Here is a 144,179-nt window from a genome sequence, read left to right as displayed (position 1 = left end):
ACAATATAAAACCATACACTGAATAATGATTCTTGTCTTACATTACAATAACCAATAGCAATTGAACCCAAAATAATTGACATTTCTTGCTCTACAAGTGACACCAGCCGTGGTATTACTGCTAACATTTATTATTGATGGCAAAATAAGAATACCGATGTGGAAATCTCATAAATTCATTAAGTAGAAGCTAATCAATAAAATTGCGAATGAAAATGGGGAATGTGCCAAAGATACAACAACCCGACCATAGAGCAGACAACAGCAGAAGGTCACAAAGAGGTCTTCAATGCACCAAGAAATTCCTGCACCCGGGGATGTCCTTTGGCTGGCCCCTCAACAAATATATACTAGTTCAGTGATGATAAACGCCATACTAAACTCCAAATTGTACACAAGAAACTAAAAGTTGAAATAATACAAGACTAGCAAAGGCCAGAGGCTCCTTACTTATGACAGGCGCTAAAATGCTGCGGGGTTAAACATGTTTGTGAGATCTCAATCCTCACCCTATACCTCTAACCAATGCAGAAAAGTAAACGCATAACAATACGCACATAAAATTCAGTTCAGGAGAAGTCCGAGTCTGATGTCAGAAGATATAATAAAAAAAAATGACAATAATACATAAAGAGAATCAGACTACTAACAGTCAACTGGCAAGGCAGCTCCAGACTTCAATTAAACTGATTGAAAAATTATGTCTTCATCATACGAATATCAGGCACAATCCTCCCCGTGAGAGGTTCAGTATCGTACCATCATAACTTATATGAGAAGAACATAACATGTGTCATCACAACAACTGTTTTTTTTTAAATAAATGTGTTAAGTTCCGATGCAAAGACCCTATAAGTGAGTTGCCTTTTGTTAGCTATTATTCGTGTGTTTCTTTGTCAATTGGGTTCTCCTATTTATTTATATTGCAGTCAAATGACCATAAAAGAGGGAGGTTTGGCTTGCCACAAAACTAGGTTCAATCCACCATTTTTTCCGTTAAAAATGTCCTGTACCAAGTTAGGAATATGGCCATTGTTATATAATAGTTCGTTTATGTGTGTGTTACATTTTAACGTTGTCTTTCCGTTTTGTCGTTTGCTTGCTCTTAATTTTGACTGTGACTTCACATTACCATAAGGCGTGTCACGGTACTTATCTATCCCAAATTCATGTATTTTGTTTTGATGTTATATTTGTTATTCTCATATGAGTTTGTCTAATGCTTTGTCCGTTTCTGTGTGTGTTACATTTTAATGCTGTATCTTTGTTCTCCTCTTATATTTAATGCGTTTCCTTCGGTTTCAGTTTATTACGTCGTTTTTGTTTTTTGTCCTGTTGCCTTTATTTAACGCCAAAATATGCAATCTTTAATGACAACAATATCTTAACTATATCCCTTCTTAATAAGTCTATTTAAAGACTTGTTAGCTTCTGAGGTGAATATTTCCATAAAATATTGGATGTGAAATACATGAACGTATAAGAAGTTTGCATCATATATATTTACGAATGATGTCCTTATACCGATGATAAAATTTAATAAATGCTTTTGACTAGTTTATGATGTCGAAAACCCTGGTGTTTTAATTTTTCAGTAATACATAAATTTCTCTCGTTAAAATCTAAAACATAGTTACGTACAAGTTGAGATATATAAACACCGTAAGATGGTGACAAGTGAACGTCAGCATCTAAAAACGGATAATTAACGATAGGAAATGAAAAATCATCTCTTTTATCATAAATTTTAGTATTAAGCATTCCGTTTATGATATAGATATCAAGATCGAGGAAATGAAAGGATAGTGGTCATTGTTAGTATTAGCTTTATTCAAATGAGCTCAACAGGATAAATGTCTTTAGTATACATACTGAAGTCGTCATTATTGAGAGCCAATTTAAATATCATCCAAATATCTAAAAGTATTATCAAATTTGTGTATCAGATGTTGTTTCGATGGGTCTTTGCTGATTTTTTGTCATAAATTGTAACTCATAGATATACAAAAAACAGGTCCACAATAAGTGGTACACAGTTAGTCCAAATTGGAATTCCAATAACCTTACGATATACGGAATCTCCAAAGCGAACAAAATGTTATCTAGTAAAAATTCAAGGGCAGATATAGTATCAAAGCATGTCCAATTGACAGTTTTTTTTGTTTATTGCTACTAAAAAATGACCTTAAAGAGTTTGAACATATATATTCACATTCTGACTGTTTAAATGCCCATTTAATTAGGTGTGTGATTTTTTCTTAATGAGAATGTGAGGTAATGTGGTATATAGGGTAGAAAAATCAAAACCGATTCGAAATCACCAATATAAGCATGCAATTCATCGAGTCCAAAAGTAATTAATTCCGCTTATTTCGAAGGCCTTATTTGAACAATTTATTATCAGGTTTTTCATTGTACCAAGTGTACTGGTTAGTAGTGGAACAATGGCTTGAAGACGAAATAAATCTATATTTGTAAGGTGTTTTGTGTAGCTTCGGAAGCAAATACATAGTTGGTGGAATCCTGAAAGGAGCAAAAAAAGGTGTGTCGATAGGTAAGCATGCATTACTGAATATACAAAACCCCATTCAGTCAAAATATCACAAAGAGTAATTTTACGAATGAATTTTTTAGTATCTAAAGTCATAAAAACCGCGAAAACATGTCGCTGATGAGTTGAGATACAGCTACCTCATATACATATCCGTTAACTATTTTTTTATGATGACCCCAACCTTGTATGGTGTCGATATCATTTGTTTTTCTCGTATCTCTGTCAGAGCAGATTTTGTTTAAGGCGCATTTGTCTGATAATTGGTACCATATAGTGTGAACAGGAGTATAGTAATTTTTTAAGATATGTAAAACAACATTTAATTGGGAAGGGGGTATGTTTCTTCTGAGAAATAGGATGTTGACTATTTGAAAGTTGAAATGATCATTGGTTCGTGTTTGAAGTCGCCCATCTGTGCCAATATGGAGGAAAAGCTATAAAGAAGACATTCTTATTTCGAAAATGTCCTTAATATCAATTTCACTAGGATATCTGAGATACAGGCACCCACTGAAATTTTAGTAATTGAGTTACAGGACATTATCAATATATCTGAAAGTGAAAATAAAATTAAACCAACTAGGATTCAGTGGTTAAAGCAATACTGCATACATGTATATGGTTGTATTTGGTTTTCCCGTTTGAATGGTTGCACACTAGTAGTTTTGGGGCCCTTTGAAGCTTGTCGTTCGGTGTGAGCCAAGGCTCCGTGTTGAAGGCCGTACATTGACCTATAATGGTTTACGTTTATGAATTGTTATTTGGATGGAGAGTTGTTTCGTTGGCACTCGTACTACATCTTCCTATGTCTAATAGATATTATCTATAATATGTACAGTGACTATTTGTAAACAATGAAAGTTTTAGCACTCACAATGAATTTAGCTATTTTTCTTATTTCTAACTACAAGAAATCTAATTTTAGTGTGACTACAATGTATATAAAGGCAACAGTACCACTGTTCAAAATTCATAAATCGATTGAGAAAAAAACAAACAAATTCGGATAACAAACTTAAACTGAGGGACTAAAAACTAAAAATTCTGTACTGAAAAATTATAAACCAGGGTTTTCAATATCACAACTTAGTCAAAACATTAACTAAGTTTTATCACCGGTACAAGGACAGCATTCCTAAATATCATAATAAATCAACATGCAGACAATCTAATACGTTCCGGTATTTCACATCCAAGATTTAATATTGATATTGATTTACTCATAGAAATAAACATATTAGTTGTTGGCATGATTATAGGTATAAAAGGTACCAGATTTATAATTTAATACACCAGACACGCGTTTCGTCCACATCAGTGACCTAGTTATGTGCCCTTGAGTATGAAGGTGTGAAAATCTTGGGAGACTTAAAAGAGAGATAAAATATATTTTCCAGTGTATTATGTTGAGATGTTTTCTGATTCTTTATCAGAATAGACATTATGTGTGAAGCTGTTATAGTTTATTCGAATTTTTAGTGACCAAATAGTGACTTTTGTAAAGATTTTCGAAAGTGATTGAATCGGAGTTCACAACACACAAAATGGCTGACCAGGTAACGAAAGACAAACAACAACAACAACAATCAAACTTAGATAGTTATTTTAAAAATACACCAAAACATAGTGGTAAAAGGTTACAACCATCCAGTAGTCCCGACAACTTATCTCCATCTATGCAACAAGTTGAAAAGGTAGCAAGAACAGCCAACCTTGATTCATCTCTCAGTGGCTCTATCGTTTCTGAACATGACAGTTCTGAACAGATAATATCATCCATTGAAAATGAAACTGTATTCAAGCTATCTGATGTTGTTTGTGCTACGCTAAAAAATCAAGAGTTTTTGGACTCCATCATTCCTCTCATCACTGAAAAGGTAATTGAAATGGTCAAACCTAAAATTGCACTGATCGTTGACGAATGTATTCAGCCTCATTTACTTACTATCAAACACAATAAAGAAGCACTTATTTTGAAAGATGTTGAACTTAACAATCAAAAAGAGCAAATAAATTATTTAAACCGCAAATTAGACAAGATCGAAGCCAGAGTCGAGGAACAGGAACAGTATTCGCGAAGAACCAGTTTACGATTCCATAATGTTCCTGCACCAACTGACGACAAAGGCGATATTATCAAGCCTATAGACACAGATTCCCTTATCCTTGGTATTTGCTATAAGCAATTGAAATTGAAGTTAGACACGAGAGATATTGGCAGATCCCATCCCATAGGTGAGATTAAAGACGGGAAAATTTCCATCATTGTACGGTTCCTGTCGTATCGTCAAAGGCAGTTGGTTTTAAGCAATAAACGCAAATTGAAAGGAAACACAAACAAAACTTTCATTGCTGAAAACCTTACAAAACACAGATACAATCTTCTGCACAGACTTAACACATTGCGTGAGAAAGGCAAAATCAATTCGTTTTGGACACATGACGGGTCCATATTGATTAAACAATCTGAGAATTCTCGTCCGAAAGTGGTAATTTCTAGGCAGGACATATATAAGCTTGGTGGGGAAGTCCTTGAAGGTGATGACCAGAAAGAGGATTAGACATTCCGTTTACATCATAGTCTTATGTCCGTTGACTTGTATTTGTATAAATAACACAATTCTTAAATTGTTTTATCAATTTAATTGTATACACTAGTCTTGTATAGATAATTATACTCCTTTTTTCTGTATTGCTGTACTGGATATTTCTTTTCTCGCTACACGTGTTAATTAAGCATCACGTGTCTGTCTGTGTTTGTTTATTTATATTTCATTTATTTGCAATTTAAAACATGTGACATGAAATTATAACTCAACTCTATTACACTTGAGTGATTTAAAATAACTTAGATACACGTGAACTTGTTACGCTCCTGTAACTTTAATAATGATCGTTCTTCAAACGTTTTTATAGCTTACCTGTATTGATTAAATGAAAAGATAGATTAATCTATTTACCTTATATTTACACTTCACAAAAGAGCTTCCGTTTTTAAAAACTTCACATTTTGTTTTCTGATTTATTTGATTATTGTTTCCTCCCCCTCAAATGACATCGAAACTAAATTCATCTTAACTAAATTGATCTCTCTGATTTCATTACAACTGCAACGAACATTCCTATGATGTTCCAATTTTGCCTTTTGTACATAAATTTTTGTTTTCCCTTATTTTTTATTTGCCTGAATTTCATGAATGATCATTCGATTTATATGTGTTTATATCGTGCATCATGTTTTACAAAGCAGTCCTATTTTCTAATTGTCATTTACATGTATTCTCTTGTATTTGACAATGGGTAATGACATCGTAGCATATAGAATGACAATAGGACTGTTTTATCACAAGATAAGTCTGGGTTGTTTGAGAAAAACATTTGTATCTTTCTCAGTATATGAATTTCTTGCCGTTTTATTTACGAATATTTCAAGACTCAAACTATGTATTTTTAATTTAAACAGATCTTCTGCTAATATGATTTCATTGTACATACTGTTATTATGGTTGTTGCTAATATGTGGTGACATCGAACCGAACCCGGGTCCTGAGCGCACACCAGAAATATCTGAGAAAACATTGTCAATTTTCCATGGTAATATAAGAAGCCTTAGAAATAAACTGAATTATATTGTCGATATTATTGAAGATTACGATGTCGTATTCTTGACAGAAACCCATTTAGACTCAAATATTACAGATTCTGATTTATATATATCCGGTTTTGAAATACCAGTTCGAAAAGATAGAAATTCTCATGGGGGTGGCATTATTATGTATTATAAAAGTTATGTTCGCATAACTCGTCGACATGATTTGGAGAATTGCCAACTTGAGAGTATGTGGTTTGAGTTAAAAACTAAATTGCGATCAATATTGATAAACATCAATTATAGGTCGGAACGGCAATCTTCAGTTTATTTCTGGCAGTATTTTGATCAAATGTTGAAAAGTGCCCTTGATGAAAATAATAACATAATTTGCTTAGGTGACCTGAATAAAAACTTTATGTCAGATCTACCGTCAAATATAAGAGATATTTTTTTCATCAGTGGCCTTGTTAACGTAATTGACAAAGCTACTCATTTTGACACACGAACTGGTAGCACGTCTTTACTTGATCCTATTTTAGTCACTGATTCGATACCGGTTTTAGATATTAAAAGACACAATACCTTTTGATAGAGGTATTAGTGATCATGATGGAACATACGTCACAATTAATTGTGGTTTTAGTAAAAGACGAACTTATAATAGATCGATATGGGATTATAAAAAAGGTGATTATGACCTTATGAAACAAAAAGTAGTTGAAACAAATTGGGAATATTTGATTTCTGATGCAAGTGATGTTCATGTTGCTGCGACTAATTTCACGAACTCATTTCTTAATATAGCCTCCGAGTGCATACCTACAAGGGAAGTAACTATAAGATGTGACGATAAAGTTTGGTATGATTCGGATTTGCGGCGTGAAACGAGAAAACGCGACAGGCTTCGTAATATTTTTATTCGCTCAAATAGTACATCCGCAGAAAAGAAATTTAAACAACAAAGAAACAAAGTAAATAATTTGAAAAAGCAAGCAAAAAAATATTTTTTTACCAGTATTAATGAAAATTTAGATGAACTAAAAGTTACAAACTGTAAACAATACTGGAAAACGGTTAACATGTTAATTAAAAGTGATACACCGTCTCATGATTTACCACCCATGACGGACCCTGATCACAACTTTAAACTTGCGTATGAGGGAAGCGAAAAGTCCGACATTTTAAATAAATATTTTTGTTCAATTTCTAATTTAGATGGCGCTAGTAAAGATTTGCCGGAATTTGACGACCGATGTCTTGAATTTATTTCACAAATTGTAGTTAGTGAACAAGATGTACTTGATATTCTTTCAACGCTCGATGTTAATAAAGCTGTTGGGCCAGATATCGTTAGCAACAGAATGTTACTTGCCGTTAGAAATGAAATTTCCAAACCATTATGTCTACTTTTTAACAAATCTTTAAATGATAAAATATTTCCGGACCAATGGAAAATTGCACATGTTATTCCCTTATTCAAAAGTGGTGACAAGTCATTACCGTCTAACTACAGGCCAGTCTCCTTATTGTCATGTGTGAGTAAAGTCCTAGAAAAGATTGTTTTTAAAAATATTTTTAACCATTTACATGGAAATAAATTATTATACAAGTATCAATCCGGATTTATTCCAGGATACTCAACTTCGCATCAGTTGATAGAATTGTATAACAAAATTTTGAGTGCACTAAATGAAAAGCTTTTAACAAGCATTACATTTGCTGATATAAGCAAAGCATTTGATACTGTTTGGATTAAGGCTTTATTACATAAACTTGAAAAATATGGTATAAAAGGAGACTTGCTATGTTGGTTGAAAAGTTACTTGTCTAGACGATCTCAGAGAGTTGTCATAAAAGATTCATTATCAAACATTGGAAAACTTAACGCTGGTATGCCTCAGGGGTCAGTATTAGGACCCTTGTTGTTTTTAATATACATAAATGATATAGCTGATGGTATGTCTGGATTCGGAAGGCTTTTTGCAGATGATACTTCAATAGGTCATACTGCACCTGATGAATCCACTTTGAAAAATTCAATCAGTAGAGATCTTGATTATTTAAGTAAGTGGTCAGAAAAATGGCTGGTGAAGTTTAATCCTAATAAAACTGATATTATGATATTCAGTTTGAAAAATATTTACAGTGATATTACTTTTGATTTTGGTGGTGCTACATTGAAACCAGTTAGTGCGCATAAACACCTAGGTGTCATATTTAGTAATGATTGTAAATGGAATAAGCATGTTGATAAACTGATTGAGAAAACTACGAAGCAGCTTAATGTTTTACGCAAACTAAAATATCGACTAAAAAGGGAATATTTGGAAAAAAATTATATGATTTTTATTCGTCCGATACTTGAGTATTCATCAGAAGTTTGGGATAATTGTGGGAACACAAATTCTGATCGGATAGAAAATATTCAAATCGAGGCTGCTCGCATAGTTACTGGATTACCAAGTTATGCTAGCCGAAACGCTATTTACAGGGAGACGGGATGGGAAAAATTAATCGTAAGGCGGGAGGTTAAAAAGTTAGCCATGTTTTATAAAATTATTAACAATCAGGCTCCAGATTATTTACATGACTTGGTTCCAGAATTTGTGTCTGATATTAGTAATTACTATTTACGAAACAGACACAATATCACTATTCCAGTGAATCGTTTGTCGGTTTATCAACATTCTTATTTCCCAGCATCCATAACATTGTGGAACACTTTAGATATTATTATTAGACAGAGTCCTACATTTTCATCATTTAAAAGCAAATTGCACATGTTATACTATAAGAATAAAAAACCTCCGAGTCATTTTTGCTCTGGAGACCGCTTACTATCTGTATTACATGCAAGGTTGCGAAACCATTGTAGCACTCTTCAATCTGATTTGTTTAATGCAAACTTAGTACAAGATGCCAATTGTTTATGTGGCTTCATCAATGAAGATGCTAAACATTATTTATTATATTGTAACAATTTTTCATCAGAAAGACTATTAATGATGAATGAAATCAATGTTTTTGCTATCAATATTACAATTGAGTTATTGCTCTCTGGTGATGAGTCTTTGAGTTCTGAAGAAAATGATAGTGTTTTTCTATCTGTACAAAAGTATATAAAAAGTACCAAGCGTTTTTCTCAACTTTGACAACCTTATTCTGTAGCAGATCTTCCTAGAACATGATCAATGTATGTATGCTCTTTTGGGAACGATAATCGAATGATCTTTATGATTGACTTTAGTATTCTGAAACGTTTCAATGGATTTAAGTAAAAAACGAAATTGATACTTACAATTACGTGTAGATTTATTCCGTTTTTCTGTTAATCCGTATCTATAAACTATGAGTGTGTAATTTACATTTAAACAAATTTACACACACACATGACTAAAGTCACTTGTCATGTACACTAACATATCTAATTTACAGTTCGGTGTGTTTGCATTTATTTCTTCGGAAAATAGGCGCATTCGATTGGTTATATTAAGTGTTAAATATCCATTGATTCGATTCTAAAAATTTATATGTAATTTATTTTTTATATCTTCATGCTAAAATAATAATTGGTTAAAGTCAGATTTATGTAATGTTCATTCATGTGTATATTTATGTATATATTGGAGAAGACGTTACTAAGTTGGAAAACTTGTGTCTAATCCATTTGTCTCTTTTTGGAACAATAAAATATGTTTAAACTATCAGTGACGCTCATATCGATATACTTATAAAGCCTAAACAAGTTCAAAGTTGAAGAGCATTGAGGATCAAAAATTACAAAAAGTTGTGCTACATGCGGCTAAGATAATATATGACTATGATAAGAAAATCCTTAGTTTTTCGAAAAATTCAAAGTTTTGTAAACAGGATACGGGTTTTTCTTTTATCATATATTTTATCATCGGATAGTATGATACTTAACCCATAACGTTAGGGATTGTGATGTACTATGTTTAGATGTGATTTTTTTACTTTCTAAAGTGCAAATTTTAGCTAAATAACATTTAATCGAGTCATTCTTATTATGGAGATTTAGCTATTGTTTTAATATTCCTAAGATTGAAATAATCAAGGTTCCTTTCGCTATGTCCACTTTTAGGAACTCTGTCAATATTTTTTGGTGTTTAACTGTTTTGCTAATTTAGGAATTAAATGTCAATATTTGATCTCGGGTATAATTCACTTGTATAAGACTGGTTTAAATGCTGCATTGTTATTAACTGACTATTTCTGTATTGACACTGGTATAGATTCAAGGTTTGCTGTATTGGTACTGGTATAGATTCAAGGTTTGCTGTATTGGTACTGGTATAGATTCAAGGGTTGCTGAATTGGTACTGGTATAGATTCAAGGTTTGCTGTATTGGTACTGGTATAGATTCAAGGTTTGCTGTATTGGCACTGGTATAGATTCAAGGTTTGCTGTATTGACACTGGTATAGATTCAAGGTTTGCTGTATTGGTACTGGTATAGATTCAAGGTTTGCTGTATTGACACTGGTATAAATTCAAGGTTTGCTGTAAAGCCAGTGGTATAGATTCAAGGTTTGCTGTATTGGCACTGGTATAGATTCAAGGTTTGCTGTATTGGCACTGGTATAGATTCAAGGTTTGCTGTATTGACACTGGTATAGATTCAAGGTTTGCTGTATTGGTACTGGTATAGATTCAAGGTTTGCTGTATTGACACTGGTATAAATTCAAGGTTTGCTGTAAAGCCAGTGGTATAGATTCAAGGTTTGCTGTATTGGCACTGGTATAGATTCAAGGTTTGCTGTATTGGTACTGGTATAGATTCAAGGTTTGCTGTATTGACACTGGTATAGATTCAAGGTTTGCTGTATTGGCACTGGTATAAATTCAAGGTTTGCTGTATTGGAACTGGTATAAATTCAAGGTTTGCTGTATTGGTACTGGTATAGATTCAAGGTTTGTTGTATTGGTACTGGTATAAATTCAAGGTTTGCTGTATTGACACTGGTATAGATTCAAGGTTTGCTGTATTGGTACTGGTATAGATTCAAGGTTTGCTGTATTGACACTGGTATAGATTCAAGGTTTGCTGTATTGACACTGGTATAGATTCAAGGTTTGCTGTATTGGAACTGGTATAAATTCAAGGTTTGCTGTATTGGTACTGGTATAGATTCAAGTTTTGCTGTATTGACACTGGTATAGATTCAAGGTTTGCTGTATTGGTACTGGTATAGATTCAAGGTTTGCTGTATTGACACTGGTATAGATTCAAGGTTTGCTGTATTGGCACTGGTATAGATTCAAGGTTTGTTGTATTGGTACTGGTATAGATTCAAGGTTTGCTGTATTGACACTGGTATAGATTCAAGGTTTGCTGTATTGACACTGGTATAGATTCAAGGTTTGCTGTATTGACACTGGTATAGATTCAAGGTTTGCTGTATTGGTACTGGTATAGATTCAAGGTTTGCTGTATTGACACTGGTATAGATTCAAGGTTTGCTGTATTGACACTGGTATAGATTCAAGGTTTGCTGTATTGGTACTGGTATAGATTCAAGGTTTGCTGTATTGACACTGGTATAGATTCAAGGTTTGCTGTATTGGCACTGGTATAGATTCAAGGTTTGTTGTATTGGTACTGGTATAGATTCAAGGTTTGCTGTATTGACACTGGTATAGATTCAAGGTTTGCTGTATTGGTACTGGTATAGATTCAAGGTTTGCTGTATTGGTACTGGTATAGATTCAAGGTTTGTTGTATTGGCACTGGTATAGATTCAAGGTTTGCTGTATTGGTACTGGTATAGATTCAAGGTTTGCTGTATTGGTACTGGTATATATTCAAGGTTTGCTGTATCGGCACCGGTATATATTCAAGGTTTGCTGTATTGGCACTGGTATAGATTCAAGGTTTTGCTGTATTGGTACTGGTATAGATTCAAGGTTTGCTGTATTGGCACCGGTATAAATTCAAGGTTTGTTGTATTGGTACTGGTATAGATTCAAGGTTTGTTGTATTGGCACTGGTATAGATTCAAGGTTTGCTGTATTGGTACTGGTATAGATTCAAGGTTTGCTGTATTGGTACTGGTATATATTCAAGGTTTGCTGTATCGGCACCGGTATATATTCAAGGTTTGCTGTATTGGCACTGGTATAGATTCAAGGTTTTGCTGTATTGGTACTGGTATAGATTCAAGGTTTGCTGTATTGGCACTGGTATAGATTCAAGGTTTGCTGTATTGGCACTGGTATAGATTCAAGGTTTGCTGTATTGGTACTGGTATAGATTCAAGGTTTGCTTTATTGGTACTGGTAAGATTCAAGGTTTGCTGTATTGGTACTGGTATATATTCAAGGTTTGCTGTATTGGTACTGGTATAGATTCATGGTTTGCTGTATTGGTACTGGTATAGATTCAAGGTTTGCTGTATTGGCACTGGTATAGATTCAAGGTTTGCTGTATTGGTACTGGTATAGATTCAAGGTTTGCTGTATTGGTACTGGTATAGATTCAAGGTTTATTGTATTGGAACTGGTATAGATTCAAGGTTTGCTGTAAAGCCAGTGGTATAGATTCAAGGTTTGCTGTATTGAAACTGGTATAGATTCAAGGTTTGCTGTATTTGCACTGGTATAGATTCAAGGTTTGTTGTATTGGCACTGGTATAGATTCAAGGTTTGTTGTATTGGTACTGGTATAGATTCATGGTTTGCTGTATTGACACTGGTATAGATTCAAGTTTTGCTGTATTGACACTGGTATAGATTCAAGGTTTGCTGTATTGGCACTGGTATAGATTCAAGGTTTGCTGTATTGACACTGGTATAAATTCAAGGTTTGCTGTAAAGCCAGTGGTATAGATTCAAGGTTTGCTGTATTGGCACTGGTATAGATTCAAGGTTTGCTGTATTGACACTGGTATAGATTCAAGGTTTGCTGTATTGGCACTGGTATAAATTCAAGGTTTGCTGTATTGGAACTGGTATAAATTCAAGGTTTGCTGTATTGGTACTGGTATAGATTCAAGGTTTGTTGTATTGGTACTGGTATAGATTCAAGGTCTGCTGTATTGGCACTGGTATAAATTCAAGGTTTGCTGTATTGGTACTGGTATAGATTCATGGTTTGTTGTATTGGTACTGGTATAGATTCAAGGGTTGCTGTATTGACACTGGTATAGATTCAAGGTTTGCTGTATTGGTACTGGTATATATTCAAGGTTTGCTGTATTGGCACTGGTATAGATTCAAGGTTTGCTGTATTCGTACTGGTATAGATTCAAGGTTTGCTGTATTGGCACTGGTATAGATTCAAGGTTTGTTGTATTGGTACTGGTATAGATTCAAGGTTTGTTGTATTGGTACTGGTATAGATTCAAGGTTTGCTGTATTGGTACTGGTAAGATTCAAGGTTTGCTGTATTGGTACTGGTATAGATTCAAGGTTTGCTGTATTGGTACTGGTATAGATTCAAGGTTTGTTGTATTGGTACTGGTATAGATTCAAGGTTTGCTGTATTGGTACTGGTATAGATTCAAGGTTTGTTGTATTGGCACTGGTATAGATTCAAGGTTTGCTGTATTGGTACTGGTATAGATTCAAGGTTTGCTGTATTGGTACTGGTATATATTCAAGGTTTGCTGTATCGGCACCGGTATATATTCAAGGTTTGCTGTATTGGCACTGGTATAGATTCAAGGTTTTGCTGTATTGGTACTGGTATAGATTCAAGGTTTGCTGTATTGGCACCGGTATAAATTCAAGGTTTGTTGTATTGGTACTGGTATAGATTCAAGGTTTGTTGTATTGGCACTGGTATAGATTCAAGGTTTGCTGTATTGGTACTGGTATAGATTCAAGGTTTGCTGTATTGGTACTGGTATATATTCAAGGTTTGCTGTATCGGCACCGGTATATATTCAAGGTTTGCTGTATTGGCACTGGTATAGATTCAAGGTTTTGCTGTATTGGTACTGGTATAGATTCAAGGTTTGCTGTATTGGCACTGGTATAGATTCAAGGTTTGCTGTATTGGCACTGGTATAGATTCAAGGTTTGCTGTATTGGTACTGGTATAGATTCAAGGTTTGCTTTATTGGTACTGGTATAGATTCAAGGTTTGCTGTATTGGCACTGGTATAGATTCAAGGTTTGCTGTATTGGTACTGGTATAGATTCAAGGTTTGCTGTATTGGTACTGGTATAGATTCAAGGTTTATTGTATTGGAACTGGTATAGATTCAAGGTTTGCTGTAAAGCCAGTGGTATAAATTCAAGGTTTGCTGTATTGAAACTGGTATAGATTCAAGGTTTGCTGTATTTGCACTGGTATAGATTCAAGGTTTTGCTGTATTGGCACTGGTATAGATTCATGGTTTGCTGTATTGACACTGGTATAGATTCAAGTTTTGCTGTATTGACACTGGTATAGATTCAAGGTTTGCTGTATTGGTACTGGTATAGATTCAAGGTTTGCTGTATTGGTACTGGTATATATTCAAGGTTTGCTGTATTGGTACTGGTATAAATTCAAGGTTTGCTGTATTGGTACTGGTATAGATTCAAGGTTTGCTGTATTGGTACTGGTATAAATTCAAGGTTTTGCTGTATTGGTACTGGTATAGATTCATGGTTTGCTGTATTGACACTGGTATAGATTCAAGTTTTGCTGTATTGGCACTGGTATAAATTCAAGGTTTGTTGTATTGGTACTGGTATAGATTCAAGGTTTGTTGTATTGGTACTGGTATAGATTCAAGGTTTGTTGTATTGGTACTGGTATAGATTCAAGGTTTGCTGTATTGGTACTGGTAAGATTCAAGGTTTGCTGTATTGACACTGGTATAAATTCAAGGTTTGCTGTATTGACACTGGTATAGATTCAAAGTTTTGCTGTATTGGTACTGGTATAGATTCATGGTTTGCTGTATTGACACTGGTATAGATTCAAGGTTTGCTGTATTGACACTGGTATAGATTCAAGGTTTGCTGTATTGACACTGGTATAGATTCAAGGTTTGCTGTATTGACACTGGTATAGATTCAAGGTTTTGCTGTATTGGTACTGGTATAGATTCATGGTTTGTTGTATTGGTACTGGTATAGATTCAAGGTTTGCTGTATTGGTACTGGTAAGATTCAAGGTTTGCTGTATTGACACTGGTATATATTCAAGGTTTGCTGTATTGACACTGGTATAGATTCAAGGTTTGCTGTATTGGTACTGGTATAGATTCAAGGTTTGCTGTATTGGTACTGGTATAGATTCAAGGTTTGCTGTATTAGTACTGGTATAGATTCAAGGTTTGTTGTATTGGCACTGGTATAGATTCAATGTTTGCTGTATAGGTACTGGTATAGATTCAAGTTTTGCTGTATTGGCACTGGTATAAATTCAAGGTTTGCTGAATTGGCTCTGGAATAGATTCAGGGTTTGCTGTATTAGTACTGGTATAGATTCAAGGTTTGCTGAATTGGGACTGGTATAGATTCAAGGTTTGCTGTATTAGTACTGGTATAAATTCAAGGTTTGCTGTATTGGTACTGGTATAGATTCAAGGTTTGCTGTAAAGCCAGTGGTATAGATTCAAGGTTTGCTGTATTGGCATTGGTATAAATTTAAGGTTTGCTGTATTGGTAATGGTATAGATTCAAGGTTTGCTGTATTGGTGCTGGTATAGATTCAAGGTTTGCTGTATTTGCACTGGTATAGATTCAAGGTCTGCTGTATTAGTACTGGTATAAATTGAAGGTTTGCTGTATTGGAACTGGTATAGATTCAAGGTTTGCTGTAAAGCCAGTGGTATAGATTCAAGGTTTGCTGTATTGGCATTGGTATAAATTTAAGGTTTGCTGTATTGGTACTCGTATAGATTCAAGGTTTGTTGTATTGGTACTGGTATGAATTCAAGGTTTGCTGTATTGGTACTGGTATAGATTCAAGGGTTGCTGTATTAACACTGGTATAAATTCAAGGTTTGTTGTATTGGTACTGGTATAAATTTAAGGTTTGCTGTATTTGCACTGGTATAGATTCAAGGTCTGCTGTATTGGCACTGGTATAAATTCAAGGTTTGCTGTATTGGTACTGGTATAGATTCAAGGTTTGCTGTATTGGTACTGGTATAGATTCAAGGTTTGCTGTATTGGTACTGGTATAGATTCAAGGTTTGCTTTATTAGTACTGGTATAAATTTAAGGTTTGCTGTAAAGCCAGTGGTATAGATTCAAGGTTTGCTGTATTGGAACTGGTATAGATTCAAGGTTTGCTGTATTGGTACTGGTATAGATTCAAGGTTTGTTGTATTGGTACTGGTATAGATTCAAGGTTTGTTGTATTGGTACTGGTATAGATTCAAGGTTTGTTGTATTAGTACCGGTATAGATTCAAGGTTTGCTGTATTGGAACTGGTATAAATTCAAGGTTTGCTGTATTGGTACTGGTATAGATTCAAGGTTTGTTGTATTGGTACTGGTATAGATTCAAGGTTTGCTGTATTGGCACTGGTATAGATTCAAGGTTTGCTGTATTGACACTGGTATAGATTCAAGGTTTGTTGTATTGGTACTGGTATAGATTCAAGGTTTGCTGTATTGGTACTGGTATATATTCAAGGTTTGCTGTATCGGCACCGGTATATATTCAAGGTTTGCTGTATTGGCACTGGTATAGATTCAAGGTTTTGCTGTATTGGTACTGGTATAGATTCAAGGTTTGCTGTATTGGCACTGGTATAGATTCAAGGTTTGCTGTATTGGCACTGGTATAGATTCAAGGTTTGCTGTATTGGTACTGGTATAGATTCAAGGTTTGCTTTATTGGTACTGGTATAGATTCAAGGTTTGCTGTATTGGCACTGGTATAGATTCAAGGTTTGCTGTATTGGTACTGGTATAGATTCAAGGTTTGCTGTATTGGTACTGGTATAGATTCAAGGTTTATTGTATTGGAACTGGTATAGATTCAAGGTTTGCTGTAAAGCCAGTGGTATAGATTCAAGGTTTGCTGTATTGAAACTGGTATAGATTCAAGGTTTGCTGTATTTGCACTGGTATAGATTCAAGGTTTTGCTGTATTGGCACTGGTATAGATTCATGGTTTGCTGTATTGACACTGGTATAGATTCAAGTTTTGCTGTATTGACACTGGTATAGATTCAAGGTTTGCTGTATTGGTACTGGTATAGATTCAAGGTTTGCTGTATTGGTACTGGTATATATTCAAGGTTTGCTGTATTGGTACTGGTATAAATTCAAGGTTTGCTGTATTGGTACTGGTATAGATTCAAGGTTTGCTGTATTGGTACTGGTATAAATTCAAGGTTTTGCTGTATTGGTACTGGTATAGATTCATGGTTTGCTGTATTGACACTGGTATAGATTCAAGTTTTGCTGTATTGGCACTGGTATAAATTCAAGGTTTGTTGTATTGGTACTGGTATAGATTCAAGGTTTGTTGTATTGGTACTGGTATAGATTCAAGGTTTGTTGTATTGGTACTGGTATAGATTCAAGGTTTGCTGTATTGGTACTGGTAAGATTCAAGGTTTGCTGTATTGACACTGGTATATATTCAGGTTTGCTGTATTGACACTGGTATAGATTCAAGGTTTGCTGTATTGACACTGGTATAGATTCAAGGTTTGCTGTATTGACACTGGTATAGATTCAAGGTTTTGCTGTATTGGTACTGGTATAGATTCATGGTTTGTTGTATTGGTACTGGTATAGATTCAAGGTTTGCTGTATTGGTACTGGTAAGATTCAAGGTTTGCTGTATTGACACTGGTATATATTCAAGGTTTGCTGTATTGACACTGGTATAGATTCAAGGTTTGCTGTATTGGTACTGGTATATATTCAAGGTTTGCTGTATTGGTACTGGTATAGATTCAAGGTTTTGCTGTATTGGTACTGGTATAGATTCATGGTTTGCTGTATTGACACTGGTATAGATTCAAGTTTTGCTGTATTGACACTGGTATAGATTCAAGGTTTGCTGTATTGGTACTGGTATATATTCAAGGTTTGCTGTATTGGTACTGGTATAAATTCAAGGTTTGCTGTATTTGCACTGGTATATATTCAATGTTTGCTGTATTGGTACTGGTATATATTCAAGGTTTGCTGTATTGGTACTGGTATATATTCAAGGTTTGCTTTATTGGTACTGGTAAGATTCAAGGTTTGCTGTATTGACACTGGTATAGATTCAAGGTTTGCTGTATTGACACTGGTATATATTCAAAGTTTGCTGAATTGGCACTGGTATACATTCAAGGTTTGCTGTATTGGTACTGGTAAAGATTCAAGGTTTGCTGTATTGGTACTGGTATAGATTCAAGGTTTGCTGTATTTGCACTGGTATAGATTCAAGGTTTGCTGTATTGGTACTGGTATAGATTCAAGGTTTTGCTGTATTGGTATTGGTATAAATTCAAGGTTTGCTGTATTGGCACTGGTATAGATTCAAGGTTTGCTGTATTAGTACTGGTATAGATTCAAGGTTTGTTGTATTGGCACTGGTATAGATTCAATGTTTGCTGTATAGGTACTGGTATAGATTCAAGTTTTGCTGTATTGGCACTGGTATAAATTCAAGGTTTGCTGAATTGGCTCTGGAATAGATTCAGGGTTTGCTGTATTAGTACTGGTATAGATTCAAGGTTTGCTGAATTGGGACTGGTATAGATTCAAGGTTTGCTGTATTAGTACTGGTATAAATTCAAGGTTTGCTGTATTGGTACTGGTATAGATTCAAGGTTTGCTGTAAAGCCAGTGGTATAGATTCAAGGTTTGCTGTATTGGCATTGGTATAAATTTAAGGTTTGCTGTATTGGTAATGGTATAGATTCAAGGTTTGCTGTATTGACACTGGTATAGATTCAAGGTTTGCTGTATTGGTACTGGTATAGATTCAAGGTTTGCTGTATTGGTACTGGTATAGATTCAAGGTTTGCTGTATTGACACTGGTATAGATTCAAGGTTTGTTGTATTGGTACTGGTATAGATTCAAGGTTTGCTGTATTGGTACTGGTAAGATTCAAGGTTTGCTGTATTGGCACTGGTATAAATTCAAGGTTTGCTGAATTGGCTCTGGTATAGATTCAAGGTTTGCTGTATTAGTACTGGTATAGATTCAAGGTTTGCTGAATTGGGACTGGTATAGATTCAAGGTTTGCTGTATTAGTACTGGTATAAATTCAAGGTTTGCTGTATTGGAACTGGTATAGATTCAATGTTTGCTGTAAAGCCAGTGGTATAGATTCAAGGTTTGCTGTATTGGCATTGGTATAAATTTAAGGTTTGCTGTATTGGTACTGGTATAGATTCAAGGTTTGCTGTATTGGTGCTGGTATAGATTCAAGGTTTGCTGTATTTGCACTGGTATAGATTCAAGGTTTGCTGTATTAGTACTGGTATAAATTGAAGGTTTGCTGTATTGGAACTGGTATAGATTCAAGGTTTGCTGTAAAGCCAGTGGTATAGATTCAAGGTTTGCTGTATTGGCATTGGTATAAATTTAAGGTTTGCTGTATTGGTACTCGTATAGATTCAAGGTTTGTTGTATTGGTACTGGTATGAATTCAAGGTTTGCTGTATTGGTACTGGTATAGATTCAAGGGTTGCTGTATTGACACTGGTATAAATTCAAGGTTTGTTGTATTGGTACTGGTATAAATTTAAGGTTTGCTGTATTTGCACTGTTATAGATTCAAGGTCTGCTGTATTGGCACTGGTATAAATTCAAGGTTTGCTGTATTGGTACTGGTATAGATTCAAGGTTTGCTGTATTGGTACTGGTATAGATTCAAGGTTTGCTGTATTGGTACTGGTATAGATTCAAGGTTTGCTTTATTAGTACTGGTATAAATTTAAGGTTTGCTGTAAAGCCAGTGGTATAGATTCAAGGTTTGCTGTATTGGAACTGGTATAGATTCAAGGTTTGCTGTATTGGTACTGGTATAGATTCAAGGTTTGTTGTATTGGTACTGGTATAGATTCAAGGTTTGTTGTATTGGTACTGGTATAGATTCAAGGTTTGTTGTATTAGTACCGGTATAGATTCAAGGTTTGCTGTATTGGAACTGGTTTAAATTCAAGGTTTGCTGTATTGGTACTGGTATAGATTCAAGGTTTGTTGTATTGGTACTGGTATAGATTCAAGGTTTGCTGTATTGGCACTGGTATAGATTCAAGGTTTGCTGTATTGACACTGGTATAGATTCAAGGTTTGTTGTATTGGTACTGGTATAGATTCAAGGTTTGCTGTATTGGTACTGGTATAAATTCAAGGTTTGCTGTATTGGCACTGGTATAAATTTAAGGTTTGCTGTAAAGCCAGTGGTATAGATTCAAGGTTTGCTGTATTGGAACTGGTATAGATTCAAGGTTTGCTGTATTGACACTGGTATAGATTTAAGGTTTGCTGTAAAGCCAGTGGTATAGATTCAAGGTTTGCTGTATTGGAACTGGTATAGATTCAAGGTTTGCTGTATTGACACTGGTATAAATTTAAGGTTTGCTGTAAAGCTAGTGGTATAGATTCAAGGTTTGCTGTATTGGAACTGGTATAGATTCAAGGTTTGCTGTATTGACACTGGTATAGATTCAAGGTTTGCTGTATTGGTACTGGTATAGATTCAAGGTTTGCTGTATTGGTACTGGTATAGATTCAAGGTTTGCTGTATTGACACTGGTATAGATTCAAGGTTTGTTGTATTGGTACTGGTATAGATTCAAGGTTTGCTGTATTGACACTGGTATAGATTCAAGGTTTGCTGTATTGGTACTGGTAAGATTCAAGGTTTGCTGTATTAGTACTGGTATAAATTCAAGGTTTGCTGTATTGGTACTGGTAAGATTCAAGGTTTGCTGTATTGGCACTGGTATAAATTCAAGGTTTGCTGAATTGGCTCTGGTATAGATTCAAGGTTTGCTGGATTAGTACTGGTATAGATTCAAGGTTTGCTGAATTGGGACTGGTATAGATTCAAGGTTTGCTGTATTAGTACTGGTATAAATTCAAGGTTTGCTGTATTGGAACTGGTATAGATTCAATGTTTGCTGTAAAGCCAGTGGTATAGATTCAAGGTTTGCTGTATTGGCATTGGTATAAATTTAAGGTTTGCTGTATTGGTACTGGTATAGATTCAAGGTTTGCTGTATTGGTGCTGGTATAGATTCAAGGTTTGCTGTATTTGCACTGGTATAGATTCAAGGTTTGCTGTATTAGTACTGGTATAAATTGAAGGTTTGCTGTATTGGAACTGGTATAGATTCAAGGTTTGCTGTAAAGCCAGTGGTATAGATTCAAGGTTTGCTGTATTGGCATTGGTATAAATTTAAGGTTTGCTGTATTGGTACTCGTATAGATTCAAGGTTTGTTGTATTGGTACTGGTATGAATTCAAGGTTTGCTGTATTGGTACTGGTATATATTCAAGGGTTGCTGTATTGACACTGGTATAAATTCAAGGTTTGTTGTATTGGTACTGGTATAAATTTAAGGTTTGCTGTATTTGCACTGGTATAGATTCAAGGTCTGCTGTATTGGCACTGGTATAAATTCAAGGTTTGCTGTATTGGTACTGGTATAGATTCAAGGTTTGCTGTATTGGTACTGGTATAGATTCAAGGTTTGCTGTATTGGTACTGGTATAGATTCAAGGTTTGCTTTATTAGTACTGGTATAAATTTAAGGTTTGCTGTAAAGCCAGTGGTATAGATTCAAGGTTTGCTGTATTGGAACTGGTATAGATTCAAGGTTTGCTGTATTGGTACTGGTATAGATTCAAGGTTTGTTGTATTGGTACTGGTATAGATTCAAGGTTTGTTGTATTGGTACTGGTATAGATTCAAGGTTTGTTGTATTAGTACCGGTATAGATTCAAGGTTTTCTGTATTGGAACTGGTATAGATTCAAGGTTTGTTGTATTGGTACTGGCATAGATTCAAGGTTTGCTGTATTGGCACTGGTATAGATTCAAGGTTTGCTGTATTGGTACTGGTATAGATTCAAGGTTTGCTGTATTGGTACTAGTATAAATTCAAGGTTTGCTGAATTGGCTCTGGTATAGATTCAAGGTTTGCTGTATTAGTACTGGTATAGATTCAAGGTTTGCTGTATTGGTACTGGTATAGATTCAAGGTTTGCTGTATTGGTACTGGTATAGATTCAAGGTTTGCTGTATTGACACTGGTATAGATTCAAGGTTTGCTGTATTGGTACTGGTAAGATTCAAGGTTTGCTGTATTGGCACTGGTAAGATTCAAGGTTTGCTGTATTGGCACTGGTATAAATTCAAGGTTTGCTGAATTGGCTCTGGTATAGATTCAAGGTTTGCTGTATTAGTACTGGTATAGATTCAAGGTTTGCTGAATTGGGACTGGTATAGATTTAAGGTTTGCTGTATTAGTACTGGTATAAATTCAAGGTTTGCTGTATTGGAACTGGTATAGATTCAAGGTTTGCTGTAAAGCCAGTGGTATAGATTCAAGGTTTGCTGTATTTGCATTGGTATAAATTCAAGGTTTGCTGTATTGGTACTGGTATAGATTCAAGGTTTGCTGTATTGGTGCTGGTATAGATTCAAGGTTTGTTGTATTGGTACTGGTATAGATTCAAGGTTTGTTGTATTGGTACTGGTATAGATTCAAGGTTTGCTGTATTGGTACTGGTATAGATTCAAGGTTTGTTGTATTGGTACTGGTATAGATTCAAGGTTTGCTGTATTGGTACTGGTAAGATTCAAGGTTTGCTGTATTGGCACTGGTATAAATTCAAGGTTTGCTGAATTGGCTCTGGTATAGATTCAAGGTTTGCTGTATAAGTACTGGTATAGATTCAAGGTTTGCTGTATTGGTACTGGTATAAATTCAAGGTTTGCTGTATTGGTACTGGTATAGATTCAAGGTCTGCTGTATTGACACTGGTATAGATTCAAGGTTTGTTGTATTGGTACTGGTATAGATTCAAGGTTTGCTGTATTGGCACTGGTATAAATTCAAGGTTTGCTGAATTGGCTCTGGTATAGATTCAAGGTTTGCTGTATTAGTACTGGTATAGATTCAAGGTTTGCTGAATTGGGACTGGTATAGATTCAAGGTTTGCTGTATTAGTACTGGTATAAATTCAAGGTTTGCTGTATTGGAACTGGTATAGATTCAAGGTTTGCTGTAAAGCCAGTGGTATAGATTCAAGGTTTGCTGTATTGGCATTGGTATAAATTTAAGGTTTGCTGTATTGGTACTGGTATAGATTCAAGGTTTGCTGTATTGGTGCTGGTATAGATTCAAGGTTTGCTGTATTTGCACTGGTATAGATTCAAGGTTTGCTGTATTAGTACTGGTATAAATTGAAGGTTTGCTGTATTGGAACTGGTATAGATTCAAGGTTTGCTGTAAAGCCAGTGGTATAGATTCAAGGTTTGCTGTATTGGCATTGGTATAAATTTAAGGTTTGCTGTATTGGTACTCGTATAGATTCAAGGTTTGTTGTATTGGTACTGGTATGAATTCAAGGTTTGCTGTATTGGTACTGGTATATATTCAAGGGTTGCTGTATTGACACTGGTATAAATTCAAGGTTTGTTGTATTGGTACTGGTATAAATTTAAGGTTTGCTGTATTTGCACTGGTATAGATTCCAGGTCTGCTGTATTGGCATTGGTATAAATTCAAGGTTTGCTGTATTGGTACTGGTATAGATTCAAGGTTTGCTGTATTGGTACTGGTATAGATTCAAGGTTTGCTGTATTGGTACTGGTATAGATTCAAGGTTTGCTTTATTGGCACTGGTATAAATTCAAGGTTTGCTGTATTGGTACTGGTATAGATTCAAGGTTTGCTGTATTGGTACTGGTATAGATTCAAGGTTTGTTGTATTGGTACTGGTATAGATTCAAGGTTTGTTGTATTGGTACTGGTATAGATTCAAGGTTTGTTGTATTAGTACCGGTATAGATTCAAGGTTTGCTGTATTGGAACTGGTATAGATTCAAGGTTTGTTGTATTGGTACTGGTATAGATTCAAGGTTTGCTGTATTGGCACTGGTATAGATTCAAGGTTTGCTGTATTGGTACTGGTATATATTCAAGGTTTGCTGTATTGGTACTAGTATAAATTCAAGGTTTGCTGAATTGGCTCTGGTATAGATTCAAGGTTTGCTGTATTAGTACTGGTATAGATTCAAGGTTTGCTGTATTGGTACTGGTATAGATTCAAGGTTTGCTGTATTGGTACTGGTATAGATTCAAGGTTTGCTGTATTGACACTGGTATAGATTCAAGGTTTGTTGTATTGGTACTGGTATAGATTCAAGGTTTGCTGTATTGGTACTGGTAAGATTCAAGGTTTGCTGTATTGGCACTGGTAAGATTCAAGGTTTGCTGTATTGGCACTGGTATAAATTCAAGGTTTGCTGAATTGGCTCTGGTATAGATTCAAGGTTTGCTGTATTAGTACTGGTATAGATTCAAGGTTTGCTGAATTGGGACTGGTATAGATTCAAGGTTTGCTGTATTAGTACTGGTATAAATTCAAGGTTTGCTGTATTGGAACTGGTATAGATTCAAGGTTTGCTGTAAAGCCAGTGGTATAGATTCAAGGTTTGCTGTATTTGCATTGGTATAAATTCAAGGTTTGCTGTATTGGTACTGGTATAGATTCAAGGTTTGCTGTATTGGTGCTGGTATAGATTCAAGGTTTGTTGTATTGGTACTGGTATAGATTCAAGGTTTGTTGTATTGGTACTGGTATAGATTCAAGGTTTGCTGTATTGGTACTGGTATAGATTCAAGGTTTGTTGTATTGGTACTGGTATAGATTCAAGGTTTGCTGTATTGGTACTGGTAAGATTCAAGGTTTGCTGTATTGGCACTGGTATAAATTGAAGGTTTGCTGAATTGGCTCTGGTATAGATTCAAGGTTTGCTGTATTAGTACTGGTATAGATTCAAGGTTTGCTGTATTGGTACTGGTATAAATTCAAGGTTTGCTGTATTGACACTGATATAGATTCAAGGTTTGCTGAATTGGTACTGGTATAGATTCAAGGTTTGCTGTATTAGTACTGGTATAAATTCAAGGTTTGCTGTATTGGAACTGGTATAGATTCAAGGTTTGCTGTAAAGCCAGTGGTATAGATTCAAGGTTTGCTGTATTTGCATTGGTATAAATTCAAGGTTTGCTGTATTGGTACGTGTATAGATTCAAGGTTTGCTGTATTGGTGCTGGTATAGATTCAAGGTCTGCTGTATTTGCACTGGTATAGATTCAAGGTTTGTTGTATTGGTACTGGTATAGATTCAAGGTTTGTTGTATTGGTACTGGTATAAATTCAAGGTTTGCTGTATTTATTCAAGGTTTGCTGTATTGGCAATGGTATAAATTCAAGGTTTGCTGTATTTGCACTGGTATAAATTCAAGGTTTGCTGTATTTGCACTGGTATAAATTCAAGGTTTGCTGTATTGACACTGGTATAGATTCAAGGTTTGCTGTATTGGTACTGGTATAGATTCATGGTTTGCTGTATTGGTACTGGTATAGATTCAAGGTTTGCTGTATTGACACTGGTATAGATTCAAGGTTTGCTGTATTGGCACTGGTATAGATTCATGGTTTGCTGTATTGGAACTGGTATAGATTCAAGGTTTGCTGTATTGGTACTGGTATAGATTCAAGGTTTGCTGTATTGGTACTGGTATAGATTCAAGGTTTGCTGTATTGGTACTGGTATAGATTCAAGGTTTGCTGTATTGGTACTGGTATAGATTCAAGGTTTGCTGTATTGGTACTGGTATAGATTCAAGGTTTGCTGTATTGACACTGGTATAGATTCATGGTTTGCTGTATTGGAACTGGTATAGATTCAAGGTTTGCTGTGTTTGCACTGGTATAGATTCAAGGTTTGCTGTATTGGTACTGGTATAGATTCAAGGTTTGCTGTATTGACACTGGTATAGATTCAAGGTTTGCTGTATTGGTACTGGTATAGATTCAAGGTTTTCTGTATTTGCACTGGTATAAATTGAAGGTTTGCTGTATTTGCACTGGTATAAATTCAAGGTTTGCTGTATTGACACTGGTATAAATTCAAGGTTTGTTGTATTGGTACTGGTATAGATTCAAGGTCTGCTGTATTTGCACTGGTATAGATTCAAGGTTTGCTGTATTGGTACTGGTATAGATTCAAGGTTTTCTGTATTTGCACTGGTATAGATTCAAGGTTTGCTGTATTGGCACTGGTATAAATTCAAGGTTTGCTGTGTTTGCACTGGTATAGATTCAAGGTTTGCTGAATTGGTACTGGTATAGATTCAAATTTTGCTGTATTGACACTGGTATAGATTCAAGGTTTGCTGTATTGACACTGGTATAGATTCAAGGTTTGTTGTATTGGTACTGGTATAGATTCAAGGTTTGCTGTATTGGTACTGGTATAGATTCAAGGTTTGTTGTATTGGTACTGGTATGGATTCAAGGTTTTCTATATTTGTATTTGTATAGATTCAAGGTTTGCTGTATTGGCCTCGAGCCCGCAGGGTCGAGGGCCAATACAGCTAACAGAGAATCTATACCAGTGCCAATACAGAAACAATCAGATCATAAAATGTTGATTAAATGATTATAAGAAAATTATAAATGTAATCAGTACAGGGTCAATACGGCTTTTTAATCGCCTTTTACTATATTGGCCCTGTTATTTGTTCGAAGAGCAATATTAAATCTTGATTTATATTGACAATGAAACATTTTCAGTATAGCACATGTTGATTTATCCGTATTAGGGCGTATTTGCTCATATCATTCAATACTGCATTATTAATCTGGTTTATGTAAATATGTTTTAAGGTGGCTGTCTCATTAAAATACAATTATGAATATTTGTATCAATACCAGTAATGTATGTATAATCCAAAAGCAAAATAGTTTCAATAGTGAAAAAATAACATAGATTCTATAATTGAAACAATTTTAATTTTATTGTAATTCTTGTCAACGCAGATCAATATCCTCTTTCTTTATTCGACAGAAAATCTGCCAAACAGTTAACAGTGCACTCAATTAATTGTCATTTAAGGATTGTCCCGTCATGCCAGACATGTTATCAGGAATTCTGAAAACAGAATATATATTTAAATTTTAGGAGAGAGAGAGAGAGAGAGAGAGAGAGAACAAATTAATTGGTATTTAGAGTATTAGAACACATCATATAAATAATTGGTAGCTAGATTGTTAGAACACATTAATTGGTAGTAAGAGTATTAGAACACATCATATGATTAATTGGTAGAAAGAGTGTTAAAACATATTTTTTGGTAGTAAGAGTATTAGAACACATCATACAATTTATTGGTAGAAAGAGTGTTTTAAGACATTAATTGGTAGCAAGTCTTTTCAATACTAGATGAACTAAATCTTTGCAACATATTATCGATAATTTATCATGTTTACCGTTATAATCGATTTTACCACCAGCGTCCACAAACTCTTCCAAAGCCTGTTTGATCTCGTTATCTGACATGGGGTCGTCACCCAAATCTTTCAAAAACCGATAGAGTTCTTCTGCATCAATATACCCCTTACCATCCTTGTCTATACTCATAAATGCATGTCTCATTGCCTTTCCCTCGTCTACGTCCATGAAGTTTGGTTTTTGTTCACAATAAGTCGTAAACTCATTTATATCAATATGTCCAGAACCTACAGTTAGTAATGTAATTAATTTCATTATTTGAATCCAAGTTATTCGTGTTATTCTGTTTAATATCCAAAAGAACTATTTGTTTTTTTTTGTTATTTTCAATCAGTTATTTTAATACCATGTTACAGCCGATTTCAGTGAGTGTGAAGCTAAAGGTTATATATTTGGTTAGCTTGCTTGTTAGCTGAACCGTGAAGTCATTGTAAGGTCAGGTAAACTATCCTCCTTTAAGAGTAGACTAGTCCAGCAGATAACCAATATATCTGTCTGTTGGACTAGGCTACTTCGAAAGGAGGGAAGTATACCTTACTTAAAATTGGCTTTACGGTTCAGCTAACAAGGAAGCAAACCAAATATATTACTTTTGGCTACACACTCGTCTGTAATTGCTTTTTTTCATATTCCTTCTATTGCTTTTACTTGTCAAAGATGTTTACATTAGAAACGGTTATATAGGTTTCATACTTCCAACAATTATAAACAGGACACCATCGGGGCATATAAAATGGTTGTAAATATTTGTATGTAAACCAGACTTGTATTTTTATGTATATTTATTTATTACTACATTATGAATACTATGGATAAAAGGAGATGTATAAGTTCGTAAATGGATAGAGCAATCTAACGACACAAATGACCAAGTGACAACTTGTGGTCAAAATACACCCTTTAGCAATAGCAAAAAGATTAGTCCATTTTTTTAAAGCATATTTGGTAATATTTTGTATATGCATATTCAAGAAAAGCAAGGATTTTAAGGGGCTCATCATTGAATTTGTATCTACCATGATCAACATAACGGGTGCCACTAGTGGGGTAGGATTTGCATATCCTTCCGGTGCACTATATATTACTCCTAGTTTAGTTTTAAAGGTGTGTGTGTTGCTTTTGTGTCAGTCTTTAGTGTTGTGTTTGTATATTTATTTTTTAATGTATGTTTTGGCTCTGATGGTAATTTTCTCGTTTATAAGTCATCTTAGAAAACCTTGTTTGCATTTCAAACTTTTATATTCCGGCAACTTTTAGGGTAAGATATTTTACATGTACCGATGTTTTTTGTATTTGAGGATGTCTATGGTTCAAGAAAAGACTCAATAATGCATGTTGACAATAGTAACACGACGCGTATCACTAGTGGGATCTGTTGACCGTTTTGGTCTTATCGACATCACTATACTCAATATGATATGCAGATATTGAGATTAAGAGTTATCAAATGTATATGAAAAAGGTAAATACCATCTTTGTCAACTTCAGCAAACATTTCTTTTAAGTCTGCTTCGGTTGGATTATGTCCTAGTCCACGTACAATTTTAGCTAATTCGTCTAAACTAACTGTTCCAGATTGATCGGCATCAAATAAATCGAACAGTTCTTTAATCTCTGAAAAATTATGTTACATGTATATATTTTCTTATAGAAAACTCGTGTATTAGAGCATATTCCGATAGCTAACTCTGTTGAACACGTTCATTTTAGACGTCCATAATCCTTGTTTCAAAACGTTTGATTAGATAGGTTAACGTTTATTACTAAAGAAAATGTGAAGAGTATTGTTTAATGCAATTTCATGGACAACAGACAACAATAACAAACAAAACATTGTCCGAAAAAGGTATTAATCAGTAAGTTTTCAGTACAAAAAATAAGAAGAACTTGTATGATTGTATAATCAAGTATATTTACAAAAGTTTCAATTCGACTGTGTTATGAAAAAAAAATGTTGTTATTTTATATTCATTTTTAATCACAAATCGCAGCTTTCACACAAAACAAGTTGTTAAACATTGGGGACTACGCGTACAAACTATTATTATAATAAGTTGTTACTGGTATTTTTTTTACTTGTAGTTGTAAAATTGAATGCATGCATTACCTTTCTTTTTTTCTTCGGAAAGTCCCTCTGCCTGTGGAGTAAAAAATTAAGACAACACTGATAACAATGGAAAGGTATATCAAAAAATGAATACAGAATTATTAAATAAAAATCTAAATTCAACCCAAAAAAATAAATTGTGATATGGCGCTTTGTATGATACATTTTTTATAGTTAAGAAATGTCATTTGTCTCTCTTTCAGCTTGCAAGTATTCTCCAATAAAGGCATAAATCCATGGACAAAAAACAAAATCGGGGTAACAAACCAAAACCGAGCGAAACGCATTAAATATAAGAGGAGAACAACGACACAACACCGAAACGCAACACACACAGAAACAGACCAATCATCAGACAAAACACCACGAGAATAACAAATGTAACATGAAAACCAAATACATGAATTTGGGATAGACAAGTACCGTGCCACGTCTTATCTCAATATCTCAAAAATAAGAGAAAACACAAACGACTCAACGTTAAAATGAAACACAAAGAGAAACGAACAATATTATAACAATGACCATATTCCTGACTTGGTACAGGACACTTTTAAAGGGGAATAAAAGTGGTGGGTTGAACCTGGTTTTAAGGCATGCCAAACCTCGCACTTTAATGGCAAAGTTAAATATAACATTGAAATGACAACATAATATTACAGGACTACAATACAAATAAATAGGAGAAAACAGTTCTGTCCTATAATAGTTCCGGAGAAAATATGCAGCTCAAAGGTGATAATAGTGATATTTTTCAAAAAAGTTCTTGACAGAACAATTAAAAATTGAGTTTAAATAAAGCAAACCGTTTTTAAAGATTTTCGTTCTTACCATATTACAGTTCTTCTAGATCAAGTTAACAATAGTAGTGTTTGTTTATAATACTTTAAACACATTTAAATGACATAAACAATAGGTGAACTGTCCCTTGTCGTCCCTTCGCTTCAATGGTTAGGTAAGTTCAAACCAGTTGATTTATTTTTCTCCAATTGTGAATGAACAGTTGAGCAAACATATATATAATGCTAACACATTTATACTAAATAATCAAATTAAAATAACTCTTAAAACATTTGGTGTAGTCGAACCGCGTTTCTGGATCAAACATAGCCGGGAAAACTCGAATCCAAAAGTGTTAAACCCAGTGTTTGTTTTAGGAGATATTACATGACGAAAAGGGACATAAAAAATGGCCAAATTGATCTATGGTGAACTTTGAGTTATTTGCTCTTTGGTCGGGTTGTTGTCTCTTAATCTGGGTTCCCACTGCCGATCAGACCAACTCAATCAAGCCCGATCAAAACAAATAACGTGATCGGGAGACTGGACTGACTCAATCGACAAGCATGTTCGGGATAGTCTACCTTGCTCTTCATCGATCTGACTTTCTACCCGAGAGATTTTGAAATGTCAAAAACATTCGAGTAAGGATCGAGAAGCAATTCACTAGAGAAGAGATCGGAAAGTCGAGTAACGGTCGAATTCGAATTGATCGGGGAAGGATCGTGTAGAGATCGGGTTTAGTCGGAATACAAAAGTTTACCGATTAGTACTCGATCATTTCGACCTTTGCTCGACTAATGTTCGATCATTTCCAGATTAACTCGACCAATGCCCGATCGCTTCCAGAGCACTGCGAATTCTATATTCATTTTATCCCAGACCAATTTGACCAATACCCGCTCCTTTCGCGACCACATTCGACCACTCTTCGATCTCTATTCGGCCATACACCAGAACACACGACTGATACACGATTCTCTAAAAGTGTGTGCAGATCTGATTAACTGTCATAACTCTGTTTCCACAAAAATATATTGTCAACATTTTGTTTTATTGTACAAAAATTCCTCCATGCACAGAACGTGTCTTACCTTTTGCAAGAAGAGGTAACATTTTTAAAGGAAGGCAAAAGACACCAAAGGACCAATCAAACTCAAAGGTCGAAAACAAACAGACACAGCCATAGCGAAAACGAAAACGAAAACTGACGAGAAGACATAACACATAACATAGAGACTAAAAACTTAGTAACACGTAACCCATCAAAACCTGGGAAGATCTCATGTGTTCCGGAAGGGAAGAAAATCCTCCAACTTTGGCACCGGCGGATTTTTCAAATATGAAAGTAGTTGTGCAATAACCTATCATTGTTATTGAAATTTCCTAAAATTGCAGGATTTTATTTCCTTCCGGACCACCTGCGATCTTTCTAGGTTTTGTTGGGTTATGTGTTGCTATGTGCATGCGTTTTTGACAGTTTAAACAGGGTCATCAAACTCTGATTAAACGATGCATTTGTTTCTGATTCTGTATCGTATAACAAACTATAACCAACGGCACACAACGTTTACCAAACTTTGGTGAGAAAAATGCACTTTTGATCTCTTGATATATATATGTCAAGTTGTATACAGTTTCATAAAAGGTACCACAACAGATAATTGAAATTCTACTTTGGGTATAATTTTGCGGAAATGTGTGTCATCTTTGTCCTCTTTTGCAATATTTTTTAGCAAATACATGCAGGTTGTTGCCATACAGCGAAACGAAAATGAATATCTTTAACCGTTAACTACTGGATATCAAATCTATGAAAAATACTAATAACATATTTATGCACAATATATGACACAAACATTACGCTTTATTTGTAAGATAGCAAGGACAAGGGGTGGTAAAGTTTATGTATATTGCTGTCTATCAGAAGTACTAATCCAGTGACAAATCTCATTTTGTGGTGTCATTTCCCCCAAAAAAGCAATATATAAATGGACATACTTCAGCCCGGTGTTAACTACTATTACAGTTAGTGCAAGTATCTCATACTGCCCACACATGCAGTGTTCATCGTCTCAGCCACTCCCTCACCTAGATTTTTCGGTGCCCGTTCCTGTCTACATCATCTTCTATTCACCCTTCAAACTCCGTTACAGCTATTAACCTGTTTCTCAGAGCTCTTACCACTTTGCCCACAAATCCAACTGCTTTATTTCTATGTAGATATTTTAAATGTATGATTTTACTCAGACCTTCTACTGAATATAACCAAATAAACGGAGAGTGTGTTCAGCTAGCATATATAACATTATTAAGGATCATTACACAAGAACGGTCACACAAATTCGCATTTGAACTGTGGTTGAGGCAAAATATAATTAGAGAATGGAAACTAATATTGTTGGGACATACGTACGGACAAGAGTAACACGTAATGCCCACTCCAGGCGGCGTGGGATAAAAATTTGGAGGAAAATATACATACCAGACCAATTCCATATAAAACTTACGACCCATATACGATCTGGTCGATCTAGTTTGGTCGAGATCAGGTTGGGATCGTGAATAGTTGATTGGGTCTAGATAGTCGAGTAAAGATCGTAAACTGATCGGAATGATCATCGAGTTGATCTGATCGGCAGTGTGAACCAAGCTTTTCCCATATCCATTCTCATTTTTTTACAACTATGTTTCTGAATAATATGCAAATTTTTTCAGCGAATAATGATGAAAATGTATATAATTAATCGAGACAGTAGCAAATATCTGACTTATGTGTTAACGATACCCTCGCAGATTAATAGTCCGCTGGCAGTGACATCAGCTCATAGCTCGAATTTAAAATTTCAATCCTGGTATCTATGATGAGTATATTTATAGCTTGAAAATAGAGTGACTTTATAAATTTAGTGCGTCCTGTGAGCTTACTTGAATTCACCACGAATGCTCAAACTCCGGTGCACTGAATGGCTTCGTGGTTAACTTTTTATTCTCTGTCCAAAAACAGGCATTATTCAGAAGTTAACGTGTACGAATTTTGAAAGGGTTCCTATACAAATATTTGCTTAACTGTCAATGTTCGTGTGTCGATCCAAATTCATAGTTTTCCATAAATATCTTTTTTTATAAATAACATATAATTATAAAAGTTCATCGTCCTGAACATGCTTGCAGTATTGCCATTTGACGTTCAAGTCAAACGTTAATAAAAGTCTTATAAATATGTAATGTATCTTTTAGTTTGCTCTACGTGTTGATGAATACTTTATAATATTTCCCGATTGAAAATGTTAGTATGTACTTGGATTATATTTTACTTGAAACACATGAGTGTTTCTTAAATTCATGAAGTAATTGTTTTCGTTTTTTGTTTGTTATGTTTTAGTTTTGTTTACGTTTTACATTTTAGTTGAATAACTTGTTTTGTTTCTAAAGTGAACTTCAGGAGTCTATTTCACAAAAACACTAACGACTTAGATTGGTCGTAAGTATACTGAAATATTCATGACTTATGACCAATCTTATAATTCCGCCACATTTTTATGTATGTGCCTGTCCCAAGTCAGGAGCCTGTAAATTCAGTGGTTGTCGTTTATTTATGTGTTACAAATTTGTTTTTCCGATCATTTTTTTTTACATAAATTAGGCCGTTAGTTTTCTCGTTTGAATTGTTTTATATTGTCTTATCGCCTTTTATAACTGACTATGCGGTATGGGCTTAGCTCATTGGTGAAGGCCGTACGATGACCTATAGTTGTTAATGTCTGTGTCATTTTGGTCTTTTGTGGATAGTTGTCTCATTGGCAATCATACCATATCTTTTTTTATGTTAGTCGTAAGTATTTTTGTGAAATCGACTCCTGAGGGAAGAAATCAATAGAAACAGAACAAGTTAAAATAATGTAAAACGAGAACAAAACTAACACGCACGTTCATAATAACTTGATAAAATAGATTGTTATTTCACTTCGTTCCTTGTATCACATAGCAGTAACAATGTCATCCATGATTTTAAAGTGACGGAATATATCTTTACTGGTTTCGCTAACTTCGCTAATAATGCCGCCTTACAACCACTGTTGTATTAACATCTTATTAGAGGTTTCTCAACATCTTACGAACGAACGAAAATCGCCCTAACTTGACGTAACTTGCCGTAACGAGAAAAGAGGGAGCAGTAATTTATCTTATAATTTTGGATTATCGGCTGTGCTCTTCCTCCCTTTGAAATGTCTTTTACATGTAAAATATGCATGCTTGATTTTTTTAAAAACATTTTGAATCAAATACATATTATATTTATTTGATATTATATAATATATAATATACAATTTACTGTTCAATCAACACAGTCGAAAGTCTTATTGATCTATAAATTTAAGTGAAGAATATTTAATCATATGACAGTAATTGTACAAGAAATGTTAATAAACATGATGACAACATCACTATTCAGTCAGGATCCTACTTCGTCAAAATTATCTCCCCATTACGCCAGTTCATTTTCACAATGGTAGAAATGGAAGCCATTGCAGCGATGACGCGCTACCAATTTTACTCATGGAAACCGATAAATTTATCCATATTGCACCAATACGATCCTTATATGTCAGTTATATTTTAAAAGACAAATGTATCAACTAGCTAATGAGCATCAGTTAATGATCTTGTCTGCATTGATTCAACTTAAAACTATTGTCTGATCGGTTGTCAGGTGGAATTTTCGGAAAAATCATAAACAATTAAAAAATTTCTAATTAAATATTTCGTGGAAGGGCAGACTAGATTTGTTTAGTGGTTGAAGACTATTAATTCTATTTATCACACACAAAAAATTAGAATTTTTCGAAGATATGCATTTTCATCATCCAACTTGTAAGACTGTCGTCAAGTACTTTAAGTAAAAAAAATAGATATTCGAACACACCTTCTCTGTTTTTATGACTCATTAGATAGGTATTTCACTTGACCCATATATTTCATCTTTTAGTACTGTTATTTTTTTTGTGTTATAAAGTCAACCTGTAGCTTTAATATATAAAAATGATAGAATCTGAAGCGAGACGATGTATGAAATATTCTTACTTTGTACGATATCAAGACAAAATACTCAACTCAAACACGCCTTAACATAAAAAGGTGCACTCGATTCTCTCTTTTCGATACAATTGTTACCTATTTTTTGGAATTTTTTCTTCAGTCACATAATGGAAGGGCAGACACGAAAATTACTGAACTAATAGATTGATATGTTTTCCGTCCGTGGTAATTTTTTCAAAAAATTCGGAGGTTATGCATTTTCGTCATCCAACTTGAAAGATACCCATGTTGTCGACTTGATATATTATTGTTCTGCTTAACTATGTACTAGATAAATTAAAAACTTATGCAAATGGTGTTTTTGAAATAAAACACCTCGTTATTGAGAAGAAAATTGCAGTTTTGTTTGTTTCGATTAACTTTTAAAAAAATTGTCACTATAGTAAACAATACAGTAAACATTTATCGCCTTCTCTAAAAAAGAGTTTCGATTCTTTTGTTCTATTTCAACCTGGTTTCCGACTGTAATATTTATTGGAAATCAGTTAAAGAAATTCAAAGGTGCACTCGATCTATCGTTAGAAATAGAGTTTTATGTGTTCTTGTTGAAAGTACTACGAGTGCTACAGCCCTAACACAACTGGTAGTCACATAGTTATTAAAATATATATTTTTATATATTACACCCCTAACTAAAAAGAAAAATGAGAAATATGAAAAATAAAGGAAATATGCACAGTATGCCATAGAAGCTTAACGGAAACAATAAACAAGAAAAAAAATATTTATATACTCACAATTATACTATAGAGGAAACATACACACATAGAATAAGAAAGGCTATGATAACAAAAAAAAACCACAATATACAAGTTTAAATATGTATTTCAATATTTTCCTTTATTTTTCTTGTTAAGTCTACCAATTTATAACCATATATATCAATAAGAAGAGATCATTTTGACTTTAGTGGTTAGGGCAAAGAAGTTATCCCGGAACTTATTGGGATGTTTTCTTTCCAAATTTAAATCGAAAGGCGTTCACTCCTATATTTATTTAACCTCGTGTCCACGAAAGAATTTTTACCGTTAATCAGCTTCTAGCTAAGATAAAAAAAAAATCCTATACTTTTCGATCCATATACATGAATCTTTATTTACCTTTTTCACATATACTAAATACAGTCAGAAACCAGGTTGAAATAGAACAAAAGAATCGAAACTCTTTTTTAGAGAAGGCGATAAATGTTTACTGTATTGTTTACTATAGTGACAATTTTTTTAAAAGTTAATCGAAACAAACAAAACTGCAATTTTCTTCTCAATAACGAGGTGTTTTATTTCAAAAACACCATTTGCATAAGTTTTTAATTTATCTAGTACATAGTTAAGCAGAACAATAATATATCAAGTCGACGACATGGGTATCTTTCAAGTTGGATGACGAAAATGCATAACCTCCGAATTTTTTGAAAAAATTACCACGGACGGAAAACATATCAATCTATTAGTTCAGTAATTTTCGTGTCTGCCCTTCCATTATGTGACTAAAGAAAAAATTCCAAAAAATAGGTAACAATTGTATCGAAAAGAGAGAATCGAGTGCACCTTTTTATGTTAGGGCGTGTTTGAGTTGAGTATTTTGTCTTGATATCGTACAAAGTAAGAATATTTCATACATCGTCTCGCTTCAGATTCTATCATTTTTATATATTAAAGCTACAGGTTGACTTTATAACACAAAAGAATAACAGTACTAAAAGACGAAATATATGGGTCAAGTGAAATACCTATCTAATGAGTCATAAAAACAGAGAATATCTATTTTTTAACTGAAAGTACTTGACGACAGTCTTACAAGTTGGATGATGAAAATGCATATCTTCGAAAAATTCTAATTTTTTGTGTGTGATAAATAGAATTAATAGTCTTCAACCACTAAACAAATCTAGTCTGCCCTTCCACGAAATATTTAATTAGAATTTTTTTAAATGTTTATGATTTTTCCGAAAATTCCACCTGACAACCGATCAGACAATAGTTTTAAGTTGAATCAATGCAGACAAGATCATTAACTGATGCTCATTAGCTAGTTGATACATTTGTCTTTTAAAATATAACTGACATATAAGGATCGTATTGGTGCAATGTGGATAAATTTATCGGTTTCCATGAGTAAAATTGGTAGCGCGTCATCGCTGCAATGGCTTCCATTTCTGCCATTGTGAAAATGAACTGGCGTAATGGGGAGATAATTTTGACGAAGTAGGATCCTGACTGATTAGAAATAAAAAAGCTATGTTACGACATATCTATTCAAGATACTCTCCGATACGAAATAATGAAACTCATAGTAACTCAAACCGATTGGACCCATAGAAGGGACGTGTGGATATATGAAATATATTAAAGTTGTGTTATCTCGATCACTAAATCAATCCTTTACCAAACGCTAATTTCTCAATGAAATGAATGGAATATTTGCCATTGAACGTTAAACACCAAACAATCAATCAACCAATTGCAAACTAGATGTGTTGAATTTTTTAATCAAGGACATTATAAATACAAATCTTTTTGAATTGATAAGTGAGAGAAATCGAACGTATATACATACGACATGTCAACAAACGGAACTCAACGTAAGAAAACGAAAGAGTCAACAACAGAAAATAAATTGGAACACGAATGTTTATTGACAACAATAAAATGCAAGGTTACAAAAAAGGATATTAAGTTGTTAACTGTTGTCTTTTATACACACTGTGTATAGACATTCATTATGGATTTTATTATAACAAAATTACTGCTCCATAACGATACGTTCATAGAGTTTCGTCCATTCGTAAGATGTCGAGAAACCTCTTTTAGACCTTTTCAACAACTCTCGGCACCTACGGCTACAGTTGGTCCAAGAACACAGTTATCGTCCTTTGGTTTTCGTTGTCTAATATAGTCCCTAGTGTAAACAGTGTATAACTTGCATGTTTTATTTGATATACTTTCCCCAATTTATTTCCTGATATTAAATGCATGAAATATTAAGTAGGGGGATGTAATTACATGTTTAAAAAATTTGGGTGCTGAATCTTTATGTAAAGTAGTGATTTGGTCCAGTTCAAAAAGGTCAAATTTTATCACGTCTGAAGCTGTCAAACTGAATTTTACACCCCCTTAACACAGAATTGTCAATATTTTGAGTTAGAGCTAGTAGAAATTTCTATAATGTTGATATTATTTGTCTCACTGGTTGTACACTACACTGTAAAAATATTTTTGAGAAAGAGCTGGTGCGATGGATCAATCATATTTTTTTTCAATATTCATCTAGAAAAAACATCAACTCTAATAAGATATCTTGCAGCGGAGAAGTCCGTCGTTGATAAAAAAAAAAAAAGAAAAAAAAGATGGGATATTTTCCTTCGACCTTTAAAAACAATATATGATTATCCCTCCAGAAATAGAATATGTACATCAACAAAGGTGAAGATTGGTTAAAAAATACCGGGTTGATCGTGTTCACATGCAAGTGTGATACGGACGGACGGTTCAGTTATAATTATTCATTAATTTTAAAAAAATTCATGAAAGCTTTTACACAAATAAATTACTCGTTATTTGCATGCGGCAAATATTTGTTGAAAGCCTAACATAATCATAAAAAATAAAGAGAAAGTGGGTTAGGATGCAGAATGATTGCAGTATTTTTTTAATCAATTCAACATGAAATGTCGTTCAAATACATACGAAATAATATTACATGACAAAGACATATATTTATTTATTTTGTAGGTTGATAGATATTCATAAGATATAAGTCAAAACAGTATATAACCGCCAATCCAGTATGTTTCGTGGTTTTTGTCTTTGAGACGACCTATCCACACTGTGTCTAAACCACACCGGCAAAATTTGTTCGGACTCGATGGTATCTAAAATCCAGCACAATGACGGAACATTAACAGACAGAAGAAAGTTAGTTTTCTCTTTTTTTCTTATTTTTTTATGCTATCTATAAAGTATTTGTTCCGCGGTTTTAAAAGTTTTCGTGCTTTTGGCTGTCACACCACCGGCCTAATGGTACACATATATAGTGGTTTGAATAAAACACGTTCAATGATAAAACTTCACATTTATTTTCATTCAAGAATTAAATCAAAATAAATATTACAACAAATATCAATAGTCTACTTATACTATAACGAAAACAAATCTTTGTCAATATCGTCTTTCGTTCTCATTCAGTTTTGCACATTTATAAAAGTAGATTGCAAAGCAAGTTCCAAATTCCCATTTCCTTTGTAACACTTTTCACTGTGGATTCATCAAATTGACAAATTCTGAAATATAAAGGCAAAAACAAAAAGATCAGAAAGTATAACCAATTCATGCTTTTATAAATAATTTTGCTTTTGTTCCCATGTTACCATTGAATCTCACACATATTGTCAGTGAAAGTAACATTACATTTCAAAAGCAACCAAATAGAAATTTTCTTTTTCTTTTTCGTTTTCTTGAATGTTGCAATATATAATGATATTTTGACGAAGTAATAGAAATAATATTCTTTAGAAATATTTTTGAATATTGTCTTTTATATGTAAGAAATCATGGATTTGTTAGATATTTGGCTTATACATAACATTATTAATTCCATTAGTTTATTAGATATAAGAAGAGCTGGTCTGAGTGCCAATGAGACAGTTCGCAATCCAAGTCACAATTTGTAAAAGTAAACCATTATAGGTCAAAATACGGTCTTCAACACGTAGCATTGGCTCACACAGAAAAGCAAGCCATAAAGGTCCCAAGAAATGACTAGTGAAAAAGAAAAACGACAAACGAGAAACATTTATAAACACTATCAACAAACGACAACCACTGACCAACAGGTTGTAATGTCGCAACATCTGCGTATCGTTCGTAAATGATAAGGATTTAACTGTAAAATGTTTCATGAATCGGAGTCTTTCACCGGATTGTGGCATTACAAACTGCCGAGGGATCTAGACCTTTATTGGCAGCCAAGGTTGTTAAAAATCCCCTTGTAGTAGTTCAATCGTTTTCTACCATATAGTCATATGTAGAATGATCACAGAGAAAATTAAAAAAAAAAAATGAATCATAAGAAAACAAACAAATATTATAGTCAAACAAAAAGATGGCGACAAGATCAACAACAAACTGAAAAACAAAATACAGAAACTAGAGGCTCTCAAGAGCCTGTGTCGCTCACCTTGGTCTATGTGCATATTAAACAATGGACACAGATAAATTCATGACAAAATTGTGTTTTGGTGATCACGATGTATTTGTGGATCTTACTTACTGGACATTCTTCTTGCTACAATTATCTCTATCTATAATGAACTTGGCCCAATAATTACACTGAAAAATGAATTCTAAAAATTTACAAAAATTTATAAAAATTGTTAAAAACTGACTATAAAGGGCAATAACTCCTTAAGGGATAAACTGACAATTTTGGTCATGTTGACGTATTTGTAGATCTTACTTTGCTGAACATTTTTGCCTTTTACAGTTTACCTCCATCTATTATAATATTCAAGATAATAACCAAACACTGCAAAATTTCCTTAAAATTACTAATTCTGGGGCAACAGGTTGTCTGTTTTGTCTGAAAATTTCAGGGCAAATACATCTTGACCTGATAAACAAAGTATCCCCTGTCAGATTTGCTCTAAATGCTTTGGTTTCAGAGATATAAGCCAAAATCTACATTTCGCCCCTTTGAACTATTTTTAGCCATGGCGGCCATCTTGGTTGGATGGCAGGGTCACACCACACATTTTTTAAAATTAGATACCCAATTGATGATTGTGGGCAAGTTTGGTTAAATTTGGCCCAGTAGTTTCAGAGGAGAAGATTTTTTAAAAGAATACTTAAATTTTAGAAAAATTTACTATAAATGGCAATAACTCCTTAATGGGTCAACTGACTATTTTGGTCATGTTGACTTATTTGTAGATCTTACTTTTCTGAACATTATTGCTGTTTACAGTTTATCTCTATCTATAATAATATTTAAGGTAATAAGCAAAAACTGCAAAATTTCCTTAAAATTACAAATTCAGGGCAGCAACCTAACAACGGGTTGTCCGATTTGTCCGAAAATTTATGGGCAGATAGAACTTGACCTAACAAGAATGTGTCCATAGTACACGGATGCCCCACTCGCATTATCATTTTCTATGTTAAGTGGACCGTGAAATTGGGATAAAAAAAATCTAATTTGGCATTTTAATAATCATAACCAAAGGAATATGTGTACCAAGTTTCAAGTTGATTGGACTTTAACTAAATCAAAAACTACCTTGACAAAAAACTTTAACCTGAAACTAACACTATCATTTTCTATGTTCATTGGAACGTGAAATTGGGGTCAAAAGTCTAATTTGGCAAATAAATTAGAAAGATCATATCATAGGGAACATGTGTACTAAGTTTGAAGTTAATTGGACTTCAACTTCATCAAAAACTACCTTGACCAAAAACTTTAACCTGAAACTTGCATTATCATTTTCTATGTTCAGTGGACCCTGAAATTGGGGTCAAAAGCCTAATTTGGCAATTAAATTAGAAAGATCATATCATAGGGAACATGTGTACTAAGTTTCAAGTTGATTGGACTTCAACTTCATCAATAACTACCTTGACCAAAAACTTTAACCTGAAACTTGCACTATCATTTTATATGTTCAGTGGACCATGAAATTGGGGTCAAAAGTCTAATTTGGCAATTTTAAATTAGAAAGATCTTATCATAGGGAACATGTGTACTAAGTTTGAAGTTGATTGGACTTCAACTTCATCAAAAACTACCTTGACCAAAAACTTTAACATGAACGAACGAACGGACGGAAGGACAGACGGAATGACGGATGGAAGGACAGACGGAAGGACGGATGGAAGGACAGACGGAAAGACAGACGGAAGGACGGACGGAAGGACAGACGCGCAGACCAGAAAACATAATGCCCCTCTACTATCGTAGGTGGGGCATACATTTTTTTTTACCCTATGTCAGATTTGCTCTAAATTGTTTGGTTTAAGAGTTATAAGCCAAAATCTACATTTTACCCCTATGATCTAATTTTAGCCATGGCGGCCATCTTGGTTGGTTGGCAGGGTCACGCCACACATTTTTAAACTGAATACCCACATGATGATTGTGGCCAAGTTTGGATTAATTTGGCCCAGTTGTTTCAGAGTAGAAGATTTTTGTAAAAGATTACTAAGATTTACGAAAAATGGTTAAAAAATGACTATAAAGGGCAATAACTCCTAAAGTGTTCAACTGACCATTTCGGTCATGTTGACTTATTTGTAAATCTTACTTTGCTGAACATTATTGCTGTTTACAGTTTATCTCTATCTATAATAATATTTCAGATAATAACCAAAAACAGTAAAATTTCCTTAAAATTACCAATTTAGGGACAGCAACCTAACAATGGGTTGTCCGATTCATTTGAAAATGTCAGGGCAGTCAATTAATGTATAAATAACCAATATATATTTTTGCTTTATTCATACTTGTACAAAATAGTGACCAGTAACCACATGTTGAGCAAACGATAATATAGATGACATGGATATTTCCATTGCTTGACAGTTCGTTTTTGGGCCCTTATCTCAGTCCGCGTTTAAACTTGGTCGATTTCTTAAAAAAAAAAAAAAGAACAGAGACACATTATGTCATATTTGGATTTCAACAAGTAAAGCTTCGAGTGTTTGGTGTAAAACACAGGATACAACAATAATGTACATTGTCTGAAATACAAAAAGGTTTAAAACTCGCTACGAAACAGGAGAAACTCACGAGCCTCGGTTTTGCCTTGTATATAAAGACTGTACACATAGTTTTTATATTTTCCATCAATGTACAGTATTATATTGCACATTTATGTGAATTTCACTGTTTTGTTCTGTGTTCTTCAATTTTCGCTCAGACTTTGGACTGTGTGTTACAGTAAGGGGTGTAAGATATGATATATATATCTTTATTTGCAAAACACACAAAAACCAATTTTGGTTGTGGCAAATACATTGACAAACAAACATAATGAAACATAATGAAAACTCGACAGACATGTTACATTTAACTGCCTTTACTGAGAGCATTACATTTTTGTAGCGATTTTCTGGTTTGTTAATAGATGTTAGAGATTACACATGGATGTTTATACACAATATAAATACACACCTTGATAGTTAACTAGTCCATCTCCATCAATATCAACAGCAGCTATCATTTCTTTAAAGTCTTCATCTGTTAAATGATCCTCCCCTTTGTTCAGCAGTGCATCCTTTAATTCGTCTATATCTATGAATCCGTTCCCATCTTTATCAAATGTTTTAAAAGCTTCCATTAGATCACTATGTTCATTTCTGTTTTGAGAACAGAAAGTTTTCATGTAGTATTCTTCAAACTCGTTGTATTCTATTTCATTCGAACCTGAAATATGAAGAAAAATTGAGAAAGGAAATGGTGAATATGTCAAAGCGACAACCACCCGACCATAGAGCAGACAGCAGCCGAAGGCAACCAATGGGTCTTCAATGTAGCGAGAATTCCCGCACCCGTAGGTGTCCTTCAGCTGACCCCTAAAAATATGCATAATAGTACAGTGATAATGGACGTGTTTTATATCTTTGTGATCTTCGTTTTGTTGTATTTTATTGAGTAGTGCTACTTATACAAGTGAAAATAAGGCATGTTTTAACCGTTTTAAGTCTAATTTTGTGTCGAACTTTGGGGCGTCTGATTAAACTAGAATGTCGATAGTTTTATAGACCAATGCAATCTTCAAATATTTCTTCTAATTCGCAAAAAGTAAAATCACACAAATACTGAACTAAGAGGAAAATCTAATCGGAAAGTCCGTTATCATTTGAAAATCATGTTTTAGATAGAGATTTTCTGAAGATTTTGATACGGTTTGTATGTGTTGATTGTTTTGAATTCCAAAGGGCATTGTATGTAGATTGTCAAATTAAATATAAATATTTTATATCGTCAAGTTAATATGTAAACATGTAATTCTTCATAACATATATACAAGCTGAAATGTTTTTCAACGAAAACAAAATAATCCTTAAGGCAACTCCAAAGTGATGCCTAGTTCTTTGGGTTTGTCTGCCTTCAACTAAGGATACATTAAAATGAATTCGAGTCACTGTATACAATTTGTGTCTCGGGCTTACAGAAATCAATCAATAGGGTTACTACCACGGCATCGTCTAAAATGTTCTGACAGGATGTTTATAATATACTACTAGAACACACCCGTGATATCGCGGGTCCGTGACTGAATTAAGGTATATAACTATGTGCAAGCCTGATTTTAGTATTAGTATTGTCATGTGATAAAGTCATGCCGATTATAAGATACACAGTTTTTCTCTGCTTTCAAATCTTTCTGTTTGAACCCGTCGAACTGGAACTTATCAATTATTGGTAATATTAATTATTTGGAAAACAAAAGGTCCTGGAAATTCCGAATGGAGTATTTTTTAATCAACAACATTGTCCTATATTAGTTATAAATAAAGATGAATTCTTTGATTCGCTGTTTTACGTCATGTATGCCCACTAACAAATTGAAAACTGTTCCTCATTTTTAGTCTTGTTATCTTAGAAAGTCTTACTGATTAAAATACTACAATAGCTATTTGACAATTCAGTAGTGCCAACCCTGTGCGTATGACCCGTGTATATAGCATATTAACCCTGAATACACCGTTTGGTGGTGCGTCTGTCAGATGCGGAACATACAGATGAGGTAATAGGTAACAGGTGAATATACTATTGGTATCGGTATCGGACTCGACCCGGAACTTCTTAATTATTGGCAATATTAATTACGTGGAAAACAAAAGGGCCTGGAGTGGTGTAATTTTAAATCTACACCTTTGTACTATATTAGTGATATATAAAGTTGAATTCTTTGATTCGTCGTTTTTACGCGATGACGGCTGAAAAATTGGACTTCGTAATTTTAGTATTATAGATATAACTGACCGTCTATAAAATAGCACTCGCGTGATAACATACCATCTTTGTCTATTCCCTGAAACATTTCTTCAAGTTCATCTTTAGTTGGGTTCAGCCCTAATCCACGTACAACACCAGATACTTCAACTCTTGAAAGTTTCCCTGATTTGTCTTCATCAAAAATATCAAAGTATTCTTTGATTTCTACAATATTTCATAACAATAACATGCAGTTCATATTGTTTATATGTATAAATGTACACACATAATGCTCGAATTATCTTACCAAATGAAATTGAGAATGGAAATGTGTTTCTTTATTAAAGATAAAGAAACTAATTCTCTTATATTTGTGTCACTAACAGGGTCAAGGTCAAAATTTGATTTTAATGGAATTTGAATATTGAAGAATATATAAACTGTATTTACACATTAGTCAATTTGTTTTTTGTTAATTGCATTCAAACCAAATGTTATTTTTAGCGCTACATGTGGCTGTTGAAGACATCGTGTTATTTCTAATTGCACATGTTTATTTTAAATTTCGCGTTTAAGGACTTCTTTAAACAAACGATTTTATTTGCATCAGAAATGCAAACTATATCTCTTCTTCCAAAGGGTGTTCTTTTGGTCAATTGTTTCCTTCTGACGAGTCTGACGAAGTTTCCTTGCCAATGATCCAACTTGGAGCCTTGCTCTTTAGTCTGGTTGTTGTCTTTTGACACAGTCTCTCTATCCATTCTCAATTTTATTTTGTAGGAAAATAAAATCGAGGCTCAGAGTAACTGTGAAACTAAATACTACAGACTCAGGATACATCAGTTGAAAATAAAAATACTTCAAGAAATATGTTGAAGAAGTCAAACATAGTATTACAACCCTCTCCGTGTGTGGTAGCTTAAAAAAAGGTCTGACTTTTAAACTACCGAGTAAATTTTTTTCTTCTTTTTTATCACGATGTTGGATTTGTCTTAGTTCAAGCTAATTTATGTTTCAAAAATTAATAAATAGTAACTATACACACTAGAAGTACTGGTGTTTGGAAAATCCCTTAGACCCTTAGAAAATGATTTTTAATTTCTCAGTTGGTACATTCTTTTCTGCCTTTTTTTAGTTTGCAGTTTTCATTTTGCTTTAAATATCTATAATCCAATCGAATGTTCCTATACGTTACATTACACTCATTCGTAGCTGCGATACAAATGTACTTGTACAATTCGATTTACTTAAGTTGTTGTAGCAATCGTCTTTTGCAGATTTGATATTTAACCAACCACTACATAAATCTAATAACAAAATATATAATAACAAAAATGAAAAAAATGCGATGAAAAAAAAAAAAAAGAAGATGTGGCATGATTGCCAATGAGACAACTATCCACAAAAGATGTCGAGTTTACCTTGTTGTTGTTCTTCAGTCAACTGAGCAGCCTGAAAATTCAAAATAGGATTTTTTTACAAGTCAAACATAACATTTTTTTAACATTAATCGTTTTTTATCCATCATATAGATTAGATGTAGCCTTCAACTAAACCGCCCCCTTCTTATAGTAAGCGAACTTTCAACTAGAGGCTCTAAAGAACCTGTGTCGCTCACCTTGGTCTATGTGCATATTTAACAAAGGACACAGATGGATTCATGACAAAATTGTGATTTTGTGATGGTGATGTGTTTGAAGTTCTTACTTTACTGGACGTTCTTGCTACTTACAATTATCTCCATCTATAATGAACTTTAATTCAGTGGTTGTCGTTTGTTTATGTGTTACATATTTGTCTCTCATTCATTTTTTTATATACATTAGGCCGTTAGTTTTCTCGTTTGAATTGTTTTACATTGTCTTATCGGGGCCTTTTATAGCTGACTATGCGGTATGGGCTTTGTTGAACATTATTGCTGTTTACAATCTAATTAAAATATTGATCTCTGATTAACGTAATCAGAGATCAATATTTTAATTAGATTGGCTGTTTACAGTTTATCTCGATCTATAATTATAGTATTCAAGATAATAACCAAAAACGCAATTGGGTGCAGCAACCCAACAACCGGTTGTCAATTCATCTGAAAATTTGAGGGCAGATAGATATTGACTTGATAAACAATTTAACCCCTTGTCAGATTTGCTCTTAATGCTTTGGTTTCAGAGTTGTAAACCAAAATCAACATTTTACCCATATGTTCTATGTTTAGCCATGGCGGCCATCTTGTTTAGTTGGCTGTGTCACCTCACACATTTTTAAACTAGATACCCCAATGATGAGTGTGGCCAAGTGTGGTTAAACTTGACCCTGTAGGTTCAGAGGAGAAGATTTTTGTAAAAGATTACAAAAATTGATGAAAAATTGGTAAAAAATGACTATAAAGGGTAATTACTCCTGAAGGGGTCTACTGACCATTTTGGGGATGTTGACTTATTTGTAGATCTTACTTTGCTGAACATTATTGCTGTTTAAATAAAATTGAGAATGGAAATGGGGAATGTGTCAAAGAGACAACAACCCGACCAAATAAAAAAAAAACAACAGCAGAAGGTCACCAACAGGTCTTCAATGTAGCTAGAAATTCCTGCACCCGGAGGCGTCCTTCAGCTTGCCCCTAAACAAATATATACTAGTTCAGTGATAATGAACGCCATACTAATTTCCAAATTGTACACAAGAAACTAAAAATTAAAATAATACAAGACTAACAAAGGCCAGCGGCTCCTGAAAGTTTATCTCTATCTATAATAGTATTCAAGATAAAAAAAAAAACAATCCAGAACACTAAACCAAAAAGTTCTTTGTGGCAAACTACTGAAATTTACTTCCAATTAATTGTTAATCCTTAAATAAAAAAAAAACATATGATATATATACAGCTCATTATAGGCATATGAAAAACATCGGTTTAAAAGAATAAAAAAAGTCGCACGTGATCTAAAAAAACGAAGACGTAAATCTGTCCATGTTATAACACCATTCTCTATAAACGTTAAAGTATGGAACGCCACGACTGCCTTATGTTAATAATCAGCATTATACGCAGTGTTCACAGCATTATATGAAGTGATCACAGCATTATATGTAGTGCTCACAACATTATATGAAGTGATCACAGCATTATATGCAGTGCTCACAGCATTATATACAGTGTTCACAACATTATATGAAGTGCTCACAACATTATATTAAGTGCTCACAACATTATATTAAGTGCTCACAACATTATATTAAGTGCTCACAACATTATATTAAGTGTTCACAACATTATACGTTTTTTTTTTGTATGATGAGATTGATGTATGATGAGATTTATGAATGATGAGATCATTCGGTAAACTTCGTTTTTTAGCGGAAATTACCGAATCCATAATTGGTAAATTACGGTAAATTAATGCCCAGCAAACAAATTTAAACAGTTATTATTATATATGTGATCATTAAGGCAGTATACAATATTTAAAACGGATTGAAATAAGTAAATTAAGAAGTATGATCAATTTAACCCAAGTTTATTCCACACCAGGGCATTTTAAACTTATTTTGAGGATTAGTTTCACCATATTCACAACTTAATATGTATATATATTTACTAGAACACATCCATGATATCGCGGGTCTGTGACTGAATTAAAGAATATAACTATGCGTAAGCCTGATTTTAGTATTGATATTGTCATCTGATAAAGTCATGCCGATTATAAGATGAAGTTTTCTCTGCTTTTAACATCTTTCTGTTTGAACCCGTCGACCTGGAACTTGTCAATTTAATATTGGTATTATTGATTTTGTTTGGAAAACAAAAGTCTCTGGAAACTGGGAGTATTTTTTAATCAACAGTTTTGTCCTTTATGAGTTATGAATAAAATTGAATCTTTGATTCGCTGTTTTACGTCTAACAAATTGAAAACTGTACATGCTGTACCTATACGCCTTATTTTAAGTCCATATTTTTATTATTCGTATTGTCATCTTAGAAAGTCATACATTTGTACTGATTAAAGTACTACAATCGGGAACAATGTGACAATGATTGAATTAAGTAGTTTCAACCCTGTGATTACGACCCGTGTATATAGCAAAATCTTAAATACAGCGTTTCGTGGTACTCCTGTCAAGATTCAAGATTCTTTATTTTTTATAAAACCAAGTAAATGGTACAAAGAAAGATAATTTTACATACAATAACATACAGATTTTGCGCATGACAAGTTTGCACAAAAACGAGCAACAAGAATGACAGATTGTTGGTCAACCTGGAGAACAAACTTCTATATTGATAATTCTAATTAATTTACACAATTTTTTCAATACACGAATATTTTTTGAAATAAATAAACTGCCGAATTTCAGATCCTGTCAGATGCGGAACGTACAGATAATGTAATAGTTAACAGGTGAGTATATTATTGGTATCGATTCGACCCGGAACTTCTTAATTATTGGCAATATTAATTATGTGGAAAACAAAAGGGTCTGGAGTGATGTTATTTTTAATCAACAGCATAGTACTATATTAGTTATATATACTCTCAGATCAGTACTTATAGTGTCTTTTTATTGTTGGGATATACAAGTACCCGCCCACATGCACGTTCACTCTATTTTCTTGTTAGATCATATGTGTTTATATTTGTACCCATCTAATGAGTTAATATAAAAAAGAAGATGTGGTAGAATTGCCAATGAGACAACTATCCACAAAATACCAAAATGACACAAACATTAACAACTATAGGTCACTGTACGGCCTTCAACAATGAGCAAAGCCCATACCGCATAGTCAGCTATAAAAGGCCCCGATACGACCATGTAAAACAATTCAAACGAGAAAACTAACAAGCCTTTTACAACTGATTTTCATAGTTCGTTCTTATGTTGTTCTGTTACGCCACTGTCCCAGGTTAGAGGGAGGATACCAACATCCCGCTAACATGTTAAAACCCGCCACATTTTGCATATATGTGGCCGTCCCAAGTCAGGAGGAGCCTTTATTTCAGTGGTTGTCGTTTGTTAATTAATGTGTTATATACATGTTAGTTTTTCGATCGTTTGTTTGTACATAAATTAGGAATATTTTTCGTTTATCATTTCGGGGCCTTCTATAGCTGACTATCCGGTATGGGCTTTCCTCATTGTTGAAGGTCGTACTGTGGCCGTTTAGCTGTTTAAAATTTCTGTGATGTCATTTTGTCTCTTGTGGAAAGTTGTTTCATTGGCAAGCATACCACTTTTATATATATACATGTATGTACCGTGCAAACTGACGAACAAACGTAGTAAACGTTTTATTCATCCCCACAAACTCAATTTTCATAAGAGATGATAACTTTAAATGAAAATGTTAAACAGGGTCTTGAAAGGGTAAATTTTTCTATGAAAGTTTAAATTTCTATATAAGACTGCTGATCATATTTAGAAGACAATCTTAGTACTTGCTTAGTACTTGCCGTGCTAAAAAGCGTGTAAAAAAATGGAATAATTGATGTAAAGTTATGTTTAACACCTACAGTGAAATGCTTTAAACTGCATTTTCCATATCTGTTAGATACTTATTCATGTAAAAATGCCAAATTCTGAAAATTGATGCCAAAAATGACTCTATCATGACATATATCAGCTAGCGTAATATGGCACCTATGTGTTATAGAAATCTGACTGTTTTATTTAAAAGGTAATTAAGCTTTTTAAAACTGAGTACGGACTATAAAGTGGCACCTTGCTAAATTTCTTCAGTAGGAAATGAACTCGAGAATATATCATACAAATTTTCCTACGATATTTCATTAAATAAACTTTTTATTATTTAACTTACATTTTGCCATTCGTATTTCTTACGACGAACAGAACTACTCCAATCATTCACCTCTCAGTTTCATCTTTTCCTTACTTATTTCAATCAGTTTTAAATATTGTATGCTACCTTATGATAACATGATTTTAATAACTTTTTAAATTTGTTTGCTGGGCATTACCGTAATTTACCAAATATGGATTCGGTAATTTCCGCTAAAAAACGAAGTTTACCGAATGATCTCATCATTCATAAATCTCATCATACATCAATCTCATCATACAACAAAAAACGTATAATGTTGTGAACACTTAATATAATGTTGTGAGCACTTAATATAATGTTGTGAGCACTTAATATAATGTTGTGAGCACTTCATATAATGTTGTGAACACTGCATATAATGCTGTGAGCACTGCATATAATGCTGTGATCACTTCATATAATGTTGTGAGCACTACATATAATGCTGTGATCACTTCATATAATGCTGTGAACACTGCGTATAATGCTGATTATTAACATAAGGCAGTCGTGGCGTTCCATATTAAAGCAATTTATTTTGTGTGTATAAACAGAAATAAAGATATTTGTAAATGTCTGTGGTAGATCTTTATTTGATGTCAAATGAATACTAATCTTAAACATGACTATAAGAGGCAAAGTTCACTCGGTGATATGTAATTATTATTCTCTTTGCACTTTTAAAGGTAAAATTAAATTGAATGTTAAACACGTTCTTTTTTTGATATAAAATCCTTACCAAAAGTTAAATTATAAACAGAGTAGTTAGATCCTTCTGAATAGAGATTTCTTATCATTTATTATTGATCCTAATATATTGAAGTGCTTTAAATTAGTTTGTGGAGTTCGACAAAAAAAATAATGACTTGAAAGGTTGATTGTAACTGTTTATTTAGGAAGATGAAGTATGATTGCCAAGGAGACAACTTTCCACAATAGACCAATGACACAGAAATAAACAACAATAAGTCAACATACGGCCTTCGACAATGAGTAAGAACCATACCGCATAGTCAGCTATAAAAGACACCGAAATGACAACTGTTTGAAAATTCAAACGAGAAAACTTAGTTTACCTTAGTTTATCATAAAGTATAAAGTTCGGTTATCTGAAACAGTATGGATGTTCAAAGTTTGTTAAGGGGCATGTCTCTGGTTCTCTTTCTAATTATTATACATTGGTTTTACAATAAAAAAGAATTTTACACCGCAAAACGTCAAATTTAAAAAGTTCTCGCCCAGAAACAACACCCGTTGTTGTACTTTGTATAAAATTGATTAAATCTTAAAAAAAAATACATTTTAAACTTCATTATAATTATGTTAGTATAAGTTATATATTTCACGTATAATTAACTTGTTAAACTTCGTATATATCGTATATTTTGTACTGCCTTTGAAGTATTATTATTACTAATAGTTGTATACTTGTAGTTACATGAATATTATTTAGTAGGAACATAAATTAATTCACGTTACAGTGAGGAAAGGCTGATTATCAGATTTCTCTCTCTAAAAATATAAACAGATTTAGGTAAAATAAAGACGCACAGTAACCCAACGATTTGAGTATTTAAAATACTCTAAATCCGCATGTATTTACCGTATAAAGTTATGTATCCATTACTTACATCAAATAAAATATCATACAAAACTAGATCATAACCTGTTAACATTGAATAGCAAAAATTTAATTTATAGACATACGCATGTTTACTTAATGTATTTTGTTTTGATTTTACTTCCGCTGCATGACTAAAATAAAAGGTTTAACAGTCTAACCGTTTAAGACTATAATTTGGTTAATAACTTGTATATGTATATTAACAAACGACGATATCGTTGAAAAGGACTAACGAAAAAGAAAGAACTATCTTACCATATCAGATCTTCTTCAGAGAATCCCCATTAAAGTTTGTGTACTCATGGGTTAAGAAAATAGTCAATAAGTTGATTTACGTTTTAATAACTAAATGAGGTATTTTAAAAACATTTTCTGACGTGTTCCTAACCTGACAATGAAACCTTTAATAATCCTTAGTGATTCTTTGTATAGTCGCAGTTGATAGTAAATATAAATATAAAGGTTATTGAATTTATACTTCGGATTGATTAAAAGTAGGGTCTGTTCTTGATGTTTAACGTATGATACTAGATGACTGTTAATTGATCGATACATACCACATATAGTCTATCGAATGAGTATTAGTGGGGTGAAAGTGTTTCCATATCAGACATATAACAACTAGATATTTTGATTACAAACTTAAATATAAAATGAAATAGAGTGAGTTTTAACCCTAAAAAATAAGTAGCATTTGATGATAAAAAAACAACAACAAGGAAAACATGTTATAAATTTAACCGAGTCTGGCTTAATAGTAAATGCCGTCAACAGAAAAGATCAATAAGTTTATTGTAGCAACCAATTCCCAACAGAGAAAGATTAGTGACTTTGAACAGGTACAGAAATGAGAGTAGTATATTCATTTTTTTTATAGCTATAAATCAGCAAACTTATTGAAGAAGTGTGTGATTCAATAACATCATTTTTTTTTTAAGTTTAGCCTTATGTTATATGTTTGATGGTACTTATGCATCCCGACACAAAAAGACACAATGAACAGATCTGAGAGGACTTGCAGTTATCAGACAGCTAGTTCCAAGCCACTAACAACTAATAAAAAATCATGCATCTAAGACTAAACTATCAATCCGTACACATCCAACATCCAATTGATTTAGTGTAAAGACGTCATAAACAGCCAGAGAAAAACATGACCTTGTGCAATGGTCATAAGTTGTATCATTGCTTGACATGCATACATATGATTTATTTTTGGATTTTTTTTATTATCATTGAAGAATTATTAGAAGACATTTCTGGATTTACAAATCTTATATATGAGTACTTAAAAAATTATGTCTGTTTAGTTCACGCATCATTCTAAATATAACGAAGTTTAATGAAACTGTCATCAAAGTGAGGGGTTTAGCGCTATAAAAGCAGGTTTAATCCAACATGCTCTACGTTTGAAAATGCCTATACCAAGTCAGGAATGTGACAGTTTTTGTCCATTCTTTTTTATATGTTTTGTCATTTGATCTCGCCATGTGATTATGGACTTTTCGATTAAATTTTTGTGACTTTACTTTATACGTCGTCCGATAACTTTTTTTTATGAACCATTGATTTGCAATATTTTTTTAGTATGAAAATTGTTAACTTTAGTATTTTGTTGACAGTTTAATCTAATGTTATGTGTTTTTGTATGATTGTAGAGTTTTGTATGGTACTACTTTACTTGTTAGATTTTTAGTGCATTTTTTTACCACTGTTTGTAATATTACTCATCTCAGTGGTGCATTTTAGACATAAATGAAGGTCTTCTGTTTTAATAAGGAAATTGTTAAGCTTTGTCACTAGAACATTAGTGTTCTTGATAATAAAATACTGTATGTGTTTAAACTTCATTGAGGATGAAATAAATAATAACAAAGGTATACATTCTAAATAATTATTTCTGATTAAAGAGAGCTACATTCTGTTGGTTTGTCTAGGCGGGTTTTTAAAACCAAATCCTAAATTAAAAATAGTTGTCAAAAAGAACCAAACATATACAAAAAAAAAGCAAAAAAACCCACCCCTCAATATACTACAATTTTGCCCTAAAAATATACAGCGCCGCACTGAAGTTCCCTTTTTCAAAAGCACCTTTCTGCCCCGAGAAACTAGAACACTGTCAGAACCATCAGACAAGCTAGTCAGCAAATATGTCAGTTATTGAAGTACTCATATATAAGATTTGTAAATCAAGAAATGTCTTCTAATAATTCTTCAATGGTAATAAAAAAATCAAAAAAAAATTTCGTATGTATGCATGTCTAGCAATGATACAACTTAAAGACTCACAAAATCCCAAAGATACAAACATTTTTAGCTTGGCATTTCAGTTAATACAGTACTAAATAAATACTCCTTTGTTAATCTATTTTGACCATTGTCATATTGCCAAGTTTCTTCTGTAACCTATTTATATCATCGGACTTCTTTTAAACTGAATTTTTGTATCCTACGTTTGTTGCGTGTTTGTTTATTCCACATAGGCAATAACAATAGACGTGAATGTATACAAAACAGAAATGTAAAATAAAAAAAAAATCAGACAGTAACTAGGAATAATCTTCACAAACTCTTTCAATTTTGTTGATATAAGACTCCGGCTAATGATGCTATTGATTTGTATTTGTTCAATGGTTTACGTCATCTATATCGCCATCATCATTTCAACAAACTCTGGAAAATATAAGTTTATGAATAGATTTGAAATGTTGTATCATGGCACATTTTATTCATAGGCATTCAAATAAGAAACCTTATTAATCGACATTTGAGTATACAGTATGCAGGGACGATCAAATTGACTTATTAATCGACATTTAAGTATACAGTATACAGGGACGATCAAATTGACAAGGACTTTTACTTTAGTCTCAGAAGAAAAAATAAATGAAACATTAAGAGAAACAAACGCTTGTCAATAAGAACGTAGTAATAATGCCAAATTGTCCAAACAGCTCAAGTACCTATTAATGAGATGTACATTTTCTATTATATGCCTCTGAGGAAATCATCACCATTCATATTACCATAGAAACAAGTGATTGTTATATACACTTGTTTGAATGGAAGATAATACAATCAGAAGGTTATAACATGGGTCCAACAATTCTGACTTGTTTCGTCGAGTTAACATATTTTCAAGACAGCTAATTTTGGTTTTCTTAACATGTACCATTTGAAACTATATCTTGTTATTTAGTTTTTACAAATCCTCTTTGGTTTTTCACAATGAATTTAACATAACTCTATAAAAATATATTGGTATCGTACCTTCAATGTTAACTTTTCCGTCGCCATTTTTGTCGGCAATGTCAATCATTCCTTGTGCCTGTTCCTCTGATAAGTCCTCCATGAATTTCATTAATTCGTCCCGTTCGATGAAACCATCGTTATTTTGATCAAAGCATTTGAAGGCTTCTAAAAGAGATTGTTTTTCGTCCACATTCGCTATGGTGTTTACATAGTATGTTTGAAATTCTTCTAGATCTATAAGACCACTATCTGAAAATGGATGGAATGTGGGAAACTGGACAAAGAAAAAATCACTAAGATACAGTGTTTGTATAAATGCATATTGAAGTTAACTAACTAACATTCCAGTAAAGACTCCACTGGTGTATAAAGCTTACTTAAAAGTTTCGTTTGTTGCACCATAGTGGAATCATAAGATCTGGAAAACAGCTATTTTGAATTAAACATGAGTTTTCTGAAATTGTCAAGTGATATGTAGAAGATGAGTTTTTTTTAACATTCATGCATTGTTGGTGAAATGACGTATTTTTTATATTTTGATGCTTACAGTCAAATAACAAGGAGACGACAAATCATTGATATGTATGCTGTCGATGAGACAACTATTCATCAAATGGACAAAAGAACAAGCATGTGAACAGCCTCAAAATATTAGCAGAACCCTCACCGTATAGAAAGCTATAACAGACTCAAAAATCAATAACAAAAACTTACAACAATCAACGGTTGATTTAAACTAAAACAATTTTGATAGACAGTAACCCACTTGATAATGGGTGGATGATTTGTACAATACAACAGGGGCCAGAAAGGAACGAAATTAACCCTTTATCTGCATGGTTGGTACGGAATTTTTGTGGTTGACTAGAATTTTAATACTTTAATGAATATGGTTGAGTACATTTGTTGTATGTCTAATGATAAAAATATATTTCTTACGTGAATGATTTCAAAATTGATCAACTAAAAGTAAAAGAAACTAAAACGGTTGATATAAATATATAAGTATATGATGAATGTATTGGAGGATTTCTGGCTGTCTAATGTTTATTGGCAAATATTACATACATATAAGGACGAAAACATGATGGTTCATTCTTTGCATCATTGTGGTTTAAAGCTCTATGAAGAGATGCGCCTTTATAAACGTTTTATATTTTTGTAATCAAAACTTTTGTCATTACTGTTGAGCTCAAAAGAATTTCATGAATGATATTCCAGAATGACTCATTGTGATCAATTAATATTGATATTATATTTATTTACATTAATATTTGTCGCATATGCCCTACACAATATTCTCATTATCGATTCATAGCTAGTCCTTATAATTGAATTCAAATTTTTCGGAACTAGCAATACTAACCATCTAGGTCAACTTCTTTAAATATTTGTGTGATATCATCGTCTGTAGGATTATTTCCTACCACTCGTAACAATTGTGTTATTTCTTCTTTAGACAGTTTACCATCTTTATCTGTATCAAATCTGTCAAACCAATCCTTGATATCTGAAAATTATTACACCAAAAGTGAAAAAAAAGATGTCGCAAAATAACCAAAATTGTAAGAAGTAAAACGGACACCATTTTTAAATTATAATAAGACAAGACGTAAAAACAAAAGACAAAACTACAGAGAAAATATAACGCTTGAATAACAGGAACCTCACCAAAACCGGGGTTGAACTTTGGGCACGTTTCCGTGCTCATTTTATGGTGATCTCGACATGTAAACAAAGTCATACCTCTCAATTGCTGAAGAGGAAAGGGAAGCAGAGCTCTCTTGAGTATCAGTTAAAATGGGAACAATGTTGGAATGTTACTACGTGAAGAAGGATAACTCACTACCAAAATTGATGTTATCTTTTTTTTGTCCCCAAATTTACTACTTACTATTTCTAGCTGTAGTCAACTACGAAAAACCCGTAGTTCAGCATGAAACATGCTATCAAAATAAATCCATCCGAATACATTTGCACGATACAACTCTAAATTGTCAAGCTCGAAACAAAAAGCACAAATCATTTTTGATAAGCTAAGGCACAATAGTATACAATAGTATACCCGGTATATTTTCCCCAATTTTCGACAGTGTTCATCTTCAGTAGGTAAGTAAAAAATTACAAAGTATCAGATAGCAGAAAAAACTTCTCTGCACAGCTGATAAAAATTATTTAAAAAGTAAGCTTCAGACAAAATGTTTAACCAATCTTTCATGAAGAGGAACTGAAACATGCAACAAAAGCGTCCAAATCAACCAGACGCGGACAAAGACAATTCTAGATTTTCCTCAATCTTTGAGATGTGTATGATATTCACCTTCAAATTCAACGATAGATCTTATTTCATTTAGTGTATCATACACTAACTTGACAACGCTCAGATTGATACCGACAAGCAATGTTTGAATATTTGAACCTTATAAAAAAAGAATTCCCCAGATAAAGCCACAAACAACATCGTTTGTGTGCGTGAAAACGCATCTTCTAGAGGTGGCGTAAATCAGATGTGGATACTTAAAAAAATGCAAAGATCTTTTAGAGTACATACATTCTAACTCTCTTTCATCTTGCAATAGTATTAAAACATTTGACTTTTCTACTCTTTACTCAAGTATTCCACATTCCAAACTAAAAGACAAATTGAAAGAGTTGGTATTGCTTTATTTCATAAAAAAGGAATGACCAACGTAGATACAAATATCTTGTCTTAGAGCGGGATAAATCCTACTTTGTAAAGGATCACTCTGATTCAAACAAAAAATTCTCTGAAACTGACATTATCAAGATGCTTGATTTTTTGATTGACAAAACATTTGTTACGTTCGGAGGACGTATTTTTCAACAGACTGTCGGCATTCCCATGGGGAAACAATTGTGCCCCTCTTCTTGCCGACTTTAGGTTAGGGGGAGAGTTGGGATCCCGCTAACATGTTTAACCCCACCACATTATTTATGTATGTGCCTGTCCCAAGTCAGGAGCTGGTAATTCAGTGGTTGTCGTTTGTTTATGTGTTACATATTTGTTTTTCGTTCATTTTTTTACATAAATAAGGCCGTTAGTTTTCACGTTTGATTTTTTTTACATTGTCTTATGAGGGCCTTTTATAGCTGACTATGCGGTATGGGCTTTGCTCATTGTTGAAGGCCGTACGGTGACCTATAGTTGGTAATGTTTGTGTCATTTTGGTCTTTTGTGGATAGTTGTCTCATTGGCAATAATACCACATTTTCTTTTTTAAATCGTTTCTTTATTATTATGAGGCTGACATCATACCGGATCTTCTTAGAAAGAAAGATAAGAAGTTAGCAATATCCTTTAACTTTACTTTACGCTATATAGATAATTCAAAATTTGGTGACTATGTTGAACGCATCTATTCCATCGAACTAGAGATGAAGGATACAACAGCTACAATTAAGTCAGGCTCATATCTTGACTTACCTCTAGAAATTGACAATGAAGGTCGGTTGAAGACAAAACTTTACGACAAAAGAGATGATTTCAGCTTTCCAAATGTGAATTTTACATTTCTAAGTAGCAACATCCAAGCAGGACATACATACGGGGTGTATATCTTCAAATTGATACGATATTCTCGTGCTTTTATTTCATATTATGATTTTCTTGAAAGATGGTTGTTGCTCACAAGGAAGCTATTAAACCAAGAGTTTCAAATGGTGATGTTGAAATCATCCTTTCGTAAATTTTACGGACGCCATCACGAGTTGATTGACCGTTATGGAATAACCGTTTTCACAGGTGATGAATGTAAACTACCGAATTTGACTATTAACCGGCTTTGTTTAAGAAATAATTGATGCCAGCTATACTTTATTGTAGTTTTAACATGGGTAGGCATTATATTCGTGATTATTTTTGCCAGAGCGATAGCGAGGGCTAAAATAACACGAATATAATGCCTACCCATGTTAAAACTAAAATAAAGTATAGCTGGCATCAATTATTTCGATTCTAATTAGGACAATTACGGTAATTTCTATGTTCGCTGTGTATAAGTGTACAGTCTTTGTGTAGGCTATTCCATCAACCTCACTGTCGATTTTTATCCAACTAGTTCAAACCAGTTTAATTTCGCAAAGTTGTAGGTTTCTAAAATTCAAAATTGAAACAGAAATTTAATTTATTAGCCTATCTAAAACAATATTTGTGTCACAATATAACAGAAAAGTTATATTACAACTAGTCCAGATAATCATGCCGTCTGCTGTGGGTATTTTTCGATTTTGACTTTTTTTTATCCCACATTGTCGCAGGAAGGCGTCCCAGAAAAAAATTAAAATAGCCTTGCCAGACGTCATAATTATTTGGACTATATTACAACAGTCTTTTCCTTTGACGTCAATTTCTGACACGCACATATTCAAGTCAGTTGTCAATGGCGGTGGACGCACAAGGAGAATCGGGTAGGTCTTTATTTACTAGATTAATCGTTAATATTCTGCCGGTTAATAGTGTAGCATTGGTTAATATGTTAATAAAGTTGTGCTGACATTCGAGACTTGGCAGGATGGGCCCTTTGACAGAGATCCATTTATATAAATACTTGCGGTGGCTACACCTTGTAAAGTTGATCAAAGCCTTTAGGGCACGTCTTTGTGCATCTGACGTGTACATGATGATCAAAATTAATACTGGGTGACAATCTTGTTGCATTTGTAAAATGGGTTGGGAACCTTGGTGGTATATTGGTAATTACGCCTATTTTTGTTATAGGAGAATGGGGTTCGATTCCCTGCTAGGGTCAATCCATTTTCTCAGAAATATGAAACAATTTTGTCATTTCAGTACAACAGTAATACATGTAATAACCTATACTTTATTTTATATTTTATGTTTTATCGTCGGAACATATGTTTCAATGAAATTATTATATACATGATATACAAAGACATGCCTTTTCAAAAGGAGAGATGAAACGTGTTTTTCAGAGGGAGGGGTTTTGAAGTTAGAACAGCCAACATGTACGTTGCTGTATCTAGGTCAAATATGACAATTACGAATTGTAACACATTGTTGTCATTGTAAAAGTATTAGTAACAAAATGTGTATCATTTAAGTGTTTGAAAGTGTTTTAATTTAAGGAAATACATTAACTGCATATCAATTTGATGAAATTCATTTTTCTGCCGAAGTCAATATACGCATGTGCAAACTAATTTTATTGGATAATAAAGTATGGTTTCTTTACAAAGCTAAAGAAGCACGTCATATTAGAATATAACATGGGCAACACGACGGGTGCCACATGTGGAGCAGGATCTGCTTACCCTTCCGGAGCACATGAGATCACCCCAGTTTTAGTGGGGTTCGTGCTGCTTATTCTTTAGTTTTCTATGTTATTTTATGTAACCTGTTGTTTGTCTGTTTGTCTTTTTCATTTTTAGCCATGTCGTTTTCAGTTTATTTTCGATTTATGAGTTAAACTGTCCCTCTGATATCTTTCGTTCTTCTTTTAGCATATTTTTTTTTATGAATTACGCATATCTGGTATATATCATAAGGATATATATTGATCATACAAAAGAAACCGGCTCGAACCACTGATTACCTGTTGATGAGTCCATCAGCTGTATTACTCAATATATTTCACTTAACTGGGCGGGGTTTAACTGGTTGGCTTATGATAAACCAGTCCGTCTATAGATAGGTGTTTTAGGATAAACTCATCAATGGAGTTACGAGTCATTACTTTGTTAATTCCTGTGATGACAGGTGATTAGAAGTCAATAATAATTATAACGTCAATCATTCTTATTACACACATCTTCAAATAGACTGTCCTTATGCAAATTAAACCTAAGATCCGCCCGATCAGTTGAAATAATATATGAACATATATCATATGAATTGACAATTTAATATCTGTTCGAATTTTATTTTTTTTAAATGTGATTGTTTTTCAAAAGAATCGACGTGAACAAAATAGGTTTGTGTCGAAATGCAGGGTAATTGTGTAATAGTTGATTCATATCACCCTAAAAGAGGGACGAAAGATACTAAAGGGACAGTCAAACTCATAAATCTCAAACAAACTGACAACGCCATGGCTAAAAACGAAAAAGACAAACAAAAAAAACAAAAGTACACATGACACAACATAGGAAACTAAAGAATAAACAACACGAACCCCACCAAAAACTAGGGTGATCTCAGGTGCTCCGGAAGGGTAGGCAGATCCTGCTCCACATGTGGCACCTTCATAGGTCACATTCATGAAAGGGAAGGGGATTGTAGTTACGACGTAAGGAACATATCCGATATCATTTGTGAAACGGTTATTCCATAACGGTCAACCAACTCGTGATGGCGTCCGTAAAATTTACGAAGGGATGATTTCAACTTCACCATTTGGAACTCTTGGTTTAAAAGCTTCCTCTATCAAGAAAATCATGATAGGAAATGCAAGCACGGGAATATCGTATCAACTGGGAGATATATACCCCGTATGTATGTCCTGCTTGGATGTTGCTACTTAGAAATGTAAAATTCACAATTGGAAAGCTGAAATCATCTCTTTTGTCGTAAAGTTTTGTTTTTAACCGACCTTCATTGTCAATTTTTAGAGGTAAGTCAAAATATGAGCCTGACTTAATTGTAGCTGTTGTATCCTTCACCTCTAGTTCGATGGGATATATGCGTTCAACATAGTCACCAAATTTCGAATTATTTATTGAGAGAACATCATCTATATAGCGTAAAGTAAAGTTAAAGGATATTGCTAACTTCTTATCTTTCTTTCTAAGAAGATCCGGTATGAGTCAGCCTCATAATAATAAAGAAACAAGTCGGCAAGAAGAGGGGTACAATCTATTCCCCATTTGAATCCCGACAGTCTGTTGAAAAACACGTCCTCCGAACGTAACAAATATGTTGTCAATCAAGAAATCAAGCATCTTGATAATATCAGTTTCAGAAATGTTTTTGTTTGAATCAGAGTGATTCTTTACAAAGTAGGATTTATCCCTCCCTAAGACAAGATACTTGTATCTACGTTGGTCATTTTTTTTATGAAGCAAAATAATACCAACTCTTTCAATTTGTCTTTTAGTTTGGAATGTGGAATACTTGTGTAAAGAGTAGAAAAGTCAAATGTTTTGATACTGTTACAAGATGAAAGAGAGTTAGATTGTATGTACTCTAAAAGATCTTTGGAATTTTAAAGTATTCACATCTGATTCACGCCACCTCTAGAATAGGCAGTTTCACAATAACTTTGAAGCCCGTCTTTGATTGCTGATAAAATAGATGTTAAAAATTTAGAAAGAGGTTTCGTGGAGCACTTGGAAGACCCAGTAATATACCGTTGTTTGTAAGGACACTTATGTAGTTTAGGTATCCAGTACAGTGATGGAAAATCCAGTTCTTCATCTTTGGTTGAAATTCCAAAGGAACATAGAACAGACCTATGATTATCCAGGATTTTCTCTTTGGTAAGTGTCGTTAGGGTATATGTTGAGTTTCCAAGTGAATTGTCAATACCTAATTCGTTTATCAAGCAGGTAATGTAATGACTTTTACACACAACAACGATGTTATTTGGGGCTTTATCAGCGGGGGCAACAACATATTTGTCATGAAGGTCGAATAGGTCTTTTGCAACATTTGGGTCTTTAAAGATTGACGTAGCATGGGCATTGATGGACCCATTCAGTTTCTTAAATCTGATTTGTATCAACGACCTCACTGCCTAACTTATCATGTAACAAAAAGTAAATTGAAGTCTCAATATTCCTGATTTTACAAATTCACTGTATTATATATACCGTTTTTTGAGGACTTACCTTGTTTCTGCTCTTCGCTTATTTCACCCGACTGTAAATAAAGTAAATAAATTCATCTTAGATACCAGGATTAATTTTATACGCCTGGCATGCGTTTCGTCTCCAACAGAATCATCACTGACGCTCGAATAAAACAAGTTAAAAGGGCCTAATGCAGTACATAGTTGAAGAGCATTGAGGAGTTTACATTCCAAAAGCTTTTGACAAAAACAAGTTAGGTTATCTATTCCTACAGAAAAGGATGAAAACAATCACGCCTTCGTATAAATATGAGTTTATATGAAAAATACACATTTGTAAATCACGAGCGTATTATTGTTTGTATGTTAGACCAACCAAGCCAGGAATATGACAGTTGTTATCCATTCGTGTGATGTGTTTGAGCATTTGATTTTGCCATTTGATAGGGACTCTCCTTTTTAATTTTCCTCGGAGTTCATTATTTTTGTGACTTTACTTTTTTCATGCGTCTTTTTTGTATGCGACTTATATTTTAAGTTTGTTGCTTTTTTCGGATTTTCATTTTGACTTTCAAATCAAACAAAATAACTCGGTTTGAGAACTTTCAGTCATTAGTATTGAAACATTCACAACTTCTATAGACTATTGGAAAAATAGTGCTTGACATAATTGTCTATTTAAAACAAAAGTATGTTTATTTTTAGATGTCTTTTGACTTTTGGTGTTTTTGGGATATTTGGAATTTGACGTCATCTTTTATTTATAAAGTACACCTTTTATTTACTCCTGATAATTAAATCATACAAAAGAATGCAATCTAGCTATATTGGAGAAAGCTGAAATCTGATAATAATAAGTTAAACTTATATCGAACAACTGGTATCGAATGTTCCATTTCGGTCACTCAGAACATATTATTGATATGCAACCTCTGAAATATCCACAACAGCGAAAACAATCGATCAAAGAAAATTTATAAACTGCTTTTTTTTTATATATAAAAAAGAATTGATAAAAAAGAAATATAAAAACTAAATTCATATTGTGAAATTCTTAGGAAAAAAACACATTAACAGTGTTGTCAAGTAAGGGATATATATCTGGTCGTTATAAGTCAAATGTCAAATTATAAAGTAAGAAACCTGGTCTCTGGTTTGAAGAATATATTTAATTTTGATAAATGTCAATAAGTCCGAAATTAAATTAGGCACAGAAAAAGTGAAAGGGCACCTGGCTAATTTGGAATAGGTTTTTAAATTTAAAAATATAATGTAAATTGCATATCTCTGCTGTTCCTTTTTTGTCCATTAAATAAAAAAATAAGTGAGTATGTCCCCGCTGATGCATTCGCTTTGAATATTATGCAAATATTACCAAAATGTTTCGTATTTAAATTTGAGTATTAATTAAACCATAATACAAAAATACTACAAATCAACCAATTATTTTTCAAAGTATTAAAAGTATACACAAATAAATCATTCTGCATCTAAAAAATAATGAAATGTATTCAACTAAACCAGGAATTTGATAGTATGTTTCTTTGAGATAAAACAACTTACCATGCTGATCCTATTGTCTTCTACTGACAGTGCAATATATTGTCATTTTACCATTAAAATATGCGTATTCATGCATTGTAAATATGATATAATTCAAACTAGGACAGTTAAATTGTTTATAAGACAAAAGAGTCGTCGAGCATTTCGCTAACGACATTAATAATAGAACGGCAATTCAGTACTTAATATTAATAGATAATTCTTTAAGTCGTGTCATAGATTTTACTGCCAACAACAAATTTTCCATAGATGCGAATTGTTAACTCATTTATCTTTAACAGAAGTCTAGACCTATTATTTGACTGGTCGGCAAAACGTCATACAAAGTGAAAGATTATTGAAATAAAAGTCAATTGACCGTTTAATCAATAGCATAATAAAATCATTGACTCCAGAGTGAAATATTTGCCAACAGTTATAATTTGGTTTCATTATGTCATTGGTTGCTATTCTATTGTCGTTTCCCCTGACATAAACTTTTATTTAAATAGATAAAATATAAAACGATCGATCAATGGTCTAATGATCTATACTTATTCATCCACGTGGAAATTCCCATAACACGAAGAAAAATAATATTCAATTTTATTGTTTTAAAAGTAAGGGAATATTGGCACGATCAATAGAAAACCTTACGTTCCTCGTAAACCTAATATGCTTTACTGCTTTCGTTTTCAAAAACAATTACAGATATAAAGTTTTGAAAATAAAAAATATTCAGAACAGCTTTAATATAAGTATAATCTATTCATTTATAACAAAAACAGAAGTGATATTTGACTTTGTTTATAACCGAATTGCAATCAATAACAACATAATATATTGTAAAATTGGTAGATTGTATAGTGTCATTTATCAATATCAAACAGTATGAGAAAATCGTTGATTCAATTTGGATAATTTTAAGCATCACCAAACGCTTTGTATTTGTCGTAAGGTGACCTCCATTTACACTTTTATAACTTTGGTCAAATCTGAAAGTAAGAATATTACTACAATTAATTTACAACTACTAACATGACGAAATTGTTGAAAGAGGAGTGTTTTAATCGCCAGGACTTAACCCGATATAATTTTTGTCATAAAACCTACGTTAATAGAAAAGTTAAAACTTAATATTTCTTTTCATTTATAATAAAATCATCATTAGATTTAAATGAACACATAGATAAGTCGACAACTTCGAAAGTGAATTGAAATAGTACCACACTTCCATCTTCCTGCTTCCCAGACAATGCTCTAGTTCACACACAAAACTATATATAGGATAAAATTGAAAATGGAAATGGGGAATGTGTCAAAGAGACAACAACCCGACCAAATAAAAAACAACAGCAGAAGGTCACCAACAGGTCTTCAATGTAGCGAGAAATTCCCTCACCCGGAGGCGTCCTTCAGCTGGCCCCTAAACAAATATATACTAGTTCAGTGATAATGAACGCCATACTAATTTCCAAATTGTACACAAGAAACTAAAATTAAAAAAATACAAGACTAACTAAGGCCAGAGGCTCCTGACTTGGACAGGCGCAAAAATGCGGCGGGGTTAAACAGGTTAAACATGTTAATGAGATCTCAACCCTTCCCCTATACCTCTAGCCAATGTAGAAAAGTAAATGCATAACAATACGCACATTTAAAATTCAATTCAAGAGAAGTCCGAGTCTGATGTCAGAACCATCATAACATATATGAGAAGAACATAACCCGTGTAATGCCAACAATAGATAAATGCGAAAATTCACAATTAACGACCATAAGAACAACGATTTTAGGATCCTGTGGTGTTTGTCGTTGATGAAATATGTTCGTTGTTGTTCTATTCAATTCAATTCACACTTTAGACTGTTGGTTTTCCTGTTTGAATGGTTTTACACCTGTAATTTTGGGGCCCTTTATAGCTTTTGTTCGGTGTGAGCCAAGGCTCCGTGTTAAAGGCCGTACATTGACCTATAATGGTTTACTTTTGTAAATTGTTATTTGGATGGAGAGTTGTCTCATTGGCACTCACACCACACCTTCCTATATCTATTGCATCAATACTAGTCTTTTGGTATACAATTACTAAGTTCGTATGATGGCATATTATTGCTAAAAACTCATTTAACATACCGCAATATAAATCATAAGTAGAAGAAAGAAATGTTTCGTGACTGGATTTAAAAGAATAAAACTCATAGCATAGTAAGATTAGCAATAAGACACACACCTTCATAATCTATCTTCCCTTGACTATCCACCTCTGCCTCTTTAATTAAAGACTTTGCTTCTGATTCTGATAATCGCTCCCCTCTTGTTGTGACAATTTGTTTCAGTTCATTGGCATCTATCATTCCTTCTTCATTTCTGTCAAAAACTCTGAAAGCTTGCCGTATTTCTCGTTCTTCGTTCTTTCTGGTATTAAAGTGCTTTGCATATGCATCGAGGAAATCACTATAGTCCACCATTCCAGCACCTTTAGTAGAAATTAGATGTTATCGTTGCAATGATTAGCAGAACCTTACATTGAGCTCATACATAACTTAGGGAAACCTTTCGGGAAATTGTCCGATAATATACTTGAATTCAGAAAATGAATTCCTAATACTATCTATTGTGTAAGGTTTAATATTTGTTCATATCTGGATATATGAATAGACTTGTACTATTCTTACGCCTTGGTCAATTGATGAACCATGATTTTTTGCTGGAGACAGCTTTTTATGTCTCGGAAAGTCTTCAGCAAATAAATCTAGATTACTGAGCAGGATTTAATCAGCAAGGAAAGTCTTCTCCAAATCAAACTTACATTTTTCATCCCGAAAGTTGTAAGAATCAGATGGCACCCTCATGACATAATCTAACCAAAGTTAGATTTAGAAAACATTATCCAGCATCTACTCACCGAACTCAATACCCATGGTGTATATTGTGAAAAAAAAACCATACTAGCATACTAAGGGTTGTCAAAGATAGCAGGCTTATAATTATGCACGCCAAACTCGTGTTAAGTACACAAAAGAATCAATGTAATGATGTTACAGTCTTAAGGAATATTATTTACAGCTAAGAACTATTCAATTGATACATATTCTTTATGACCTTTATGGTTACAGTATAAAATATTTTATTGTTGCACTTACGATCTGGTCTTGTTGATTGAAACATTTCTTGTAGCTCTTTTTCTGAGGGATTGTGTCCCATACCACGAACTATAGTGGCATAGTCATCCTGTGGTAATTTGCCTGCTTTTTCAGTGTCATATAAATCGTACATATCTCGGATTTCTGAAGTAACAAATTAAGAATGTAGAATAAATTGTGTAGGTTATAAATGACGAGTTCAGAATATGTTTATATACTTGAATGTTCGTTTATTTTTACCTTTATGAATATAATCTTTTAAAGTATTGTCTAATCCAATTTGGTCAATGCAAAAACGGATAAGTCTTATAAATAAATAAACTTTCATGGAAAGAGTAATATAAACTGAGAAATCAAAAATGAAATGGTCACTTCATATCTAAGTTAACGTAAAATAATTTGAAGCATGTGTATTTAAAAATCATTTATAAAACTTGTTTTACGTACCATCTTTTTCTGCCTGGCCTAATGAAGAAGCCTGTAAAATATTTTTCAAAATAAGATACTTTGGTGTCTTCTTTATAAAACTGTCTATTCATAAAATTAAAATACCTAATACGTCATTGTTTTATTTTCTCAACAAAACAAAAAGTCCGACCAATTTTTAATCCAGAAGACATTTTACACAATGTTTTTCCCCTATTGATTAGACGTGAAGATAATATCATAGAACGAATGCATATTCATTTATGTACAAAAGGTTTTAACAAAATACACAGTTTATGTTTATATTTTATGTAATCAGTATTTAAAGCTTACCATGATAAAATGTAAAGCAAAGCTATATATTTACAATTAGTTTGGACATTGATATATTATACTATACAAAAGAAATCAAAACTCATTTCATTAGTTACAAATAACCAAAATTATATTATGCCATTCATGCGTTTATAATTATTTAATAGGAAATATCAATCCACAATGTTTCAAATATCATATCAAACTTAAAGTAACTGTAATTATATGTACAATGTATAAGTGATGCTATCGCTAACAAGAAATTAATTATTGACAATATAATTACTTTTAATTTGCAGAAAACAGCAGGGGTTACACGAACCACAATGAATAAAAAATTAACAGGTACATACACATAAATTGAAAAACATGAATCATTTAAACTTGTGAACATTGGCTTTCTAACTTTCGTTGGTTTGTATTAAGACAAAGAGAAAGGTAGCATTGTACCGGATCGTTAAGCAAATTAATTAAATCAATTTCTAAAGAAAATAGGTGTCGTGTTTACAACTGTTTCGACACCATTTTAACTCTAGTGAACTTAAACATACACATGCACAGTCGATATGGTGAGTAAAACAATATTTTGTTTTATTTTTTCAGTTCTGTAATCGTTCTTTCAAAACAACAGTAATATTGCACCAACTAAAAGCTTATTTTTTCTTTAATTTTTTTCAAGCTAAAAAATGAAAATGTTTTTCCTGCAAATATAAAATTGTGTCCCGGCATGTTTTATTTTTTATTTGGCCATTCAAACGAAAGAATTCACGAGTTTGGTTGAAATTTATCAATAACTCGAGCATATTTATCTTCAAAGACACATGTAGCTATGGTTGATAATAGCACTTTTTTTCATCCTTGAAAACTTTCATGAAAAACCAGCAATAAAAGTGTTACGAGTATCATTAGGATAGTAATAAAATGCTATTTTGTCTATAAATGTGCTTCTCCTATTTTCTATTCTCAAAATAATAAGAATACAGGTGTGATCTATTTTAACAATGATACCTTTTAGCCGAATAAGTCACCATTAGAGGAAGAAACAATATGATGGCAATTTTCAATAAAATAAACTTTACCGATATCATAGCTATATTTGATGATTTCCTTCTTTATATAACAGGCTGACGGGCTAACAGAGGATCAAATAACAGGTATATATACCTAACATTATAACCAAGGCGTAATTCATGAGTGCTGATATTGTGAAAATATGAAAGATAGTCGTTGAGCATTAACAACACAAAAATGCAATCAAATATTAACTATGACAGATAAAGTACAAATACAGCACTAGAATATACAAAAAACCATCAAATAAAAAACTACAATAATTTTTGTTGAATCCAACAGACATACTTTCATTTTATAGATGACCATGGGATCTGATAAGTTGTGTCTTTGATAACCTCTTGATAAATGCATATGGTCAGTTATGCTTTCAATTTTAATTATTATTTTATATATGAACTATTTCAGAAATTAAAGAATGTTTTACATTGTTTGATAAGGACAATGATGGTTTTATCAATCCACAAGAGCTAGGTACAGTAATGAGAGCGTTAGGACAGAGTCCATCAGAGGCTGAAATAGAAATGTTAACTAAAAACTATGATGAAGGTGGTAAGTATAAGTTATTTAATTTAATTTTGAAGCAAACATAATAACTTGGTTTAATTCCGGGCTACCCATGTGAACTATCCAGAAAAGGAGGAACAAAATGCACACTTTTGTTTATAAATACTTAAGATGTATACCTGGCATCCGATTTGCCATATAATTAACGAACTCGATAAGATAAAATAACTTTCTTTATTTGTTTAACTTCTTAAAAAAATCTCCATCAAGTTATTATTAAAACACTATAGACTATTGAACAGTTTAACTAAAATTGTATTGCTAATCATAAGCCAAGTAAAATTTTAAAGGTGACATTTAAATTATTTCGATTCTCATTTGATAATTACGATGATAATTTAGGTCTATGTCAAGCCTTGGTCAAAGTTATTCAAAATCATTTTTACCGTTTCCTCCCTCTACGCTATCGTCTACAACACCATATTTAAATTAAATTAAGTGGGAAATAAACCCATAAATCATCCATACAAAATCACCTAACCAACCCAAAATATTGAAGTTGAAATCATCCCGTCGTAAATTTTACGAACGCCATAACGAATTGGTTGACCGTTATGGAATAACCGTTTTACAAATGATATCGGATATGTTTTTTACGGCGTAACTAAAAACCTCTTCCTTTTCATGAATATGACCTACCGAATTATACTATTTACCGGATTAGTAATAACATGAGAAACACAACGGTTGCCACATGTATAGCAGGATCTGCTTAACCTTTCGGAGCACCTGAGACAACCCCTAGTTTGTGGTGGGGTTCGTGTTGCTTATTCCTTAATTTTCTATGTTGTCTCGTGTGTACTATTGTTTGTCTGTTTGTCTTTCTCATTTTTAGCCATTGCGTTGTCAGTTATTTTCGCTTTATGAGTTTAACTGTCCCTCTGAGATCTTTCGTCCCTCTTTTGCAAGGTTTCGTTTTGTGTAGAAGTTCCTCATCGTGACATTGTTGAGAGGAATAGTCGAATAAAAGCTACATTTCTATGGTTTTAAGTTTTGTATACATGGTGCATTCTATATTTTGTGTTATTATTAAATACTTAAATTCTTTTGTTTCAAGCTCTATATGAAACTAGGGTGATGTAATATGATTGCAGTGAAAAAAAGTACAATTAAAACTTAAACTACCATCTTTATGTTTTTCTCTCTCAGGTAACCAAACTATAGACTTTTCTGAAATGTTGAGTATAATGTCAACTCGAATGAAACCAAAAGACCCTATGACTGAACTTCAAGAAGCGTTTAAAGTTTTCGATAAGGATGGGAAAGGATATATTGATTCCAAACATTTTAGACATCTAATGACAACTATGGGTGAAGTTATGTCAAATGCAGAAATAGAGGAATTAATTCAAGAAGCAGATAAAGACGGCGAGGGGAAAATTAATTACGAGGGTAATATTAATGATATTATAATATACTTTTAATTTCCTTTAGTAGTTATGTAACAAAAATTAAACAAATTTGAAAATCTGCAGAAATATGAACGATGGAAATTCGAAGAAAATTAAAATAAAGGAAATTCCAGAAACAACAATTATAACAGCTAAAAAAACATAGCACGACTTCTGTGAGTAGTGAGCATTCATGAAAATTTAAGATATCGGACCATTCTTTCCAGTTTCACCAGGTATCTTTTTGAAATCAAAGTAATTGCTATGGACCATTTGATACCCCCGGGTTTAACATGCTATAGTAGTATGATATTCGAATTATACTATAGATATAGGAAGATATTATGTGAGTGTCAATGAGACAACTCTTCATTCAAATAACAATTTAAAAAAAGTTAAACCATTGTAGGTAATGTACGGTCTTCAACACGGAGCCTTAGCTCACACTCTATCTTAAAAGGGTCCCAAAATTACTAGTGTAAAACAATTCAAACGGGAAAACCTACGGTCTAATCTATATAAAAAACGAGAAACGAGAAACACGTATAAGATAGATAAACAAACGACAACTTTTTACTACTGTACATCAGATTCCTGACTTAGGACATATGCAAGCATTTGCAGCGGGATTAAACGATTAAATGGATCCAAACCTTCTCCCTTTTTCTGAAACAGTAGCATAACATCACAACATAGAAAAACACACGATAAAATATCAATTGGCAGACTCAACTCAATCAAAAAACGTAAATTAATACACAATGAACGAATAAATTTGATCTGAGATATATATATGTTTCATTAAGTTAACAATTGTGACCCACTGCAATTTAGGTAAAATTTGAAATATCACTTCCAAAATCCGTCGAAAATTCGTAGGAAAACGTACAATTACAATAATTTTAAAAGACAAAATTTTACCCATTTTAACTTTTAATTGATGACACTTATATTTCCAAACACTTGAGAAATGTTTAGACAAAGAATTAAGACTACAACACGACAAAAGAAGAAAATACAAAAAATAATAGGAAGAAAAGGAATGCTAATTTGGGTTATCTTCAGATTTCTTTCACCAGCACCCGATGCCAGTTCTAATTATAGTTAAAGTGCGGACAACAATCTGCTAAAGGAGCAATTGAATTCAAAGAAGTCAATTTGAAGACAATGCTCAAATATTAATTAAAAAAATATGTGAGGAATTTTTATAATAAACAAAATTATGAAATACAATTTTACTTTCAGAGTTTGTGATGACGGTGACATCAAAATGATAAAGACACAGTCATATAAATTGAAGATTTGAACAGTTTTAACTTTGACAAGCATTTATTTATTATGTATTAAAATAGTACACATCTGTCCTTCACTACAAGAAACAAAAGTTTTTAATTTTCCGAAATAAACGTTTTCGCATAACAACTCTTGGAAAGTGAAGATTTTTTTTATAATTTATTACATTTATTAGAAAGATAAAATTGACACTCTGCATGGTTGTCATTAGTTTTACTATGGTTTTTATAGTGAATGTAAAGATGTGATATTTACTCTACTTAACTTATCATGGATACCAGGATTAAAATTGTACACATAAGCTCGTCATAGATACCCGGATTAAATTCTGTATATACGTCAGACGCGCGTTTCGTCTACAAAAGACTCATCAGCTACGCTCGAATTCAAAAAAATGTTTAAAAAATCCAAATAGAATACGAAATTGAAATGCATTCAGAATCAAAATTCATCAAGGTTTTGCCAAATGCAGCTAAGGTAATCTATTTCTGAGGTAGAAAAGTCTTGGTATTTCAAAAATTCAAAAGTTTGGTAAACAGTTAATTCATAACTATGACCATATCAATGATAATTCAAGTCAGCACAGCAGTTCTGACTACTAGGCTGGTGAAACCCTCAGGGAATTAAAACTCCACCAGCATTGGCAACGACCAAATGGTTTTAAATAAACTCATCATAGATACCAAGTTTAAATTTTGTATATAAACCAGACGCGCGTTTCGTCTACCAAAGATTCATCAGTGACGCTCGAATTCTAAAAAGTTTTTAAAAATTCCAAAAAGAATACGAGTTGAAGAGTATTGAGGACCAAAATTCAATTTAGAGTTGACTGATTTAAAGAAAAAAGGATTTGAAATAATGGTATACGATAGGGTAATCTATTCCTCAGGTAGAAAAGCCTTAGTTTTTCAAAAATTTTAAAAAAAATGTATATACGCCAGGCGCGCGTTTCGTCTACAAAAGACTCATCAGTGACGCTCGAATCCAAAAAAGTTAAAAAGGCCAAATAAAGTACAAAGTTGAAGAGCATTGAGGACCAAAATTCCTTAAAATTTTGCCAAAATACAGCTAAGGTAGTATATTCCTAAGGTAGAAAAGCCTTAGTATTTTAAAAATTTAAAAGTTTTGTAAACAATTATAAATATGACAATATTAATGAAGTGCTGACTACTGGGCTAGGGCTACGACAGACGTCATTTTGGTCTACAAAACACTCATCAATAACCCTCAAATAAAATATATTTAAAAAGGCCAAATAATGTACAAAGTTATAGAACAACGAGGAAATTCCGAAAGGTTTTATATTATATGTTCATAGCTTTGTGCACTATCGAAATTGTTTACAGATCTCGGGATGAAGATCATACTATGATTTTACAACATTCGTGTAACCATTCGCATACACGTGTTATTGGCGATGTACATGTCAACAATAATTAAAAAGCCGGGTCATATATTTACGGAGAACTAGCACATTTGTAAATAGAAGGTAAAGATGAATAAGTCAAGATTGAGATACAGAACATGTGTGTGTAATTGTTGTAATTTACAAACAACTGGATGAAATTTTGACTTTTTTTTAAATTAGGCCAGTAACTATGTTATTACAATATTGGAACTGATATGCAATCGAAGGATCAAAATTGGTGCCCATTGGAATACCTATATATTTAACACATTCAAGCTAACAGGCTGATCATTTTGTCAGTCATTCACACATTTCGCAAATGAAAACATCAGTGGCGCATGAAATAAAAATAAAAATAAAAAGGCGAATCACAGTATGTTGAAGAGCATTCAGGTTCGAAAATTCCGAAAGGTGCTGCCAAATACAGGTAAGTTAATCTATACCTTGGGTAGAAAATCCTTAATATTAAGAGCAATTGTAAGATAATTTAGTTAGTTAATTCATAAATGTGACCATATCAATGATAATTCATAAATTTCATGTCAATCACGATGTTCTGTCTACATGACTGGTGATACATGTTGATACATGTTATTGCCGAAACGTACACATAGAAAAATTAAACCTGTGTGTTCTGCATCTCCCTTCATCATGAAATGCTTAATGTGAATATAAAAAAAAATGAGAAAGTTCACACTTTCACAGACGAGTGCCGAATGTTGAGTAGTATATGCTTAACTTTCCAAAGCCAATAACATCAACCCCCATTTTTGGTAGCATTCTATGTTGTGGTTTGTATACTATTGTTTTCCTTTTATTCCTTTTATTTCTTTTATTTTGTAGCCATTGCGCTGTCAATTCATGTTTACCTATTTGAGTTTGAATGTGACTTTGGTGACTTTCGCCCCTCTTTGACACTTGCAGTTAATATGTCTAGCATATTTTCCTTTTCCCTTAAAATGACACTTAACATTAGAAGGTTTCTGACGTGGTGATTCCCGAAATGCCCATCAGCAGTAGCATATTCCCAGTGGTTTTAAAAACTTACCAAATGTACAAGGCTTATAATAATGTCTAACAGACACGAAAATCGTCGGACTTAGACTCGCCAGTGGCACTTAGATCAAAACAATTGTAAAAAAATCAAATACAAAGTTGAAGTATATAAAACCCAAAAATTTAAAAATGTGCTAATTTAAATACGATTAAGCAATTTGGAAAAGACTACACAAGTACGATTAATTGTGTCCAATCCATGTTACTTTGGGTAAATAGATCAAATATGCTTGACTTAAACCAATTAAAATACATATGGCTTCACAAATTCAAAATAAACTTTTTTTATTATCGATGAAATATCTTAAACAAAAAGAAACGTTATTGAATAACTCTTTTTCTATTATTCTTTTAAAGAATTATCTGTCTATTGTTTTTTTTCAATATAGTTATAAAAGAATTTAAATTACACCGCAAGAATACAGCCAAATACAGCTAAGGTAGTATATTCCTAAGGTAGAAAGCCTTAGTATTTTAAAAATTTTAAAGTTTTGTAAACAATTATAAATATGACAATATTAATGAAGTGCTGACTACTGGGCTAGGGCTACGACAGACGTCATTTTGGTCTACAAAACACTCATCAATAACCCTCAAATAAAATATATTTAAAAAGGCCAAATAATGTACAAAGTATTAGAACAACGAGGAAATTCCGAAAGGTTTTATATTATATGTTCACAGCTTTGTGCACTATCGAAATTGTTTACAGATCTCGGGATGAAGATCATACTATGATTTTACACCATTCGTGTAACCATTAGCATAGACGTGTTGGTGGCGATGTGCATGTTAACAATAATTAAAAAGACGGGTCATATATTTACGGAGAACTATCACATTTGTAAATAGAAGGTATAAATAAATTAGTCAATATTGAGATACGGAAACATGTGTTTGTACTAGTTGAAATTTATAAACAACTGCAAGAAACTTTGACTTTTTAAAATTTGGCCAGTAACTATGTTATTACAATATTGGAACTAATATGCAATCGAAGGATCAAAATTGGTGCCCATTGGAATACCTATATATTTAACACATTCAAGCTAACAGGCTGATCATTTTGTAAGTCATTCACACATTTCGCAAATGAAAACATCAGTGGCGCATGAAATAAAAATAAAAATAAAAAGGCGAATCACAGAATGTTAAAGAGTATTCTGGTTCAAAAATTCCGAAAGGTGTTACCAAATACAGCTAAGTTAATCTATACCTTGGGAAGAAAATCCTTAATATTTAGAGCAATTGTAATATAATTTAGTTAGTTAATTCATAAATGTGACCATATCAATGATAATTCATCAATTTCATGTCAATCACGATGTTCTGTCTACATGACTGGTGATACATGTTGATACATGTTATTGCCGAAACGTACACATAGAAAAATTAAACCTGTGTGCTCTGCATCTCCCTTCATTATGAAATACTAAAAGTGAATATTCCAAAAACTGAGAAAGTTCACACTTTCATAGACGAGTGCCACATGTTGAGTAATATATGCTTAACCTTCCAAGGCCAATTAAATCACACCCAATTTGTGGTAGCTTTCTGTTTTGTGTTTTGTGTACTATTGTTTTCCTTTTATTTTGTAGCCATGCCGCTGTCAATTCATTGTTTACCTATTTGAGTTTGAATGTGACTTTGGTGACTTTCGCCCCTCTTAAACACTTGCAGTTAGAATGTATAGCATATTTTCCTTTTTCCTCAAAAATAGCACTTAACATTAGAAGGTTTCTGACCTGGTGATTCCCGAAACGTCCATCAGCAGTAGCATATACCAAGTGGTTATAAAAACTCAACAAATATACCAGGCTTATATAATGTACACCAGACATGAAAATCGTCGGCATTAGACTTGCCAGTGGCACTTAGATCAAAACAATTGTAAATAAAATCAAATACAAAGTCGAAGTATCTCAAACCCAAAATTTAAAAAAAAAGTCCCAAATACGATTAAGAAATTTGGAAAAGACTACAAAAGTACGATTAAATGTGTCCAATCCATGTTACTTTGGGTAAATAAATCAAATATGCTTGACTTTAACCAATTAAAAAAAATATGACTTCCCAAAATTAAAACAAACTTTTTTTTATTATCGATGAAATATCTTAAACAAAAAGAAACGTTAATGAATAACCCTTTGTCTATATTTCTTTTTAAAGAATTATCTCTCTATTGTTTTTTTTTCAGTATAGTTATAAAAGAATTTAAATTACAACGTAAGGGAAATCTTTGGTGAGTATTCCTTAAAAAATACTAGACGCAGTGATAGGAACAAACAGTCACATGTATATCAAAATCGAATTACAAAAACACCGAGGACGACGAAAATAATTAAAAGTATTTAAAAACCTTGAATGGTGAATTCTCCCGAACACTAGATTATTAGGTCAATGTTCATGTTGGTGTCGAGTTTCAAAACGTTTAAAAATAAAAGTATAGCAGAATGGTAAGTTTTATTATTATTTGTGTACGGTTTTATTAAACTAGTCCAGAACATATCAGCTATTTTCAATATCTTTATTTTTGTGTGTTTATATGTCTCATCTTTTGATACTGGAAATCTGCAAATATTCATATTTAGTATTGTTATCTTAAATGACGATCATAGTAATGCATATTTGTTTGTTTCAAACAGGCGTCTGATTTTACAGAAGACCAGTTAGAAGGTTTGTATAAGCACATTTTCAATACAACTAAATATTTGAAAAAAAATTACAATGCAATTATATAAATACACATACATACATATCAACGATAAAGGCACGGCCTAAAACAAAATAAAGAAATTCACGCAACAACCCATTATGGTCTTCAATGATGCATGTACGAAATGTATTCTTTTGTAAAAAAAGAATGGAGACTCTACAATATCATGAGTTCAAAATGCAATTTAACGTCGCATTTATTTATAACCATATAATGCTCTGTACATGAGTCAAAAAGGAAAAATAAACGAAGTACGCGTATTTGAGGAAAAAATGCAGTAAAAGCCGTTATATTATTTAATTCTCACATAACGGATTGTGGTATAGAAATCTGTTTCCGACTTTATATGAAATTCATACTCAATTCACTTGCTCCGGGACCATATACTTTTATTTGCAACATGTGTTTTTGTTTTAGAAATACAGAATATCTTTAAACATTTTAACAAAAACAAAGATGGAAAGTTATCTTCAATTGATCTTGGTTTACTCATGAGGGCCTTTAACCAGAGTCCAACTGAAGCTGAACTACAGGACATAATCAAAGAGATAGATCAGAGGGGTATAGAATATGATTTTTTTTTTTTTTATAGTATGTATGGTTGACTGTGTGCTTATGTTCAGGATAACTTTCTATTTAAAATTTTTGTGTTTTCTTTGAAGATTTAATCAAAAGCTTTTATCAAATAAATATATTTTTTCTTTTTTTATTATCTTCTAAATGGATACTTGTTTACCATCAAAACATCTCATAAAAGAACAACAAACAAAATCCATCAAAAAAACAAAGAAAATTAATAGCAAATAACACAAAAAGAGTTAAATAAAGACTTGATACAGTATTGAATATAAACCTATAATAAATGTAAAACTTAATTTCAGGAAATGAGGGGATAGATTATGAAGAATTCTTGGAACTGATGTCTGATGCTATGAGGCAACCATGTACTGATGACGATTATAGAGAAGTGTTCAATGTGTACGATAAGGATGGTAACGGCATCATTGCATCTGATGAGTTCAGAGCAGCTATGAATTCAATGGGAGAAAATTTGTCCAAGGAAGAGGCAGAAGAAATGATAATGGAAGCTGATTCTGATGGAGACGGACAAATAGACCTAGCAGGTAGGCAAGTTTTACAAATGATTGAGTCAAAAGGTCAAAAGTACTGGGTTTGACCTAGACTTGAATAAACAATAATTCATTGTGAGAAAAAAAGTGAAAACAACACATAATATAAATTTCTTGCAATACGAAGCGCTTTTCTGGTTGTCCCTCCATCAAGATCGTACATCCAGATATTTGAAAGCCTATGATTATTAAGAACAAAAACAATTTAAGAACTATCTGACCAACAATAGCATAATAAAATAGCCAAATCCATCTCAGTCCAACTGATAGAAGCGTTACAGGATAAAGATATATACATAACCTTGGAGAAAATTACAAACGAAAAAGCAACTGGGAAACTGGTATGTAAGAATGTAAGATTCTAGAAATATATTTTCCAGGTGTTAAGATCGTTCCTGGAAGAGTATAACTTTAGTTTTATTGGTTTTATTTTACTCCAAGTCAAAAGGAAGGGAAAGGCATCCGATTACAGCTTTATGTTTCATGTAATACCTTGTTTTTATATTTCGATTGTTATATCCATAATATGAATATTTTTTTTATACAAAAAGGAATACATATAGCAACTATGGTGAAAAAATATACAACTCGTATGAAAAAACAGACACAATGGATGGAGATTTATTTTATTGGCACTCATATCTATCACATAGTCTTATATCTATATATAAATATCATATCATTGATACTACATTTAAATGAGGGCAAAACGCGTTACCCCATTCACTAGAAGACATAAGGAACATAGTGAGTGGAAAACAAACAAAACAAAAAGCAATGACATATAATTATCCAGGAATGTTTAATGCAACGGTCAACATGTGAAAGAGTTCGTCGGATTCCACAAAATTTGGCAGTAGTTTGAACAGCTACACAACTGAATTGCGGTCACTTATTTTCTTGTTTGTATGTGTATTTTGTGACATAATAGCTCTATTTCTATATTTTCAGAATTTATCAAGATGATGAGAGAAAAATAGGCAGACTTATTTAAGAAATAAAATACACTACGTTGATGACATGTTAACTTGAAAGTTGTATGATATATCGTCTATTTAATATGAACGTAGACTTTATAGTCATTATAAAAATAAAATAATATGTATAAATTTATCTAACTTATATTATTTGTAGTATTGATAATAAAGTTCGAAAAAAAGAATGTGTAAAATATACTGGCATTGGTTTTAAGCAGGTGTATTTTTGAAAACGATTAACCAAAAAATGTGCATCCTTTTGATATATCAATTGATATGTTCCTAATTAACAAGACTTTGAATTTTTGAAATACTAAGTCTTTTCTACCACAGGAATAGATTACTTTAGCTTTATTTTGATCCTCAATGCTTTTCAACTTCGTACTTTATTTGACCTTTTTAACATTTTTTATTCGAGCGTTACTGATGAGTCTTTGTAGACGAAACGCGCGTCTGGCCTAAATATAGAATTTTTTAATCCTGGTTTCTACGATGAGTTTATTTGATATATCAATGAAACGGTCAAAAAAACTTTTAAATAAATAGGCTACAACAATAGAGCGTTAGTTAAACGTTCAGCTGGTTTCAGTTTTAACATTGTTATATATATCCCTGCAATATTATATGTACCACCTCAAACTTATTCGTTCAATTTTGTTTTATGTCACATTTTTTTCATTATGTAAAATTTCTTGGAATTCATCTTAATGTCTTATATGTTATTATCTAAGGCTGCAATTCATTTTGGAAAATCTGGATGTCTTTTTTATTATTTTTAAAATGTGTCTAAATAGCATTCCGTCATGTGCAAATAGTCGGACAATCTGTAATACTGGTAATGTTTTTGGTAGTGAACAGTAAAGGTCCAGGGACAGTTCTTTGTGACACATCAAAATTACAATTATCATTAATGCATTATTACTCTTACATATCTGTAAGATTGCAACTAATCGTGGAAATTCTGGAGGCCTTTTGTTGATTTTATATGTCGAAATAACAATCGGTTATCTGTAAGTAGTTGGACAACCTGTTATTCTGGTAAATCTTTTTATGGCAGTGCACAGTTCAGGTCAAAGGACAAATCGTTGTGGCACATTAGTATTATAATCACAAATGTATTGTATGTTCATACATATATCTAAGGTTGCAAAACAAAACTTTACGACAAAAGAGATGATCTAAGCTTTCCAATTGTGAACTTTCAATTTCTAAGTAGCAACATTCCAGCAGCACCTGCATAAGGGGTATATATCTCCCAATTGATACGATATTCCCGTGCTTGCATTTCCTATCATGATTTTCTTGATAGAGGGTTACCGCTCACAAGGAAGCTATTAAACCAAAAACCAAGAGTTCCAAATGGTGAAGTTAAAACCCTTCCTTCGTAAATTTTACGGACGTCATCACGAGTTGGTTGACCGTTATGGAATAACCGTTCCACAAATGTTATCGGATATGTTCCTTACGTCGTAACTACAATCCCCTTCCCTTTCATGAATGTGACCTACCGAATTAGACTATTTACCGGATTTGTAATCACATAAGCAACACGACGGGTGCCACATGTGGAGCAGGATCTGCTTACCCTTCCAGAGCACCTGAGATCACCCCCAGTTTTTGGTGGGGTTCGTGTTGTTTATTATTTAGTTTTCTATGTTGTGTCATGTTTACTGTTGTTTTTCTGTTTGTCTTTCTCATATTTAGCCATGGCGTTGTCAGTTTGTTTTAGATTTATGAGTTTGACTGTCCCTTTGGTATCTTTCGTCCCTCTTTCCTTTGCAACTTCTGGGGGTCTTTCGTTGATTTTATGTGTCTTGATAGCAATCGGGCATCCACTTAAAGTCTGACAATCTGTGATTCTGTTAGATCTGTTATTGACAGTGACAGTTCCTTGTGGCACATCAAAATCAAAATAGTCACTGTTTGGATGTTAATGTGCAGCGACTACTCGATTGCAATTATCTTGATGTAATGATGCGTGAGGGTAAGATATAAAAGTCACCTTGCTGTTATACCGTGACTAGTGAGTTTCGCTAGTACTTAGTTGTGAGGCCTTCTAGAAATAAACGATTGTCATATCTACTTGAATGATCCTCTTGCGGCCAAGTTTTTTAACAGTATTCAATCTCGCTTTGTTCGATTTGCTGAAGTATACAGATGTAATATATGGTACCAGTTCTTTGTGTGGGATATATGACTACTTGTGGGTATTATGTCTGGTCCAGTATTTATTGGATGGTATTATTTTGTTTATGTAGGTCGATTCCTCAGTTTCAGGTACCAGGTTTAATAGTACGTTCTGTCATGTTTTAGTTTTATTGGCGATGTATTCGTACATGGTTCATAACTGTCTTGTCCTGACAGTATTGTATGTAAAGGAATGTTTATGATTTTAGTTTCCTCATTGGTGTTGTTTGTGATTATGCCGTTAGCATCAATGTTATCCTGCTCCATTTAGTTCATACATCCCAGAAAGACGTTAGGTTGTTTTAACCCCTTGTTTGCACCTTTTGTTGATGAATATCTCTTTTTTGGACTTTACCAAAAAAATCACCGATACGTGTAAATAGTAAAACCCTAAAGCTTGATCGAACATGAATTAGAAATTGAAATGAAAATGGGGACAAAACAATACATTTGAAGGATCAGACAACATATCTTGAAATGAAAGAGCACAAAAAACAAAGTTAAAAACTAAATCAAAAGCAATACGAGCCTCTATTAAAAACACATCTACCATGGCTTCAAAAGAATAAGAATATGTTCCTGTTCTACTATTTGCATGCGTCGTGTTACTCATTGCAATTCAAACTCGTAAAGAAAATTTTAAATTTTGTCATGTCACAATCGGTGAAAAGAAGGAAAGAATTATTCTGACTATAACAAGAGGAACGTAACCCCGGTCACATTGACAAATGTATTCCATAAATGTCAAAAAAATATAGTGGTGACCGTAAATAGTTATCAAAGGTACCAGGATTATAATTTAGTACGCCAGACGCGCGTTTCGTCTACATAAGACTCACCAGTGACGCTCATATCAAAATAGTTATAACCCAAATAAATAAACTTTAGTAGGATAGACTCAATAGCTTTCTTGTGAGCAGCAAAGAACCATAATAGGAAATAAAAACCCTGGTACATAGTATCAACTGTGAGCTCTTTGCTCAATATTCAGGAGCGGATTGAATGTTTCTACGAGGAATGGAAAGTTCACAATGTTTTGTCTTAAAGTTAAGTTCTAAGACTACCCTTTGTTTTAAATTTTCATATGAAAAGTAAAAACACAAAAATACTGAACTCAGAGGAAAATCAAATTGGAAAGTCCCTAATCACACGGTAAAATCAAATGACAAAACACATCAAAAACGAATGGACAAGAACTGTCATATTCATGACTTGGTACAGGCATTCTCAAACGTAGAAAATGGTGGATTAAACGAGGTTTTATTGCGATAAACCTCTCACTTTGTTATCAGTCTCATCAAATTCCGTTATATTTACAATGATGCGTGAACTAAACAGACATGATAAATAAAATAGTCAAAATATGCAGACTTATCTGTATCAGTGGTATTTTCACCCCTTTCAATGATACAGTTGCGAACACTTTTGTCTGTTGGTTTCCTTAGAAATATCGATTTTCTGTTGAAAAGCACGACATACAAACATAGCTGCTATATGTTGTAAAAAATCAAGCACTTTGATGATGTCAGCTTCGGAGATTTGTTTTAGTTTGAATCAAAGTAGTGTTTTTTTTTTGCCCATCATTTGACACTTAGATGTTGTCCTCTCTAGGCGATTATTGTGATTTTTTCACATGCAAAATCTAAGGCATAAAGTAAACATTTAGAGTAATTACTAAAGTATGAAAAAGCTTATCTACATTCAAAACAACAATATTTTGAACCATTCCAGTACTGTGTAAGGCTCTTGAGAAAAAATATTTTTAGTCCCGTTAAATAGCCGGGTAGGCTACAGAGAAGCAGCTAGAAACAGTCGATAATACCGGAAAAAACAGATGTCATTCTCTTCGACTTCTCTATGGCATTCGACAATGTACCACATAAACGACTTGTGCATAAACTACACCATTACGGAATACGACACAACACGTCGTCCTCAGAAACGAAAGATCCAACACTGCACCTGTCCAATTAGGAGGTCAACAGGGTAGCTTCTTGGGGCCCATCCTATTTCTTTCATACATAAATGACCTTCCAGATTACACAGTCAACACATCATCAGTTAGACTATTTGCCTATAACTGCGTCTTGTACAGGGAAATAAATATAACTGCGTCTTGTACAGGGGAAAAAAAGAAGCACAGATGCACATCTACTACAAAAAGATATGAAGACCCTACAAGAATGGGAGAATGATTGGCTCATAGAATTCCATCCCAAATAATGTCAAGTCATTCACATTACCAACAAGAGAAAAACATTTAGACAGCCATATAACATCCATGGTCACGTCTTAGAGGAACTCGAATGCGCAAAATTTCTCGGAGCTAACACCCACCACAAACTGAAGTGGACTACTCACATAGACCAAGTAGTGTGGAAAGCCAAAAACACCAGGGCTTTTCTGCAGAGAAATACATACCAATGCCCACGAAAGACAAAGGAACTCTGCTTCAAGACCGTTGTGAGACCGCAGATGTGGAGTATGCCAGCATCATTTGGGATCCACAAACAGCAAATAACATTCATAACCTGGAAATGGTACAACGTAGGGCAGAAAAATTTGTTACTGTGACTACCATCGAACCACCCGTGTAACAAACCCATTACACCAGCTGCAATGGCCAACCCTACAAGAGCGCAGAGCTACGAACAAAGTAATAATGATGTACTGCATATTTCAACCTGGTTGCAATACCAACATCTTGCCTAATTCAAAAAGCAGCAACATTAAGAGGACAAAACCAAAGATTTATTGTTCCATTTGCAAGGACGCAGCTATACCAGATTATGGAACAGCCTGCCACCAACTACTGTAGCCTGCAACTAAATTGACACATTCAAGTGTGAGTTCCAGAAGACAAAGTTGTATTTAAAAGGATTGTGTGCGATTTTAATTGTACAAACTATGTTTAAATGCACTGTAAATATTGGTTTGTCTGCACCACGCATCAGTTCGAAAATACACCAGAAAGTGGTATGAACTGTATATGGAAGAAGAATGAGAAGAAGAAATTTTAAACTTTTCTAGACAAACACTGTTCAGCAAAAATTAACACCAAGAGCATGCTCTTTTCTCTCAGTAGGAGTTTTTCTCATTTCTTTTTGGAGCTTAATTTTAATTTCTTGATATTGTTTTTTGTACTGGAATTTCCTTTTTTTTCTTTTTGTTTAGTTTGTTTTTCTTGTTAATCAGCTTTTTTGGTTGGTTATTTATCCAAAGTAGTTTTGATTTATGACTAATGCTTTTTTTTTTAGGAATATTCTTATCAATAGACTTTGGATGTTTGTAATGGTTCATCGAAACTCATTTTATTTTGATCTTGTTTTGCTGTTTGTGTGTTTCGGTGAGGTCTTTTTCTATTTGGTCCCAATTTGCCTTTTTGTAGTTAAATATTTTGTTAGTCTGTTGTTTATTTTGAGGCAGTGCTAAATCTATTTCACTGTAAACGATGTCAATGGTCGCTCGCTCAAATTGGTGATAATGTTTCGACTCGATTGACAAATGATGGATGGTCATACACAGCAGGTCTTGTGTTGTGTCGTTTCGGGTGTTCTTTTTACTACCGGTTTTAATTGTTGTCATTTGATATGTCAAGGAGTTGTTGGTGTAGTGAAGCATCAGATTTACAAGGTATGACTGCTGGTGTATTCCAGTCTATGTGGCCAAGATTAAACTGATCGCCATATATTTGGGTTCGTTTTATTGCATAAGACTTTATTTAGTGATATACCAAGTTGTTCTAAGGATTCTCCTTTATCGGATGTTGGTCGATAGTAGGAGCATAGGAAGAGTGTTTTGTTTCCTTCATATGAATTTTTCGAGGGCGCCGAAACATTTTCACAATTTGTATCGACGTCTAGGTCGGTACCCGTATTTGTGATTTGTGTAGATGTAAGCTGGTTTGAGATAGCCAGTAACACTCCCCCACAGCTATCTTTTCTGGTGGTTTTTTTTTGTATAGATATTGTATTTGGAGGCTGGGATGTATTCGTATTGATAATGCCAAAGTTCTACTTGAGGTTATTTGTTCTTTCATCATGTTCATTGACTGAAAATTCCAGTATCGTAAGTACTGCAGACTCAGTGGTTCTGAGTTTTTTTGCCGTGTACGATGGTCTTTTTTCTTTTTGATTTGCTTTTTAGATGATGATGATTTGGTTTGATTTTTCTGAATATCATTGGTCATTGGTGATGAAGAATGTGTTGGTAATCCGATATCAATAATTTCAGTTGTCACGGAATCAATGCTTTTAGTGTTTCTATGCAATGCAGTTTCAATGCAACAAAAATATATTATTGTTGCATTTTATCAGTCTTCTGGATGAAACAACAAACTGGGCGATACAGACTTCCTGAAAGACAAACGTCCTCATAAATGTCAAATTATATAATTTAGTTTAGACAAACACATTAACTGTCCATTTCCGGAAAATCATACACTAGTGTCACCGATACCAAAGACGTTTAGACACTACTTCCGGTGTAAACAGAAATTAATTTTGCAAACAACTGTTTAACAGAAAGAACCCAGTTTTCTGCTGTTAGTTTAATTTTATGCATACAAAAAATACTAGGCATTTCGAGCACAATTCATTAATTTTCAATGATCAAACTCATGCATTATTTCTTAGACATTATACTTGCTTTCACTTTCACTTTCAATTCTCGAGGGAAACCCTTCTAGATTTAAAAAAAGATCTGATTCCAAAAATTTCCATGCTAGATCATTTAGAAGTTTAGATATTAAGTTTTTAGTTTCCAATAAGAGGAGCATATGCGATTATTGAGCACAGGTATGCATTGGGTAAGAATGAGACCATAATTTACATGTGAAAGAGGACGAAGTCCATAAATATATTTTTTTTAATTCAAACATATTTTAACTTCAAGATCTGTTAAAAAAACCCAAACTACTGTAATCTTTCAGATTTAGATTCTACTGTTAGGGTAGGGATTTTAGTTATGATATCTTTTTTTATAACATCAAAGAAATGCTATTGTAAAGCAAAATTACATCTGAGTGAAATTTGTTCTGGAGGAAAAAATGTCACAATAGTTGTTGTTATTTTTTGATCGGGAGGAAAATATTTCCCTGGGATATGTTTTCCTTTGCCGTGAAATTCTATCTGGGTAGTTAACTTATTGTATAGTTATTAGAAAAAACTTATCCTGTACAAAACTTTGAAATAATAATGGTGTATAAATTTGAATTAAACCAATTTTGTTTAAACAAAATGTATTATAATGGGAATTATTTCACAAATTATTATTGAAAAATTTTCCTGAAAAAATTCAAGTTAATATCATTCTTTTAAAAAGAAAATTATCATCAAACATAAGAAAGAAAACCAGAAATAATTTCTAAGATCGTAATTTGTGAAATAATATCATGACTAAATAAGGTAAGAGAAATACATACATGTAACAGTGAGTTGTTTTAAGATCTCAGTAAAAATAGAAATTAAAACGTAAAGGTAGAAATATAGCTGCTTTACAACTTTTAACAGTAATGGAAGAATTTGATTATGATAATATTTTTAACAATGGTCTGGGGACAAAGATGTTGTTGCTGATTATATAAATTATAGCATAACAATATATTAAAACAAGTGCAATTTTTACAGCTGCATACATGTAATATTTACCTGTGAAATGTTATCTGTCTTATTAAAGAATTCATGTTGTAAGTCATCTTGTTATATAAACGAAAATATAAAAAAATATATATATAAATTGCTCATAATTACCTCCTTTTTGATAAATTATGCAAATTTGCTTTACCTATGTGAAACATTTTATAATTAAAGTCAGGAATATATTGATTGCGAGTAACTTACATACTAGTTAATGGGACTATATTTCACAAGGTTCTGTGAAATATTATATGATACACTGTAACAGCAAATATATACCGGTACATACTATCTGCATAACACAGATAGATTTTCACTCATCTGGAAAAATTTTACCTGCAAAATACCATGCCTGGAAAAAAGATTACTGTGACAAATTATCCTCAGGATAAAATATCATAGAGGAAGAAATAAACCGTTACACGATCAACGTTTTTCTTATCAAAGAACTGTTAAAGATGAAATTGTTATTCTGCTCCTTCCTATATTTTAATAGACTAATAAATATATGATTAAATATGAATGATTCAAAGTCTCATGAGACTGGAAGAAAGAAAGTGATTTCTTCAATTAGGAGATAACTGTATTGTATTTTAAGCTCCGACTGCATCAATTGGGGATTTGATGGTCGCAAATTAAGTTTACTGGCGATGCGTTAGCGGAGACAGTAAACGGGTATTTGCGACCATCAAATCCCAAATTGATGCCGTCGGAGCTTAAAATACAATATTGTTATCTCCATTCTAATGAAACTGACAGAAAACAGTGTTAAAACATGGATTTAAAATCTGTCATATGCCGTCTGCGCTTGCGCGTACGTCCCATAGCATCAATTGATGCCATGTAAGAAAGTGACGTTATCCAATCAAAATGAGCGTTACAAACGTTGTTGCATTAGAATTTATATGTACATACAATGTATATGCTTTTTTGCGACCCTGATTAAAAATTTCTTTATGTATAGAAATATTTTACAAAGATTAAACTTCATAGGAGCCAGTAATAACCCTGTTGATATTTTTGACAATAGACAGCATTTATATGCCCCCTGTTCAAAAAAGGGGGAATAAGTGTGACTTTTGTATGTCTGTAAGTACATGTATGTACATCCCTATATTGGTTTTTGTTTTTTAACTTTAAATTGCCTCAACCAAATGTTAGGAAACTGATACCCTATGATAATTACATGTACTAAAAAAGCACAAATCAAGTTTGAATTTGGGTGGCGTCACTGTTGCTTTTCTAAAGATATACCCCTCTACAAATGGAGAGTTGCTGATTTTTTTGTTTCCTTTCTCTTACTTAACAATGCTTAAGTTGCCTCAACCAAATGTTTCAATGCTTGTATATATATAATTATTACCACAAAACTAAGATCAAGATATAGCATTTGGGTGTCAGAATGTCAGATGTTACTTTTACATTTCTTGAGACAGAGTTATGTCCCATTCTAATGTTTTATGCCAGACTCAGAGGGGGCATCATTTGTAAAATAAATTAGGATTTTAAGCAAAACAGGAACTAAGGCTACTGTGTTATTATAATATAAGTGTTATTAATCTACCTCTTTATTGTTTGAATCAATATATGTACATGTTTGTGCTTTAAAACCCCTTTATCAATGTTAATGCTTGTTTGAATCAATATATGTACATGTTTGTGCTGTAATACCCCTTTATCAAATTCACTGTTAATGCTTGTTTTGATGTGTTCAAGTTACAAGTAAAAAAGAAACTAAATTCCTCTCATGGGGATATCCCTAATAAATTGGGATAGTTGGCAGGTCTGACAAATAATCAGAAATAAAATGGCAGTTTAAATTGGTCATTCATGTTTTATTCATGTTATTAGAACTTACAGTGCTTTGGCAATAGAATTAGATTCATGAGAAAACTGAATATTTGCATTGCATTGGTATAAAGTAAATGTAATTAAAAAAATAAAATATTAACTATTTGATTTTTTAGACATGTTAGAAACAATTTGATTTTTTAGACATGTTAGAGTAATAGAGAATCTTTTTATTTCCAGTTATAAAACAATGAATGATTAATAAAGATGTTTAAAAGAAAGAATCCAACAGAGTCAGATGAGCCAGCAGAAAAGAGAAGTAGACTTTCTGATGAAGGAGTAAATGAAGGTTTATACAATTTACACTATTCTCTGACATTTTCTAACATTATCAATGATTTTTTAGATTTAAAATGGTTCTATCCATAGAACATATATATTTGACACTGTATGCAAGAACTCCTAGTAGTTTGGTTAAGGAGCATACATGTGTCCTGGATGCTCCATTTTAGAAACCCATATGTGTCCCCATGATGTGTCTTGGATAGGGTTAAGATGAGTACTATGTTCATCTGTACTTTACTTTAGCTGTTAAAAATAAGGAATAATACTCATGATACTTGTCAATGTTTTACCATTTGTTAAATTACTTCAAATAGATATACATGTATGCGTTTGCAATTGGATGAACACATAGATTAGATCGTAAGATTGGAACTATTTAAGTTATTGTCCAATGGGGTAATCAGAAACAGGTGGCTTTCATCCTAAAAGTATCTTAGAGAGAATCCTAACTTACATGTACCTGCTGGTTTTTTTTATATGTAAAAATATAAAAAAAGGTGTGGTATGATTGCCAATGAGACAACTCTCAACAAAGGACCAAAACGACACAGAAATTAACAACTGTAGGTCACCGCATGGCCTTCAACAATGAGCAAAGACTATACCACATAGTCAGCTATAAAAGGCCCAGAAATGACAATGTAAAACAATTCAAACGAGAAAACTAACAGCCTTGGGACAGGCACATACATATAAGCGGGATCCCAACCCTCCCCTAACCTGGGACATTGGTATTTAAAGTACAACATAAGAAAGAAAGGACACTTACATAGCTCTTCATCTTTTATATAAGCTTTGGATTTCAAATCTTTTGGCCACGAGCATCACTGAAGAGACATGTATTGTCGAAATGCGCATCTGGTGCAAGAAAATTGGTACCGTTAATTTTATTACAATGAATTTCACTATTAGAATTGAAATTATTGCCAATGTTGAAACATCCCTAACATTTGACCATATGGATGAAATACAATGCCTAGTAATTGTCTTAAAAAATGATCAATGTTAAAATTAACATAGAGTATGGCATGATGGAATTATTTCTTAAATACAAAGTACAAAGTATGTTACATTGTCCCAATGTACAGCTTTTGTGGTTTTTTTTCATGAATAAAGTGGATCATTATGTTTTATACCTTTGAGACAGAGTTCAAGAACATTAGTAAGCTAAAAAACAAAGAGACTTACAGGTCTCTAATAGAGTCTTTACAAGGTTTAACACCAATCCATATGGCAGGTAATAAAATGACTGTTCATCGCTATTACATAGATAAATAAATAGAGGCATTTATTTATATATCAAAACTTGACTTAGATATCAAATTCCTACGTGGACACTAACAATGAGTTTTACTATTAGAATTGAAATTATTGCCAATGTTAAAACATATCCCTTACACTTGACGATATCATTGAAATATAATGCCTAGTAATTGTCTTCAAACATAATCAATGTTAAAATTAACATTGAGTATGGCATGATGAAATTTTTTCTTAAATAAATTGTAAAAAATATTAAACAAGAATGTGTCCATAGTACATGGATGACCCATACGCACTATCATATTCAATGTTCAGAGGACTGCAAAATTTGGGTAAAATTTAAAAAATCATATAATAGGAAACATTAATTGGACTTCAACTTTCTCAAAAAAACTACCTTGACCAAAAACTTCAACCTGAAAGACAAAAATACTTTAACCTGAAGAGGGATGGACTAATGGACGGAGAAAAAGATGAACGAATGCTGCACCGACCTGAAAACATAATGACCATAAATTGGGCATAATTATTATGTAAGATACATACTAAGCACTTTTATGTTCATACTAATTTGCACATATTGAACTTCTGTTTTGTATATTTTAAGTCTTGTTCTTCTTCCAGATGATAGAGAGGATGACATTTCTGAAGAGAACACCAGTCTACAGGATGATAAAACCTCTACATCTATTACCCAATCACCAAGCAGTTCTTCTTATACAAGTTTCCTGGGAAAATTTATGCCAAATTTATCTTGTATGTATTTAATGAAAATTATATAATTAAGATTAAGGAGTAGGATGAATGATAATTGTAAATTATTGTTAATTTTCTCAACAAGATTGATTTTCTTGCTTGAGCTGGTACGGCAAAAGTGAAAAAAGCAATTGAGTTGAGATGACCAATGATAATCTGTGTATTGCTATTTTACAAATGAGGATGTTGTTAATTTCATTGACAACAGGCACTTGCGGCCTTGATAATTTTTCATATCACTCTACTGTGCTGTGAAAGAAAATGATCAGTCAGTAAGATCAACGGAAAATTTGCTTGAGATACATTGTATACAAAAAATCAAAAGTGTGATTTTTTTGTTTTAATCATTAATGAATGTGAAAAAGTGAAATAATAATTTGCTTTTATCAGCTAAAATGGTTCAATTTTGTCAAATTAAGCTAATAAACATTGATAATGACTTAACTCGACCTCATTAAATCCATATTTATGTGACCTCGAATTTAACCGCGTAAAAAGAGATAGAATAATGCATGCATTGATCGTGTACGGGTATTTAAAGGAAAAGAATGTCAACATTGAAAGTGAAACTAGGTAAATAATTTTATTAACTGATTCGATCCACACAAAATCATTCTTATAAAGGTAAAAACGACGATTAACATAAACTTTTAATATACAATACAAAATTTAACTTACCTATAAAAATATGATTGCACAAGTTGCTAAATCTATTCATATCTATGTTTATGTTTACATCGCTTATATGGTCATAGAAGGTCAACTCGATAGTTAATTAGATGGTGTCTTGGCTAAATTTCACACGAAATGAAGCTACATCTTATTTAGACCATGTCCTGTAAATTGTTTATTTTATACTTTTGATAGTTTGGAAAAATATTTTACATTGTTGTAAATAAAATATGAGAATTTGAGTCAAATTAGTGAACATGAATTTGGCAACTAGTGCTCCTTAAAATAAAAAAAATATTTTCATTTTTGGAAAATTTTACAATAAAATTAAAAATGGAAATAGGGAATGTGTCAAAGAGACGAAAAACTCGACCATAGAGCAGAAATGTGTGTTTGTTTAGATCAACTGTAGCAAATTTTCCAAAATATGAGAAGTTTCTAGACTGATGTCTCTAAAATATGTTGGGTAGATTTTTTCTCAATATGCTGGAAGCTAAAGTTATTTATAGTATTTAGATTTATCAGTAAGTTATTCAGGTGTTCTTGTATCTTCCTAACTGGAAAAACCACAGAAAAAATCTAATAACCATCTTTTCTTGGCCATGTTTACGTCTATAACATGCTAAGAATATAATCCTCCTGCTGCCCTGCAACATGAGCACTTTAATGTAATAAGTCCTGAGAACATTGAATCATTGATATATTTATATATTTATCGCTATTTTGTGCATTTTTCCTTTTATTTTTTTTTGGTGATAATTTTCATATCATGCTACTCGCTTGAGATGGAAAATTATCGCTAGAAACTAAGGAGGCCATGTGGTGTTGCTAATGAAATTGACAACATGGTCATAGGTAAAGTAGCAATAAACAGATTATCATTGGTCATCTCAACTTGATTGCTTTTCTCACTTTTGCTGTAACAGGCTCAAGTGAGAAAATCAATCTTGTTGAGATAACCAACAATAATCTATAAGTATACACATGATTTCTTTCTAGACAGTAATTTAGCTCTTGCTAAACAACCTACAAATGTTATGTTCATGTTGACAACATATAATGTACGCATAAAATAAACTAAGTTATTGAATTTTCCTGAAATACGAAATAATTTAATTTTGGAATTACACGTCTTATGATTAGCTGAGAGAATTTTGTTTATCAGCTCATAATTTTGCCACATGACTGTGATTTTTTGTTCATGATGTACTTCTTTTAAATGGAATTTTGCATTGAATTATAAAGAATGAGTGTAATTTTATTTTTCGTCTATTCGAAATAACATAAAATGTGGTGCACACTGTTAACCAGCTACGTATAATTGCAGTGTGCACAACTTTCATGATTTTTTTTATGTCTTCATAGACAGAAAAAATATTAGTCATTCCTTGAATGATGTCAGAATGAAGTGAATACAGCAGCATCATTCTTATATCATAGGCTATGCATGACCACCTCATTTTATCTGAGTGAAAATTTTAGTGTGATTTACAGCAGATTATAGTTATGAATATCATGATTAAATTCATGTGTGTTTTAAACATGATTATCATGATTAAATTCATGTGTGTTTTAAACATGATTATCATGATTAAATTCATGTGTTTTTTAAACTGTAATAAATTTGTGAATTTAATTGTTTCAGGGAGAAAAACTAGTGATAGTCCAGTTGTGACTGAAAAAGGAGACAACTCCATCAAAGGTATTTAAGGTTTATTTAACCAATTGTGCTTTTATTTTGTCAGAGGATTATAATTACTGACAAGATACAATTCACATAAAAAAAACACAAATTCATGAAATGAAAATAAAAAAAAATTAATGAATAATAAATTTCATTTAAATAAAATGTAGTTAAATATTATTTGTCAGTGATTTACAATATTACAGACTACTGGTTTCATGTTTGGGTTGATATTTATCATGAAACTTCTGACTTACAGACTTTTTTTTGTGATTACATTGATGCATGGTCTGCATAGAATTTTGTGAGATGTAACTTTCTCTCATACAAGATAGCAATTTTCATTAGAATTTGTAAAATTATAAAATAATATAAAGCAGATATGTTTTTTACTTATCAAATCAGTTTGTTCTAGCATTCTACTATGATTGCACATGTAGATACATTTTCAGATGAAAGTTCAAGGGGTTCAGTATCTAACAGAAACAGTTTGTCCCCCATAAAAGCAAGTTCTATGTTTACAGACCGTAAAGGTAAGAACATTAATTAATGGTGGCTAAGAAAACTGTCTGTAGCACATATGAAAATGTTATTACCTTCAACCCTCTATTTTTGCTGTTTCTAGTTTCAGTTTAAAAAAAGTTGTCCTCTGACTGTTTTATTTCATTATGTTTGCAAAGCACATGTCAAACAATGTGCATTAATCGGCTCACATGAAACATGATTTGAAATTATTTCAAAACACAATATCTTGTTCAAAGTGAAGTTATATTGCTGAAAATGGTAGGTTAATGACAATCAAGCTTTGTGCTACAGGGGGCTAGTAACTTAGTTTATGAATAAAAAAATATGTATTTATGGAGTAAAATAAAGAAAAAATCCAGTAATAAATAATTAAGATACTTGAAACTGGATCTATTCCTATTTCAAAACAGAAACGCCTGGTTCAGTAATTTTCATGTTTTCTGTATGTTATTTTTTCCCTTCTGCTAAAGCAAGTTATAAAAAAATCTATCAGTCATTAGAGCAATCTAGGACTAGCAACACTTTAATTATCACTTTATGTTCTTGGCTTTTTGCTAGGTGTAAATAGATTAATTTACAACGGAAATCAGTTCAGAAAACACGCTTCATGTCTTACATGATCAAATAAAGGTTAAGGTAAAAAATTTTAAAATGAATTACTTTCACTTGCATTTATATTTTCAATTAGATTTATATTTTCACTTGTAAGATTTCTGCCTACAACAGAATTTACACTTGGATCTTACAAGTGATTAACTCGCCGCGATATAGCCTTTTTGTGCTAATGCGGCGTAAAGCAACCAACAATCAATCAATCAATACAAGTGATTAATGTATTTTCTTTATAATAATGGCATTGAAGGTACTGTTTCACTAGAAGGTAAAATCAAACTGAAGAATAAATGGACAGATGATCTTCTAGATCCTACTACTGAGGAGTACCAAACCTTGACAACAGATTTTGTCAAAGAGGTATTATTTTACAACTTATGCTAGGAGTAAATTCAATTATCAACATTGTTTTTTTCTGCCTTTTGTTTCTGTACTTCATCCTTATTGTTGGAAATATTGAAACAAGTTCTGGTCTGGAAATTAACATATCAAATACACATTTATAACAGTTAATGAAAAATCCTTTTCTATATGCACATTTAGTATCTGTAGTTTAAAGACTTGACAATTTAATGGAATTTGATATCCAAGGTGTCACTGATACACAATAAATCCACCTTAGATGAAATTGCAACAGTTACATTTAGTTTTTATTAAGTGTTGAAAAGAAGTGTATTTTCATATTGAAGCAAAAGGTGTAGGTCTGGTAAGGGCTGATTTTGGCCTCAATTTTCAAGTTCATCTGACGAAATATTTTAGACACTTTTTAAACACTTAAGTGTCTATTTCAATTGATTTAATTTGTTTTTGTGAAAGATTTTAACTGATTAAGTCATTAAAAACGATCCGATCTAAGCTTAATTATGAAAAATCTATCAAATTTGCCAAAAATCATCACTTTTCAGATGGTTTTTGTCAAAAATGAAATTGGCCGCATACGTGTTCATCCTCAACCTTTATATATGTTATGTATTATCGTAAAATACAACTTGCATTTCATTATTATGAATGAACACGAATGCGACCACTTTCATTTTTGACAGAAACCGTCTAAAATTTAACTAAAATGTTAATTTTGTGAAGATTTCAGTAATTTAGCATGACTTTATGATGCTAGTACCCGATACATGTGCATCATATTGACATAAACAGCCCATATTTATGTAGCAGAATCATTTTACTTTCCAATAAATAGCTTCATGATTAAATTATCATACTTTTGTAAAACTGCTATATTTTGGGGCCAAAAAGGGGTCTGAACCTACTCCTTTGCAACTTGTGAAGAAAACCTCATGGTTTGCAATTAGAGAGATACAGAAGCTCTATAAAAATAAAAAAACACATATTACAACTAAAACATATCACAAGTTATACTGAATGATTTATAAATTGCAAGAGATTGTTTCAGTGATATAAGGGACATTGATGATGAATAATATTTCTTAAAGGAGTAGGTCCGGTAAGGACCGATTTTGGCCTAAAATTTCAGGTTCATCTAAAGAAAGGTTTTGACCACTTTTTAAACACTTAAGTGTCTATTTCATTTGATTCAATTAGTTAATGTGAAAGATTTTAACTGATTTAGTCATTAAAAACAATCCGATTAAAGCTCAAATATGAAAAATCTACCAAATATGCAGAAAAATGTCAATTTTTAGATGGTTTTTGTCAAAAGTGAAAGTGGCCGCATCCGTGTTCATCCTAAACCTTAATATATGTTATGTATTATCATTAAATTCAACTTGCATTTCGATATTAAGGATGAACACTTATGCGGCCACTTCCGTTTTACACAAAAACCGTCTAAAATTTAACTAAAATGCTAGAATTGTGAATATTTCAGTAACTAAGCTTGACTTAATGTGGTGCTAGTACCCGATATATATGCATTGTATTGTGAAAAACAGCTCATATTTATGTAGTAGAAGCATTCTACTGTCCAATAAATAACTAAAAGTTTACATTTTAACAATTTTGTAAAACTGCTATATTTTGGGGCCAAAAAGGGGTCTTACTGGACCTACTCCTTTTATACAATACATGTAGTAGAAAAGCAAGATGATCATCATGTACAGTAAAATAAAAAAAAAGGTACAGAATATTTGAAATGAAAGTGTCATTGTTTCTATACATCATTTCAGTAAAGATGTTTTGAAATATCCTCATGTTTTCCATTAAAATCACAATTTCTGTAAAGAAATGTTACAGCAATGACAGCATTTTGACAAGTATAAGTCTAAATGAAAATGTCCTTATGGTTTATGGTGTTAAATTTCTCATAAGACACGCTTGTATTGTTTCAGATTAATGAACTGCTGCAGAACAGTAATGTGTCTAAAGTTTATATGAATGATGTAGTTGTTATTAAATACAGGTAAATTTTTTAGCATTTAAGCTGCCTTATGCTAGCACCCTAGATTTGTGTTCTTCTCAACAAATGCTGAGAACATTTCCATTGTTATAATCCTGCAGGCTAATATGTTATTTATAACTAATTGGACACTTTTTTCATACTTTTAATTCTGGAATACCAAAAATATGACTAGAATAACCTTAAATGATCATCAAATGACTTATAATGTTTGAAGTTGCACATAGGAAATAGTGCTTAATAGACATCTGTACGTAGTTTATTATCCCCTGTGTTTTGGGCTAAAATGTCAAAGAATAACTCTATCAAATATTTCATTGCCGAAAATCTGTATTTACAAGTCATTTATATTTCCCAAATGGAAAATGCACAGTAATATTGTTCATGTACACCAAATCTGTATGATAGAGGAAATAAAGTTATATATAAAAGTCTAAGTTGGTCGTAATTTCAACTTACATGATACGTAAGTTAGTAAGTATACATTGATCCTGATGATAAAAAGCCTGATTAAAAGAAAGTAGTGTTAATCATGATATTCTTTTAGTTAAAGAAGATTGTGATTATTTAATAAATTTCAATTAAATGTATGCACATTCAAATTCCTTTCTTTTATCACTGACCTTGCCAAATAAAGTTGTTGTTATTTTATGAATGAAAAGGAACGGTAAATCCACATAATCAATGTCGACCAGTCAGGTTGATGTTTTAAGAAATGCGAAACAACTCGTCCCACAGATAAGTCAGACTGTCTAAAAAGACAACTCAGACCGCTTGTCAGATTTACTTAGGGTTTCATAAAATGTAGACTCACATGTCTAGCGGAGCCATAAATCTTTTGTTTGTGCATAGGGGACTATTTAAAAAGTATTAAGGGTCCTAAAGAAGGAAGGAGTTTACTATAGAACCCTTTGGGATTTTATTTTTTTAAATTTTCAAATGACTACCTGTATTACTCAAAAACAGTAAGTAATAGTCAAAATTCAAATTTATTGGTTGTTTAATTTTTATGTTTTCTTTTAATTTATTTGTAGCAATATACAGAACAATACAAGATCTACAAGAAAAAGGTATATGTCACAAAGTTTAAAGTATTTTTACATGAAAGACAGGAATAGATAAGGGATATATATTTGTTCACTTGACATCAGGGGTCTAATTTAAGCTTTTTTGAATACTTGCCAGCCAGCGAGTGGATTGAAAATCTACTGGTCAGGCTTCAAATCTACAGGTCCTTTTAAGTGTCATTCATTTGATAAACACTGAAATAAATAATAGATGCTTACTTTTATTTTCAGATTCTAACTTAAATTTTAAAGATCCTGTTACAAAAATACATTTCTTATCTAAGTCTATCACTCACTGCAAATTTTTTACATGTTATAAACAATTCATTTCATTGTGTTTTATATAATTTAATCATTTGCCCAGGATTTTTATCAACTTTATTTGGATCTTTGTTTTGAATGTCACTAATTTTTAAAGATATCGTCTGGCAGTTTAACTCCTTCCAAAAAGTTACCCATTTTGTGTTGTTGTGAAGGACGCTCACCCAAAATATTAATTAACTTAATCATTTGTAATACTAAAAAACCCCAAGTATCGTCTAATTGATTTCCCAGATAAATATTTTTTGTAAACAAGCCGAGTTTGCAATGCAAACAGTGATTTTATCAACAATTTTTTACTGGTCCGCCAGACTACAAGCTGATAAAATCTACTGGTCTGACGCAAATTCTACTGGTCTCAGACCACAAGACCAGTGCTAATTTCAACCCCTGTCTAACATTGACATCATTTCATTGCTCTTTGGTTAACATTAAGTTATATGGTTAGGTTTGTAGCTCAGATACTTTAAAAAATCAATTAATTGAATTTAGTGTATTGGAAGATTCTAAGGTGCATTTATATATCTATATATATATGTCCTTCTTGTCTTCAAATAACTTTCATTGGACAGCTTGACCTCATTTTTATGATGTTTTTTTATGTTAATTTTTATTTGATACCTGTAGTAAAAACCTTACCTTGACCTCAACACAAAATTCTATTCAAATAAGGCAATAAGTTTCAGACTGTCACTTTTAAAATTTATTACATATTAATGACATATTAATTATAATTACAGATTTTTGATTATTTTGTTAAGATATCTCTTTTTCTCTTTGTTTTTTAGTCCAGGGAATATAATGGTTCATTCAGAGATGACATTCCACCATACATATACAAAACTATTTAGTAATCTGAAGGAGCTTTGTGATAACATAGAAGATTTTATCATACTCCAGTCCTCACTAGGAGAAACAGGAGACACTACCATACAAATGGAGGATGGAGCGGACTCTGTCATTAGTAAGAGAAATTTTACGTTATATGTTTTAAGTTTATGAAATGAGTCAATGTAAAAAGTTTGGGAAATGAGTCAATGTAAAAAGTTAGGGAAATGGGCCCATGTAAAAAGTTAGGGAAATGGGAACATGTAAAAAGTTCAGAATGTGTGTGATGTAAAAAAGTTAGGGAAATTAGTCATGTAAAAATTCATTAAACTATCTAGCTATAGCTAGTGAATTTTGGATTTATATAAGCAGGAAATATTTAAATATGAAGTGATGATTATATTCATAGTTGAGATTACTAAAACACAGAGAATCTTTCAAATGACATTTTTTCTCAAACCATTTGAACAGCTACTTCTTGTAAGTAATTGTTTCTACAGTACCAACTTATACAATCAACTGTTGTTTAAATCCAGTGATTACCAACAAAATGATGCATCCAAAATGCATATACAAAATTATACATGAATATATTTTAAATTCTCTACCTCTAAACAGATTGAAATCCTACATTCAAGCAAATATGATATATGGTATTATTACTTGTGTATTATTTAGGACCTTTGTAGATTTCTAGACCTCTTGACATGATAATTGTCATGTGAAGTTGCCATCTAAATAAAATCCATTTCTTCTTTATTAATTTAAACCATTCTTCTGAATTATCTACTGCTTTTCCATCTGTGATCAAATGTGGATGTTTTTCATTTAAAATTCTTTATTTAAGTTTTTTTAGGAATGACCATTAGTTTTGACATCAGATTTGATGTTTAAATGAATTATTGTTGTAGTAAACCAGAAGGAAGAGAAGGAAGAGAAAACCATAGAAATAGAGGAAGAGGAAAATATGTCACAGAATGGCCATACAGGTACATAGAAATAAAAGACAATGGTTTTGTGAACCTGGGAAGAATGCTTTATTTTTTTTCATTTTTTAGCTCACCTGGCCCTTTACCTGGCCCAAAGGGCCAAGTGAGCTTGCCATCACTTGGCGTCCGTCGTCGTCCATCGTCTGTCGTCGTCTGTCGTCGTAAACTATTTCAAGAATCTTCTCCTCTGAAACTACTGGGCCAAATACTTCCAAACTTTAACTGAATGTTCCTTAGGGTATCTTGTTTATAAATTGTATCCGAAGTTTTGATCTATCAACAAACATGGTCGCCATTGCTAAAAAAAGAACATAGGGGTCAAATGCAGTTTTTGGCTTATAACTCAAAAACCAAAGCATTTAGAGCAAATCTGACATGGGGTAAAATTGTTTATCAGGTCAAGATCTATCTGCCCTGAAATTTTCAGATGAATCAGACATTCTGTTGTTGGGTTGCTGCCCCTGAATTGATAATTTTAAGAAAATTTTGCTGTTTTTGGTTATTATCTTGAATATTATTATAGATAATGATAAACTGTAAACAGCAATAATGTTCAGCAAAGTAATATCTACAAATAAGTCAATTTGACCAAAATTGTCAATTGACCCCTTAAGGAGTTATTGCCCTTTAAAGACTTTTTTCACAATTTGTTCATTATGATAACTTACTTTAAAATATCTTCTCCTTTGAAACTGCTGTATCAATTTCAGCCAAACTAAGGCTAAATGAGTTTCAGAGTATCTAGTATAAATTTTATATTTCATTTCCTTGTATGTAAAGAAACATAGCTCCTATGGCTAAAATAGAACATAGTAGAAAATGATTTTTTTTTGCTTTTGAAGAAAATAGGACAATCAATGTTTGCACCTGTCCTAAGTCAGGAATCTGATGTACAGTAGTTGTCGTTTGTTTATGTAATATATACGTGTTTCTCGTTTCTCGTTTTGTTTATATAGATTAGACCGTTGGTTTTCCCGTTTGAATGGTTTTACACTAGTAATTTTGGGGCCCTTTATAGCTTGTTGTTCGGTGTGAGCCAAGGCTCCGTGTTGAAGGCCGTACTTTAACCTATAATGGTTTAATTTTTAAATTGTTATTTGGATGGAGAGTTGTCTCATTGGCACTCACACCACATCTTCCTATATCTATTTAAATAAATTGAAAAGCCAAAATAATCATTGATGAGAGATTTAACCAAAAGAATTAAGGTGAGCGATTCAGGCTCTTGAGAGCCTCTTGTTTTATTATCTTTTAATAATGACTTAGAAGAAACATAATTTATGATGCATAAATATACACTACAATTTAAAATCTACATCTCTGATGTATGATATTAACTAGCAAACATTTGATTAATACAGAAGATGCATCAGATAAAGAAGTAACTGAGGATAAGTTTGTTGATGCAGAACAGATTGTATCAATTGATGTTGATGAAATAGAGGACAGTAATGATATAACTGTAGAACAGAAGACAGAAACCAATGGTAAACAAGGTGAAGCATCAGGTGGAGTACACAATAAAGTAAATGGAAGAGAAATTTCTGTAACAGAAAGTATGGATGACAGTGGTGCCCATTCAGAAGGAGAGGTGATAATTATTGGAAAGTCAAAGATACCAGATGTCATCAGTGAGGAGCCAGGTAAACATGATATACAAAAGAGAAAATAAAGACTAATGTGGTATCATTATTATTCCTTGGATACCAATTTTTGTGGGTTTTGTGGTGAATCAGGAATTTAAATGTTAAATCAGATACCGATTTTCTATAGACTTTGTATGCAGATATTGGCAAAACCACGAAATAAAAACCAACAAAAATGCAAATTTTTCTCAATCTATGAAAATTGATACCCACAAAATAAATGAATTCACAGTGTGTGTTGGTTGGATGGAGTGATAGTGATCATTTATATTTATTTCCTTTTCAAATTTGAAATAGTTTACATGACTTTTCCATCCAGAGTAATAAAATAACTGATTCAAAAGACAATAGAAGGTTTGTTGTGCTTCAACAGTTATTCAAATCCTACATTTATTTAAAATTTTACATTTTATATGAAAATCATGCTCTCCTGCTACATGTTCACACTTGATACTCCAAATAAATCCATTCACTTTCTTTTTCACACAGCTAAACAACTATTTGCATTAAAATGGTATGAAGCTGTTGTTAATGTTCTTCATTTGTCCAGTAGTCATTCTTAAATTTTACTTCAATGATCTAGCTGAAAAAAGACAAAACAATTGATAGAAAATTAAGAGAGTTTAGGCTATGAAGTAAAAGAGAAGGAATGGTCATTGATGACCATATGTGAAAAGACATTCTCTTTTACATTTATTGTCATTAATACTATTCCAAAGTCATATTCAGGAGCAAGTGTCAAGGTCAAGAATAATGTCAATATGATGGTGACTGTAAAACATGATAACTCTGTGCAATTTTTTAAATATTTAAAATCAAAAGTCCAAAAGTGTTCTACAATGATCACCAGTCCTTCAGCTTTCATTTGATGCCAAAAATACCTAGATATCCTACATATTTTGAAAGTTACACTCATGAGTAGGAACTATTTTGCATTCAAAAATAGTTACTACTTTCTGGTGGTATGTGCTTTCTGGTCGGGCCCCGAATTAGTGGTGTTACACCTTAAGAAAGGATATCAGACATTTTGTCAGACAAGACAACAGATTGTTATTATATTTCACAGAGTCCAAAGTTAGAAAGGCTGAAGCTATGGAGAAGAAAACTAAAAGAACACCAGGTATAGTTTGCTACATATTCCATGTGATAATGTGCAAGATGAGGCTGATTTGACATATTTTAAATATGTTTTTTTTATTTAGAGTTCTGCTCATTGATGTTGGGAAGATAGTTTCTTAGGTCTAGTTCAAATTATATATATTTCTTATTTTCATGTTGCAAATAATTCATTTCAATTATATGTATGGGACATGAAACTTAAGACATAATTAGCGAAAACATGGAATTTAGATAAAGAATGTGGGAGTTTTTATTCTTGTTCCCCTTTTTAGTTATAACTAGAATCCCAGGGTTGACTTGTAAAAAAAATTTACAAATCATAATCATATCTGTCTATAAAAGATTTCTGACCCTACTGAAAAATAGTTTGTTTATATTTAAAATGTTACCATGTATGTAATATTATACCATGTATGTAATATTAATAGTTACACATAAAGTGTTTACTTATCATTTTAGAAAAGAAAGATAAACCAAAGAGTAAGAAAGACAAGACCAAGCAGGAATCTTCTAGAGAAGACCAACCATCAGGTAAGACAACACATTCAATAAGGTGGTCAGAGGTAACCAAATTCAATATATGTGTAAGGTGACCATAGGTTACCAATTGTAATATCTTTATTGTTGATATGCTTGCTTTGGTAGATTGAAACTTAGAAAAGGTAATTTTACAAATAACTTATCATTTCAAAAAAAGAATTTATATAAATACTATACGATCATAAAAAGGCATAATATTGAAAGTAAATAAGTTATATCTATAGATCTGTTTACATTTTCAATGGTGGATATGTATATATATGTTTTTTTCAAAAAATAGTTATATCTTTATTATATATCCCAAAAAATTAAAAGCTTGATTATAGAAATGTATATAGTATCTCTGATTTATACTGATTAAAAATTTTCCAAAGTTATTTCATATTATCACATGGAGTGTTTATGCTGATAAAATTAGGAATGTTGCATGAATTTTAAGGATTTTACTGAAAATTTAAAAGAGAATGAGCACAAAAATTACATAACTTGTGATGATCACTGCTAAATAAATATCTTAAATATTTCAATTTTCAATTTAAAAAACAGCATTTCAAAATAAGGTTTCTCCCCCTTCGAAAAGTTTCAGGAATTTTGTGTATTTGGGTTTTTTTTGCACTGAGATCAGATATTTGGCTGTAATGACAGTTACACAACTGCTGTTTAATATTGTCATTATAAAGTGGAAGTAGTTTTCTTGCTATTTTAAACTGAAAAATGAAATGGATAGAAAGGACCCTATTCAAAAGGTCTCATATAGACCTGAAAGCTAATTTACCTAATTGGAAATAAAAATAACAAATATGCTTTTAGTACAGTAAGAGAATGTGTTGATAATGAGACATAATTCAAATTTGACCTTGTTTATAAAGGGAGAAAAAAAATAATTCAACAATAAGTGAAGTTATTCAAAATAGGATACCAGAAACCTTTAGAAATGTCTTTAATCGGTGCTCACATCAAACAACAAAAAAATTACCTTCTTTATGATGCGTTTAAATTAATACATTCTATATTTGCTATAGGCAGTGGTCTGCAGCCAAAAATTCCAAAAGAAACAAAAACTCCAGAAAAGGAAGCAGAAGAAGAGTCTGACAATGATGATGTTCCATCTGATCCAAGCGTACCAACGTCTGTAGCTACTACATCAAACAGTATTACATTAAAATGGAACCGGCCTAAACGAGGCGTCAAATCTGTTGACCATTATGAAATTAAATATAAGGAATGTAAGAAGGGGAAAGGAAAGTGGGTATCTGTTTTGTCAGAGGGAGCAGAAAGAACTGTCAAAGTGAAGGACTTGAAAGCTGAGACAAAATATGAATTCAAAGTTCGTGCTGTGAATGAAGACGGTGAAGAGGGGCCATTTTGTTTCCCAATCAAATTGTCAACAGTATCATCCTTGGCAAGATCTCTCATTCCAAAGGCCAATAAGATAGAAGATGGTCACCCAGTTGTTTACAAGCTGCCATTAACTAAAAACATTGATACAGTCAATGAACTTGCTAAAACAAGGAAATGTGTATTTGGATCAGGTATATTGCAGTCTAATCATAATCCTGAATAGTTAAAAGACATTTGTAATGCATTGAATACTGTAAACTCAGAAATTATTGCAATATTTTTATGATCTGGAAAACTGCATTGGAATATATTTTGTAAAAATAAGAACTTGTGTTCTAAATTTTGATTGCATTATTAGTGGGTCTCATTGGGGTCTAAGCGTGACACGGGATTGCTGATTTTTTGTAAGTTTGACATGTGAAAGTCAAATAATTGTGTTGTGAAAACAGGAAATGAGGTCTTGCGTGACCTGGGAAATGACAAAAAAATTGGAATTGCTTACGTATATAGTGTAAGTGGGATACGGGAATTTGACAAAACAGTAAGCGGAATCCGGGGTTAAGAACCCACCAATGAGACCCCCTTATTGATGCAGCACTTCCAGAAATTGTAATGATTTATTTCTCATTTGTTTACCTTTTTTTTTTTAACAATTTCAAAAATAAATGCATTTACAGTATAAAATTTACAAATCAATAGGGATATTCTAAAATTTTAGCCCCAAGGTGTTGTAAAAGATGTTTTTCTTCATTCCCTATTTTGCATTTATCAGAAAATGGATCATATGTTTATATTTTAACATATTTTTCAATAGTTTGGATATTTGCAAATCATACTCATAAGAACATCTATATAGCCCTATCATAGTGGTGTGGTAAAAATAGAAATCTAGTGCATTATGTGACATGTTTATCATTTAAAATTTAGTATAACATTTCTTTGCATCTAAGTACTTTTCTGTTTCAGCTTCAGAAAATGTTCCTGGTAGAGAGAAAACTATAATGGTAATAGGGGCCACAGGATCAGGGAAGACAACTCTTGTTGATGGAATGATAAATTACATCACTGATGTATCATGGGAAGATGAGTTCAGATTCTCTATGGTAGATCTTACAGATGATGAGAAGAAGAGGAAAGCTAGTGAAGTAAGAATTATTGAAGATATTTTTGATATTTTTTGTGACTCTCAAAATTGGTTGTAAATAAAAAAAAATGAAAATATTGCCTAATTCAGTGTCAAAACTATTACATGTTGATAGTGGTCAGCAAGCATAAAGATACAGTAGGAAGATGTGGTATGAGTGCCAGTGAGACAACTCTCCATCCACCTAACAATTAATAAAAGTAAAGCATTATAGATCAAGGTACAGGGAGCCTTGGCTCACACTGAACAACAAGCTACAAAGGTCCCAAAAATTACTAGTGTAAAACCATTTAAATGAGAAAACCAACAGTCTAGTCTATATCAAAACCAGAAACGAAAAACATTTGTGAACCAAATAAACAGACGACAACCACTGAACATTAGATTCCTGACCTATGACAGGTGCAAACAATTGCAGTGGGATTAAATGTGTTAATGGTACCAAACCTTCTCCCTTTTCTGAAACAATAGTATAACATCACAACATAGAAAGACACACTATAAAATATCAATTGGAAGGCTTAACTCAATCAAAAAATGTAGTTGCAGGCATGTATATTTTTTGTGTAATCAATTCTTCTCAAAGACTTTAGCCTAGTTCCTTGAAAATTTACATAATGATGGCAAGCATATAGAAGTTTTGCAACTGCTATTATAAAATTGTTTGAGGAATTTTCCCCCATTTTACCAGGCTTGGAAACTAAGCCCTTTTTAGGCAAACGTAATCTTTCCCCTCAAAGAATGAATATAATTTGTTTTAAAAAAGATCAATTACTCCATAGTATACATACTATTTAGAATTGCTACATGACTCAGATCTCTAACTATGAAACCTTAATGTTTTACTTGTTTTCTATATTTCTTTTTGATTATTGAGAGTTATGTTGCTCAGAAAAAGAATTTGTGTGCTGAAATGTTTGAACAGTTTTGTTTTATATAAAATTTGAAAATGTCATATTTGAAAGTAATATATCATTTGAACTATTTCAGTCTGAATCTCAAACAGAATGGATCACATGTTATACAATAAACAAGATGGAAGGCAGTACTATAGATTATACCCTAAACATCATAGATACTCCTGGATTTGGTGATACTAGGGGTATACCACGTGACAAGAGAATAGTCGATCAGATCAGAGAATTTTTCACCACACCTGGACGTCAGGGGATTACATGTCTTGATGCAGTGTGTTTCGTTACACAAGCCCCTCTTGGTAAACTTACTCCACCACAGAGGTACATATTTGATCAGATCTTATCCGTCTTCGGTCAGGATATTAAATCTAATATTTTTGTTCTGATAACATTTGCAGATGCCAATGAACCACCAGTAAGGGCAGCTTTGAAGGCAGCTAATGTGCCTTATCAAAAATCTTATAAATTTAATAATTCAGCATTATATGCATCACCTGAAAACCAAGCTGAAGCCGAGATGGGAAATTTATTCTGGAAAATGGGAAGAGAAAGCTTCAAGACTTTTTTTGATGAGTTGAGAACAGTGGAATCTAAAAGTTTAGTACTCACATCAGAAGTATTACAGGTAAGGAAGAGACTTGAGACTACTATTCAGGGGTTACAGAAGCAGATTGCTGATGGTATGAACCAACTCAATACTATTAAACAGGAAAAAGAAATTCTAAAGAGACATAAAGAGGATATAAAGGCAAAGAAGGATTTTACATATGAAGTGGATGAGGTTCACATGTATCAGGTTGACCTTGAACCTGGAGTTTATGTTACTAACTGTATGGCATGTAACAGAACATGCCACTTCCCATGTGGCATTCCTGATGACAAAAACAAACAAAACTGTGCTGCTATTGATGGTGATAAGTGTACCATATGTCCAATGCACTGTCACTGGAATATTCACAAAAACAATCCCTTCAGATTTGACACTTACACCATGAAAGTCACTAAGACGTATGATGAATTAAAGAAAAAGTATGAAGTTGCTCAGAAAGAAGCCGAAAAACATAAAGGTGTTCTTGGGAAAGTGAAAACAGCTTTTTCAACACTTGGTCAAGATGTAATGAAGATGGTCCACGAGGTCCGTCTCTACATCAATAAGTTACACGACATTGCTCTAAGACCAAATCCACTCAGTGATAAAGATTATATTGATCTTCTGATTGAAAGTGAGAAAAGTGAGAGAAAATATGGATGGGATAAAAGAATAAGTTTGTACAACAAATTGAGAGAAGAGGCAGAATTATTGGAGCAGATGCACCATAAGAACTTCAAACCTTGGGTATACATAGACAGTGATGAGAGTGATGAGGATGACGATGAATCACAAGACAATACCGATGATGACGAAAAGACAGATGATTCCCAAGAGAATGATGATGAGGAAGATTACAAACCCAAGGACTTGCCCCTCTATCAAGAACCAGATATGGATGTGGAATAAGTTGTTAAAACTGCCCATGTTTTATCTTTAATGTCTTATGAGAAACTTTTCAAAGGCAGCTGTTTTAACCATTTATGGAACTGTTTTAGTTACAGTGAGCTGTAATCGTCTTTTAGAAGAGTTTTGGTCATTTACTTTGATGCATCATATAATCAAGAGCATGTCTTTTGTTAAAATATATCTGTCTATGAATATTATCTATTGTTTTATCATTACAGAGGGACTAAAAAAAAACAAAAAAAACCCCAATTAGATATCAGTTTAAATATATGTCGTAAGGTCGCATTTAAAAATTTTTAATGAGAAATCTTTGCCTTTAATTTTAGGATACCAACAAAGTCTATATTGCAAAAACTTAGTGTACTGCATTAAATTGATAGGAAGCCCTTTGACCTTGGTTTTTTATATAAATAGTTACTATAAGTAACCTATGCATGCAGTTGAAAGATAATAAAGATGTTTTTTATGTTCTAAGATATCAAAGCTAATTAAAGTTGTAATCAGGCATTCGTGTTGAAAACGTCTGAAGAACAATTGTTTATTTGTTTATTATGACCTATATTATGTATAATAATATAATGTTTAATGTCTTTTGAATTAAAACCATAATGTTTGTTTCATACAAAAATAGCTAGTTGATTATGCAGGATTGTTAAGTTTCGATTATTACTTAACTTATCATTTTTATAGAGCAAAAAAAAACATTTGTGTTGACATATCTGAAGTCAAAGAAAAGATAGATTAGTTTTTATTATTAGTTCGTTTATACCTGTACCAGCTTGCTTATTTTGTTATTTTATTTGTTGTTTTTAATGCAGTTTAAAGTTAATTTTAAAATGATATATTTATGGGAGTATCATATATATACTTTTTTTTTTTTTTAATTTGTTAATTTGTATCAGTTTTACTTTCTATAAGCACAGAAAATAAGAATACATAAATGATAATTACTTATAGTGTATATATTTAATTTAAAATGAATAGTATTTTTTCATAAGATGTTTGTTTTATAGATATATTTTGACTGTTTTTAATTGGTTTTTCTCAGCCAGATGAAGGTGTCAGTGTTTTTGTACCAGGACTTGTTTTCTGTGTTTCATTGACTTCTGGAATAAAATAAAATATTCTTTATAATTTAACCAACAGATAAATCTGGTCAAAATTAATTTTATTTCTCCTATGTTTTTTATTTTAGTTTCTTAAAATACAATTGCATTAAGGTACATAACATTTGCAAACATTTTAGCCTGTGTCTACTTTTATAAATTACCCATCTAAGTTTTTAGTGAATAACAATTTGATAACTTTGTGTAATATGTTATTATGGAGTGGAAAAGTCTCTAGCTGAAAGGCAAAACAATATTATCTTCATTACGAGAGATAACCAGTAGTTTAAATATACACTATTGCATTTAAAAGGTCAAATAGAAAATATTTGATAGGTTAGAGAGACCATATTATTGCAGTCACTTCATAATTATTATGCAGCTATAGACATTACTTTTAATTGAATACTATATATATTTTGATATATTTGACTTTCAATTTTTAGCAAATTGTTAGAAATGGTAGTGAATCATTTTGATAAAATACAATTTTTATTTTCCTATAGATGCATTTTAAGAATTATGTAGTCTGATTTTTTATCAATCATAAACTGTGTTTTTTTAAAACTGTTTAATAAATGCATTTTTTGTCGTTTTATTATTTGTCATTAAAGTTTTAAATGGTGAAATACCAGTACATGTATTGCCTTTTTTTTCCCTTCAGTGGCAATGCAGGCAATGATCAGTTTGAATAGTTGTTATATTTTTTAATCAAGTCATATGGAAATAAGTGTCTTTTTCGTTTTAAATAAAATCACCAACATACATCAGACGAATGGATAACCATTGTCATATTCCTGACATGGTACAGGCATTTTCTGATGTAGGAAATGATGGAATAAAAATGGTGTTATAGCTAGCTAATCCCCTTACTTGTATGACAGTGGCATCAAATTCCATTATATTTACAATGATGTGTGTGAACAAAACAAACAGACATACAATTTATAAAATATACTTTTATAAACTGTTATTTGGATCGAGACTTGTCTCAAAGACACTCACACCAAATCTTCCTATATCCATATAGTAGGAAAAAATGTCGCACATAGGGGTACAGCAGTCAATATTGAGTTATAATCTTAATCAATATAAAAACAAACAAATATGTAACAAAGAAACACAGAAAGGCATATAGACAAAGCAGATAAGCAGTATGAAAGACAAGAATACAAAATTTACAATAGCACAATGGCAAAATGATGGGACATAAAAGTACAGAGCCACGTCATATGTATCAATGAAACTCAAAAAGGCATATAGACACAGCACATTAGCAAAAATTAGAAACTATTTAAAGGCGGCTGTGTTAATCATTTTATGGAACTGTTTTAGTTGCAGCAAGCTGTAATTTTCTTTTAGAGGACTTTTGATCATTCGTTTTGATGTGTCATATAATCAAGAGCACATCTTTTGTTAAAAGATACCTAGCTATGAATATTATAAATTGTTTTTATTATTACAGAGGGACAAAAAAACAAAACAATGATTAATATTTATCAGAGTACAGGTTGAATATATATCATTAGGTAGCATTTTTTTTTATAAGAAATCTAATTTTTAATTTTATGATATGAACAAGTTCTATATTGCAAAAACCTAGTGTACTGCATTACATTGATATAATGCCCATTGACCATGATTATTTGTTATAAATAATTACTATGATATTGAAATCAATAATTAATTAACCCATTTTCAGTTGAAAGAAAATATGGATGGTTTTGTGTCCTAAGCTGTCAAAGTTAATTAAAGTTGTAAGCAGACATGCATGTTGAAAATGTCCGAAGAACAATTGTTTATTCTTTTATTATGAACAATATCATAAAGTAATCATATCTTAAATTAAAAACCATATTGTTTGTTTCATACACAAATAGCTAGTTGATAACACAGGATTTTAATGTTTTGATTGTTTCTTAACTAATTATTTTTGTAGATCAAAACCCATTTGTGTTAAAAAATCTAAAGTCATAGAAAAGATAAATTAATAGTTAGTGTTATTACTATTTTACTTATTTTGTTATTTTATTTGTTGTTTTTGAAACATTTTTAAATTGAAAACAACATATGGACGAGATTATCATATACATAAGTTTTTTCTTTTGTTAATTTGTAACCATTTTAATCTATAATATAAGAATGTGACAATTAACTATAGGTATAGATTATCGGGTTTTCTACACGTTGATATCGTAAAATATCAGCCGCGAGCCACAATGTGAACCTTTTTGGCGACAACTATAAAGTTTCACATTGTGTCTTCTTTCTCCCTAATGACGTTGTTGATAATGCCTGGTCTCGTTTTGAAGTCTTGATACGAGAATTACGGAGCGACAGAGCACGTTGATATTGGCATAGGGAAGGACGATAATGTAATATATAGTTTGAAATAATTATTGTAGTAGCAAAATTTTTTTTTTATAAATATTTTCATTTGGTTCTTCAGTCAGATGATGTTATCAGTGTTTTGGTACTAGGACTTGTTTCAAAATGTATCATTGACTTCTGAAATAAAATAAAATATTCTTGATAATTTAAGCAACGGGCAAACCTGAAAAAATTATGTAATTTCCCTTATTATTTTCAATTTGAGTTTCTTTTATAACTACATTAAGTGCATTACTTTTACTTAGTTTTAGCCTGTGTCTACCTTTATTAATAAAATATCCGAGATTTTAGTGATATACAATTTTTTTGTGTGAAAGATGTTTAAAGGAAACACAAAGCCTGTAACCTGATGCCTAAGCAATTTTTTTTTTATCTTATATTACTTCTATTATAAATACACACTACTGCAAGAAGGTCAAATGGAAAATTTGAGAGGTAAGAGAGACATGAAATTGAGAAGTCACTGCACAGTCATCATCCATTGTCAGCTACTTATTTGTTTTAACTAAATACTGTCATGACTTGTTTTTTATATGCACATTTATTTGTCATTAAAGTTTAAAGAAGGAGAATAACAAGTTCATTGATTGATGTTTTTTTTCTACAGCGGCACTTTAAACAATATATATGGTTTGGTTTTGCCCAATGCAAATAATTGTCTTTTGCATAAATGTATGACAACTTTATTGTTTGAAAGATGATTTTCTAATTAGATATGCATAATAATAAGAATAATTTTATAGGTGTTTGATATATATAACTTTCTTTTTCCTTTTTTACTTTGTCTCCTCTTTGTTCACATATGAAAGCTAGTATTATATTGTATAAACTGTTTGTTTTATATGCATGTCCATTATATTATACTATTATTGTAACTTTATATTGTATTATGGAGAAGACTTCATAAGTATGATTTACTTGTGTCTAATCCATTTTGCTTTAATTCAGCAAATAAAATATGTTTAAACTATATATACTATGCTGTGAGTTAGACAGCTTAAACCAGTTCTTAGTTCATTCGTGCCATATCAGCAGTTGTTGATAGAATTATTGAAATACTTTTAGTTTCAGGAATTTTCTATTTGATATATTTGTTTTTTTTATTGATTTTGTGCCAAAAGCTTATGTCATCAACAATAGTTTACTTCTTAGTTTGATTAATAACAAAAAATGACTTCCTATATAAAAAAAACCCTTCATTTTGTAACTTTTTTTTTAACAGTATGTTTTCTTGATGAAGTTGAAGTCCAATCAACCTGAATCTTAGCAGATATGTTCCTTAAGATATGATTTATCTAATTTTAATGCCAAATTAGAGTTTTGACCCCAATTTCACGGTCCACTGAACATAGAAAATGATAGTGCAAGTTTCAGGTTAAAGCTTTTGGTCAAGATAGTCTTTGATGAAGTTGAAGTCCAATCAACTTGAAACTTAGTACAAATGCGCCCTATGATATGATCTTTCTACTTTTAATGCCAGATTAGAGTTTTGACTTCAATTTCACGATCCAATAAACATAGAAAATGATAGTGCGAGTGGGGCATCCGTGTACTATGGACACATTCTTGTTTCCATTTTGTTTTGCATCTAGGTATTTCCATACATAAATAATTGTATCTCTATGCACTTTAAATATCATTAGCTTACAGATAGATTTCTTTCATGGTTACGTATCATGATAAGCTGTCACATATGTTCATTTCAATGTTTATGAAAGTGTTATAACGTGAAGGTTAGAATATTGTTTTATTAAAAAAGAGAACAGAATGGCAATATATGGACATTTGTTTTGTTTTCTTTATATGAATGTACTTCATCAATTTGACGGATATGTTCGGTTTTACCATATGTAAAAATAAGGAAATGATATATGATTGCCAAAGATACAAATATCCTTTAAAGACCAAAGTACATAATGTGAACATAGACACGTTATCGCTATTTGTCGCCCATTACTGGACATCAAAAGTATCTTTGAAATTTTGACGTCATCCTAGCTGATCGCCCTTTAAAATGTATTTAATAGGTTATGCTCACTTCAAGGAAAGACGTAGATCTGAATAAATTTGTCAATTATATGTTTAAAAATTAATATTTCGAAGATTAAACAAGTGTTGAATTCATGTTTAGAATAATTTTTATTCACAGCTAGGACAACAGCAATACATATGTCGGTAATAATACTGAATCATTTACCTTGTTTATCATCGGATATTGCTAACAGTGTTTTGAGCTCATTTAGTCTGTCAGAGGCCTTCCAGTGGGGATTTGAATAGAATAAAAGGATAAAGAACATGCAGGTGCACGAGAAAAAAGGAAGTTTAAGTATTCACTATTTAAATCACGACACAAGATTAAGTCCTCTACTAGTTCGTATTTTTTATTTAGACGTTTATTTATAAAACGTACAATATGACTAGTGGGTGTTACAGCCGTACGGTTACCTTATCTATCTCAAAACCTGAGAGCGCCAAGAAATGGTCTTGTCCATGCTGTTATGCAAATGATTCTATGTCAAAGTTGGATCAATCTGCGGGATAAATGTGGGTGAGTATGAGGTTCAGGATACATAATAATGTATATAAAGATAAAAATGTGCGAAAAAAAACCCCTTCACATTATGTTTGGTAAAATGTACAGAATAAATGGAGAAAAGTTACTTATATATTAAAATCAAAGAAAAAAGTAAAATCACAAAAATACTGAACTTTGAGTTGCAGAATAGAGATAAATGGACAAAAATAAAGAATATAGATGAATGATAAAAAAATTAAAGAATAAAGAAACGAAGAGCCTTCTATTCAGATCCTTACACCTACATAATTCATACGTTCATCAGAACTTTCAATCTACCTATTTAAATACTGTTTTACAGCACTACTAGTAATTTGTAAATAATTTGATAACGTTTATCAATGTGAGTTATTTCCTTAACTAAACTACATTTTTTCTTGGTGTGAAAAATATTAAACACACACTATTTGGCTTTAAATATCCTATTGATTTTCATCATCCTAGTAAATAAATTTATGTTCGTTTTAGGAACGATGGTCATACGTTTCATTGAACACACACACACACATAAACATACATATGGAAACCTTAGATGAGTAGCCGATAATAATATGCATATACAGTTGATAAACTATTTTACCAAAATAGAAAAATACAGGACGGCCCTCATTTATTGTAAATGTAACTGTAAAACGCATAATACCTGTTGTACCACACAGAAAAAGAGTTGCCTAATAAGCTAGCTTTATGTATGAACAAAATAAAATGTTAAGAATGCCTATTACATGAGGGTATGGATGCGGTTTACACATAAATGATAATGGTATGACAAGTCGTTCTCACCAAAGCTATGTTATAACCATTTTTACATACTGAGTAAAAAAACACATTAGGATTTAAAAACCTAAAAACACTCTGAAAACTGAATAATACACACTGTCGTTTCAAATAGACACATGGAGATGAATTTAACCCGATGACACACATTGATAATTTGAAGGGTCATTAGTTGCGAGATATATACAAAATATAAATATGATTTTTGTTTTGTTCAATCATTAATGGAAGTGAATAGTGAAATCATTTTTAGCAGTCAGTTTAGTTTAGTTTTATCAAAATAAGCTAAGAAACATCGCTGATGAATTATACACTTGCAAGTGAACAATTCGACCTCATTGAATCCGTATTCGTGTGACCTAGATAACCTCAAGACTGAAATCCACACATAAGGGTTATGTATATCATCGAGTTCATTCGTTGTTTATTGTTTATTTAAGACCTATTGAAACTTTGAATTTACGTTTTAGTATGTTATAAATCAAATATGAGGATTTGAGTCAATCGCTTAACATGATTTTGACACATAATGCCCATATTAAATTATACACATTAAAAATGACCAACACAAATAAGATGAACGTTTCTAATAAAGTTTGAAATTAAAAATGAAACCGAAAGCTGAAATACAAATGTATTATTATTTCCAGAAAGTATGTTATTACTCATAACAAAACATGTATATACTCGGGTATTTTTGTTTAAATCCGGGTATTGGAATTTCGATTGACAGATGGGCACATATATATAGAGAGAGTGTTTATTTGTTTATCTTTCCGGTAATTTGATAACATTGACCTGACCTGTGTTCAAATGAAACTATCTATGTGAGGAGAGATGTCTGCTTATGGAAATGATTGCCAATTGTTCTATGACACAAGCTCAGGATGTGAAAAGGTATAGCTATATATATTTGTTTTATTACATACAAGGAAATAAACAAATGTCCTCGAAATAAGACACATATAAAACTCATCTTTGTAGAAGTAAAGTAAACATTTTATACCTTAAACGGTTAACATGTGGTTTTATTTTGTTATGCTGTGGGATTATTTTGTTATAGTTAGTGAATGATTCACCTGCAATAGGAGGGTGGGTGGTTATTTTTAAAGAAAGGTTAACACACAAGTCTCACTGGTATGGGTAAATAATTTGCGATGTCAATCATGACAATGGGGTGCAATTTCACATAGGTAATATAATAATAGGTAGAAACTTGTATGTTTATGAGTCATAAATTTTTATCATCTATCAATATGTCTGTACACGTTTTACAAATAATATGAGCGCTTCGATGTTATTAAAAACTTATAATTGTTTCCCATGTTTTATATCAGATAGATGTGAGATACATAAATGGGTAATAATTTCCTATGGCATATAAGATAAATGTCATTTCCAGTAGAGGATCCATTATGGGCATAATCAGTACAGGGATTTTTATTTCAAACAATTGGAATATAGACTATACACAAGAAAAATAATACAAACAATGACTATAAATTGTGTCAATAAATATGGTTACATTTACCATCATGTTTAGCGTTTATTGACCATGCACCAGAAAGTAGAATCACTTCCATTAAAAAAATATTTTTATGAGTTTTAAGCCCTTATTGTTGTCGATTTGCATGAGTCACACATGGCAGGTGCTTAAAGGACACTCAACCAAATGCAAACACATAGAACTGTTTGAATACTTTACAACACAAGCATAAAGTTATACACAAGAAGGCTTATTAGATAGTCCTTCTCGTGGCTATAAGAACATATACAGGATTATTATTCAATTATTCAGATTCAGGAGTCACCAATGCAGGTGCGTAAAGGATGAAGTTACATATTATTTAAACATTTTGTGTAAAATTTATTTGAATTTGGATTTAGTTTCAAACACAATTTGTACAAATGCTATAAGAAAACAATACACAAAATTACACAGAAAACGCAAACAATGATATGAATTTTGAGTATTTTTCATTATGTTTTATGAAGACTCTATTTTGTACTTGATATTCTTGGTTCATTTTTTTTTAACAAATATTGATCTTAAATAGCCAACATATCAAAACTAGCACAATATCTCCTTGCCCAAAGTGTTAATTTGCTTCTCTCATTATTTTGTGAGGTACAATTCAGAAGAAAATGTTACTCAACTGCAACTTCAGAGCTTAAACGTCTGGGACAAGTTCTATCGTATCAAGGAAAACCCAGCTGCATTAACTTTTCAATCTTTATGGAGTGTTTTGGAGTCCGCAATCTTATCAGATTTGCTCTTGTATCAAAACTTCGGAAAATTGTACAAAAAAGTAAAATCACAAAAGAGTTTAGTTTACTACGATCATGTATTTGTAATGTCTGTTCCCATTCTTTAAAAAAAAATATGTAAATGATAAAGTTACTTTTTAAATTCATTAGTTTTGTATCATTCACTGGGTAAGCAGACTTAATCATTTTTAACATCACATTACAAGACCCATACCATGAAGGTTTTCTCGCACTAGACAATAACTTTGATTCATGAAAGGCACAATCTTGCAGTGGAGATATGAAATGATTTTAAATAAATCTGGTATTTTCGATTTATTAGTTTGACTGTCCCTCTGGTATCTTTCGTCTCTCTTTGATATAAACGAAGTATGTCCTTTTCGGATAAAACAGCTGTATTTGGAGTGGTCACCAAGAATCTAATAATTTAAATGCAAGGTTAACAAGCCACTCCTATATTAAGATGTGGGATGGTTAAACATTCAATCACATAACAGAATTGGTTAAATAATATAATCAAAAACACCATTTTTAACAGAAGGATTCAGTGACGATAAAACTGTTGATAATTTGAAGTACGCTTTAAGGCTTTTTCAAAGAGTTCTCCTTGAGCAAAGGAACTGATCTTGATGCCCTAAAGTGAATACTAAGATATGTGTATTTATTAACATATTCAAGCAGCATATTTTGATTGTTAAAACATTGTGGATATGCAATTGAGAATGGAATGTCTACCTGCTTTATTGAAAATTATAAATTTAGTTTTTTTTAGGTATTGACAGTTAGACACCAAACATAACAATATTAAACAAGTAAATTTAGCATTTTTTTTAGTCCTGGAGAATTTGATACTAGTAGTAAAATGATATGTATGGATAGGAATTTTCGCAAAAATCAGCAGATAAAAGAGTGACGAAATATGCCAGAGGGATAGTCAAACTCATAGATCGAAAATAAACTGACAATGCCATGGCTAAAAAAAGGAAAAACATACAAATAATAGTACACAAGACACAACATACTAATCAACACGAATCCCACCAACAACTGTAGCTTCCCTGTGAGCAGCAACCAAAGGAAATCATGATAGGAAATACAGATAAATGAAAATGCTATTTTAAACCATGTCTAATATATACCCAAATATTAAAGCCCTAATAATATACTATAAGTAGCTAAAATACGCCAAAAACTCCTGATATAGTATATCAAAAAGTATCGATAAAGCAGTATCCTTTACTCTTTAATTTAAATTTTCTCGTACATTTAAACAGATAAAAGAAAGTAAACGGGGAAAAATAATGTCAGGAGACCAAAGTCTATTCTAACCAAACACTATAAGATATATTCAGCGCTCTATAAGGGTCGCCGATCGCCACTTCTGGCTGTTAAGATGTTGTTCATAATAAAAACACATCCCGGAAAAGGTCTTTATTCCGCAAAATAGACCAGATCTGTATCATCAGGAATTGGGATAGCAACTAATAACTCGTCCATGCTCATTTTTTTGAAAATTGCTCAATGAAGGTAAACCAAAGAATGATTTCTATTATTGATGATTCAATAAAATTGAAATAATCCTTTTATATGTCTATGATAGAAATTAGAATACTGGTAAAACCATGTGGCAGGTTAAATGTTTTCACTTAATTGGCAGCAAAATAAAATACATTGCCTCTCAATTTTTTTCTGCTACAGAAAAGATGGTGCCTTGTATATATATATATATTGGCTTTTGTTTAGTGGATGTGTATAATCAAAACTTGTAATAATAAAGAGCTTGATTCAAAGTCTGTAGCAACAACTATTATTTCCTGAAACAGCAGTATTGATCCCATATCTCACCTTTCACGTTTCTACCGATTAAGGGACGATACAAAGACTAATTTCCAATGCATTTATTTCCATCACTTGGTCAGCAAATTGTTAAACCTGGAAAATAAAACTGTCCCCGTTGGTAGTAAAATACTACTGTAACACGCATAATAAAAAATATTGTATCACATTGAAAAAATGTTTCATAATAACTATAATAAGTATGTCAATTACATGATAATCTAGATAGAGTTTACAGAATATGTACTAAAAGAAAACACAGAAATTAATAGAGGGTATTAGGGTGCAAATAAAATTACGCAGACTTAGCGTTATTTTTATAGATAAGGAAAACTGCAATAAAACTTAATATAATGCAGAAATTAAAGACCCCATTCCCATCTAGAACCTCATACCTTACGTTTTGGAGCATTTAACTAATAAAAATTAAAGCTAATGAAATCCAAACGAAACCGAAAGTTGAATTATTATTTTTTCCAGAAAGTATGTTACTATTTGTAACAAATCTTATAAATACAGGTAAATTTTTAAAAAAACCTGGTATTTTGAAATTCCGATTGACAGATAATCACAGATGGTCACATACCTATATAGAGAGTGCTTAAGTGTTTCACTTTCTGGCAATTATCTGTGTTCAAATGAAACTATTATTTAATGAGTTAGGAGATGACTGCTTATGTAAATGATTGTCAATTTTTCTACGACACAAGCTCTGGATGTGAAAAGGTAAAGCTATATTTTATAACAAAATGAATTAAGTTTTCTTAATTACATACAAATAAATAAACAAAAATGTCCTCGAAATCAGACACACATTAAACTTGTCTCTGTCGAAATAAATTCTTTTTTTTATACCTTACGCGGTTAGCTTGTGGTATTTTTGTTTTATACTATGGGGTTAATGGGTTATTATCTGTGATTAATTCATCAGCTGGAGGTGTAAATAGGGGGATCTTCCGTCAAAAAGGTATGAACACACGTGCCACTGGTATTGGTTACTGTTTTGGAATGTCAAATATAGCAATGTAGTGCAATTTCCCAGAGTTAATTTAACATTAGGTAGAATTATAAGCAATTAGTCAAATGTTCAACTTCTATCAAGATGTTTGTAAAATTTTGTACAATGAATATGAGTGCTCCCATTGTATTAGAACCTGTATTGTAATCAATATGTCACATATTGTATATCTAAATGCCGAAAGATACAAAAATAGGTTATAAATTCCTGTGAAATATATATATGGATAGAGATTTTCGCAAAAATCAACATATTTTATACCCTAGCCTGACGTCTGTACCACAATATCGAAGGCGTTTTAATAATGTTCACTTGTATTGTAAAATACCCTAGATTAAGTATGATATTAGTTATCGTTGATTATATTCTAATTCGCCAGCTCAAACGAATATAAATTATTTAATAAATAAAACAACACATACATTGGATAAGTGTGCCTACAACTGTAGCAGCCTTTAATATTAACATTACATTCAATATGCTTCTCAAACTAAAGTCCTTCACTTTAATTCAGGCACACTTACCAATCCAATCATACAATAGCACAGTAACATACAGTTACACAATCAAAAAATATCCACAAAAGAGGGAAAATTCAAATTAATATAATGTAATATATGGTGCATATACTCCAATTAACGATAACCATATCATAACACTTAAACATAATAACTAATGATACTGCTTTGAACTATAGACAAACTTCGAATAACTTTATTTTCTCAAACTGACCCCTTAAGTAATACTTAATCATGCTTTTCACGAAAATCATGAGGGCATATACCCGTAAAACCGGCACTACTGGTATATGCCATCCAATCAAATTGAACGTAATAACACACCATGTGCTTGATATAAACATACACACACGTGTTTATAGTAAACAATAGCTTGACCGTTACAACGTCATGTGACCAATAACTTTAATAAATATATAGATTTAAACCACACTCGTTAATCAAACTGTTCCAATAAATTTAAACAAATACAACTGAGGAGCAATTGTCATAAGTATTTTAAATACATCAGATAAGCGATTAAAAAAAATTATACAAGTATTTCAAAGTGAATTAAAACAAAAGAATTATAAGATATATGCAGCACTCTATAAAGATATTTTGATCTCAACTAATGGCTTTTTAAATGTTGTTCATAATAAATACTTATCCAGGAAAAAGGCCATAATCAGCAAAAAAGATCACGAATAAGGACAACGACAGATAACTTGTCCGTGCTCATCTTTCTGATATTGTACTGTAAAGTTAAAACCAGCAATGATGTTCATTCTATTCATCATTATAAAATTGAAGTAGATCTTTCAAGCTTTCATTAGAAGAATTTAGATTATTGGTAAATATTTTTGGAAAGTGTACAGTAGTTATATGTTTTAACTTAATTGGAGGAACACAAAAGTTGGATGTCTATTCATTTATGTTTTTTTGTATAGTGAATGTGTACAATCGACACACGTAATAACGGTGAGCTTGATTAAATATATGAAGCAACAACTATCATAAGCGTAACATTGTTTCCTGAAACAACAGTATTGATCCAGTTACCCACATTCTACGTTTATATTGATTGCGGGAAGCTGAATCAATCGTAAAGGCACTAAATGGTATGACCACATTCTATTGATTGTATTTCAACCACCGTTTCAAAAGATGAAAATTAAAAAAAAGAGATGTAAAAGATAACAGAGAGACATTCGCACTCACAAGTCAAACCCTAAAATTGACATTTCCATGGCTTAAAAGAAAAAGACAGACGGTCACAATTAATATAAGTATGCAAAATACAACAAAGAAAACCAAAGATTAAGCAACACTCCTAGCAGAAGTTAGAATAGTCAAGTCTGAATAATGCAAATAAACTTTAAGTAGAGAAACAAAACTGGAATACCCGTCGTTGTTCTTTTATGCGTATTTATTTTCATCTAATATTACAGTTCACATCTGTTGAAGTAACTGTTATTTTGCACCCTTTCAAAATGCGATATTACAGAAGTATTACAAAATGCGATATTACAGAAGTATTACAAAATGCGATATTACAGAAGTATTACAAAATGATGTGTAGCAATATTTTGTAAGAAAGACACTTGTATAAATCATAAAGGTCAAACGAGCAAAGTTTTGTTGATGATCAAATTAAAAGATATATCATGAACTTATAAAACTGACCAATATTTTAATAGTCATTGTCGTACTGCTATCGAAACAAGGTGGACGTACTTAATATATTTGCTATTATGGGAATAAATTGAAAGAAAAAAAATAATGTGAAAAGTAAAATAACAAAAATACCGAACCCTTAAGAAAATCCAAAACAGAAAGTCTGAAATCAAATTGCAAAATCAAAAGCTCAAACATATCAAACAAACGAATAACAATGGTCGTATTTCTGACTTAGTACAGGAACTTACGATTACTTTTTGCTTAGTTATGATTATAAGATACGTTTTTCTGAAATTATTTCCCTGTATTCTTTGGCATTGCTATAAATGTAAATTTTCTCTGTTTTAGGGAGACAGATGTCCGTTTAGACATAGTGAGCCAGCTAGGTCGAGCTTCGTTACTTGTAATTTTTGGCAGAAAGGGAGATGCACTAAATCTAACTGTAAATTTAGACATTCAGTAGTGAAACCAAAGCAGGTAAGCAGGTCATTCAATTACGTTAAGGTATCGCTGCCAGAAAACTTTCATACTTCCTGTTTTGTTAGTTTAAAAAATTGACTCACCCGGAGAGCTAAGAAATGACTGGCATATATATCTAATGTCAAAATATATCAGCTCAAGTCTTTCTTTCCTGTTTATGCTAAGATATTCGTCTGTAGGGCGGGTCAGTTCATCCTTTCTGTTGGTATAGGTTTGTAGAAGAAGGTTAAATTCCAAAATTACCGAACTCCAAGAAAAATTCATAACTGGAAGTCCTTTATTAAATGGCAAAATCAAAGCTAAAACGCATGGGGAACAACTGTCATATTACTAGTTCTCATATAACTGACTTGGTACATTCATTTCCATATGTTGAAAATGCAGGATTAAATCTTAAGAATCGTTTAACCCTTAGCATATGCCCAATATACACGTAGTTCATGCATGTATATAACAAGTAATTTGAACGTTTGTAACTGAAGCATGCATTATATCATACAAACCCGATTTTATCGTTGTGGTGAATTCAACCATAACGATTTTCAACTTTTCATTTTTCGGTTTATCCGTATGAGACATCCGAGAATACAAAACAAAAGAGAAATAAAGATAACCGTATTCAACTAAAAAATATTATGTACTATTTATATACCTCTTGCTTTATGAGTAGATTGAGATTCTGTAAATGTTTCTTTTAAGTTTCATTTTATCCTGAATATTACCAAATACGTCTCAACTTGTATTAAAGTAGAGGTACTTCTTTCTCAGCGATCCTTTAATTTACAGAAAAACCGCCAACTGATACCTTGCTGGCATGAAACACAACCATCAGGTTGTACACGACCAGGCTGTCCTTTTAAGCACTCAAAACCTGACCCACTAAATCAGTATGGGTATAAAGAAACACTTTCTGGTAGGTAATTTGGCGTTATGTACCATACAGATTTGATTGAAGTTTGTATTCTCATTTTGTTATGATAATCACATTCTTAACTAAATCTATGTGGTCAAAGTATACGAAGTTTACTCATTTGAACCATGGCTGTAATATTTTTACAATGAAATACCTTTCGAAACTTTTGTTAGGACTACTTATAAAAATAGAATATCAATTGATCTAAAGTTTGCAGTTTTAATCATATTTGATGCAATTTCATTATCTTAGAAGTTAACCTGACGAAGACTACATAATCTTTGATACTTCACCAGATAACATGAAAGTCATAACAATAAAAAATCCTACGAATTTATTTTTAAATTCGAAAAAGAAAAGATACAAAAGAAACATTCAAACTAAAAAGTTGAAAACAAACTGACAACGTCATTACAGAAATAGAAAAAGTAAAAAACAAAACAAAATAAAACAAAACAAAGTTGACATGTGCATGCCTGAATATTTATTTCTCTGTGTAGCTACCCCTGCAGTGGCATCTTCGGAAACTGGTTCTGATTTTTATGAGCCTTCAAGGTCACCGAGTGTCCCTATTTCTATAAGCTGTACGAGCAATAGTATTATGATGTCGTGGACAGAACCAGAAGAAGACAGTGGTTACACTAATGGATATAAAATTGTCTATAGAGAATGCAATCTTGGTGATTCAAGATGGAAATCTATTATCACGGAAAGTAAACGAACAATTTACACAGTAAAAGACCTGAAAGGTGATACCCAATATGAGTTCAAGATTTGTTCTATTGACAGAGATGAAAAAGACGGATATTTCAGCAACCCAGCAGTCGCATTCATCACTAAGTCATCTCTATCACATTATGTTAAAGGTTTAGCAAAGACAGTAAGACGTTCAGATCCCGAAATTTATAAAATTCCGTTTCAAAAAACTAAAGGTGGCACAAATAATGCAGCAAAAACACAGAAATGTTATTTTGGTAAGAATGAATTATAATGCAATAATTTAATTAGTAATTTTAAAATTTCTTTAATTCTGTTTTAGTAGACGAAACGCACGTCTGATTCGAATATAAAATGTCAGTCTTGGTGGCTATGATGAGTTTATTTGCTTACAGTTTACAATAATAAACTAACATTAATCAATTTAGAGTGACAGTGGTGTTCACACGATAAGGAAGACTGAAAATATGCGTATTGACGGATAAACAATTTTCAATGTTCAAGAAAAAGAAGCAAAATAGAGGCTCTGAAATTGACACTAGCTGTCAAATGTGTGTTTACCGATTTGATTCAAATACTTTTATCTGATTTATCACCGTGTAAAACATTTTCCGAGTTATAAAAAGTCAGGAATAAACAACTTACAGAACATGGACTCAATAAAATGTAGCTTTTTTTGTGTATTTAATCTTGACGCCATCTAAATAACTATCGAGTTGATCTCCTTAGGTCATATAAGCGATATGAACATAAATAAAAATAAAAATAGAAATGTTTATCATCCGTTTCACCTTTATAAGAATATTTTTGTTTTGTGGATCGAATCACTCAATCAAATGAATTACCTTTGTTTCTCTTTTAATATTGACATTCATTTCCTTAAACTAACCGAACACGCACGATTCATGCGTTACCATCTCTAGTTAAGGGGTTAAATTATCCTTTTATATGAATACGGATTCAACGAGGTCTTCTTATTCACTTGTAAGTGAATAATTCAGTATGAATGTTTTATTCAGCTTCATTTGACAAAATTAAAAAAAACCTGGCTGCTAAAAGCGAAAAATTGTTTCACTATTTCACTTTCATTAATTATTGAACAAAAAAAAAACAATCATACTTTAGATTTTAATATACCTCGTAACGAGTGATATTGTTTTTTTTTTAAATTTTGAAACAAGTTGAGTTCAATTTGTAGGTGGAGACAAACTTTAGATGTACAAAGGAACAATTTCAATTCGGACTGACTTATTTGTTGACATAAGAACAAAGACTCAAACCATTCAAAATGACGCTATAATTTACATCTGTGTAAACATTAAATGTACTATGCAACCATACCACATCATCCAATTCTATCTTGAACATTAACAGAGGACTCCATCATGATTATCAGATTTGTTTAAGCTTTTGGATTAAAACGTTTACATTCATATTCATATTTGTATTCATTTTAATTCATTTATGCATATTCTAATCCCTACTTAAAGTGTTCATCATATATCGTTTGTATAAATTCTGATTTCCAGAAAGAAAATTGTATTTCGTATGTTGATTTAAAGCAATAACAATTGATCTGCACTTAATCTACTTTAAAAAATTGTTGTTGTATGAAATTCGTATCTTAAATGGAAAAAAAAACAATATAATCAGAAATGTTCAAAATCTAAGTAAGATGTTAGTTGATAATGGGAAAAAAGTTGTAGCTTACCTGTAATGTACGTTTCCTTAAGACAACATAAGGCTATGGAATAAAAGTTGCACTTGAGTATGTAAAGTAAAACTAGAATGTATATTTACCAGGACAAAAGAGACCGGGCACTAGTGGTAAAACCATAATGCTTGTTGGAGCTACTGGATCTGGAAAAAGTACACTGCTTGATGGAATGATTAATTATATTTTTGATGTTTCCTGGGACGATGAATTCAGATTTACGGTTGTTGAAATGTCGGATGAGGAAAAAACAAGATACCATGACCAGGTGAAAAAATAACTTAACGTTGTAAAAACTAGACATTTTTAATAAACATCAATATTGAATTTAATGACACAAATTCAACGCTTTGGTACAATGTCTAAAAAAAATCCAGCAAATAATATCAAAAATATATTGCATAAAAATTTGACATGTTTTCTCTAATACCCTTAATTGATGAAAGTAAACATGTATACTTGTTGTCTCAATCATGAATCTATTAGGCAATAATATACCCAAACAATTATATTTTGAAAGAAATACTGGTGAATATTTAAATTCAAGAAGAAATTGTTTTACATCTTCAATTAGACTTTGATTAATATAAAGTCCTTATTTGTTTATCTCAAAAGTAAAGAATGATGATCTTATAGGAACACATAAAATTGCTCAAAGTGTAATGATTTATATACATCTGTAACACAATGTTTACTGCTGTTCCCCCATTTTTACATATTATGAATATGAAGATCTGGTATGACTGCCAATCAGACAACTCTCCATCAAAGTCACAATGTAAGAACATTAATTATAGGTCACAGCCTTCAACACTGATCCTTAACTAACATCGAACAGCAAGCTTTAAAGGAGACTAAAATAACTGTTTCAAAACCATTTAAACATGAAAATGTCTGATTTACTGTTAACATAATGGAATTCAATGGGAATAGCATACATGTGAAAGGTTAAGCTAGCTATAACAACCGTTTTAATCCACAATGTTTACACAATAAATACCTGTAGCAAGCCATTTATATGACATTTCTTTTCTATTCCTTTGATGTATCTAAGTTTTGATTTTGCCATTTGAAAAAAAAAAGTCTTTTCGTTTAGAATTTTCCTAGGAGCTCGGTATATTTGTTATCTTACTTTGTACTAAGCATATTTAATACATTATTTCAGACTAAGTCACAAACTGAATGGATCACCAGTTATACCATCAGAACAATGAGTGGAAGTAATATTGACTACGATTTGCATATAGTGGACACTCCAGGCTTCGGCGACACACGTGGGGTTGTCAGAGATAAAGAAATAGTTGATCAAATAAGGCAGTTCTTTACCACAAAAGGAAGCCAAGGCATTATGTATTTAGATGCAATATGTTTTGTTATACAAGCACCCCTTGTTCGATTGACGCCGCCACAAAGGTATCTTTTTGACGCAATTTTATCGATATTTGGTCAAGATGTTGTTAATAACATTTACGTATTAATAACATTTGCAGACGGCAAGCAACCGCCAGTTATTGATGCTTTGCGAGGTGCGAAAGTACCATTCAAACACTTTTACACGTTTAATAATTCCGCACTTTTCTCTTCAAGACAAATCTCTCAAGAATCAGAATTTGCCAGTCTCTACTGGAAAATGGGGAGAGAAAGTTTTAGTGTATTTTTTGAAGAACTGCGATTTACACAGACTAAAAGCTTACAGTTGACAAAGCAAGTCTTACAACTTCGACAAAATATTGAAGCTACAGTTCAAGGATTGCAACCGCAGATTCATGAAGGTCTGCACAAGCTGAACACCATTGAACAAGAAAAGGAAATTCTAAGGCGACACGAAAGAGAAATAGAAGCTAACAAAAATTTTATGTATGAAGTAGACGAAATTCGCATGAGAAAAATAGATTTAACTGCTGGAACCTACGTTACCAACTGTCTGACTTGTAACAGAACATGCCACTTTCCCTGTCGCATACCAGAAGACAGAAATAAGATGCAATGCGCTGCTATGAACGATGGCCACTGTACAGTTTGTCCCAAGAAATGTTTCTGGGATATTCATCGAAACAATGATTTTCGTTTCGAAACCTATTCAGTGAAGGTGAAAAGTTCTTATGAAGTGTTAAAACGAAAATATTTGCTAGCAAGAATTGGTAAAGAAAGACAAACCTCTATTGTGGATAGTGTCAAATTGGCATTCACAGAACTCTACAACAAAGTCCAGGAAATGATGAATGATGTTCGCTGTTATATAAATAAACTGAATGAAATAGCCCTGCGACCAAATCCATTGAGTGACGTTGATTATATTGATCTTCTTATACAGAGCGAAAAGAATGAAAAGAAATTTGGATGGAAGGAGAGAATAAATTTCTTCGTTGACATGAGAGAGAAGGCAGAAATCATAAGAAAAATAGCAAGAAAAGAAACATTCCACCCACTTGGTAAACTGCGCAACTATTAAATATCCAATTCTGACAACTTTTTCTAAAAGTCAAGTAGTTTTATAATATATCCATGATTGTTTGTTGTTTTATAATATATCCATAATCATTCGTTGTTTTGAAATATATCCGTAATTATTCGTTGTTTTAATGTATCCATAATTAATCATTGTTTAATAATATATACATAAAAGAGTGGCGACGATACCAGAGGGACAATTGAACTAATATATCGAAATTAACTGACAACGCAATGACTAAAAATGAAAAACAGACAAACTGACAAATAATTGTACACATGATACAATATAGACAACTAAAAACTAAGCACGACGAAGCCACGGGTGATCTCGGTTGCTCTGGAAGGGCAAGAGGATCCTGCTCCACATGTGGTACCCTCCGTGTTGATCATGTTATTACAACCCCGGTAAATAGTCAAATTCGGTAGGTCACATTCATGAAAAGGGAAGGGGATTGTAATAACGACATAAGGAAAATATCCGATATAATATGTAAAACGTTTATTTCATAACGGCCAACCAACCCGTGATTTACGAAGGGATGATTTAAAGTTCACTATTTGGAACTCTTTGTGTACAAGCTTACTTGTGAGCAGCAATCAACTATCAAGGAAATCATGATAGGAAATGCAAGCCCGGGAATTTCGAATCCTCTCTTTTGTCGTAAAGTTTTGTTTTCAACCGACCATCATTGTCAATTTCTAGATATAAATCAAGATATGAGACTCACTAAACTGTATCTGTTGTATTCTTTATCTCTAGTTCGATGGAAAAGATGCGTTCAACATAGTCACCAAATAGAAGAAGAAGAAGAAGAAGAAGAATTGTTTATTATAGTGCAACCTGAATATAAAGTATATCGTTACATTAAATACATAATATAAATCTTCAGCCAGCCAAATAGGCTTACGATGCACTGTTTTGAATCGTTATTTATCATTTAATTACTAGTATTTAGTGAGAGAACATCATCTTTATAGCGGAAAGTAAAGTTAAAGGATATTGTTAACTTCTTATTTTGTTTTCCTAGGAAGTCCCTGTATGAAGTCATCCTCATGATAATAAAGAAACAAGTTGGCAAGGAGAGGTACACAATTGGTTCCCATTATCGTCAGTCTGTTGAAAAACACGTCCTCAAAACGTTACAAATATGTTGTCAATCAAGCCATCAAACATCTTGCTTATGTCAGTTTCAGAGAATTGTTTGTTTGAATAATTATTTTATTCGTTGTTTTATACTATATCTATAATAAGGGTCTACATTGAGTCAATATAGCCAGCAATTGTCAATCAATTAGATTATGAAAAGTCAGGGTGTCAGCGTGTACTCGTGTACTGCTAGGTATAATAGGGCATTGACTAACAAAACATGTAATTGACGTTATCATAGAATTGAGTAATCAAATTCTTTTGATTTCTGCTGGGACATCGTTCCTTTCATTTCATATACTAGTAATGATTTTCTTGAGAATTTCCTTTGGAAAATTAAATAACAATTACTCATTAATGATACAGTGAAAATACGTGTCGTATTTGTGTGCAAGATGGCCTTTCAAAGCCCCGAAATCCCCCGTTATATCAAACATATTTCTATTGTTATATTGAAAGAAGTAAGTTCATGAGGATTACAATTGTCCCTAAGATTTTGATGATTTCTTTTAATTAGGCCTTACTTCTACAAATTTAAATTTTTTTATGTTGGACCCTCCATCACAATCTTGAACGCTTTGTTTCAAAAGGAAAATTCCTTCTAGTGTATGAATTTATTATTCTTTATCAAGGCTTCCTTGTCACAACTCTACAATCAAATAGAGTAGAAAATTAACCGGGTAAATTACCGAACTAATCAACTGAAAGACACAGATAATGCACAGTCAATCAACATTTCATTGTTTTACATCAATTAACTCCGTTTATTTGCTTTTTAGACTAAATACTATTTGAACACCTTCGAAAGTGAAAGTGAATATAGTTTTTGAAAAATTGATATATAGATCATCTAGACACTAAACAACGAGTTTAATTTGTACGAGGTCGTTGGATCGTTATGAAAAACGATACTGCACAAAATAAATAGACTAAATAAACATATAAATAGTGTACAACATAAAAAATAATTAAGAGTAGGAACCCACATTAATATGCATCTCCCCGACAAAGTCTTGGTCTATGAAATTAACATTTTTACAAATAATAACATCATCATAAACATGTGCAGGTGAAATGTCAATTCTCCATAAAAACAGAGATTATTTAAAATCTTTCATTCGCATATTCAAATGTTTCATAAGTGTATAGAAAATATTAACAATTGTCAAACAATGTATGATCAGTGACACTTGGAGTTGCTTAGTTACAAAGAACTAGTTATATTTATTATTAAATACCGTTCAGTTAATATCATAAGTTTTCATAGTTGTAAATTGGATAATGCACCAAGTAACATTCTGTTTTCTGAAAACCACCATTTGCTATAAATAATCAAAATAATTCCCAATTGATATTTATATATATATATGTGAAAAGTTTGAAATGACATTGAACTTTGTATTGCATATTCTATAATAAGGTGTAAAAAAGAATAGATAGAGAGTTCAACTTATTTTAACAATCAGGCACCGACATAGTTTATATCTTTTTTTAATCAAATGCTTTCTTCACTGAAAGCACAACTGTTTGTACTATTTTATCATTCAAATTTTGCTTACAGTTATGTTCTTACAATAATTTAATTTGAATCACATAATAAAAGAAGTAACATTTATTAATGGGGATTGCATTTTATTATACCGCAGTCCCACAAGGCCACGATCGCACTACGATCTGTGATACAAATGCAAACTTTGATGATCGTAGTATGATCGTGTAGATCGCACTAAGGTCGTATTATGGTCGTGGTAAGGTCTTCAAGATCGTGATGAGCATGGTCAACTTTGAAAATGTTCAAAACAATCGTGGTGCGGTCGTGTCGAAATCAGGTTGTAGTAGAAGCGTAGTGAGAGCGCACTAACATCGTAGTAGGATCGCAAAAGGTCGCTGTACCATCGTAGCGTGAGCGTAGCGAAAGCGTGATTATATTCGGAGAGATTGCGCTACGATCTCATAGCGCCGACATTACGACCTCCCTACGACTATCACGTTCTCATCGCGAGCCAACTACGCTTCCAGTACGACTATATCACGCTGTTCACGACCTTAGTACGAGTCTAGTACGCCCTTGCCGTCCTCATCACGCTTTTCTTACGTCCCAACTACGTTTATACTACGACCATCATTCTCATTGTCATTTTCACTTAAAATTAATTAAAAAAAGCTGTCTAGATTTTGTTTGTCTGTATGTAATTATTCATTTGCTCTAACGGCCCAACCATGCTTCTCGTTTTTATATAGATTTAACCGTTGGTTTTCCCGTTTAAATGTTTTAACATTGACATATCGGGGCCTTTTATAGCTGACTATGCGGTATGGGCTTTGCTCGTTGTTGAAGGCAGTACGGTGACCTATAGTTGTTAATGTCTGTGCCATTTTGGTCTCTTGTTGACAGCCCCAGTCCCACGAGACCACGATTTCACCACGCTCACCGCGATCTAAAATAAATTCAGATCGTGGTGAGGTCACGGTATGAGCGGAATGAACGTTGCTTTCACGATGTAACTACGTCCTCATTACGCTTCTACAACGATCCCACTAAGATTATACCACGTTCTCAACGCGCTCATTCTGCGACTTTACTACGCTTATCAAGATCTTTTTACGCTCATCACGTTCTCACTAAGACCATTCCACGAGTTATCCGAGTGCACACGATCGTACCACGCTTCTACTGCGATTATAGCAAGGTCTTTACACGATTATACTACGTTCATACCGCGATCTAACTACGTTCTCAGCAATAACGTCAATATCAATACAGTTCCATTCCTTCTATTTCTGATTAAAACGTAGATTTCTTGGAAACGATACAGTCATTCCACCGAAATCTACTGGAACACGTGAGCGTGGAGGTAGGGGTTGATGTGGAGCAAGAGGAAGCTCTGATAGTAACAAATCCTTGGGTTGAAGTGATAAAAAATTGCTCATTGCTCGGTGCAAAACGATCATGCTCGAAACATGAAATCCAGCATTTTGAGTGGTTCCTTTTTGAGTATAAAAAACTGTCTCGAAAGTTTTGTGGCTTCAAGGCCTGATCAAGCAGAGATTATCATGTTGGACCGACCAATCCAACCTAAATTACAACCTATTGCTAGTCTATAAAGCTCAAATAACGATAGTTTAGTGAACGATAGCAGAGATGACACAGATATGTCAATACATATAGTAAGATGTGGTATTAGTGCCAATGGGACAACTCTCAATTCAAGTAACAATTTATAAAATAAACCAATATCGGCCTAGGTACGGGCTTTAACACCGAACTGCAAGCTACAAAGGGCTTCAAATATTACTAATGTAAAATCATTTAAACGGGAAAACCAATAGTATAACCTATACAAAAAACCAAGAAGCATGGTTTGGCCATTAGAGAAAATGAACAAGAAGTTCCAAATACATACAAACAAACAAAACCTGGAGAGATTTTATATTTTTTATGTGAAAATGACAATGAGAATGATGGTCGTAGTATGAACGTAGTAAGGTCGTAAGAGGATCGTGATGAGGACGGAAAGGGCGTTCTATGGTCGCGAACAGGGTGGTATAGTCGTAGTGGGAGCGTAGTGGGGTCGCAGTAGGGTCGGAATAACGTCGCTCTGAGATCGTAGCGCAGTTTTTTCGAATAGAATCACGCTTTCGCTACGCTCTCGCTACGATGGTACAGCGAGCTTTTTCGATTTCACTACGATCTTAGTGCACTCTCACTACGCTTCTTCTACGACTTGAATTCGCCACGACCGCAACACGATTGTTTTGAACATGTTCAAAATTGGCCACGCTCATCGCGATCTTGAAAACCTCACCACGACCGTGATACGACCTTACTGCGATCTACACGACCGTACTACAGCCGTAGTGCGATCGTGGCCTAGTAGAGAATTTTATGTTTTAAACGAAACTTACGTACGTTAACGCAAGAAACTTAGGCTTACAACTATACGGACTTATAAGACATAATATAAATTGTGGTTGTCTCCGTTCGCCGGTTTCTGTATTTCAAATTTCAGTCGGATAGTTATATAAAATTGTTTTTATTCTAAAATGACAGTCATGTAACAGACACGGACCATTCGATTTTCGAGGGGAGTGCTGGGAATTTAATTTTAAGATATTTCTGCCCATTTGATGATTTTAAAACAACATTTCAATGTCAGAGTCTCCCCTCCCCCCCCAAAAAAAATGTAAATGAGCGATGACTTTCAAAATTAAATACAGAATAACCGTAAATTGGCTCGAAATATCAATGTTATTTGTCATGACAACAGAAAGAGGTAGAAAGCGAGGCTGTTTCTAAGCATACTAAACTGATATGCATTACAGCACGGACGTCTGTCTCGTGATGATATGACTCGAAACACAATAACTGTTAGATTCATCGCGGAAACTAGTTATACTGAACAATAATAATATATTATTTATAGAAAAAAAAAATTATGTATCAGAAAAGAAATTTAACTTAAAAACCCACTAAAAAGGCAAAGGTAAGGGTCATCATTTATGGAATCCTGCGCATCAATTTCGGTGGTTTGCTTGCAGACCATGTAAGCTTATCATGTACAACGGATAAAAAGTTACAAATAATTTACTCAGTGGCTGTACCAAGGGTGGGGGTTTGTGATTGGATTCTACCTTTTTTTCGAAAATTAAAAAAAAAACTATGTGAATTGTGCGGAAAAGGAGACACCAACTGTTTGTTTTCTTTTTTTGCTGGAACCCTCTTTTTGAAATTTCTGGATCCGCCCCAGTTACTTATCTACCACTTTAGAACCACGTTTTACTATATATCCAAGCTTGTTGTAGTCTGGATTATCTACAATACCCTTCCCTTTTCACGAATGTGACCTACCGAATTAGACTTTTTACCGGATTTGTAATAACATTAGCAACACGACGGGTGCCACATGTGGAGCAGGATCTGCGTGTCCTTCCGGAGCACCTGAGATCACCCCAAGTTTGTGGTGGGGTCCGTGTTGCGTAATCTCTAGTTTTCTATGTTGTGTGTTCTGTATTATTATTTGTCTGTTTGTCTTTTGTGTTTAAGACCATGGCGTCGTCAGTTTATTTTCAATCTATGAGGTTGACAGTCTCTCTAGTATCTTTTGTCCCTATTTTATCATGAAGCAGATATAGTCTAATAGCTACCCAAATTGAAACGACAGAATTTGTAAACATATGCTGCTTCATTCAGCTTTGATTGTCGCTTATGCCTCTAATTTGGCTCACATATGTAAGGCAATGCAACAGGGAAAATATTAAGATTACTATTTCCGAAAACCCTACTCGGCATGGTTCACCTGTTTTGGTAATGTATTGTTTTGATTGACAGCTAAGCCAACACCAAATTGCCTGTGACAGTCAATTTCTTAAGTTTATACGCTGATTGTCGTCAAAGGGTCCAATAATCTTAGCATCAAGTCACGCTTGGTTGCGATATTATAAGACCGTATCTCGCCTTGGATAACATACATGTCGAAACGCCGACCTTTTCTTTTCCCGCGACAGGTTTCTTTTTTCAGAGTAATTACCTTTCATCAGGGATGCTTCTATTGTTCATAGTAACACAATGCTACCTTCAATCGCGCTGTCGGTTCGTTTCACCACGATTTCACCACGCTCACCGCGATCTAAAATAAATTCAGATCGTGGTGAGGTCACGGTATGAGCGGAATGAACGTTGCTTTCACGATGTAACTACGTCCTCATTACGCTTCTACAACGATCCCACTACGATTATACCACGTTCTCAACGCGCTCATTCTGCGACTTCACTACGCTTATCAAGATCTTTTTACGCTCATCACGTTCTCACTAAGACCATTCCACGAGTTATCCGAGTGCACACGATCGTACCACGCTTCTACTGCGATTATAGCAAGGTCTTTACACGATTATACTACGTTCATACCGCGATCTAACTACGTTCTCAGCAATAACGTCAATATCAATACAGTTCCATTCATTCTATTTCTGATTAAAACGTAGATTTCTTGGAAACGATACAGTCATTCCACCGAAATCTACTGGAACACGTGAGCGTGGAGGTAGGGGTTGATGTGGAGCAAGAGGAAGCTCTGATAGTAACAAATCCTTGGGTTGAAGTGATAAAAAATTGCTCATTGCTCGGTGCAAAACGATCATGCTCGAAACATGAAATCCAGCATTTTGAGTGGTTCCTTTTTGAGTATAAAAAACTGTCTCGAAAGTTTTGTGGCTTCAAGGCCTGATCAAGCAGAGATTATCATGTTGGACCGACCAATCCAACCTAAATTACAACCTATTGCTAGTCTATAAAGCTCAAATAACGATAGTTTAGTGAACGATAGCAGAGATGACACAGATATGTCAATACATATAGTAAGATGTGGTATTAGTGCCAATGGGACAACTCTCAATTCAAGTAACAATTTATAAAATAAACCAATATCGGCCTAGGTACGGGCTTTAACACCGAACTGCAAGCTACAAAGGGCTTCAAATATTACTAATGTAAAATCATTTAAACGGGAAAACCAATAGTATAACCTATACAAAAAACCAAGAAGCATGGTTTGGCCATTAGAGAAAATGAACAAGAAGTTCCAAATACATACAAACAAACAAAACCTGGAGAGATTTCATATTTTTTATGTGAAAATGACAATGAGAATGATGGTCGTAGTATGAACGTAGTAAGGTCGTAAGAGGATCGTGATGAGGACGGAAAGGGCGTTCTATGGTCGCGAATAGGGTGGTATAGTCGTAGTGGGAGCGTAGTGGGGTCGCAGTAGGGTCGGAATAACGTCGCTCTGAGATCGTAGCGCAGTTTTTTCGAATAGAATCACGCTTTCGCTACGCTCTCGCTACGATGGTACAGCGAGCTTTTTCGATTTCACTACGATCTTAGTGCACTCTCACTACGCTTCTTCTACGACTTGAATTCGCCACGACCGCAACACGATTGTTTTGAACATGTTCAAAATTGGCCACGCTCATCGCGATCTTGAAAACCTCACTACGACCGTGATACGACCTTACTGCGATCTACACAACCGTACTACAGCCGTAGTGCGATCGTGGCCTAGTAGAGAATTTTATGTTTTAAACGAAACTTACGTACGTTAACGCAAGAAACTTAGGCTTACAACTATACGGACTTATAAGACATAATATAAATTGTGGTTGTCTCCGTTCGCCGGTTTCTGTATTTCAAATTTCAGTCGGATAGTTATATAAAATTGTTTTTATTCTAAAATGACAGTCATGTAACAGACACGGACCATTCGATTTTCGAGGGGAGTGCTGGGAATTTAATTTTAAGATATTTCTGCCCATTTGATGATTTTAAAACAACATTTCAATGTCAGAGTCTCCCCTCCCCCCCCCCCCCCAAAAAATGTAAATGAGCGATGACTTTCAAAATTAAATACAGAATAACCGTAAATTGGCTCGAAATATCAATGTTATTTGTCATGACAACAGAAAGAGGTAGAAAGCGAGGCTGTTTCTAAGCATACTAAACTGATATGCATTACAGCACGGACGTCTGTCTCGTGATGATATGACTCGAAACACAATAACTGTTAGATTCATCGAGGAAACTAGTTATACTGAACAATAATAATATATTATTTATAAAAAAAAAAAAATTATGTATCAGAAAAGAAATTTAACTTAAAAACCCACTAAAAAGGCAAAGGTAAGGGTCATCATTTATGGAATCCTGCGCATCAATTTCGGTAGTTTGCTTGCAGACCATGTAAGCTTATCATGTACAACGGATAAAAAGTTACAAATAATTTACTCAGTGGCTGTACCAAGGGTGGGGGTTTGTGATTGGATTCTACCTTTTTTTCGAAAATAAAAAAAAAAACTATGTGAATTGTGCGGAAAAGGAGACACCAACTGTTTGTTTTCTTTTTTTGCTGGAACCCTCTTTTTGAAATTTCTGGATCCGCCCCAGTTACTTATCTACCACTTTAGAACCACGTTTTACTATATATCCAAGCTTGTTGTAGTCTGGATTATCTACAATACCCTTCCCTTTTCACGAATGTGACCTACCGAATTAGACTTTTTACCGGATTTGTAATAACATTAGCAACACGACGGGTGCCACATGTGGAGCAGGATCTGCGTGTCCTTCCGGAGCACCTGAGATCACCCCAAGTTTGTGGTGGGGTCCGTGTTGCGTAATCTCTAGTTTTCTATGTTGTGTGTTCTGTATTATTATTTGTCTGTTTGTCTTTTGTGTTTAAGACCATGGCGTCGTCAGTTTATTTTCAATCTATGAGGTTGACAGTCTCTCTAGTATCTTTTGTCCCTATTTTATCATGAAGCAGATATAGTCTAATAGCTACCCAAATTGAAACGACAGCATTTTTAAACATATGCTGCTTCATTCAGCTTTGATTGTCGCTTATGCCTCTAATTTGGCTCAAATGTGTAAGGCAATGCAACAGGGAAAATATTAAGATTACTATTTCCGAAAACCCTACTCGGCATGGTTCACCTGTTTTGGTAATGTATTGTTTTGATTGACAGCTAAGCCAACACCAAATTGCCTGTGACAGTCAATTTCTTAAGTTTATACGCTGATTGTCGTCAAAGGGTCCAATAATCTTAGCATCAAGTCACGCTTGGTTGCGATATTACAAGACCGTATCTCGCCTTGGATAACATACATGTCGAAACGCCGACCTTTTCTTTTCCCGCGACAGGTTTCTTTTTTCAGAGTAATTACCTTTCATCAGGGATGCTTCGAATGTTCATAGTAACACAATGCTACCTTCAATCGCGCTGTCGGTTCGTAGGTCCGTCCGTTTTGTAACACCCCTGTTGACACTCATGAATCTGCATTCTTCAAGGGATTCTAAACATGGCAAATTTATCACACTGCGATATGGTTTTTTTCGGTTGCCATAATGAATTTTCCAGGTAAATTTTTTTTTTGATAGATTGTGGCACACACGACACAGATCATTCATTGAAAAGTGAATAAAAGCTGAGTTATCAATAAGACAAAACAAATATGTTTGGTATTCTTACAAAAATTAACAAACGTCCTTACTCATGTTAATGACAACAAAATAGATAACACCCAAAACGATCAAATAATCCAGATATGTTAGTATGCCTAAATAATAATTATATTATAATAATAGACACTACAACCTACATGTATATATTTACCTAAATTACTGAACTTGTACAAGGTCCTTAATCGTTGATCAACTTTATCCTTTTATGAATAAATATGTGTAAAAACTCATTTTCCCGAATATTCACAAATTAGTTGAAAATAAAATCTTATTTTTACGAAAATAGGAAACATTGTGAACTGTATACTATTCAAAATATACATGTGTCCCCTTCGAGCAAAGTTAGCTTTTTCATTACGTATGTGCATATGTAAGACAAGTGTAAACTCTCGCTCGTGGAATACGTTATTTTAAATAGATTTGAAATAAATGGAAAAAGGAAGACAAACACAATTTTACAACGACCAAGTTAAGGTGTATTACGTACGTCAAAATATATTATTTTTATTTAATTTACAAGTTAAATGGTCAACGGGAGATAACAATGAACATTTTTTGAAATGTTAAGGTATGTTAGGTATTACGTACGTCAAAAACCTAAAATTCTCTAGTGGGACTGCGGTATTAGGTATTACATTAAAACATATGATTTGAAAAAAACTATAAAAAAATGTTCAGTCATACATTTTAATCAAAGAACGTTTATTGATGATGTAAACTGGTCGTTAAAGTTCATTATACGTCGGATACATTTGTATACGGAAAATTGAAAGAATTACATATTTTGTTACCATTTCAATATTTTATCTGTAATTTAGGAGATGGATGCCGTAAAACGTGTAAAGATATTATTAATACTATCTGTTAATACAGATAAATTTGATATAAGTCAATTCGAAGTCACCAAACATCCTATAATGTCTGGTTAGCAATTTTAAAAGATTTCTTGTCAACCCAAGTTGATAACGTATATTCATACTTTCTGGCAGATTGATGGGTGTAAACTAAATATTGTGTTCCTCTAAGTCTGCATGAGAATAAACTAGCATACGGAACAAATTGTCTTGACAGAATCACACAAATACAGGAAACAGTAGTATACCGCTGTTAAAAATTTATAAATTGATTGAGAGAAAATAAAAATCCGGGTTACAAACTTAAATCGAGCAAAACACATCAACGTCAAGAAGAAACAAAGAAGCAACAAACACTCTACACACTAGGACAGAGCAACGTCATGTGTATTAAAGAAACAAAAAAGATTACATGGACAAAGCATATAAGCAAACATGAAAGATAATACAAACAACACAATGCCGGGGTGCATAAGTACAGAGCCACGTCAAATGGATATCACCAAAATCAGACTAAACAGTAAAGGTAATATTAATAAAGTCGAATAGAATAAAAGAACACTTTATCTCGTTACTAAGATGACAAACAATGTCAGTAAGCAGAATCTATACTTCACGACCAACGTGAAAATATGAAGTTGAAACGAATTATTAAATAACGACTGCCATATTCCTGACTTTGTACAGGACACTTTACGAAAAATGGTAAGCTGAACCTGGTTTTGATGCTAGCCAAACCCCGCGTTTCATGGCAATGTTAACTGTACCGCGAATTTTTTTTTTAAACTTTGTATTTGTTTGGCTTTACAACTATTTTGATCTGAGCTTCACTGATGAGTCTTATGTAGACGAAACGCGCGTCTGGCGTATTAAATTATAATCATGGTAAGCTGATAAATATTAACACCACTAGGTTGGTGCCACTGCTGGTGGACGTTTCGTCCCCGAGAGTATCACCAGCCTAGTAGTCAGCTATTCATACTTTTGCAAAATGTAAATTCATGAAAATGACCATATAATTGATATTCATGTCAACACCGAAGTGCTGTCTACTGATACACTCGGGGACGAAACGTCTGTCAGCAGTGGCATCGATACAGTGGTGTAAATAGTTATCAAAGGTACCAGGCTTATAGTTTAATACTTAACACATCCTAGGTCAATGTCGCCATAGGAAGTTTCTTAATATTTTTAAAATTGATGTTATGAAGTATACTAGTATTTTATAAATCAGGTCAGTTTCATTCGGAGGACTATAACAGTCCATTTACAGTTGTATTTATCCAATGCATGTAAATAAATTTTAAAAAAAATCAATTTCGCGACTTATTCCATAGACTGATTTTTGTGCTATACACCGGACATCACAGTTTCAAATAAAAAGCAAGCATAATAAAAGTCATATGACGTTAAAGCCATTTGTCAAATTCAAGTGTTTGCTTTACTTCCTTTTAATGATCTTGGTAACTATAATTTATTTATGCATATTCCTGACATATCTTTTTGACCCTTTTGCAATTATCATGGTGAAATGTTTAATTCTTTTATCGTATCGTGATATTTAATAATCATTGAACAAAGGCAAATGACGACGCATCTTTTTTTCTTTCTCGAAAATAATAATATTCTATATATAGTCATAAATTTTCCACTTGATATATATATAAAGCGTCTGAAAATTCCTGGCGGACACACGTAGACAGTCAGAGAAGGATACAGAACGTATGTAAGTATATCTCTAATAAGTATTAAATTTAGTGTATACATATGTGCAGTAACAATAATTTTGTTATTTGTTTTATGTAATGATCACAATGTATAAATTTCAACTGCATGCATACTAAAACGTGTAATCGAGTTTAAAGATGCGAATCCATTGCTTAACAGTTTATAGGTTCAGAGATCAAATACAATATTTAAAACATTGTTTTGCGAAACAGAAATATTTGTTTGAAATACTGGTCAGAGAATCATGGCAAAACATTACATGAAATTAGTTCTAATCCATTCGTTTGATGTGTTTCGGCTTTTAATTTTGCTATTTTAAAAGAGCTTTCCGTTTTAGGGAATATTATGGTTATTAAAATGAATTTAATTTAGATAGCTTCTTAAGAAATAAAAGGAAGGTAAACAGTATAATAGATATGGCTAGAAAATAATTCAAATCACAACTTGCCAAAAAAGTTGAAGCAACAATCTGAAATGTTAAACTATTTATATATTAACCATTTCATGAACAGGGTAGTGTCATACATTTTTGTTGATGTGAACTCCCTGAAAACTATTCAAGTCATATTATATTGTATGGGTTTTCGTATACTATCGTCTGTCTATTGGTCATTATGTATTATATATATATACATATATATACAGTTAAGGTTCAGTGAAATATATATGAAATCACTTAACCTAAAATGTGATAATATAGCCGTTCAATAGACAACCT

General features: G+C 32.6%; 9 protein-coding genes across 13 annotated transcripts; 5 read left to right on the top strand and 4 right to left on the bottom strand.

Moving 5' to 3' along the window:
• The first annotated feature begins 3,921 nt into the window (after positions 1-3,921).
• LOC134710917 (uncharacterized) lies at positions 3,922-5,115 on the top strand. Its single transcript, XM_063571333.1, has one exon. It carries the CDS (start codon positions 4,099-4,101, stop codon positions 5,113-5,115), a length of 1,017 nt encoding a protein of 338 aa, XP_063427403.1. The 5' UTR covers positions 3,922-4,098.
• Positions 5,116-27,107: 21,992 nt separating this feature from the next.
• On the bottom strand, positions 27,108-30,661 carry LOC134709593 (uncharacterized). Its single transcript, XM_063569753.1, has 5 exons — positions 30,549-30,661; positions 29,718-29,748; positions 29,081-29,224; positions 27,589-27,837; positions 27,108-27,250 (listed from the first exon to the last, which is right to left on the bottom strand). The coding sequence occupies exons 1-5, from the start codon at positions 30,549-30,551 to the stop codon at positions 27,225-27,227; spliced, it is 453 nt and encodes a 150-aa protein (XP_063425823.1). The 5' UTR covers positions 30,552-30,661; the 3' UTR covers positions 27,108-27,224.
• Positions 30,662-39,568: 8,907 nt separating this feature from the next.
• Positions 39,569-53,413, bottom strand: LOC134711990 (calmodulin-2-like). The gene is made up of 5 exons (XM_063573066.1): positions 53,237-53,413; positions 46,955-46,985; positions 45,615-45,758; positions 43,764-44,015; positions 39,569-39,876 (listed from the first exon to the last, which is right to left on the bottom strand). The coding sequence occupies exons 1-5, from the start codon at positions 53,237-53,239 to the stop codon at positions 39,848-39,850; spliced, it is 459 nt and encodes a 152-aa protein (XP_063429136.1). The 5' UTR covers positions 53,240-53,413; the 3' UTR covers positions 39,569-39,847.
• Positions 53,414-53,688: 275 nt separating this feature from the next.
• Positions 53,689-65,798, bottom strand: LOC134711994 (calmodulin-like). Its single transcript, XM_063573073.1, has 5 exons — positions 65,563-65,798; positions 64,040-64,070; positions 57,600-57,743; positions 56,252-56,482; positions 53,689-55,654 (listed from the first exon to the last, which is right to left on the bottom strand). The coding sequence occupies exons 1-5, from the start codon at positions 65,563-65,565 to the stop codon at positions 55,626-55,628; spliced, it is 438 nt and encodes a 145-aa protein (XP_063429143.1). The 5' UTR covers positions 65,566-65,798; the 3' UTR covers positions 53,689-55,625.
• Positions 65,799-66,391: 593 nt separating this feature from the next.
• On the bottom strand, positions 66,392-79,037 carry LOC134711991 (neo-calmodulin-like). Of its 3 annotated transcripts, none has more exons than XM_063573067.1 (5): positions 70,505-70,555; positions 69,132-69,162; positions 68,685-68,828; positions 67,772-68,017; positions 66,392-66,536 (listed from the first exon to the last, which is right to left on the bottom strand). In XM_063573067.1, the coding sequence occupies exons 1-5, from the start codon at positions 70,511-70,513 to the stop codon at positions 66,511-66,513; spliced, it is 456 nt and encodes a 151-aa protein (XP_063429137.1). In that variant the 5' UTR covers positions 70,514-70,555; the 3' UTR covers positions 66,392-66,510. The 3 variants fall into 3 exon arrangements, with proteins under 3 accessions (XP_063429137.1, XP_063429138.1, XP_063429139.1); XM_063573068.1 differs by lacking the exon at positions 70,505-70,555 and adding an exon at positions 78,963-79,037 and having other exon boundaries at positions 66,393-66,536; XM_063573069.1 differs by lacking the exon at positions 70,505-70,555 and adding an exon at positions 69,444-69,546 and having other exon boundaries at positions 66,394-66,536.
• On the top strand, positions 69,824-73,943 carry LOC134711992 (uncharacterized). The gene is made up of 5 exons (XM_063573070.1): positions 69,824-69,994; positions 70,549-70,579; positions 70,905-71,048; positions 72,213-72,455; positions 73,700-73,943. Exons 1-5 carry the CDS (start codon positions 69,992-69,994, stop codon positions 73,726-73,728), a joined length of 450 nt encoding a protein of 149 aa, XP_063429140.1. The 5' UTR covers positions 69,824-69,991; the 3' UTR covers positions 73,729-73,943.
• Positions 78,550-81,170, top strand: LOC134711993 (calmodulin-like). The gene is made up of 5 exons (XM_063573071.1): positions 78,550-78,667; positions 78,857-78,887; positions 79,345-79,488; positions 79,809-80,051; positions 81,009-81,170. Exons 1-5 carry the CDS (start codon positions 78,665-78,667, stop codon positions 81,035-81,037), a joined length of 450 nt encoding a protein of 149 aa, XP_063429141.1. The 5' UTR covers positions 78,550-78,664; the 3' UTR covers positions 81,038-81,170.
• A 6,503-nt stretch (positions 81,171-87,673) lies between these two features.
• LOC134711989 (uncharacterized) lies at positions 87,674-112,078 on the top strand. Of its 3 annotated transcripts, none has more exons than XM_063573062.1 (16): positions 87,674-87,764; positions 90,889-90,997; positions 92,881-93,012; positions 95,330-95,386; positions 95,821-95,901; positions 96,756-96,865; positions 98,809-98,879; positions 99,911-99,946; positions 101,053-101,228; positions 102,004-102,081; positions 103,443-103,724; positions 104,794-104,847; positions 105,306-105,377; positions 106,409-106,918; positions 107,694-107,872; positions 108,862-112,078. In XM_063573062.1, exons 2-16 carry the CDS (start codon positions 90,916-90,918, stop codon positions 110,284-110,286), a joined length of 3,345 nt encoding a protein of 1,114 aa, XP_063429132.1. In that variant the 5' UTR covers positions 87,674-87,764; positions 90,889-90,915; the 3' UTR covers positions 110,287-112,078. The 3 variants fall into 3 exon arrangements, with proteins under 3 accessions (XP_063429132.1, XP_063429133.1, XP_063429135.1); XM_063573063.1 differs by lacking the exon at positions 87,674-87,764 and adding an exon at positions 87,829-88,028; XM_063573065.1 differs by lacking the exon at positions 87,674-87,764 and adding an exon at positions 87,882-88,017.
• A 5,735-nt stretch (positions 112,079-117,813) lies between these two features.
• LOC134711988 (uncharacterized) lies at positions 117,814-131,655 on the top strand. The gene is made up of 7 exons (XM_063573061.1): positions 117,814-118,032; positions 124,783-124,911; positions 125,701-125,827; positions 126,328-126,801; positions 128,348-128,526; positions 129,424-130,690; positions 131,473-131,655. The coding sequence occupies exons 1-7, from the start codon at positions 117,973-117,975 to the stop codon at positions 131,592-131,594; spliced, it is 2,358 nt and encodes a 785-aa protein (XP_063429131.1). The 5' UTR covers positions 117,814-117,972; the 3' UTR covers positions 131,595-131,655.
• Positions 131,656-144,179: the final 12,524 nt, after the last annotated feature.

The sequence above is a fragment of the Mytilus trossulus genome, chromosome 3 (genome assembly GCF_036588685.1).
Source record: "Mytilus trossulus isolate FHL-02 chromosome 3, PNRI_Mtr1.1.1.hap1, whole genome shotgun sequence".
Lineage (NCBI taxonomy): Eukaryota > Metazoa > Mollusca > Bivalvia > Mytilida > Mytilidae > Mytilus > Mytilus trossulus.
The sequence above is the reverse complement of the archived record's forward strand: the minus strand, read 5'-3'. Positions and strand labels throughout refer to the sequence as shown.

Excerpts from the sequence above, each read along its gene's own strand:
- LOC134710917 (XM_063571333.1), top strand. The coding sequence starts at position 4,099 with ATGGCTGACCAGGTAACGAAAGACAAACAACAACAACAACAATCAAAC.
- LOC134709593 (XM_063569753.1), bottom strand. Across the intron at positions 29,225-29,717 it reads TTCCGAAGAAAAAAAGAAAG|AGATTAAAGAACTGTTCGAT; the intron begins GTAATGCATGCA and ends ATAATTTTTCAG. Across the intron at positions 27,251-27,588 it reads TGGTAAAATCGATTATAACG|AATTCCTGATAACATGTCTG; the intron begins GTAAACATGATA and ends TTCTGTTTTCAG.
- LOC134711990 (XM_063573066.1), bottom strand. Across the intron at positions 45,759-46,954 it reads GACTGAAGAACAACAACAAG|AAATCAAAGAATACTTTGAT; the intron begins GTAAACTCGACA and ends GAAATATTGTAG. Across the intron at positions 44,016-45,614 it reads TCAGGGAATAGACAAAGATG|GTTCGAATGAAATAGAATAC; the intron begins GTATGTTATCAC and ends TTCATATTTCAG.
- LOC134711994 (XM_063573073.1), bottom strand. Across the intron at positions 57,744-64,039 it reads AAGCGAAGAGCAGAAACAAG|ATATCAAGGATTGGTTTGAC; the intron begins GTAAGTCCTCAA and ends AATAATTTTCAG. Across the intron at positions 56,483-57,599 it reads TAAAGAAGTTGACCTAGATG|ATAGTGGTCTTATAGATCTA; the intron begins GTTAGTATTGCT and ends ATCCATTTTCAG.
- LOC134711992 (XM_063573070.1), top strand. Across the intron at positions 70,580-70,904 it reads AACAGAGGATCAAATAACAG|AAATTAAAGAATGTTTTACA; the intron begins GTATATATACCT and ends GAACTATTTCAG. Across the intron at positions 71,049-72,212 it reads TAAAAACTATGATGAAGGTG|GTAACCAAACTATAGACTTT; the intron begins GTAAGTATAAGT and ends TTTCTCTCTCAG.
- LOC134711991 (XM_063573067.1), bottom strand. Across the intron at positions 68,018-68,684 it reads TCAATCAACAAGACCAGATC|GTGCTGGAATGGTGGACTAT; the intron begins GTAAGTGCAACA and ends TTTCTACTAAAG. Across the intron at positions 66,537-67,771 it reads AGGGAAGATAGATTATGAAG|ATTTGACCAAAGTTATAAAA; the intron begins GTGTGTGTCTTA and ends TCTTACTTTCAG.
- LOC134711993 (XM_063573071.1), top strand. Across the intron at positions 78,888-79,344 it reads TACAGAAGACCAGTTAGAAG|AAATACAGAATATCTTTAAA; the intron begins GTTTGTATAAGC and ends TTTTTGTTTTAG. Across the intron at positions 80,052-81,008 it reads CGGACAAATAGACCTAGCAG|AATTTATCAAGATGATGAGA; the intron begins GTAGGCAAGTTT and ends CTATATTTTCAG.
- LOC134711989 (XM_063573062.1), top strand. The coding sequence starts at position 90,916 with ATGTTTAAAAGAAAGAATCCAACAGAGTCAGATGAGCCAGCAGAAAAG. Across the intron at positions 104,848-105,305 it reads GAAAACTAAAAGAACACCAG|AAAAGAAAGATAAACCAAAG; the intron begins GTATAGTTTGCT and ends TTATCATTTTAG. Across the intron at positions 107,873-108,861 it reads AGAAGAGGAAAGCTAGTGAA|TCTGAATCTCAAACAGAATG; the intron begins GTAAGAATTATT and ends GAACTATTTCAG.
- LOC134711988 (XM_063573061.1), top strand. The coding sequence starts at position 117,973 with ATGTCTGCTTATGGAAATGATTGCCAATTGTTCTATGACACAAGCTCA. Across the intron at positions 118,033-124,782 it reads CAAGCTCAGGATGTGAAAAG|GGAGACAGATGTCCGTTTAG; the intron begins GTATAGCTATAT and ends TCTCTGTTTTAG. Across the intron at positions 130,691-131,472 it reads AGAAACATTCCACCCACTTG|TTCGATGGAAAAGATGCGTT; the intron begins GTAAACTGCGCA and ends CTTTATCTCTAG.